The sequence below is a fragment of the Megalobrama amblycephala genome, linkage group LG11 (genome assembly GCF_018812025.1).
Source record: "Megalobrama amblycephala isolate DHTTF-2021 linkage group LG11, ASM1881202v1, whole genome shotgun sequence".
In the NCBI taxonomy this organism is placed as follows: Eukaryota; Metazoa; Chordata; class Actinopteri; order Cypriniformes; family Xenocyprididae; genus Megalobrama; species Megalobrama amblycephala.
Genome location: NC_063054.1, coordinates 39587723 through 39731901, shown reverse-complemented (window position 1 = coordinate 39731901; position 144179 = coordinate 39587723). Strand labels below are relative to the sequence as shown.

Sequence of the window (144179 nt, the reverse complement as noted above, 5' to 3'; positions counted from 1 at the left end):
TGGAACATGATCTTTACTTAATATCCTAATGTTTTTTTGTCATAAAAGAAAAATGTATAATTTTGACCTATACTACGTATTGTTGGCTATTGCTACAAATATATGTGTAACTTATGACTGGTTTTGTGCTCCAGGGTCACAAATACTGTAGTAAAAAGCCTTTGCTTCATTTGCTTGTGTATCTGCAGCAGCTGATGTGTCAGAATGGGGATTTATTGTCAGTTATGCTTAAACACACAAGGGATTGGTTTTATAGCAGAAGTGGTCTAGATGTGAGGTCCAGAGTGGTTTTTTCCAGCCCTCTTCCTTGTTTCTGAAGGGTGGGAAAGGCAGTAGTGATGATTCTCTCAGCAGTCCAGATTGTTAGCTGTAGTCTTTTGAGGTCTGATTTGATATCTGATCCAAACCAGACAATAAGAGAAGTGCAGAGGACAGAAGCAGCTCCTGCGGCAGAAACCAACTGAAATGTGTAGAGTGTGCTGATGATGTGAAATCTGATGAGATCGGCTGTTAAGACACAGTTATCACATGAGATCTGGACTGCAGTGATGCCTTATACTGAAGACCACATGTTTCAGATTTGTGTGTTTATAATAGTTTTTCACTCCCTCATTTCTAATGGGTTAACCTGAATGCTACAACATTCCCTGACCTGTCTTAAGAACTTTCAAGATTTTCAGGACAAAAACACCTTTCAAGTTCTGTCTTTAGTGTTTGGCCATTCAATAACAAGATATGACAGAATTAAGATTCATAAGGAGATCTTACAGGATTCATAATGAACACTGAAAGGTCTCAATCAATAATATTTCAAATGTAAATATCATGGATACTTCATTAAGATGTAGTATTTTTCCTCTAAAGATGGCTCAGTATCACAGACTCTCAGACGGCAGTGCTGACAGCAGTATATCAGATCCCAGCCTGAACATTTCTCCTGGCGTGATCAGTGAGTATAAACTTCACACTCAATTTAAACAACATCAGTTTATGCTAGGAGCATAAAGCATCAAATCTCCCATAGAAACCACAATCTGATGGCAATGGTAGACCAGAGTCAGAGGAGGACTGAAAATGCCCCTTTTTTCATGTTTTAAGTATTAACAAATTTCTTATAACTTACATGTATGACTATACTTGTATGTTTATGCCACAGGACAAACTGAAGTGGAAGGTCAATCATCTAGATCAGATTTAGTCTGGATACACAAATAATTGGATCTGGAATTATCGTGAACGAATAGTTAATTGTCTCCTATCAGCCTAGTAAACTACACCCCATAAACACAAAAAAGAAACCCCACAAATAAATGATTGAAAAATAATAGCAATAGTATTTTGTGTTGATTGCATTTAATATATTACACATGTTTGGACTGAGTTTTCATTGCATTCACACAGTTTTGACCAGCAGGTGTTTTGAGTGCTTCAAATAATAATAATAATTAAAGCTGCGAGCAGCATTTACCGGGGTTCAAGCATTTAACGCCTTTTAAGCACATATGCCAAAAAAGATATTAAGTTTTATTTAGCAAGCATATAACCACCTAAATCATGGAAGGAACTGACAAATTTCAGCCAAAACAGGCAAATGACCATTGAAAATATATGGATTTTAAAGCTTTTTAACAGTTATAGCGTTACCATGGTCCATCTTCATAAAAATTATGGTCCGATCTCATAGAAATTCATAAAAGTTAAGAAGCAGAGCATTTTTCGGTCTTTAAATTAATTTCGATAGTAATATAGCCTTTTTCACATTTATGCAGTGAAGTGCCACCAATGGCCTGATGTCCATAAAAGTTTCCATGCTTCTTTAGATCACATCCACGCGCACACCTATTTTGTGAAGTTGTTGCAAATCAGGCAGGAAGAGGGCCACTTTCGGCCATTTCATGGGATTTGCCATGTAGAAGTACAGCATTTTTACACCTTTTTAACAGTTATAGCGCCACCAATGGTCCGATCTCCATAAAAGTTGGCATGCTTTTTAGAGTATTGCTGTAGTGCTCCCCTTATTCCATGAAGTTGTGAGTTTTCATTTAGGCTTTATAGGCTTTTGGATATATTTAGCCACGCCTATTTTCTAAATGACCCAGTTATAGTGACCCAAAGGTTAAAGATCAACTTTTTTTTTATAGTTTTTTAACTAGAGAGCCCAAAGAATTGTCCTAGACTGGTTTCGTTCCGATCGGGCGAAACATCTAGGACTAGTTTGCAAAAGTAGGTTTTTCACGTGTTTGCGAATAATTAATGAACTGTTTGACAGCATTGGTTCTTGAGGCAAAGTTGTTCAGAATGAGGAGATCTATCAAATTATATGCCTATTGTGTGGATTTGTGAAAAACCACGTGATTGCTGAGCCGTAAAACTCATTAGCGCCAACTAGTGGCCTATTTCTTTCAAAATTCTCACAGACCTCTAGGACCATGAGTCGATCATGCCCACCAAGTTTCGTTCTGATCGACCTCTGTTCAACTTCTCTAACAGGTGCTCAAACTTCACTGGCCGATGGCGGCCATGTTTTTTGAGATACACCAATGTCCTCATAGACTATCATGCCCCCATGGACCAAGACACTTCATGCCAAATTTCAAGTCAATTGGACTAACGCTTGCATAGTTACAGCTGTTTTCATGTTTTTTTTCAAGTTATAGCGCCACCTAGTGTTCAATCGATTTTTTTTATCGTGACCAAAGACTGAGCCCCTACACATGGGTACCGAGTTTGGTGCAAATATCTCGTTTCGTTCTTGAGTTATAGCCATTTAAGTGGCTCCGCCCTTATTGTTCATTTTGGCGCTCCTTAACGACCATGAATCAAAATTTCAACTTTTTTTTTGATAATCAGACTCCAGGGAACATTTCTGCACTGGTTTAGTTCTGATTGGGCGAAAAACCTAGGACGAGTTTGCAAAAGTAGGTTTTTCAAAAAACCCAAAATAGCCGAAAATTCATGAGCGAATCCGAGACATGCATCTTGTCCGCCTTGAGCCAAGGATTACATCAATATAACACACAAGTGACCGTTTTTTGACTGCTGTAGCGCCCCCGTCAGGCCGATCGGGGCGAGCCTTGGTGGCGTTGTAGGCGGTATGAGTACTACCAGCCCTCAAAGTTTTACGTTTCTACGACTTACGGTTTGGTCTGCCCGATTACTTTTAGGGGAGAATGCTGATCCTTGGAAAATTTAACAATTACAATAGGGTTTCAGCGCTACATGCTTGAACCCCTAATAATAATTTTGCAAAGCAATTGGTGCAGTTGTGTGATACCTCCATAAAAGAGAAAACATTTTCCAATCAATGTTTTCATGTTTTGATGATTATTTATTTGTTTATGTGTTTGGTAAACTATTTGACATTATCTGTGGGGCAGGGAATGTGATGGGGAAAGCAAGGACTCTTATTGTGAAAGGCCTCTGTGTAAGAGGAGAGGCGGCCATTTTAAAGGCTGTGGTGGCTCATGAGGCGGCATGCCTGGAAGACAGGCTAACAAAGGAGTGCCCCTTTCCAGTGGATTATCTCCTTTTTCTCTTTTTGGGATCATTGTGGGACTGTTTTCCTTTTCCTCAGAGGTATTGCCTTAGGAGCCCAGAGAATCCCTGAGAAGCTAATGTGGGTGAGACCGTTGGGGTTTGTTTTTACTTTTTCTGCTGCATACAAGTTTCCTTTTTTGCTTGGATTATCCTGCTTTTTTGGGTTACTTTTTTGGACTGCCTTTTTGAACTGCTTTTTTGGACTGCTTTTTTGGACTGCCTTTTTGAACTGCTTTTTTGGACTGCTTTTTTGGGTTACTTTTTTGGACTGCTTTTTTGGGACTCTGATTGTTGGTGCTTTATGGGACTTTGTAGGCTCTGTTTAAGGCCCTTTTTGATTTAAGGACTCAATTCATGTTATCCTTGGAGTTATGAGGAGTGTATGTGTTTGGAAGGAATTTTGTTCATACATGCATTGCACAGTGAATGTCTTATGCTTTGTACATGTTTTATTAAATTGATAATGTTAAGATATACTGACCAACACTAACCTAATAGAACCCCGTGATAACAAGGAGACTTAAAGAAAGAAAAGTTTAACTTGTTACAGTTGATTCAAAGTTTGGAAAATCGTTGGTTCTCTTATCTCTAGTGATGGAAATTAATCTAAAACTTGATTATAGAGGTGCTAAAAGAACATGGATACACCATGAAGGAAGAACTTGGACGAGGAGCTTCAGGAATAGCATTTCTGGTGAAAGACACAGATGGAGATCTTTATGTGATCAAACAGATGAATTCCAGAGATGTAAGCATTTTCTGAATCTTACTGAAGTACTTAGCACAGAAGTGACATCTTTTTCTCTCCAATAAGAGTGTTGCTTAAATGGAAGGTTTTTTTCTCTTTCTTCCTTTTAGGGAGAGGAGCTAGGATACTGTCAGAAAGGAAGTTGAGATCCTGAAAACTCTGAACTTTGGATATATTGTCACTTATGTGAATTCATTTGAAGGTTTTTTTCTTTTTACACTAAAGTTCCTTTGTTCCAAATAGCGAACTGAAGAACAATTAGCTTAACAAAAAACATCAGTATAGCTTTTGGAAAATGAAGCTATTTTAATACATTCAGAGTTAAATTATTCTCTGAACTGGATGTTAATTTATTTAGATAAAGAAGCAGGACGCATTTATATTGTGATGGAGTATTGTGAAGGAGGTGATCCTTTCACAAAATCATGGAAACGCAGAAAGAAGAACGTTTTTTTGAAGAAAAACAGGTGAGTTTCTTATGCAGACATATACATTATTCTCTATCAACCCTCACATGAAACTTTACAACATTTTGGATTGAAAAACATGATTAAGTATGATATGACAAAAAATACAATCTTTGTGGCGACATTAATACAACACACACACGTTTTATGGGGACATTTAGATGTAATGTTTTTTATACTTTACAAACTGTGTATTCTCTCCCATTATACTAACCCTCCCCCTAAACCTACCCACCACACAAAACTGTTCTGCATTGTTAGATTCTCAAAAAAATATAATTATGCATGATTTATAGGCTTGTTTCCTCATGGAGACCAAAAAATGTCCCCGCAAGGTCAAAATATAGGGATAATAATGTACGGGAAAACCAGGACACACACAATCACTGACTCACACACTGGGAATTTCTCCATGTGTGTAGATCCTCGACTGGCTGGTTCAGATTTGTCTGGCTCTGAAGTATCTCCATGAGAAGAAAATTATTCATAGAGATATTAAACCTCAGGTATGCACTGATAAAGCTCAATAAATCATTATCACAAAGTCAAATCTGTAAGACTCATGAGATTTCTGAGATTTCTGGTTTCATTGTAGAACGTCTTTCTGACTGAAGATGGTTACATCAATCTAGGAGATTTTGGATGCTCAACAGCATTGGAAAGGTAAACAAAAAGCAGTAATGGGAACAAAATGAAAAATTCTTGGCCAAAAGCAAAAGTCCTGGACTGTTATAGATTTGAGTTTACATTGTTTTTCCTTTGCAGAGCTGATGATTATGCTAATTCAGTTGTGGGTGCAAGGCTCTACGTCAGCCCAGAAGTTTATCAGAGGAAATATAACTCCAAGAGGTATGCTTTTGGATACCTGAATGTATATAAAATTTTAAAGGTGCCCTCGAATGAAAAATTGAATTTATCTTGGCATAGTCAAATAACAAGAGTTCAGTACATGGAAATGACATACAGTGAGTCTCAAACTCCATTGTTTCCTCCTTCTTATATAAATCTCATTTGTTTAAAAGACCTCCGAAGAACAGGCGAATCTCAACATAACACCGGCTATTACGTAACAATCGGGGTGTATGCCCCCAATATTTGCATATGCCAGCCCATGTTCCCAACATTATGAAAGGCATTAGACAAGGGCAGCCAGTAACGTCTGGATCTGTGCAGAGCTGAATCAACAGACTAGGTAAGCAAGCAAGAACAACAGCGAAAAATGGCAGATGGAGCAATAATAACTGACATGATCCATGATTACATGATATTTTTAGTGATATTTGCAAATTGTCTTTCTAAATGTTTCGTTAGCATGTTGCTAATGTACTGTTAAATGTGGTTAAAGTTACCATCGTTTCTTACTGTATTCACAGAGACAAGAGAGCCGTCGCTATTTTCATTTGTTAAACACTTTCAGTCTGTATAATGCATAAACACAACATCATTCTTTATAAATCTCTCCAACAGTGTAGCATTAGCCGTTAGCCACGGAGCACAGCCTCAAACTCATTCAGAATCAAATGTAAACAATATAACAGTATACAATACTCACATAATCCGATGCATGCATGCCACATGCATGACGAACACTTTGTAAAGATCCATTTGAGGGTTATATTAGCTGTGTGAACTTTGTTTATGCACTGTTCAAGGCAAGCCCGAGCTCCGTGGGCGTGGAGCAGGAGAATTAAAGGGCCAGTAGCCCTGAATCGGCTCATTTATAATGATGCCCCAAAATAGCCAGTTAAAAAAATGAATTAAAAAAAATCTATGGGGTATTTTGAGCTGAAACTTCACAGACACATTCAGGGGACACCTTAGACTTATATTACATGTTTTTTTAAAAAAGTTCTAGGGCATCTTTAATATGTTCAGCATTATAAAATGGTAATCAAAATGAGAATTTCCTTGATAAGGTTGATTATTTTAGTTGTCTAAAAATGTAACAGTTATGTACAATACACTTAAATGAAAAAATTAATCATGGAATCATATTTAAGTAGATATCACATAACATTTTCTACAGTGTACACATAGTTCTTGATTTTCATTGTCATGCATTGTCTGTTTTAGTGATATATGGTCATTGGGATGGTTGCTCCATGATCTCTGCATGCTTAATGTGTGGGTGAGTATTTATTTATTTAAAAAAAAAAAAAAAAACTCCATATTACTTTCATGTTTTTAGTCCGATGATGATGAAATGCCAAAAGGGTCAAATGATAAAAGACTGATTAAATAACTCAAATCAGGAAATCCAAACAATGAGTAAACTCCACAAGTTGTGCACACATACAGGACCCTGAACAGATCAAACTGAGGAACTAAATACACAGAGTTCATGAACAGGACTAACAGGTGTGATGATCAAATCGTGTTCAGATTGTGGTGGGAACTTAGAAAAAGAAGAGATGTGTGACTGAAGAGACAAAAACTCTGTGAAAATGACACTAAACTGTGACAGAATGCTCTCCGAGGAGAAGGCGTTGTGATGTAAAATGGCTGAGCAGGTTCTGGAGGTGGATGAAAGATTGGTGAAGGGTGGTGGTGGTGATGATGGTGGATGAGACCAGGGAGGAGAGAATGGGAAGAGTGGCCAGGTGGTACAACAGAGCACAGCCAGGATACAAGCCCATGACGGAGTCAACAGAGGGAGGAGCCATGATGGAGTCTTGGCTGATGACAACCAGAGGACGACAGACGGAGAAGCCATTGACAGTAGAGCCCTAGGCACAGACAAAGAGCAAATAGGACCAAGTGATACATGGTGTAGCTGCAGTGAAAAATGTCCAAGGTGGTAAAATGTGGAAGGCTCTTGAGTCTGTGGCGCAGGCAGGGTGATGGTTGACGAAGGTGAAGCCGCAGGGACAAGGGAGCCTGGTGGAGCCAAGTTGGAGGTGACAGGTTGACGGATGGAGTTATGGGACCAGCAGCCGGAGGAGGACTTACTTGGGCGAAGCTGGCAACCCATGGACCGGTGGCTCGGCATTAGTTGAGATGATGGGTTGAAGGGAATCAGTGAACATGAGGCTGAAGGACTGGCTGAATCTGGATGAGGAGGAAGGAGAGGGAGGCCGGTCAGGATTAGCAACAACAACACAATCTCAGTACAGGGTGATGAAACAGGCTTTATGCTGGGCAGGACCAGCAGTGATGATAGCACAGGAGAGGGGCAGGCTGGGGAGCATTACCTTAGTTTCCCAATCGAACAACCAGTCCTCATTGTCTAGATGCACAAAACTCCCACAGGAACAGATAGTTTCAGATCACATACTCTTCAGACTTATTGTGGGATTTCGGCTCTGGGGCAATGGCCAGCGCTGTTCTCCTCCCAGGCTCTGGATCATTCATCGCAGCAGATGAAAGCTCCCTGTCTGCGGTGGGCTCTGGCATCACATGCCTGGCTAGTCTCTAGGCAAGGCTGCATGGTGGGGATTGTGTGGCGGAGGATGGCCTGTTTCCATGTTCCCATCCTCATATCCATCTGAAGAACAAAATACACAGATAGCAATCTTTAGGACTAGTGCAATAATTGAATCATTGTCTATGACAATGACAGATTGTGGTGGGGACTTAATAAAAGAGACATGTGATTGAAGAGACACAAACTAAAAGTCCATGAAAATGAACTAAAGAGCCTAAAGCCGCCTTTCCACTGCACACGACATTCGCATCCAATTGTCGCATTTCGCCCCTAGCGGCAGTCGCACGGAACTTTGAAATTGGTAGTGAAGCAACCGTTACCCTCGGCTTATTCTAATCCAGCAACCACCATGGTAAACTGAACGATTTTAATGAATGTAACGTTAATGCATTTATGAATATATCCATACAAAGCAAATGACCCTCAATACATCTGAAATAAAAACATAGTAGTAGATTTTATAGAGCTTCAACGTAAAAATGTATTTAATAATCATAAAATATCTTTTTTGTTTTACATAATTATTGATAACCACCATTTTAAAGAAATAGTGTTTATATAATAACGTTAAAGTGTTAAAATATTGGTAATTCTAACTTCGTGCTCATCGTTTTGACTAGAATACATCATATCCGGTCGGCCGGTCGCATACGGTCTAGCCGCAGAAGTTCAAATATTTCAACGCATCCGAAGCTCAAATCGGATCCGAAATTTCCGCATTCGCATATGATCGGAACTCCACGCAGCCCCCGTACTACTCTCCATTGGAAATGAATGACTTCCGGTCCAACGGCTGTCGTTTGTCGTGTGCAGTGGAAAGGCGGCTTAACTGTGACAATTATATCATACAAATGCAAAATACAAAAATATTACTTGATGGGTTTGTTTCATATACCTTTATAATCTATAAATGCAGAGCTCAGTGCTTTTTCATGGTACACAGCAAAACCCCCAGTGTTAAAGGGTTAGTTCACCCAAAAATAAAAATACTGTCATTAATTACTCACCCTCATGTCGTTCCACACCTGTAAAACCTTCGTTCATCTTCATAACACAAATTAAGATATTTTTGATGAAATCCGAGAGGTATATTCTCATCCATAGGTAGCAATTTAACCAACACCAAGGTCCAGACCTGAAAGTTTTGGTTAAATTGCTATGGACGAGTCAGATACCTCTCAGATTTCATCATAATATCTTAATTTGTGTCAGAATACCATGAAGATGAAAGAAAATCATTGATTATCTGGTTCAGGTGTGTTTAATTGGGGTTGGAGCTGAGCTGAGCTGCTGGACAGTGGGCCTCCATGATCAGGATTGTAGATCAGGCGTAGGCAATATCGCTCCTTTTTTTTCATTTTAAACTGCTTGTAGTCATATCCAGCACTTTTATTTTCCCTTTTTTTTTCTTCAACCCCTATTGACACTAAGCAGATTCTTATTTTAATTTTTTCCTCCACAGGCCGATAACATGCAGCGCCACATACTTCATGCTGTCAGTATGACAGGAAACCCCCCTCCCATCTCAGAGAGATACTCAGAGGAACTTCGGGAATTAATCAGTCAAATGCTCAGTTGTGACCGTAAAGACAGACCTTCAGCTGAAGAGATTCTAGCTAAACCGTTCCTGACAGATGCAGTAGACAGAAACAGCAGAACTCCAGAGGCACTAATACAGAGTTTTGTTAAGTCTATCACTGCCTTTGATGAGGCCTACAACAAGCACTATAAAGACATTGAGGTTTTAGTTAGTGAGTGGGGAAGAATAACAGATTCGATGGAGTCTGCACATTACAGCGCCACAGCGGGGAGTCTGTCAGGTTCGGTGATCGGAGCAGCTGGAGGAATCACTGCATTAGTTGGTTTAATTTTGGCACCGTTCACTCTTGGGGCGTCTCTGATTGTTACTGGTGTTGGTGTTGGAGTAGGAGTTGCAGGTGGAGTAACAGGTGCTGCATCCACCATTACTAACACTGTACAGCAAAAATCATTCAGAGAGAGTCTTGAACAAATTCAGCAGAAGTATAAATCTGTAAGCGAACCAATTCTCACACCACTGAATACACTAAGAAGGGTACTGAGAAAAATCACAAAGTTCAGTGTTTTTTTCGGCAGCTCAGCTTTTGACAATGTGCAAATATCATGCAATTTAGACAGAAGGAATGTTTTGTGTGCCACACAACTCATGAATTTGGGTCTGTTGGCAAATGTTAGCAGAATTGCTACTCAGACTGCAAGAGTAGGGCGAGTTGTAGCAGAAGCAGTCTCAGGAGTGTTAAGTGGACTGTTAGTCATACTTGATGTTGCCTTCATAGTGATGGATTCTGTAGACATTCACCAGATGAGACAGGGAAAAGTAGATGATCCAGAAAAGGTCAAATCCAGTGTACTTAAATCCATTGCAGAGATGAGGAGAACACACAATGAGCTTTGCAATGTCCAGAAGGAAATACAAAAAACAAGAGAGGAACTAAAAGACTATATAGAATTGGCCAGGGGTAACAGTGGAATAGACAATGATTTAAATAGTTTAAACATATATACATAATTCCAGTCAAAGAATCAGGCAAATTTATATATGAGAATGAGTAAAGAGAAAAAATTAAGTTTTTGTAGAAATCAAACTAAATATTTAATATGTTGATCTGGAACAACCAGAATTCATGTGTATATAGTGATTTTTACAATGATTGTTTCAGTAAAATTATGCAACAAACTTTGTTTCAGCTGAAACAGCTCTAGAAGAAAATAGTGTCATTGTTCAGCTTAAGTCAGTTGATTCAACTCTGTTGTAAAAATCATCTGTTATTAATTTAGTTTATTTCATCTATACAGCAGCTCTGAAGAAAGGTGATGTCATTGTCCAGCACATTTCAATTCTCATACAATAGTGTCAATGCAGGCGGATCAGTTATATTGTTGAATATTAAGTGTCCCAGACTAAGCAAACTGGATTAGACAGTGGCAATGAGCTCAAACTCCAACAGGTGACAAAATAGATACACACACACACACACACACACACACACACAACTATAAAAAAAAAACTATACATCACTGACATATATACACTGTATACATCCATTATACACAAGTGTTTTCTATTAAATATGAGGTGTAGGTTTGATTATGAAATAATCAGTCTTGTTAGCAATAAATGAAGCTGCAATGCTGTTTGTGGAGTTGTTTAATCCTCCCCTGATGAGATCTTGAGAGATTTAATGTCTTCTTTTATCTTCAGGTGATTTTATCTAATGCTGTGGCTGAAGAAAGTTATAGTTTATGTTTATCTTTTGTCTGTTCTTGTTTCTCTTCAGTGATTCATGTTAACAGCAGGTGTTCATCAATAATGCTCAATCATCACTTAATTACTCACTTAATTTCTGTATCTCATTAACTGCAAGTCTGCTTCAGGTGGTGGTATTTAACAATCTGTAGTGAGGACACAAACACGGACCAGTCATTTTAATTCTGAGGGTTTTGCTGGGTGGCTCTTTAATGGTCTTGGAGGGTCTGTTCTTGACCACACCTCTGGTCTTGATTGGTCATGGTCTTGGATGTCCGCATCTGCAGATTCAGCGTTGCTTGTTGGTTGAGTCTCTTAAGGTGGTTTGCAAAGTTTAAATCAAATCAAAAATATTATACAAGCCGTAAGTAGTTTGTAGTGACCTTCAAGTCCGACACACTAAATCCTGTCATTTTATGGAATAAAGCTTCAATAAATCGTGGAGCTGAAATTTGTATGATTATTAAAACACTGCGTCACATGGGTTTGGAATGCTGTAAGAGTCAAAAGTTTGACCATGTTCTAGTGTAAGTCTGGGGTTTCAGTTGTGGGTGCAAGGCTCTACGTCAGCCCAGAAGTTTATCAGAGGAAATATAACTCCAAGAGGTATGCTTTTGGATAACTGAATGTATATAACATATTAATATGTTCAGCATTATAAAATGGTAATCAAAATGAGAATTTCCTTGATAAGGTTGATTATTTTAGTTGTCTAAAAATGTAACAGTTATGTACAATACACTTAAATGAAAAAATGAATCATGGAATCATATTTAAGTAGATATCAGATAACATTTTCTACAGTGTACACATAGTTCTTGATTTTCATTGTCATGCATTGTCTGTTTTAGTGATATATGGTCATTGGGATGGTTGCTCCATGATCTCTGCATGCTTAATGTGTGGGTGAGTATTTATTTATTTAAAAAAAAAAAAAAAAAACTCCATATTACTTTCAATGTTTTTAGTCCGATGATGATGAAATGCCAAAAGGGTCAAATAATAAAAGACTGATTAAATAACTCAAATCAGGAAATCCAAACAATGAGTAAACTCCACAAGTTGTGCACACATACAGGACCCTGAACAGATCAAACTGAGGAACTAAATACACAGAGTTCATGAACAGGACTAACAGGTGTGATGATCAAATCGTGTTCAGATTGTGGTGGGAACTTAGAAAAAGAAGAGATGTGTGACTGAAGAGACAAAAACTCTGTGAAAATGACACTAAACTGTGACAGAATGCTCTCCGCCGAGAAGGCGTTGTGATGTAAAATGGCTGAGCAGGTTCTGGAGGTGGATGAAGGATTGGTGAAGGGTGGTGGTGGTGATGATGGTGGATGAGACCAGGGAGGAGAGAATGGGAAGAGTGGCCAGGTGGTACAACAGAGCACAGCCAGGATACAAGCCCATGACGGAGTCAACAGAGGGAGGAGCCATGATGGAGTCTTGGCTGATGACAACCAGAGGACGACAGACGGAGAAGCCATTGACAGTAGAGCCCTAGGCACAGACAAAGAGCAAATAGGACCAAGTGATACATGGTGTAGCTGCAGTGAAAAATGTCCAAGGTGGTAAAATGTGGAAGGCTCTTGAGTCTGTGGCGCAGGCAGGGTGATGGTTGACGAAGGTGAAGCCGCAGGGACAAGGGAGCCTGGTGGAGCCAAGTTGGAGGTGACAGGTTGACGGATGGAGTTATGGGACCAGCAGCCGGAGGAGGACTTACTTGGGCGAAGCTGGCAACCCATGGACCGGTGGCTCGGCATTAGTTGAGATGATGGGTTGAAGGGAATCAGTGAACATGAGGCTGAAGGACTGGCTGAATCTGGATGAGGAGGAAGGAGAGGGAGGCCGGTCAGGATTAGCAACAACAACACAATCTCAGTACAGGGTGATGAAACAGGCTTTATGCTGGGCAGGACCAGCAGTGATGATAGCACAGGAGAGGGGCAGGCTGGGGAGCATTACCTTAGTTTCCCAATCGAACAACCAGTCCTCATTGTCTAGATGCACAAAACTCCCACAGGAACAGATAGTTTCAGATCACATACTCTTCAGACTTATTGTGGGATTTCGGCTCTGGGGCAATGGCCAGCGCTGTTCTCCTCCCAGGCTCTGGATCATTCATCGCAGCAGATGAAAGCTCCCTGTCTGCAGTGGGCTCTGGCATCACATGCCTGGCTAGTCTCTAGGCAAGGTTGCATGGTGGGGATTGTGTGGCGGAGGATGGCCTGTTTCCATGTTCCCATCCTCATATCCATCTGAAGAACAAAATACACAGATAGCAATCTTTAGGACTAGTGCAATAATTGAATCATTGTCTATGACAATGACAGATTGTGGTGGGGACTTAATAAAAGAGACATGTGATTGAAGAGACACAAACTAAAAGTCCATGAAAATGAACTAAAGAGCCTAAAGCCGCCTTTCCACTGCACACGACATTCGCATCCAATTGTCGCATTTCGCCCCCTAGCGGCAGTCGCACGGAACTTTGAAATTGGTAGTGAAGCAACCGTTACCCTCGGCTTATTCTAATCCAGCAACCACCATGGTAAACTGAACGATTTTAATGAATGTAACGTTAATGCATTTATGAATATATCCATACAAAGCAAATGACCCTCAATACATCTGAAATAAAAACATAGTAGTAGATTTTATAGAGCTTCAACGTAAAAATGTATTTAATAATCATAAAATATCTTTTTTGTTTTACATAATTATTGATAACCACCATTTTAAAGAAATAGTGTTTATATAATAACGTTAAAGTGTTAAAATATTGGTAATTCTAACTTCGTGCTCATCGTTTTGACTAGAATACATCATATCCGGTCGGCCGGTCGCATACGGTCTAGCCGCAGAAGTTCAAATATTTCAACGCATCCGAAGCTCAAATCGGATCCGAAATTTCCGCATTCGCATATGATCGGAACTCCACGCAGCCCCCGTACTACTCTCCATTGGAAATGAATGACTTCCGGTCCAACGGCTGTCGTTTGTCGTGTGCAGTGGAAAGGCGGCTTAACTGTGACAATTATATCATACAAATGCAAAATACAAAAATATTACTTGATGGGTTTGTTTCATATACCTTTATAATCTATAAATGCAGAGCTCAGTGCTTTTTCATGGTACACAGCAAAACCCCCAGTGTTAAAGGGTTAGTTCACCCAAAAATAAAAATACTGTCATTAATTACTCACCCTCATGTCGTTCCACACCTGTAAAACCTTCGTTCATCTTCATAACACAAATTAAGATATTTTTGATGAAATCCGAGAGGTATATTCTCATCCATAGGTAGCAATTTAACCAACACCAAGGTCCAGACCTGAAAGTTTTGGTTAAATTGCTATGGACGAGTCAGATACCTCTCAGATTTCATCATAATATCTTAATTTGTGTCAGAATACCATGAAGATGAAAGAAAATCATTGATTATCTGGTTCAGGTGTGTTTAATTGGGGTTGGAGCTGAGCTGAGCTGCTGGACAGTGGGCCTCCATGATCAGGATTGTAGATCAGGCGTAGGCAATATCGCTCCTTTTTTTTCATTTTAAACTGCTTGTAGTCATATCCAGCACTTTTATTTTCCCTTTTTTTTTCTTCAACCCCTATTGACACTAAGCAGATTCTTATTTTAATTTTTTCCTCCACAGGCCGATAACATGCAGCGCCACATACTTCATGCTGTCAGTATGACAGGAAACCCCCCTCCCATCTCAGAGAGATACTCAGAGGAACTTCGGGAATTAATCAGTCAAATGCTCAGTTGTGACCGTAAAGACAGACCTTCAGCTGAAGAGATTCTAGCTAAACCGTTCCTGACAGATGCAGTAGACAGAAACAGCAGAACTCCAGAGGCACTAATACAGAGTTTTGTTAAGTCTATCACTGCCTTTGATGAGGCCTACAACAAGCACTATAAAGACATTGAGGTTTTAGTTAGTGAGTGGGGAAGAATAACAGATTCGATGGAGTCTGCACATTACAGCGCCACAGCGGGGAGTCTGTCAGGTTCGGTGATCGGAGCAGCTGGAGGAATCACTGCATTAGTTGGTTTAATTTTGGCACCGTTCACTCTTGGGGCGTCTCTGATTGTTACTGGTGTTGGTGTTGGAGTAGGAGTTGCAGGTGGAGTAACAGGTGCTGCATCCACCATTACTAACACTGTACAGCAAAAATCATTCAGAGAGAGTCTTGAACAAATTCAGCAGAAGTATAAATCTGTAAGCGAACCAATTCTCACACCACTGAATACACTAAGAAGGGTACTGAGAAAAATCACAAAGTTCAGTGTTTTTTTCGGCAGCTCAGCTTTTGACAATGTGCAAATATCATGCAATTTAGACAGAAGGAATGTTTTGTGTGCCACACAACTCATGAATTTGGGTCTGTTGGCAAATGTTAGCAGAATTGCTACTCAGACTGCAAGAGTAGGGCGAGTTGTAGCAGAAGCAGTCTCAGGAGTGTTAAGTGGACTGTTAGTCATACTTGATGTTGCCTTCATAGTGATGGATTCTGTAGACATTCACCAGATGAGACAGGGAAAAGTAGATGATCCAGAAAAGGTCAAATCCAGTGTACTTAAATCCATTGCAGAGATGAGGAGAACACACAATGAGCTTTGCAATGTCCAGAAGGAAATACAAAAAACAAGAGAGGAACTAAAAGACTATATAGAATTGGCCAGGGGTAACAGTGGAATAGACAATGATTTAAATAGTTTAAACATATATACATAATTCCAGTCAAAGAATCAGGCAAATTTATATATGAGAATGAGTAAAGAGAAAAAATTAATTTTTTGTAGAAATCAAACTAAATATTTAATATGTTGATCTGGAACAACCAGAATTCATGTGTATATAGTGATTTTTACAATGATTGTTTCAGTAAAATTATGCAACAAACTTTGTTTCAGCTGAAACAGCTCTAGAAGAAAATAGTGTCATTGTTCAGCTTAAGTCAGTTGATTCAACTCTGTTGTAAAAATCATCTGTTATTAATTTAGTTTATTTCATCTATACAGCAGCTCTGAAGAAAGGTGATGTCATTGTCCAGCACATTTCAATTCTCATACAATAGTGTCAATGCAGGCGGATCAGTTATATTGTTGAATATTAAGTGTCCCAGACTAAGCAAACTGGATTAGACAGTGGCAATGAGCTCAAACTCCAACAGGTGACAAAATAGATACACACACACACACACACACACACACACACACAACTATAAAAAAAAAACTATACATCACTGACATATATACACTGTATACATCCATTATACACAAGTGTTTTCTATTAAATATGAGGTGTAGGTTTGATTATGAAATAATCAGTCTTGTTAGCAATAAATGAAGCTGCAATGCTGTTTGTGGAGTTGTTTAATCCTCCCCTGATGAGATCTTGAGAGATTTAATGTCTTCTTTTATCTTCAGGTGATTTTATCTAATGCTGTGGCTGAAGAAAGTTATAAGTTTATGTTTATCTTTTGTCTGTTCTTGTTTCTCTTCAGTGATTCATGTTAACAGCAGGTGTTCATCAATAATGCTCAATCATCACTTAATTACTCACTTAATTTCTGTATCTCATTAACTGCAACTCTGCTTCAGGTGGTGGTATTTAACAATCTGTAGTGAGGACACAAACACGGACCAGTCATTTTAATTCTGAGGGTTTTGCTGGGTGGCTCTTTAATGGTCTTGGAGGGTCTGTTCTTGACCACACCTCTGGTCTTGATTGGTCATGGTCTTGGATGTCCGCATCTGCAGATTCAGCGTTGCTTGTTGGTTGAGTCTCTTAAGGTGGTTTGCAAAGTTTAAATCAAATCAAAAATATTATACAAGCCGTAAGTAGTTTGTAGTGACCTTCAAGTCCGACACACTAAATCCTGTCATTTTATGGAATAAAGCTTCAATAAATCGTGGAGCTGAAATTTGTATGATTATTAAAACACTGCGTCACATGGGTTTGGAATGCTGTAAGAGTCAAAAGTTTGACCATGTTCTAGTGTAAGTCTGGGGATAATAATAGATCATTTTCATAGATGAGTAAAATTACTGAAGGGAAGTATGAAAACATTCACAACATACAAACATTTACTCTCGTCTGATGTCTGAAATATGCTGTAACAAATTATAATGTTTTGTTGTGTTTTCCTCACACAATTAGGAATTACATTGTTTGATGAATAATGTAAATGATAGTAAAATCTGAGAACTACAATCTGAAATAGTTTGATCCCTGGATTAATATCCAGGGATCCAATCGTAAACAGTTGGCAAATATTGCTGTATTGGGACATTTGCCATTATACATTTATAACCATAATATCTTAGTCTAAACCTAAAGTATTTTAAAAAGAAATGACAGAGCAATAGATAGTGATAGATTCTTCATTTGTGATGTGGTGCCAGACTATAACACGCTCTAATTCTTTCCATATGTTTTTTCATCTGTTTTAGGGATTGAATTAAAATCAAATATTAACATTACTGCCAAAACTACTTATGAACTACTAGTCCATAAATATTTTGAAAATTATGGAAATATATGGTCCTGGGGCCGTATTCACAAAACATCTTAAAGGGATAGTTCACCCAAAAATGAAAATGTGATGTTTATCTGCTTACCCCCAGAGCATCCAAGATGTAGGTGACTTTGTTTCTTCAGTAGAACACAAATGATGATTTTTAACTCCAACCGCTGCCGTCTGTCAGTGGTATAATGCAAGTCAGCGGGAACTTGGACTATAAGAGTAAATAAAACACGACAGACAAATCCAAATTAAACCCTGCGGCTCGTGACGACACATTGATGTCCTAAGACACGAAACGATCGGTTTGTGCGAGAAACCAAACAGTATTTATATCATTTTTACCTCTAATACACCACTATGTCCAACTTCCTTCAGCATTCGCTTGGTGATGTCTGATCGCGCTCTGACAGTGGCAGTGATGTCTCGCGCTCATTGAAGTATATGCGCGAGACATCATTGTCGTTGTCAGAGCGCGATCAGACCTCACGAATCGAGTGATGAATGCAGTTGGACATTGTGGTGTTTTAGAGGTAAAAAATTATATAAATACTGTTCGGTTTCTCACACAAACCGATCGTTTCGTGTCTTAGGACATCAATGTGTCATCACGAGCCGCAGGGTTTAATTTGGATTTGTCTATGGAAGTGTTTCAGACTCTTATTGTACGAGTTCCCATCCACTGGCATTATAAGACTGACAGACGGCAGCGGTTGGAGGTAAAAATCATAATTTGTGTTCTACTGAAGAAACAAAGACACCTACATCTTGGATGTGCTGGGGGCAAGCAGATAAACATAAAATTTTCATTTTTGGGTGAACTATCCCTTTAAGGCTAAAAGTAGCTCCTAACTTGGCACAGATTTAGGAGAAACTCTTAAAAATAATTAGCCTGGATGCCAGCCGAACTTAGCCCCGCCCACAACATTTTGAGGTCGGGGAGTTCGGTCTGGACTCGATCCGTAGAGGAGTAATTATGCCCGAACAGAAACTGTTCGGACCAATCACATTGTCAGGGCGATGATTGACAGATTATCACCAGAAACGTAATCAGCCACGTCATCAAAGAGCGCTTGGGGAGTTTGATTGACAAGCGATCTAACCAATCAGAACGCCGCATCCGCTATTTTGTCCGACAAAGCAGTCAGGAGTTAGAAGATTAACATCGGTGGAGTTAAACTTGAAAAATTGTGCATATTGACGTCTTTCCGCGTTTGAAACAACATTCATTCTCATGTTCATTCATGTTTATTTGATGCTATAAATGGACTCGTAGTAAGAGATGATCGGTTCACGAGCCTCTTGAGCTGAGGCGCTACAGCAATCTGTCACGATCATGGTCACAACCCATTAAAGAGCCACAAAACGGTTTTTATTGTTTGAATTTTTTTAATAACTACACAGTTTGAAAGCTGGGACTTTGTTTAATATCATAAGTAACCTGCTCTGTCTCGTCTGTCGATGTGTTGTCAGTTTCCTCTTTGCTCCGCGATGTATTTTCCACTCTGTGTGGCGTGACAGCGCCACAGCTTGTCGGACAAAGCAACAGTAACTAAGGGGGGCGAGTCTTTGCGAAAGGTCAATGATGGCTGTTGTTGAAGAACTGAGATGTGTAGATTCCACCATCGCGTCCGTTATAGAAGATATCGACAGCGCATTAATTTTAAAAGAGGAACAGAGGACCGCGATCAAGGCATTTGTCGATGGGAAAGATGTCTTTGCCGTCCTTCCTACGGGATTCGGCAAAAGTTTGATTTATCAGCTGGCCCCGATGGTCGCTAAGAAGAGTTCTGTTGACAACTATGCGTCGCTCAACATACGTCACTTACTCTGTAGCTCTGATTGGTTGTAGGTCTATCCAATTGAGGTCTTTCCTGGATCGGTTGAAATACGCCCCCATAATCAAAGCCCAATGGAGCAGTATCAGACTCATATTCGAACTAGAATTGAGTATGACCACGTCAGGCTAAAAAATAATGGGTGTCAGTCCTACTTTTAGGAGTCCTAAATTTTTGCTCTAAGAATATTTCACAAAGTATTTTAGCTCTAAAACTAGCTCCTAAATCTGTGAAACGTTAGGAATAGTCAAGAGGACTCATATGTCACTAAGACCAAATCACAAACAGTCCTAATCCACCCAAAGACACTGAACACCACTGAGGCAATAGCGATAAAACTGGGTGCTGCACCTTTTCTTCATAAATACAATACATATTTTGGAATACAATAAAATGCCAAAAATAAATCTTCAATAAATAAATAAATATATAAATAATGTACTCTTACCTGTGGCAGTTGTTTTCACACTTACAAATGATCGAATAGAGTATAGATATATATGAGCAATATCACACTCGTAGCCGTGCGATATGGCTGTATATCAGCACGGCTGTGATTCGTCCGTAGGCACGAGGCCGCAGGTAATCACAGCGTGCTGATATACAGCCATATCGCACGGCTACGAGTGTGATATTGCGTTTATACAGCAGTTCGACGGCACGAGTGTGTAAATAAATAAAAACAACAACGTCTTTAAAACCCTCTTTTGTGCAGCACTACTTCCTTCCGCCATGGATTCAAATCTCAGGTTGGCAGTTGGACCAAGCCTCCGTTACTAATTCTAAAACGTCACTTTAGAACTAGTAACGAAGGAACGTTGAGTCGCTTCATTGAAACACATTAAATTTTGTACAGTATTAGAGAGAGAGAGAGAGAGCCTGAGAGAGTAGGCTATTATAATATTTATTTAACAACAAATAAGCACAATTGTACAGTTCAGTCAAACATAAAGCACTAGTTATTTAAAAAAAAAAAACTATAGGACACCTTTTATGCTTGTATGTGGGTTTTACAAATATTTAACGAATGAAAAGGATTTTAAAGAGCTTGTGACAAAACCTCCTAACTCCATTGGATCCTCAAACTGTCAGTCAAACCTCATTAATCTGCCTCACCTCCTGAAGGAAGTGCGCATGCAGTTTGGACATCTCCTCTATGCAATGCAAAGGTAAATAAAGATCTAATGTTTGAAAAAAAAAATTGTAAAGCGTTTTCTTTACTCAAAAAACCCTATGTTTATAAAGTTTAATGTTTTACGTATTTGAAGAGCGGAGAAGAGTCTGATATGTCCCGTCTAGTTGTAGCCAATATGCTATACAAGGATGTAAGGTAACATTAATTATTATCAGATTTAACAAAGCACAATTCGACTTGCTCTGGAACAAATAATAGATTAATAAGACCAAAGATTGCCCGTTCTATGTACTCAAACTTGAATTATGTCTCGTGTTTAACCACTATAAGAGCCAGCGGTAAATCCCCGAAGCACTGACCCGAGATGAAGCTGTTCTCGGCGGTTACAGAAGCACTGAACGGCCGCTGACGCCCTGGAGCTCACATCTCCGAAAACGTCAAAACAAATTGTAAAATAGGCGCTGTTATTAAATATGAGTCACATATTTCAGGTCTAAACAACTACATTATCGCCTAAAAACCTATTAAAACTACAGTTCATGGTACAACAAGTAGTATTTGTAAAAATTACGGTTGATTTGCTCGGCCGCCATGACGGTCACTTCAAGCGGAGTGATACAAACGGTGAAAAGGTAGGAGTGCTGTTATCACTGAAATATCGCATGGCTATCAGCCAATCAGATTCGAGAACCAGACAGAACTGTTGTGTGTATATATATATATATATATATATATATATATATATATATATATATATATAAGCGTAGGACATTACAGAAGACAAATGAATATGTTATTGGAAAATTTGATCGATGAAGCCCTCGAAACGTATGATGATCTTGGTTATGAAGATGATGAGGATGACCCCTCCCGCGAATCAAAATTCAGGAAATACTGTGAACAAATTAAGAGGGCTATCTCTTTCATGGAATGAATTGATAAACATATGTGTTAAAGGGACTGAACAGTATTGCGATATGATAAGAAATGTTCTGGAGGTGATGACACGAAAGTAATGAACGCTTTCGCATCAGCGACATCCTCTGTATCTACACATATGTACAAGATGTTTGCGTGGAATTGGTTAGATTCCATAATGTTGATTCTACCACCGTCAGGGCTATTGTTGCAACAACTGGGGAACTATGTCCTAGACCATGATTGGAAGTCATGCCGCGAAATTTCTTTTCTGGCTAGACAATCACTAATCTTTGTTTTTACTTTCTTACTTAGAGCATGCGGTCATCTTATATCCTTATAACGGTTTACTTTACTTATTACCTGTGTAGAGCAATTCGATGTATTCTTATTTTAGAGCATGCTGTCGTTATGTAATCGCATTTCAATTTATTCTTTTATTACCTAAGGTATGATGTCTTTATGTATCCTGTTTTAATACTTTTTAATAAAAGATTGATTCTTCACCATGTGTATGTCTTATTCTTTTGCGAGGGTTGTGTAGCATATGCACACGTATCAGGATAATCAATAAACTTTGGAATGTTCAGAATGCTTCTTAGCATGCTGGACTGGGTTGTAAAATCTCATCTCGGCTCCGAACCGGTCTGCAAAAGATGAGCCCTCTGACACCTTTGTTACCCTTCGAAACTAAACAGACATGTCCACTTCCAGCTCTTGGGACATCAAAGGGTCCCTCATGTGGACTATGGACCAGATTCACATTCCAACACCCACCACACACACACAGGCACACACAAAAACACACAAACATACATTATTGACTGTATATGTAAAATATAACTATGCCAAGTCACATCCATGTATGTACCCATCATGTATCTCGAGTGTGTGCATGTTTCCTAAATGTTAGACTTAGTTTAAATAACTGTAGTTGAGTTAGTTTTAGTTGTAATAAGGGAATTTTGTCTGTAAATCCATAACTTCCTTTATATACCTGTCTGATCTATCGAGTTTGATCTCGTTTTAAATCTCTGGCTACTGATCATTCACTGAGATACGTCACATAGCTGACAAATGCATTTTTCTATGTGTTTAATGATACTGTGAAGAAAGTACTCCATCTCGAAATCTGAGCTGATAGTCATAAAGTATGCAAATTCAGCTAGGAGACCAAACAAAGGAACTTTGCCCGCCAAATAGTGCTGCGCATCTATTGGCCGCTACAATTCAGGAGGTGTGTTAGCTTGGGTTTCCATAAAAACAACGACACACACCTTTTCCTTTGTCTCCCGATTGCCTCTCGACTGCCCCTGAACTGCCTCAGGCGACAGCGCTGTCATCACGCGCTCTCCTTCTGGGACGACCATCTCCTTGGACTCTCTCTCTCTCTTCTTTCTCCTCTGTCATCTTACGCGTCAGTTAAACCTAGTTTGAAAACCCCGCCTGGAGAAACCCTCCTCGGAAAGGACCAACCAAGCCAGGCCACATTGAAACTGCTGCTGCACCGACTTGAACCATATGCAAGTATAAATCTCTCTGAAATTTGTTTTAAACTGATTTCTGTGCTGGCTCTCTCTCAAAGGGTTAACTGCCGTAATTTGCCATTTCTTTGACCATCCTTCCCTTTCCTGTCTCTACGTTCCCTTTTGTATATATTTGTATAGTTTTTCTGTATTCTGTATTTAGACGTATAACCTCTGTAGTCGTAGTTTGCATATATTAAACACATAATTCATGCTCGATTGTTCTTTTTGCTCATTTCAACAAAAGCCAGGTCACTTTAACGTTTCGATCCTATATCCTTGCTTTACATTTGGATGCTAGAATAGGAGGTCCTTCTCGTGGCCAGAGAACAGACCTTCCTTTTTATAACATTCTGAGGAAGCTATAGTTTGCTGGACAAACGAAACAGTTTCTCTAAATAATTATTAAACCAGAACTAATCATATATATAATTGATTACAATTCGTTGTAATTAATTCACCATATATGCTTAATTCCCCCTTGGGTCGGTATGTGCATAATAATTCATAAAGCTTTATGAATTATTATATTCATATTCCACCCATAAATTGATTAATAACTGTATAATCGTTACATATCATTAACTTTACAAAAAGTAAATCAACCCTGACCATATAACAGAATTTGTGCAGAATTTGTCACTTTATATCAGTTAAATTGATTCAAAAATATTTGTTTTGGACAAATAATGTCCCATGCTGGTTGGAAAATTCCTACCAGTAGATTTATTTTCTGTTGTCTTATGTTTTGAGATTTAGTTGGGCAGCCTAATAATGTGAGACAAAGCCAAATGTTTGAGTTGGCAACCCTGCTTATGTACATGTTTTCAGGTGTTTCTTTAATGCTGAACTATGCTTGCTTCCCCCTATAGTTGTATCTGCACGCAAGAATGATCAGACTGAAAATACAGCAAACTCATCAGAAGGCAAGTAATTCAATACAATTGCTGAAACGTGTGAAGTGGGGAAAAAATTCATTGGTATTTGCCTCTCCTGATATATCAAACAGTATTTTGGTAGAAAAAAGTATACTCAAGTGAAAGTATGCATACAGTGTTTGCACATTTTCAAAATAAATAAAATTATGGTTAATTATTTGTTGTTGTTTTTTTTGTAAAACTAAAATAACAAGTAGATTTATCCCTAATAACTGTGGTATGTGTAACTATTTTCCATTACAAATATCAACATGAAAAATATACATATGTAAATATCCGGGTCAATTTGCTTTAAAGACAAAGTAAAATTTAAGGGCTTTTAAACTTTACAAGGAAAAAATACATTTATATTTATGCAAAATACAAAATAATAATGTGGCTTTAATAAAAATATAATGGGCTTGCTCAATGAAGTTTACCCATCCAACTACCTATTATAATAAAACCCATCTATTTTTTTTAGCTCACAGCATCCATCCAAGTACTCCTGGGATGGGTTCACAAATGAAATGACTGGTTATGAGGATTGAAAACAGTTGGCTTTTGACATAAACCATTCTTCACAATATGGAAATGAAGTTGATCGAAATGTCTGTTTCATGCCAGCGTTAAAACTGTTTAAAGGGGTCATATGATGCTGCTAAAAAAGAACATTATTTTGCGTATTTGGCGTAATGCAATGCGTTTATGCAGTTTAAGGTTAAAAACACATATTTTCCACATACTGTACTTACATCATATAGCATAGCATATTGGCTACAACTAGACGGGACATATCAGACGAAGACTCTTCTCCGCTTCCTCTTCTTGCTCCCTTTTTAATACATACCCTTTATAGACAGTGTTTTTTTAATAAAGAAAACGCTTTACAAATTTTTTTTTTTCAAACATCAGAACTTTATTTACCTTTGCATTGCATAGACGAGATGTCCAAACTACGTGCGGCACTTACAATAATATATAGTAATAGACTTGTAATTGTAATAAAAATTGTATATCCAAATAAATTTATACTAATAACCCTATGTATGTTTAATATTTTCTGTATAATGCTTAATAACGTATATAAAGAAATATATTTTGTTAGGCCAGTCATCTGTGCCGACAGAAATCTGACATATGGTCAAAACACGTTTGAAAAACCATGTAGGCATATAATATTTCTGTACTGTGCAGTAGACACACTCATCTCAACGTTTTCTATATATTGCTTATCCTATATTCTGTATGAATGATACACTGCAAACTAATGTCATTTGGGCACCAATATGGCCGCTAGAGCAATCATATAGCCTACAGAATATATGTGGTTTTACCCAAAGTTAAACATTTCTTACAAAAGTTCTGCACTATGTATTACGAAAATATGCAAGGATATCGTATAAGCGTATTTGTTTTGTTTTTCTGTTCAACTAACTGACATTTCATAACTACAATACAATTAATTTAGAAGATTTTTGCAATAGTCTGAATTTATTTAGATAACTGGTTAAGATAAGATAACTAAGATAACTGGTTAGATCTTACCATATTTGAAAAAATCCAAATACGTATCCAAACTGAATAGGCCTAACGTTACATACCTATCCAGTAGAGCTGTCTGCTCCTCTTCTGGGAGGTCTTCATTAAGAAGTCGATGAAATTGAGCATTCATTCGGTCTCTTATTTTATGTATTCTTCTTCTGAATCGCTTTTCATCCACCATACTTTTAAAATTTTATTACTATTTAATTCACTATACTTAATACTTAATTCACATAATAATTAATGTATAATACTTAAATTAAAACTCGCTGTGACTAGTGTCTTGATTAACCCAGAGCCGTTAAATATGACCAAAAGTGCGCCGAAACTACGCGGGATGCGGTAAGGCCCGCCTACTTAAAGGAACAGTTTGACTCATTAGACTCACTGTGTTCATAATTATTTTTTTATATGTTAAACACATTCAAAGGCCTTCGTAAGACAATATACAGCTGATAAAACTATATCATATTATCCATTAGAACTAAAATATTGAAAATGTGCAACCCCAAAATAATAACGTTATTAAAAATTAACGTTAGGCCTACTTTCATTAAGAAAACTTTCCTGGGTAACCAAAAACAACATTTAAAAAGAACGTTTTGGGGATCAAAAACCAACATTCCGGGCACCAAAAATTAACGTTCAGGGAACGTTCTACCAAACCAAAAATATAACATGTGAGACGTTTGTCATCCGTCATTTTTTTTATTATTATTATTATTATTATTATTATTATTATGCAACAAGAACAAAAACAAGACGAGAGAGTAATGGACACACTGGGGTGACTGTTCCAATACTGCAAAGCCCTCTGAATCCAGAGCAGATGGAGCAGCTCAGGTCAGCTATTGACCCTATGGGACCCTCAGATTCCCTTGGCATGGACATTTACATCAACACGGTGCAATTTGTGGAATCACTCATTGAAATTGATGGTTGATGGTTAATGGATGGTGGCTGCCCAACATGTGGACCAACTGTAGAGTTTTGCAATGGATTTCATATTGCTTGATTGTCTTCGCATTTGAGATGCGCATGCTAGTACAGCAGTGGTTCTCAATTCCAGTCCTTGGGACCCCTTGCTCTGCACTTTTTGTATGTCTCTCTTATGTGACACACTCAGTACAGTTCATGGAGTCTCTCCTAATGAGCTGATGATCTGGTTCAGGTGTGTTAAATAAGGGAGACATACAAAATGTGCAGAGCAGCAGGTCCCGAGGACTGGAATTGAGAACCACAGGTGAGTGTTGCAGAGTGTGACGGCCCCAGGTTTGGGCCCTCTCTGGTTCTTTGTATTTTGCTGTGTTTTGTCACCTTTAATCCAGATAATTGGTGGGTGGAGCTGATGGCTGAGCAGGCGGGGCTCAGGTGGCTATAAAGGAGCCTGCTTGATGATTTGACTCTCTTCTCCTGGCCTTCCGACTGATTCTGTTCTGTTTGTTTCTTTGTACACCCATACACTCCACTCACACAAACACTGCATACATTCTGATCTGACAGACACCTACAATTGTATATTTTGCTTAATTTACTTATTAAAATATCTAGTTGAGCCAGTTTGTGACAAGAGTTAAAAATCTGTGAGAGCAGCATACGGCAAATATCAATTTTCTTTGTCATGATATGACTGAGGTAACTTGATTTAGAAACGGACTGTGGCATCTCCCACTCGCTATTTTTTCTTTGCAGGTTTGTTTATGGATGTATTGCACATGTAGTGTACAATGAAGTGAAATTTTCCTGTCAGTGTTTCATTATTATATCTGATATTTTTGTGTGAATATTACTGATATGTTAAAGTGTACCTTGCATTTTACTGATGTACCACTTTGGTAAAATATTTTTTCTTTCTTTCTGGAAAGTCTGTATAACCACAGTCCGGTGCAGACTTGTTCTCCCTCTATCCAATGTGTCCTGGTCGACTGTTTCTGTAGGGAATTTTTGTTTCAGAGGGGTGGAAATAGTATTCACTTTCTTTAGACCAGTGTTTCTCAACTCCAGTCCTCGGGACCCACTGCTCTGCACATTTTGTATGTATCCCTTATTTAACACACCTGATTTAGATCATCAGCTCATTAGGAGAGTCTGCATGAACTGAATTGAGTGTGTCAGATAAGAGAGACATACAAAATGTGCAGAGCAGTGGGTCCCGAGGACTGGAGTTGAGAACCACTGCTTTAGACTACCTCAGTAAAAGTAGTACGACCAGACTATGAAAACACTACATGACAAACAAAAGTCCTGCATTGAAAACCTTACTTAAGTGAAAGTAGTAGTGACATTCACCTGAACTATGAAGAGTAAAAAGTCCTGTATTAATGTGCATGTTGGATTTCAATGCTGTAGCCTAGATGTTTAAGGTTTAGCTAATTTTATATGCTTCCATCTATAGATAGATGGTTACATATCTATCTATATAGTGATATAGTGTGTAGGTAGTTGCCAGTGTGTGATGAGTATGTGTGGCACAACAATGGGCAGCAACACAGTGACAGCTGAGGGAAAAGACCGTTTTGCCTGTAACTACTAACTGTAGTTTCTAGATTTCTGTAGATTTGTAAAACCTTTATTCTGTTAGTGAAAATACTATAGAGGGGAATATATATCCGATAAACCTGATCAAAAACCAATATGGCAAAAGCCCTCAAATATGGACTAGATTGCACCAGAGAGGTTTAAGATGCTGAATCGACATAAGACAGCAACGTCACTTTCCAAGCGATTTGATGGTAATACAATTAAAAACAATATGCTTGACGACAAAAAATGGCTATTTTGTGTGTGGATGTAATAAACACAAGTTTCAAATTCATAACAAATTTAATAACAAACTGGATAAAGCCATCAAGTTCTTAAAAAACCTCCAGCACACACATCAGTTTGGCAGGTCTGGAAACAGATTGGGCCACCTCCGGTCCGGATTCTGCAGACAGAGGGGGGAAGACATGAGCACATAGCTTTCCGAAACACTAGCAGGTTGTTTACCAGACAAAGGCTGCAAGACAACAGCGCAGCTCTGTGTTGATCAATAAAGAGTACATGTGATGATACACAGGGCAACTTTTTGAGCAATGTTTCTGGGCAATGTTGCCATAAACGGTCAACCAGATGAGACACAGGGCCCACGACCGATCTAAATTATCCAGATAGCAATGTATTGTATTTTTTCAATGGGAAAGTGCCCAAGCAACAATCACTCGACAAGATTGCCCAGCAACAATGCTTAAAAAGTTGCCCCATGTACTATCAACCAGCTGAATTTTCAGGCACTGATAATAACTGAAATGACAGCATGACTATGAGGGGTTGTTCTAGTTAACGTTAATGCTATGTTCAGTGTGTCATTAACTTACATATTTGCCATAAATACTACGGGGACACAGTGCCGATACGTCCCCAGCGAACGTTTATTTTGTTGCTGTTGGCACAAAATGTGCAAGAACTGCCAACGTTAACTGTATGTGCTGTTGTTCTGTGCTGTAAACACAAGTTTGGTTATAGCCAGCTATAGCTAAAGCTAAATGATATTATTAGGCTAACGTTAGTTGGACAAGTTATGGCAGTGGTCACCAACCTTTTTAAGTCCAAGATCCCTGACCTCGATCTTTTTGAAAGACAATCTACTTGATAGAAAAAGACAGCCCAGATTTAGTATCTTTGGCCAATGTAGATGATGATTTATTTATTTATTTATTTATTTTACAAGGAAATTGGCCGATTCTGATACTGGTTGCAGGTATTTATTATTAATATTATTATAATAAACAAAAATACATAGCCATTTCAAATTAGAGGGAACCACTGCTTTTTAATCACAATCCAAACAATGATGCTACGAACGTTGCATGAGCAGTTTTTTTTTTTTTTTTTTTTTTAATTGAATTAGATTTAATTTCAAGATTCAAAGCAAAAACAGAACGGTCTGACTTTATCTTTGTGAAATTATAAATGCTACACACACAAAAAGAGCAGGCTGAATGGGACGCAAATTCACTCTCTGGCAGCAGGTGGCGCTTATGGAGCAGCAGTGATACAGTGTTTCCTTGGTTACCGCTGTAAACAAAGCTATTCTAAGGAATACTTTAGCTACTTTATTCTGAGGAAAATAAAATGCCATTGGCATCGAAATCTTTCTGAAGACTGATCTCCTTTTAGAGATGCATTCATATAACCCCTCACCCACAATTCAATATTTATATTTTCTTCCTATATTTCGAGCATCGTGAACAGTGAGCTGCTCTGCCGGCTACAGAATTTTCTCCTCTTCGTGTTTGTCTTCAGCGTCTCTGGCCTCTTGTGAACAGCCTTTTACAGACTCAGACATGATGTGGGCTAAGTTATTTACCTTTATCACTGCCCCAATAGCTCCCGAAAATAACAAAAAAAATAAATCCAAAAATACAGTACAAAGACAGGAGAAATGTAATGTATTTTTGTACTACTCATATTTCTGTTATTTTTGCGAGCTACTTGAACAGTGATGAAGATCGACCACTGAGCTATGGGGCTAACTGGCTAACGCCAGGCTGTTGGTGAGCCGGTTTCTGGGCAGTTTTAACGACAGTGCATAACATTAACGTACTGGGGTGCGATAAAGTTATTCTTTAAATGTCACACAGCTACTTAGTCGAGCGACCGCTTACCTGACAACCCATCTTGTGAGCGTCGGTCGGCCCGTCCTTTCCCAGCGCTGCCCAGGCTCTGTCCGCCTGTCAGCGCTGTGACACCGGTCCACCCATCAGAGAAGTGTCAGCTCTTATTTTGAAAAGGGCTTATTGAGGGGGCGTGACATCACATTGAAGCAGTACCCCTGGATTGGCTGACTACACGTGTGGATCGTAGTCACACAACTCTGCGGAAAGATAGTGCCAAAAAGATCTGTAGACGTGTGGAGAGGGATCTGTGAATGCCCTGTGATCTGCAAACACAGATTCAACACTTGCATGCTGAGCTTTGCACAGAATGTGTATGAATGTCTTTTTACAGTGGTTTGAAAATACAAGTTAGACCGTGTTTGTTTGCAAATTGTGAGGAGGGCATTTGTAGATTTTTTTTGTAGAAAAAACAGCGAAATATCTGTGCCAAAATTCTGAAAACAAATGCAACACAATCTACAAACAAATAATGACCCTCGTGCGCAGACAAATCTCTTTGCATTCATTCAAATTCTGGTTGTTAAGTACAAGTCACTGATTTCTATTTGTGAATCATGAAGAGTCTGTTTGTGGATTTTTCATCTATTTGTAGATCTTGTTTTACATTTGCGGATCATGAGGAGTTTGTTTGCAGATTTGGAATCTATTTACAGATTGTGTTTTACATTTGCAGATTTTAAATTTATTTGTAGATCTTGTTTTGTGTTTACAAATTGTAATATGTAATAAATTTTTGACTCATAGTCTCTTCATTTTCAATGATTATGGCATTATTTTGTCACAACAGCGAAACAATAGTGCCAGAATTCTGAAAACAAATGTGACACAATCTACAAACAGAACACGATCTTCACCTGCAAACAAGTCACTTTACATTCTTTCAAATTCTGGTTTTCAAGTACAAGTCACTGATTTCTATTTGTGAATCAGGATGTGTTTATTTGTGGATTTTTAATCTTTTTGTAGATCATGCTTTATATTTGTGGATCACAAAGAGTTTGTTTGAGGACTTTGTATCTATTTGTAGATCTTGTTTTACATTTGCAGATCATGTGGACTTTGTTTGCGGATTTTTTTTCTATTTGTAGATTGTGTTTTGTGATTACAAGTTGTAATATCTATTTGTGACTCTTAGTCTGTCCATTTTCAATGGTTTTGGCATCAATTTACCCCCATACTATTGGTACGCATTTTGCGACTCGCAAAAACGTTCTAAATTTATGAGCTGAATATTAGGCTTGGTCGATCTACGAGGGAAGGTGATTGTAACCGCTCCTACGTCTGCCGTTCAACTTTGGGTGCCTATGCTTGGAATGTACCCATTCTACTGAGCATGGGGATCAATGGCCTCTACACCTCTCACCTCGTCTCCACCATCGCAGAGTCTCGAGACATCAACTTCGGCCGCTGCACAGAGCATCGCAGCAGGCTGAAGACTCAACGCAGATAAAGATGGCTTTGGTCAACGCAAGGTCTGTGGTAAGTAAGACTTTTACTCTTTGAGACTTCTTTACTTCTCGAACATTGGACTTTCTATTTATCACTGAAACGTGGCTTTCGAATGGAGATTTAACTCCTTTTTCGGAGTTGTTACCATCCAGTTGTAAATATTTTAATTCCCCCTGTTCTGTGAAGAGGGGTGGTGTTTGGTTACAATTTTTAAGGACTGCTTTCAATGTCAGATTATACACATACCACATATAACAGCTTTGAACTGCAGTTGCTTGTGCTGGACTCTGACACTCCACTAGCTGTTGCTGTGGTCTATAGGCCTCCAAAGCCACATAAAGATTTTGTGATTTTTTTGGGGGGCATTATCCCAAATTTTGAAAGATTTTTAATTATTGGGGATTTTCAAGATATGCTGCCCCCAAAATTCACTTGCTAAAGACTTCATCAACCTAGCAGAAGCTTTTACTTGGTGCAGCTGGTTACAGGACCTACACATATACAGGGACACCTCCTCGATCTTATATTGTCCCATGGAATCTTGTTGGGTGACATTGAGATATGCGATCATAGCTTTTCCGACCATAATCCTATTATCTTTAATATGCCACTGGCACTGAAACCCCATACTATGGAAAAACACACTGAAACCCCAACTATGAAACCCCATACAATGGCCCACGTGGTGAGGAGCATCACAGCTGCTACCTCTGCTACTTTTTCTTCAGTGTTTGAGGAGCTTTCCCATTCTCCTGATCTTTCTTCACCAGAGCTCAGCCCGGACGAACTGCACTACAATTTTAATTCTGCTTGCAGTACAATTTTAGATGATGTCGCTCCACTGAGGACTAAACACCAAAAGTCACTCCCCGAGCCATGGGTGAATAATACCACTTGGACACTAAGACAGGCCTGTAGTAGAGCCGAGAGGAAATGGAAAAAGGACAAACTTCAGATCTCTGATGAGATGCTTATGGACTCCAGTTTTAAGTATCAGTATGCAGTGAGAGTGGCCAAATCAGACTATTTTTCTACTCTTATAGACAAGAATCATGATAATCCAAAAATACTTTTTAATATTATTAATGCTGTACTAAACCCTGTTGTATGTACCTAGCCAACAGAGTCAGTAGCTATGTGTGAGCTGTTCTGCCAGTTTTTTATAGATACGATTTCTGGAATTAGACATAACATCAAATCGGCCGTTGGTGATCCTGCAGGTCAGTTAAAATATATAGGAGTGCTTAGTCAGTTTACACCTATTTCAATGTCTTTTCTAAATGACATTGTTAAGCAGCTCAAACCTACAGGTTCACCTTTAGATATAATCCCTGCGCGGTTATTTAAAAAAAGTGTTTAATGTAATGGGTCCGACGACCTTAAATTTTATAAACAAATGCCTTGAGTTAGGAGTCGTTCCTGAATATCTGAAACATGCCTCAGTTCAACCCAGACTTAAGAGGCCTAATTTAGATTCCTCTAATTTATCAAATTTCATTTTTAAGAAAATTTTTAGATAAAGTAGTTTTGTGTCAGCTCCAAAGGTTCCTAGCAGAATACAAATTTTTTTATATATTTCAATCAGGTTTCAGAAAATTTCACTCCACTGAAACAGCTCTTTTAAAAGTGCTTAATGACATCTTTCTAGCCACTGACTCTGGAGATGCAGTAGCATTGGTACTCTTAGACTTAAGTGCTTCTTTTGACATAGTAGACCATAATGTTCTGCTGTCCCATTTAGAACAGATAGTGGGCATCAGAGGTTCAGCCTTACATTGGTTTCAGTCTTACCTGACAAACAGGAGTTTTTCTCTCAATATTGGTAAATTTCGATCTTCTTCTGTACCATTGACCTGTGGGATTCCTCAGGGCTCCACATTAGCTCCTATGTTATTTTCTCTATACATGCTCCCTTCTTGGTACTATCTTTGAAAAGTATGGCCTAAATTATCATTGTTATGCAGACGACACACAAATATATTTTCCTCTTAAACATAAGAATGGTGTAGAACAGGTTGCCGCTTGCCTTTTGGAAGGTAAAGCATGGATGTCTCTGAATTTTTTAAGTTTGAATGAGAGTAAAACTGAGGTTATGGTGTTTACTCCCTCTGATGTACATGGTACAGTTAATGTAAATCTTGGTGCTCTGGCACCTTATGATGAGCCATGTGTGAAAAACCTGGGCGTGGTGTTGGATAGTGTCCTAAAGCTTGATAGACAGGTCAACCAAGTTGTGAAGTCCAGCTTTTACCAGCTGCGAACCCTGGTAAAAATGAAGTCCTTTCTTTCATTTACAAATTTTGAAAGAGTAATACATGGTTTTATCACCACAAGGCCTGATTATTGCAATCCTCTTTATTTGGGGATTAGTCAGTCTTCCATAAATTACCTTCAGATGGTTCAGAATGCTGCTGCCAGAGCCCTGACAGGAGTTTGCAAACGGGAACATATAACTCCTCTCCTCCAGTCACTCCATTGGCTACCTGTGCATTATAGGATACATTTTAAAGTTCTTTTATTAGTTTTTAAGTCGTTAAATGGGTACCATCTTACCTTTCTGATTTGTTGACAGTCCATCAACCTACAAGAGCTCTTAGGTCTGCCAACTTGAGGCAACTTAGTGGCTCCTAGATCTAGGCTCAAGACTAGGGGAGATCAAGCATTTTCCATAGCGGCACCAAAACTCTGGAACAGTTTGCTACTGATATTAGAACTGCCCCTACTCTGTCCATTTTTAAATCTAAGTTAAAAACTTTTTTATTTGATCTGTCTTATACTATATGACTGGTGATGTAGTTGTCCTGGTTTGATGTTTTGTAGTTATTTATCTGTGACTTTGTTGTTTTTACTTTGTACAGCACATTGGTCAACGGTCGTTGTGTTTAATTGTGCTTTATAAATAAATTGAAATTGAAATATCTCCTCAGCCATATGCATGGTATTGCTTATAGCAGTTTCGAATTATACTTTAAAAATATTGTTGCAGTGTTTTGCTAGTATGTAGTTTGTTTTCCAATTTGAAATGAAATACAGAAACGAGAAAACGGTTTAAAAAAAGATACTTTTTTCTCAACTGTTTGTATTAATGATTTCTGATTTTCCCCCCATTATTTTACAACAATAATTATTGTTCATTAGTTACATTTACAAGTTAGTAAACAACTTGAAATGCCAACAATGCCAAAATTTATTTAAAGCCAACAATGATGCATTTATAGAGATTAGTAACTATTATTACAATAAGCATTTATAAAAACACAACACAGCTATTAATAACAATATATTCACTAAGTTGACAGAAATAAATATGAATAAAATGTCATTGTAACTGTAATATAATACATTCTGGGAACCATATGACTGACTAATTAATAAATCAGTGTATAATAGATTATGAGCATGGGCATTGAAAAAGCAAATGCATGACTTATAAGTAATTGTAAAAAATAATATAAACGTAACTATAACTGTTCTTATAATGCGGTAAGTCTTTATAATTATATTTATAAAATAGTAATACTTACTTATAAATAAGTATAAATGGAGCTATATTTCATTATAAGCATGGTCTTTATAGAAAGTGTTACCTGACTGGTTAACTGTTCTTCTCTATAGTAGTAGCAGTTAAAGGTGTTCATCAATATTGCTCAATCATCATTTACTTAATCACTTAATTGCTGAATTACTGCAGTTGCTTCAATTGTTAGCTGGGAAGCAGCTCAAATGATTATTAGTAGAATCTCTCTACAGTCAATACTGAAACATCAACACAGTTTCACTGATCCATTATAGACATAAAACCCAGGATAGAGAGGCTCAGTGAATGTGGTCTGGACTGTGTGGATGAGGCTCATTGTGTCTCCAGAGACGCTGTAGAAGGACAGAGTTCCTGCACTCTGATCCACATACACTCCTACTCTACTTCTGAAGGACACTTTAGGGAGATCCGTCACTGTCTTATTATGATAGAATGAACATCTGGAAGGAGAGCAGTCCAAACTCCAGGACTGATCATTACGTCCAAACAAACACTTATCATCCCGTTTCTTCCTGCTGATGCTCTTGTATGATGCTGATATGCACACACTCCCACTCCACTCAATCTCCCAGTAAAAGCGTCCATACACACACTCTCTACACAACACCTGAGGATAATACACAAATCTGTCTGGATGATCAGGATATGGCTGAGACTTAAACACGTATGTCACCTTTCTGTTCTCCTCAGACAGACTGAGTTCAGTGTTTGCTGTATTTGAATCCAGTGTGAGATAACAGGCATCTGAACACAGAAAGAGAGGCATTTATTACACAGCAACAATCATTAAAGGAGTGAGTGTGTGTGTGTGTGTGTGTGTGTGTGTGTGTGTGTGTGTGTGTGTGTGTGTGTGTGTGTGTGTGTGTGTGTGTGTGTGATAGAAAGAGATAGAGAGAGTTTGTGTAGTGTATGTGGACGTACATTTGTGTGGTCCTGCTGTAATCCTAAATTCTCCTCCATGATCCACACTAGAAAAAACACAGTGTTACCATCACATCAATCAGAAAACACACACACAGGGAGCATGAAATTTCTTCACAAAGCTTCCATCATTTGGCCTATTTGATCTGTCCCTTCACCATTACACTGACGTTTATTAAGTAAACAGTGTTTGATAGCAACAGCTTTTCTCATGCAATAAATCTGCAACCAGTTAACCCTCAGGGGTCTGAGGATTTTTGGGGCCCTGGAGACGTTTTGACATGCCCTGACATTTGTGTTTTTTTCAGTTGTTCATAAACATATTCATGGAAAAAAAGTGTCATTACACTGTATTCAGCACAAACTAGGCTACAATAATATGTGAGGAACATGTATGTACATGTTTGTGTTTTTGAAGGAATAACGTTTTTGCGTGGTTATTGAAAAAAAAAAGTCACTGAAATAAAGCCAAAAAATATATATTAAATCTGTGTTCACAAGACTTGTGGGTATTGGAGGTTGTAGACTAGAGTTTTTGCTTCAAAATGAGGTAAAAATTATGCTGCCTGCTTGTTCATATAAAACAATAGAGAGATTTAAATTTTCTAAAACATCTTTGGTCAAGAAACACAGTATGCGTGGAGGCGTGAATAATGGGTCATTTACACCTGAGAAGACAAAAGAATCGCATAAAGAGCTCTAATGACCTGCATAAATAATGAGGCCTTTCAGTCAGGTAGGCTGTGAAAAAACCCTCTGTTGATCATGTCTCAAGCTCATCATGGTGTAAATCAAACATACAGAAAAAACAGCAATACTGTGAAATATTATTACAACTTAAAATAATGGTATTCTATTATATACTTTAAAATATAATGCATTTCTGTGATGCAAAGTGTCTGAACAATTATGTTACCTCTGGCATTTCATATAGGCTTTTAGCTTAAAAGCATGCACATTTGGAGAAATATTGATGGATTCTCATATGTTTATGTCAATTTTCTATACAGAGGAGTAATATTTATTCAATATTTATTGTCATCACTGTGAGCGCTGGATACTGTGTTTTCAATTCATACTTGCAGCCAGAGGGCGCTCTGTACACCTTTAGTCCACAAATTCATATAAACAAGAACAGGAACCAGGAACTAACAGCATGTCTTCTAGAGGTCGCTAACCATGGCTTTAACATCCAGATAAACACTTTTCAAGACAATAAATACACGATTGAGACGATGCATACAAGTATTGCGTCAGAATTTGCCTCTGAATAGCGCTCGCTCCATGGGCGTGGCCGCATTAGCAGATAATGAGCTGAATCACGGACTTCTGACATGGCTCTCTTTTCATACAGATTACATAAACAAGAATTTTTGTTTTCGATTTGACTTACATGATTTAAAACCTGACATTTCAACGTTTTTTTAGACATAAGTCTCATTTTTTTGTGATTCGTATTCACTAAGTTACACTTCATTTTCTGAGAACTATCAGATTGGACTTCGTTCAGAGGGAGACGAGAGATCACGCATCATGTTAGTTTTCTTTATTTTGCAAAAAGCACAACATTTTGTTTTTACTCTGAGTGTACACAAATAAAAGAAGATATTCCACAGATTAAAATGGTGTATAGCTCTTAATTGTATGTGCAACATTGACGGAGTATTTTGAGTCTCTTTCACACTGGTAAGAAAAAAAACGCGGTGGTATCACCGGCGTGACTGCTGACCCGAGGGAGTTAAAGGTGTAATATAAGTCTAAGGTGTCCCCTGAATGTGTCTGTGAAGTTTCAGCTCAAAATACCCCATAGATTTTTTTAATTAATTTTTTTAACTGCCTGTTTTGGGGCATTAACTATGCACTGATTCAGGCTGTGGCCCCTTTAAATCTCGCGCTCCCCGCCCCGAGCTCTCGACTATAATACAGTGCATAAACGAAGTTAATATAACCATGCATATAATGCATGCATCAGAACATGTGAGTATAGTATTTATTTGGATGTTTACATTTGATTCTGAATGAGTTTGATAGTGCTCTGTGGCTAAAGCTAACATTACACACTGTTGGAGAGATTTATAAAGAATGAAGTTGTGTTTGTGCATTATACAGACTGCAAGTGTTTAATAATGAAAATAGCGACGGCTCTCTTGTCTCCGTGAATACAGTAATAAACTACAGGGAGTGCAGAATTATTAGGCAAGTTGATTTTCTGATCATATTTTTTTCCCAAGCACATTTTACCAATTCCAATCCACATCAATCTTAATAACTACTATTAATATTGTTTTTAATCATTTATAAGTGATATATAATTGTTCATGAAGGCTGGAAATGAAAAATGCCTTATATTCAGGTGTGCAGAATTATTAGGCAAGTTTTCTTTTACAGGCAAAATGAGCCAAAAAAGAGATTTAACTCAGACTGAAAAGTCAAAAATTATTAAATACTCATGAGAAGGACGCAATACTAATGCAATACTAGAAATTGCAAAGTTAAAGCATGACCAAGGGACAGCAAAATGCTCATTGGGTCAGCGGGGTCAGACAACAACAGGTGGAAAAGAAAAGACACATGTTAACTGCAAAATAATTAAGAATTAAGGTGAAGAATTAAGTGTGAAACCATCAGGAACCCTTTAGTCTCCAGCGCCACCATTTTCCAGAGCTGCAACCTACCTGGAGTCTCCAGAAGTGCAAGGTGTCAGGATCTCAGAGACTTAGGTTAGCTAAAGAATCCTAAAAAATGACCTGCACTTGATAAGAATCACAAGCTGAAGTGTTATAAAATACATGAAGACTGGGTTTTAATAGGGCTTATAGACAGACAGCTTGAGAATGACTCCTGATGGACCAGCACCACATCCTCTTGTACCACTGTTTGAAGAATTTATCCAGAATCTGGCAGTAAGGTGTTTGAGTTCACTTTTAGTCCATCTCTTATCCTGAAATGTCTGTCTTGCAGAGATGGACTAAAAATGATCTTCCAAAACTTACTGCCAGATTCTGGAAGATAAATTCTTCAAACAGTGGTACAACAGGATGTGGTGCTGGTCCTTCAGGAGTCACTCTCAAGCTGTCTGTTTATAAGGCCTATAAAAACCCAGTCTTCATGTATTTTATAACACTTCAGCTTGTGATTCTTATCAAGTGCGGGTCATTTTTTAGGATTCTTTAGCTAACCTAAGTCTCTGAGATCCTGAGACCTTGCACTTCTGGAGACTCCAGGTAGGTTGCAGTTCTGGAAAATGGTGGCGCTGGAGACTAAAGGGTTCCTGATGGTTTCACACTTAATTCTTCACCTTAATTCTTAATTATTTTGCTGTTAACGTGTCTTTTCTTTTCCACCTGTTGTTGTCTGACCCCGCTGACCCAATGAGCATTTTGCTGTCCCTTGGTCATGCTTTAACTTTGCAATTTCTAGTATTGCATTAGTATTGCGTCCTTCTCATGAGTATTTAATAATTTTTGACTTTTCAGTCTGAGGTAAATCTCTTTTTTGGCTCATTTTGCCTGTAAAAGAAAACTTGCCTAATAATTCTGCACACCTGAATATAAGGCATTTTTCATTTCCAGCCTTCATGAACAATTATATATCACTTATAAATGATTAAAAACAATATTAATAGTAGTTATTAAGATTGATGTGGATTGGAATTGGTAAAATGTGCTTGGGAAAAAAATATGATCAGAAAATCAACTTGCCTAATAATTCTGCACTCCCTGTATGGTAACTTTAACCACATTTAACAGTACATTAGCAACATGCTAACGAAACATTTAGAAAGACAATTTACAAATATCACTAAAAATATCATGATATCATGGATCATGTCAGTTATTATCGCTCCATCTGCCATTTTTCGCTGTTGTCTTTGCTTGCTTACCTGCACAACGTCTGATGATTCAGCTGTGCTGCTCCAGACGTTACTGGCTGCCCTTGTGTAATGCCTTGAACATGGGCTGGCATATGCAAATATTGGGGGCGTACATATTAATGATCCCGACTGTTACATAACAGACGGTGTTATATTGAGATTCGCCTGTTTTCCCGAGGTCTTTTAAACAAATGAGATTTACATAAGAAGGAGGAAGCAATGGAGTTTGAAACTCAATGTATGTCTTTTTCATGTACTGAACTCTTGTTATTCAACTATACCAAGGTAAATTAAATTTTTCTGTCTAGGGCACCTTTAAAGGCTCACTATGTACAGTAGGGTTTTTGGATTAAAATATCCAAAAACCACTAGAACAATATTATATATTTTGTTGATTTGTGTACTTTCATTATCCCAAATGTTTCCAAGAATGTTTAAATTCAGAGAAATAAGCAATTTTTACGGTGACCTGGAGGGGACATGTTCGGCTTGTAATGTATTGTCATTTTGACAATGTTTCTTTAAGTGGCGCTCCGGCCTCCGTAGTCGATGCTATGACTCTTCCTACTTTGTATATGCACTGCAGTACCCAGTAAACGGAGTATGTCTCGTTACTGAAGCTCTGTGTCAGTCGCATTATTTTACATGGTGTCAGAAGTCTGTCAGGAACAGATAATAAGCAAAGTATGACACAGTTTCATCACCCTAAGATCGACTGGGATGCTCCAGATTTGTACCAAGAGTTTGAAAGATTTCGGAGCCACGTCACATTCGTCTTCGACGGCCCGCTATCGGAGCAAACAGCAAAGCAGCGTGCAGGCTGGCTGGGCACATGGATCGGTGAGCAGGGCAGAGAGATATATAAAACGCTGCAGTGGAGCGAAGGTGAGAAAGATCGATCAAACCGAACCACTGGGTGGCTGTATGCCGAAAAAGATCGGTAAACACAGTCAGTGTGCAACTGCAATCAGAAACAGAAGATGAGGAGATGCTGAGGATAAATATCACACAAACACATAAGCACAGTGATGATAAATGGACAGCAGACATTGGAATTCAGAAGGTGCCATTCAGAATTGATACTGGTGCAAAATGTAACACATTGACTTTAAGTAGTTATCAGGCACTCCTGCATGATGGTGAGCTTAAATGCTCTAATCGAGTGCTGAAGTCCTACTCTAACCACAAGCTGAAGCCTATAGCTGCGGTTGACCTTCTGACTAAATATAAGGATGCTGAGATATTAACAGAATTTGAGATTGTGGACATTTCTCAAGAAAATGTGTTCAGCGGTGCAACAGCAGAAGCCTTAGGCTTAATTATGCGGCTTGATGCATTGCAGCCTACTAACAAAGAAAAGCACTGAAGCATCATCATTTTTGACAACCTTTAACACGCCCATTGGTAGATTTAGGTGGCTTAGGCTACCTTTTGGCCTTAAATGCGCACCAGAAATCTTTCAGCGTATTATGGATGAGATGCTTGAGTGCATCAGTGACGACATTCTCATCGCAGCACCCTCAGTAAAGGAACATGATGAGACCCTCTGCAAAGTAATTCAGAGAGCAACAAGCTATAATCTGAGCCTCAATTTCAGCAAATGCCATATCAAGCAATCTTTTGTGCCCTACGTAGGACACCTGATAACATCAGACGGTCTGAAGGCAGACCCAGCGAAAATAGAGGCTGTCAAGTCCATGCCAACACCAACAGACAAAGATGGTGTTCATCGTTTCCTAGGTCAAAATTCCTGCCAAACCTCAGCGAAGTCGACGCACCTCTAAGACAGCTCCTGAAAGCGGATGTTGAATTTGCATGGCAACCAGCACAACAGCAAGCCTTTGACAAACTCAAGGACTTATGCATGAAGTCCCCTGTGCTACATTTTTTTGATCCGTCCAAGCCTGTTGAGATCTTCTGTGATGCCAGCAGCAATGGCCTCGCAGCTGTCTTACTACAGGACAGTCATCCAGTGGCTTTCTCATTCAGGTCACTGACAGATACAGAAACGTGCTATGCGCAAATTGAGAAAGAGATGCTCTCAATAGTTCATGCATGTGTCAAGTTCCACAATTACATATTTGGAAATCATGTCACAGTGTACAATGACCATAAGCCTCTGGAAGATATTTTCAGAAAGCCATTGCTCTCTACCCCCATGCGCATACAGAGAATGCACCTCCGCCTGCAGTGGTATGATCTGACTGTTAAGTACAGACGAGGAAAGGATATGGAACTGCCTGACACACTGTCTAGAGCCCAGTTACCTGAAAACAAGCCAGAGATGGAAGGCTTTGAGTGTGTCTCCATGCTCAACTTTGTTTCTGTGAGTGAGCAGAAATATTTAGAGCTCCAGGACTGCACAAAGAAGGAGCTCAGCTGTCTTCAACAAACAATTCGACAGGGTTGGCCAGACCACAGGCGTGATGTACCTAATGCAGTTCAGCTATTTTGGGACTCACAAAGCCAACTTGTTGTTGCTGATGGTGTTATCTATAAAGGCCTGCCTATAGTCGTACCCCCTTCCATGCAAGAACATGCTGAAGCTTATACATCAGTCTCACTTAGGAATAGTGAAGAACAAGCAGAGAGCTCGCAAGGTCCTATACTGGCCAGGCATGAGTTCTGAAATCGAGCAAATGGTGAAGAACTGTGGCAAGTGTGCAGACTTTCAGAACCGGTTACCTAGACAACCACTCAAACCAACAGGAAACGACTGATCTTCCATTCGAAGAAGTAGCTTCTGACCTGTATGAGTTTGAAGGAAACCATTATGTTCTGCTAGTGGATTACTACTCAAAATACATTGAAGTGGAGAAGCTGAAGAGCTTACATTGCCGTGCTGTCATTGAAAAGCTCAAGGCCTCAATTCAGCAGACATGGAATCCCCACCATCCTTCGAACAGACAATGGTCCACAATATTCAGCGGATGAGTTTAAGGATTTCTGTCAAAGTTATGGAATCATTCACAAAACATCATCCCCACATACGCCACACTCCAACAGGTGAGGCTGAGCGCGCAGTCCAGACTGTTAAGAAAACTTTGGTGTAAGGCACCAGACAAACATCTTGCACTGCTGGACTACAGAACGAACGCCAATTGGAGTCAGTAGGCCTTTCACCAGCTCAGCTGCTGATGGGCAGGTGTCCCCGCAAACAACCTGCCTGCTGCCTGTCTGCTGCTCACACCAGCAGCGTACGACGCCCTCAAAGTTAAACGGCAACTAGACGAAAAGTAAAAGTGTTCAGAAGTTTTACTACGACTGCAAGAGGGCAAGTGGCCCTCGTGCTGCGCTGAAGCCTGGAGATGAAGTAAGGATGCAACCATATCCTGGCAGTCCCAAATGGTCTCCTGGAGTTGTTGTGAGATCACACTGAGAGCTTAATGTTGTTGACTGTGGAAGTAGAGAGTACCGTCGCAACATTCAGCATCTTCGCCAAGAGCACAGCAGCTGCTAATGAGTCCCGTCACGGGCTTCAACGATGATCAGTGGACAGAAACATCAGAGTCAGTGAGTGTCAAGGAGCCAAAGTCTGTGGATCATCCTAGTTCATCCCAAGCATCACCTAAAGAACTCAGGACTACTAAGCAGACATTGTCAACTGGGCAGTACACTACCAGGCGAGGCAGAGTGGTGAAGCCTCCTGACAGGCTCTGCTTGTAGTCAGGGAAAGGCGTGGTAAAGACGCCTTGTGGAAGTGATGTGCTAGCAACCTCTCCTTCCTAATTACACATGTTTATGTTCATCAGTTCATTGCTTGATAGATTGTGTCATTGACTAGGTTGCATACATGATGTGCTAACATCTCTTTAATATTTGGACATGCAAGTTTTATGCAATTTCCAGAGTTAAAGAACAAATACTGCAATGTTTAATACTTGTAATGACTTGTATGTATACAAAGTGATTATGTTAGCATGGTTTTTGTTTCATGCTTAGGAGGGGAGATGTAATGTATTGTCATTTTGACAATGTTTCTTTAAGTGGCGCTCCGGCCTCCGTAGTCGATGCTATGACTCCTCCTTTACTTAGTATATGCACTGAAGGTACTGCAGTGCATATACAGAGTATGTCTCGTTACTGAAGCTCTGTGTCAGTCGCATTATTTTACACGGTTCACTTAGTTTTGTCGTGGCCATGACATAACTAAACTCGTAGGAACGTGATAATATGTCGTGGCCACAAGATATTAATTTGTGGGAACGTGATAAGTCGTGGCCACGACTTCATTATGTTGAGGGACGCATCTATTTCTCATGGCCACGAGTTAAATGTGTAAACAACCTGCGCTACCATAGCAACCTGGAACTATCAGAAATGGATAAGATTATAATAATATTTATTTTTAATTAAGAAAAAGCGCGGAATTAAGAAGTGATTATATTAACATGTTGCCTATTGTGTTGTGTGCGATGCCTACAGCAGCATTCGAATGAAGTTTATCAATAAATATTAGAATATGCCATGTATGTTTTTATCACATCCAACAGTCTTTTAAATCCATTCACTGATTGTTCAATTTTTTATTTCATATTTTTATATTATTTATTATTATTATTAGGCTATCATTATTGGTTAATTTTTTTATTCATTGTTATGTAGCCCTATTTGCTTTATTTTCCCCTTCATTTCGTGTATCCTTTCTGTAGGCCTATATTATGTTAGCTATATTTTGTAAATACTTTAAATGCCAGCTCATGCCAATAAAATGTGACTTTATGATTGTATTGACTGTAGCTGTGATGATAGGATAAATGAGCGTCTGTTATCATTTGTAGCCCCTCGTGCCCGTGACAGCATTTGAATGAAGTTCGAATAATTTATTATTAATTGGTTATATGTTAAAAGAATATTTAAGCTAAAAAAATCCATTCACTGATATAGCCTAGACAAAACTTAATTTTGTTCATCATTTTATTTAGATTTAATAGGCATAATTAATAATAATAATAATAATAATAATACAAACCCGATTCCAAAAAAGTAGGGACACTGTACAAATTGTGAATAAAAACAGAATGCAATGATGTGGAAGTTTCAAATTTCAATATTTTATTCAGAATGGAATATAGATGACATATCAAATGTTTACAACTGGGAAAATGTATCATTTTAAGGGAAAAATAAGTTGATTTTAAATTACATGGTATCAACACATCTCAAAAAAGTTGGGACAATGCCATGTTTACCAATGTTTACCGCTGCATGTTTACCTCTTCTTTTTATAACTGTCTGCAAACGTCTGGGGACTGAGGAGACAAGTTGCTCAAGTTTAGGAATAGGAATGTTGTCCCATTCTTGTCTAATACAGGCTTCTAGTTGTTCAACTGTCTTAGGTCTTCTTTGTCACATCTTCCTCTTTATGATGCGCCAAATGTTTTCTATGGGTGAAAGATCTGGACTGCAGGCTGGCCATTTCAGTACCCGGATCCTTCTTCTACGCAGCCATGATGTTGTAATTGATGCAGTATGTGGTCAGGCATTGTCATGTTGGAAAATGCAAGGTCTTCCCTGAAAGAGACTACATTTGGATGGGAGCATATGTTGTTCTAGAACTTGGATATACCTTTCACCATTGATGGTGCCTTTCCAGATGTGTAAGCTGCCCATGCCACACGCACTCATGCAACCCCATACCATCAGAGATGCAGGCTTCTGAACTGAGCGCTGATAACAACTTGGGTTGTCCTTGTCCTCTTTAGTCCGGATGACATGGCGTCCCAGTTTTCCAAAAAAAACTTCAAATTTTGATTCGTGACCACAGAACAGTTTTCCACTTTGCCACAGTCCATTTTAAATGAGCCTTGGCCCAGAGAAAACGCCTGCGCTTCTGGATCATGTTTAGATATGGCTTCTTTTTTGACCTATAGAGTTTTAGCCAGCAACGGCGAATGGCACGGTGGATTGTGTTCACCAACAATGTTTTCTGGAAGTATTCCTGAGCCCATGTTTTGATTTCCATTACAGTAGCATTCCTGTATGTGATGCAGTGCCGTCTAAGGGCCCGAAGATCACGGGCATCCAGTATGGTTTTCCGGCCTTGACCCTTACGCACAGAGATTGTTCCAGATTCTCTGAATCTTTGGATGATATTATGCACTGTAGATGATGATAACTTCAAACTCTTTGCCATTTTTCTCTGAGAAACTCCTTTCTGATATTGCTCACTATTTTTCGCCGCAGCATTGGGGGAATTGGTGATCTTCTGCCCATCTTGACTTCTGAGAGACACTGCCACTCTGAGAGGCTCTTTTTATATCATGTTGCCATTTGACCTAATAAGTTGCAAATTGGTCCTCCAGCTGTTCCTTATATGTACATTTAACTTTTCCGGCCTCTTATTGCTACCTGTCCCAACTTTTTTGGAATGTGTAGCTCTCATGAAATCCAAAATGAGCCAATATTTGGCATGACATTTCAAAATGTCTCACTTTCAACATTTGATGTTATCTATGTTCCATTGTGAATAAAATATAAGTTTATGATTTGATTTGCATTCCTTTTTTATCCACAATTTGTACAGTGTCCCAACTTTTTTGGAATCGGGTTTGTAGTAATAATAATAAAGACAGAGAAATTACAGCTTCCAGTTGAGAGGGGAGGATTAGGTCTTCCCAAGTTATCTCTGTATCATTATGCATTTGGTTTGAGACACTTGGGACAATGGATTTACCTCCAGAACGAGCTCCCCCATGGTTAGTTATGGAAAAATTTGCTTGTCCGCTTATACCTTTTGAGTCCATATTGATAACAAAACTACCACTACCAGTGCATAATCATCCAATTATTTCCCATCTCCAAACAGTTTGGAAGAAGACTTGTCGTATTCTAGGGGTTGACCCTTTTTTAAGCCCTTCATCTGCTATTTGGGCCAATCCAAAGTTGCTAATAGGTGGAACACCCGTGTTATGGAAGAAATGGATAGATAAAAATATAAATATTCTGGAAGATCTTTATGAGGATGATGCTTTAATATCTTTTCAGAGACTTAAGCAAAAATTCACCTTGTCTAACGACCAGTTCTGGAGATATCTACAGATGAGACATATGCTCACAAGTATCTTTACCTCCCCCTCATATGCTCCCAGGGGTAAAAACACTCTCAAGATGATCCAGAAGATTGTAGGTACTGGCCATGAGGGGTTTAAATATTATTCCTTACTTATTAGTCAGATGGGCCAAAATATTAGTTCTGCGGTTAAGATAATTTGGGAAAAAGATTTGGGATGCACATTTGAGGATGAAGAATGGGGGAGGATCACTGGGAATTTAAAATTGATGTCCAGAGATATTAGAACACGTCTCATACAATTTAAAATCTTACACAGATTCTATTGGACACCCAGAAGGCTGTTTAGAGCGGGTTTTAAGGATAATCCTGAATGTTGGCGATGCCAGAGAGAGGAGGGCAACCTATTTCATGTTTTATGGCAATGTCCAGAAGTCCAGTATTTTTGGAGGGAGGTGCACAATTATATTTTAAAGATATCACAGACCCAGTACGATCTCTGTCCTAGTTTATATATTCTTGGTGACCCTCAGCCTTTAAGTCATGTTAAAAAAATGAATCAGAATGGATACAGAGCTGCATCATGCTGGGCAGACGTGTGATTGTAAAAAACTGGAAATCTTCTGGAAGGCCTCCGATTTTAGAGTGGCTTTCGGATTTAGGAAGGGTGGCAGCCCTTGAAAAACTCTCCTATAGTCTACACGGGAGGATCGAAATTTATTCTGAAAAATGGGGGAAATTTTTGAATTTCTGAAATCCGTAGTAGCAAGCATGTGACGAGACAATGGTCATGGTGAATATGATTTAGTTTATAGTGGAAACTTATGGTGCTGTCTATACCCCTGCCTTTTTTTTTTTTTTTTTTTTTCTCTTCTTTTTTTTCTTTTTACTGTTGTATTTACTTATTTTTATATTGTTACAATTTATCGCTTGTTTTGTTGTATGTATGTGTTTGTGGATTGTTTATATGTTTCGTACTTGATTGTTTATACCACATCTGTCTGCAAATAAGAAAATCAATAAAGTACAAATCATAAAAAAATAATAATAAAGACACGATCAGATTAAAAGGCTGTGAGATAAGATGGATAAATGTATTCTTATGGGCCTTTATTATTTAATGTTCTTACATATTCTTTTATCATTAAATGAAGTTTGTTATCAAATTGATAATATCAAACTTCATTTGAATGCTATAGTGGCAACATCACGTGCAATAGGCTATTTATAGCTTATTACATTGCGCGCGATGTTGACTATATAGACAGCATTCAAATAATATATTAATATAATAATTTCTTAATTCCGCCCTTATTTTATCATTCCTAATTCCAGGTTGCTATGGAAGCACAGGTTGTTTACACATTTAACTGGTGGCCATGAGAAATAGATGTCGTTCCCTCAACATAATGAAGTCATGGCCTCGAGAAAAATATCTCGTTCCCTCACCATATGATCTCGAGGCCAAGATTTTACATAGCGTGGCCACGACATAAGGATGTCGTTACCTCAACAAAATGATGTCATGGCCACGACTTATTATCACTTTCCAACAAATTAATATCTTGTGGCCACGACATATTATCACGTTCCCACGAGTTTATATGTCGTGGCCACGACAAAACTAAGTGAACCGAACATGTCCCCTCCCGGTCACCGTAAATTTTAACCAGGACACAGACCATGTCCGTGTGTCACCTATCAATGACATCATTACCCTCAATTTCCGGTTTTATTTTGTCGAAACCATGGAAACGTCAAAGACACTTTAGTACTGTATATTATGTGTTTTATTAGACAGGGGAGCAACTGTTTGGATACATTCATCGACAGAAACCTCATCATGTTATATAGTTTAACACATTAAGGGCCAAATTTACTAAACGGGGCAAATTAGCGTGAGAGCGCAATTCCACAAACGCGACGATGGGAGTGGCAAGTTTTGCACGTGATCTACTGCTGAATAAAGAATAAATTATCTCCACTTTTATTAAGAGTATTTGAGGAATCTTTTTCTTCTAGTACCCTACCTCCAACTATGCAACACGCAGTCATATCGCTCATTCTCAAGAAAAACAAAGATCCTCTTGATTGTAGCTCTTATCGCCCTATCTCTCTTCTTAATGTGGACAGTTAGATCCTGGCAAAAATGCTGGACCATAGGTTAGAAACTGTTCTGCATTCTATTATATGCAATTATCAAACTGGATTTATCAAAAATGTATTTAATTATTTTTTAATATACGTCGACTCTTAAATATTCTTTATGACCCCACTCCATCTAATGTCCCTGAAGTACTTCTATCACTTGATGCTGAGAAAGTTTTTGACCAGGTGGAGTGGGACTATCTGTTTTATGTTTTGAGGAAATTCGAGTTTGTTTCAAAATTTACTCATTGGATTAAAGGGCACCTATTATGCAAAATTCACTTTTACATGGTGTTTGACCATAAATGTGTGTTGGCAGTGTGTGAGCAAAACCACCCTAGAATGAGAAAAATCCACCCAGTGTTTTTTTTACAATCTCAATAATTCATAAGCACTGTCTCAGAACGCCCTGTTCTAAGATTGCTCTCACTGTGACGTAGAATTGCGCTAAGCCCCACCCACGTGGTTTGATTGACAATCTGGTTTTGGCATAGACCCCGACCTCGGTGATCTGTCAACCATCCTCCATTGTTTCAACGACAGCCGGTAATGTCTCCTAAGAAACATAAGTGTTCTGTTGTGGGATGTAATAATGAATATAGTAGTTTACACTTACTTCCGACATCAGAGCCACTGAAAACGCAGTGGATGAATTTTATTTACGAAGGAAAGGCGCCACTCAAAATTCCAAAATACGTTTATGTTTGCGCGAATCATTTTTTGACTGACTGTTTTGAGAACGAGGGTCAATTCAAAGCAGGTCTTGCTTCAAAGTTAATCCTCAAGTGTGGATCGTTGCCTACTGTTCGCGATCCAACGTCACCTCCAGAAGAATAAGTGTATTTAATGTTTTTTGAAGCAAATAGTCATTTCAGTGGATGTCAGCCAATTCAATAACAAATGCGTCTAAAGTTGTTGTTGTCGTCGTCGTAGAATGTCTGTGTATATAATTTAAACCTTGTTTGTATAGTATGTATCCACACGTATATATATATATATTTTTAAAGATATTGTATTAAAAACTGTGTATGTTTACTTAGCAAACGTTATTACAGTATTTGTGTTTGTAGTTTCAAAAAATTGCGCGAACGTTATCACAGTGTGTGTGTTGCACATCCATAATTGCAAAGGGGACGCGATTAAAACTCTATAAGTACATAAATGTATCAAATAACCATTCAGAGACGTCCTGCTCCATTCTCAATTGTGTTTCTTCTGCCGGAGTCTCTTCATCATCTGGGTCTGATTCCGGTTCATACATGTACGGCTGAATGCCATACAAAACAGCGGGTCTCTCACTCTCAGCCATTCTGCTTCTACCCTCTGTTTATTGCCATAGGTATGCAAGTTACGCCCTCATCCAAAGGCAGGGCGGGGATATGCAGCTCATTTATATTTAAGGTGGTACACACCAAAACAGCTCTTTTTAAAACAGGCCCCAAAAATGACATTTTCAAATGGTTATAATAAATTAACTGTGGGGTATTTTGTGCTGAAACTTCACAAATACATTCTGGGGACACCCAAGATCAATATTACATCTTGTAAAAAGGGGCATAATAGGTGCCCTTTAAGGTTCTTTATACATCCCCTCTTGCGGCAATATGTACAAATAATAACTTATCTCCCTTTTTCTCTCTACTGCGTGGAACAAGTCAGGGTTGTCCATTGTCACCCCTTTTGTTTGCGTTAGTAATTGAACCACTAGCTGTAGCTATACATGAGCAGATTGCCATTAAAGGAATTTATAGAAGAGGTATTGAACACAAAGTTTCTCTCTATGCAAATGATATGCTTATATACTTGTCTCACCCACTTACAAGCTTACCAGTACTGATTGGACTGTTAGATGTCTTTGGTAAAATCTCTGGATATAAAGTCAATCTACAGAAAAGTGAACTTATGCCTATTAATCTAATATCTCATTCAGAATTATCTAACTCTTTTCCATTTAAACTAAGCACAGTTTAAGACGCGAATCAGTGAATGTTTGAACCTTTTTTAATAGTTGTGTTTGAGTCGCTCAGTTGTCCTCCATGTGAAAAGATGGATCTCAAAATCATTCAGTCACTGCTGGAAAGGGTTCAAATATGCAAAAGATGGTGGAAAACTGGGACCTGGAGATTTTTTCTGAAGAACAGAGCTCAGTTTAACTGCTCAGAATAAACAAAGGACTCATGAACAACCATCACACAACAAAAAAACAGTCATAGATCATCCAGGTAATGACACACAGTATTAAGAATAAATGGTTCACAAACTTTTGAACTGGGTCATTTTAATAAATTCAGCTATTTTTTTGTCTTATGGATTATATGTAAACATCTTTTATGTAAAATATTATTCAGGACAATACTAAATAAAAAATAAAATACATTTTGTATGATCTCTCTTATTTTGTTAAAATTTTGCACATTTTCACAGATTCTGCAAGTGGTTCACATACTTATTCTTGCAACTATACGTAACCGGAGACGTTCCCTTTCGAAAGGGAACTCTACACTGCGTTTGAAACGCATATAGGGAACGATATACCCACGCCGCCATGCTTGAGGGGAGTGCATGCCAAAAAATACTAGACAAACATCAGAACTAGCAGCTTCAACTATAATGCCAGAACCACTCCCCCTACGGGTCATACATTGGCTGTCAGTGACAGCATTCCCTATGGCCAACAGCCCAAGCTATAAGCCTCAAAGAGGCCTTCCACAGAAGGCCTACCAAGGCTGCTCAAAGTCTTCTGGGACCAAACTTCTTTTCATAGAAAAGAGGGTACCTCTAAGGGAATGTAGCCAGGGGGCCCGAAGAAACCCTAGCCAGTCACTTGTCAGGGGAAACAGAGTCAACCCTGAATGCCACCAGGGAGGCTGACCTGGTCTCACTAAAGCAACCTAGTCTTGGCCAACAACCTGTCTGATCACAGAGTCTCAAATCACATTCTTCAGAGAAGATATCCACTGTAGTGAACAGCACATTCTAGGGCCCAGTTTATGGCCGGGCCCCTCTCTGTCGTAACAGCGGACAAAGGTTTGCTACATTTTGATTGGATCTTGGTGGCCTAACACAAACAAACTGTCCAATGCCATCAGATAAAGATGTAAGGACAACATCCAGGCACCTCTTAGAGGGCAAGAAGAAGACCTCTTGTACCAAGCTGGGAAAGGACAGGACTTCTCATTGGTCCACAGGCAGTTACTGCCCTTCACCCATCTAGACACTACTTCCTAAGGTTGGCCAGAAACTGCCATAAAAATTCCTCGGGACCTTAGCAGCAATGGGTGAAACAAAGAGAGATCACAAAGATCCATCCGAATCCATTCAAAACTATGTTTGAAAACCTTAGAACTGATGCAAACTACACATCCATTTCATACTTATTCACAGAAATAAGTATTCTCAGTGACAGCTATTTGTAGTGCAACCTCTGATGCAAATTCAGCTGTTAATGTACAATTGAATGACAGTTCAATCTTTTTCCATCATGTTTAGTCTCTATTTGTTTAGAATATTGCCAAAGGTATTCTGGTGGTGGTTTGGAAAGTGAGAAATGCATTGGTAAACTTTAAAGACACTGTAAAGACTTCCAACTTTGTGCTTTATTCAAATGAGTTCCACAGGGGAGTGAAGGGTGGGCCACACTGTGTGTGTCCCCTCTGATGCCAGCAGCCAATCACAGCACTCGAATGGAGAAGCGCCAAAATGCAATCTCCTCCTCATCGGAAAGGGATAAAGTTACCCTTTCAACAGATACACCGTTCTGAGTCTGCCCGTCAAAGGGGAAAGACACAACAGATACACCGTTCTGAGTCCCGGCTTGCGAAGCTGAGACACAACAGATACACGGTTCTGGGTCTCAACTCTGTAAAGAGTGAGACATTAACAGATATTGTTCTGAGTCTGCCCGTCAAAGGGGAAAGACAGAGCAGATACAACACAGTTCTGAGCCTCTGGTCCATCCAGAGAGACAACAACAGATCCCATGATCTGAGTCTACAGCTTGTGAGGCAGCAACAGAGACGACCACTTTCTGAGCCTCTAGCTTGTGAGGAAAGAGACATCAACAAACACTACGTTCAGAGTTTCCGTCCAGCGAGACAGTAACGACATCTGCAACAAGGTTAAGCTCAGGAGAGCAAACCTTCACTTCAAGGTACCTTCGTCTGCGTGTTCCAGATTGTTGTGACGATTTGCACAGTTATTAATCAATTTATGGGTGAAATATGAATATCATAATTCATAAGGTTTTATAAAATATTTTTATGCACATACCGACCCAAGGGGGAATTAGTCAAGTCAAGTCAAATTTATTTATATAGCGCTTTTTACAATTGGTAATTGTTTCAAAGCAGCTTTACATGTTAGAAGCACAGAAAAAAGAGAAGTGGTTATAAATAAGCTGTACAAGCAAGCGTGGTAATATGTAACATATACAAGATGGTGCTACATTAAGCCAATGTCGGCTGACTCCCAGGGGTGGAAAAAACCCCTAGGAGAAAAACCCAGCGTGTTAACACTGGGAAAAAAGTCCTAGGAGGGAAAAAACCCCTTGGAAGATATATATAATATATGTAAATGGATATGGAGATCAAAATCTGAATTATACATTTTTATTATAGAGATTAAAAATAGATTATATATAAATATATGTAAGCAATTAACCATATATGGTGAACTAACTATAACAAATTATAATCAATCACATATATGATTAGTTCTGTTTTAATAATTATGTAGAGAACTATCGGTCCGTCCAGCAAACCAGTAAGTTCCACAGACTCTTACGACAGAAATATTACCCTCTGGCCACGAAGATAAATTTCTATGGTAGCATCCAAGCCAGGATATTAGAATCAGAACGTTAAAGTGACTCGGTTGTTGCTAAATGAGCAAGTGAACAAAATAAGCATGGATATGAAATATTTAATATACAGAACGGGTAATACAAAGGTTATACGGATAAATGTACACAAGTAGATACAAATACATATAGGTGAAAGTAAAGGCAGAAACGAAAGAGATAATCAAAGCATGGCAAATTGCAACAGTTCACCTTTAAGAGCCAGCAAGGAAACTCAGTATTTAAAATCGTAAAAGCGTTATACTTGCATAGGTTCGTTGGGGTGCTTAGAGTTTCGGAGCGCTCGGTTTGATAGCTGTTTCTTCTTCCGGAGGTTGTTTCGGCGAAGTTTCAAACGAAGGTTTAACTGTTGTAATATGACCGGAAAATAAAGAAGAGAGTCCGTTTTGACGGCAGGAACTCGTGCAGAAAACTTGTGCATCGAAAAGACGCGTGTTGTGGTATTTTAAAGACAACAGACCAGAACGCCTTCCTGATAACGTCCTCCAATGATAGCGTTGCAATTTGGCGGTTTTCCACATCCTTTGTCCTGTCCATGGTTAATTTATGGTATGTCAAATCGGTGCATTTTCTTCATAGTACTATTAAAAATTGAACGATGCATTTGACAGAAATGTAACGTACATGGGTGAATAGCTCGGACTCACAGCTTTACGGAGAGGCCAAACTCGACAGGTGTCTCTCATCACATAAAGAAGATACACTTTCTACTCTAATACTATCGTTTAACATGAAAACTAACCTACTACAGTCAATCCTACGATTCTACATTAGTAACACATACATGCAACAAGCACCATAATGGCAGATACATTCATATTTGCAGGCATAATATTTGTGTATACAGTCTTTATGTAGGGCTTTGTATGTGTGTGTGTGTCTGTGGGTGCGTGCGTGTATTTTCCTTTTTATGACCGTTTGGAATTCGGGCCTGTCTTTCGAAACCCGATCCGTTCGCATCTCCTTTGAAGTCACAGAGGAGAGGTTTGGGACTTATCGAAATAGTCATAAAAAAAGAGTCTCGTGATCCATTAGTGTCTGCCGGTCCGGAATCAATGTAAGATTTACAAACCAAAGTTTCAGCGAATTGGGACTTAAACACAGTTTATGGTGGGACCTGCTCATCCTTGAGACTGTGCAGACCCTACATTGTTAAGGACCCTTTCTGCACCTACACCAGGGCCTCATCTGCGTGTTCCAGATTTTAGGTCCCTTTGGTGCTCCAGGAGATCAGCTTCCCACAGAGCTTCGTGTTCAAGACTGTTGAAACAGATTCTGGCTCCTCTCCCCACTGCATTGTCACCCAGCACAACCAGTGGAAGACGTCATCGTCATCGAACTCAACCAAGTGGAACGTAAATATCACTTAACCAAACCTCTTTCCAGAGACCTTGGCATTGTTGTATATTATCAGTATATAATTTCCTAATTCTCATTAGATGTAATATAGCTGATGTTAGTTAATAACAAATAATCACTAGTTAAAATTTATTTTATTACACTTGTGTCTTCCTTGTGCTGATAATACAGAAAAGGTTCTACAAGTTAGCAATATCACCAATCTTTCAGATAAATCAGCTGACCACTTTACATTAATTCTAAATGAATGAAAGCCCCTGTTGGGAGTGTTCTCATACTGCCAAAGTAAAAGACCTTGATTGGTGCCCTGAACAAGGGAAAAAGGGGGAAGTGGTCATCTGATGTACTCATAACCACGCCTTAAGAGACGTGTGATCCAAAAATCACAACGTCAGCGGTAACTTGAGTACCAATCCCTATTTTACTTCGTGTCCTTGGATGGACAAAGTAAAAATCACTACACCACTAAGAGTGACTGCAAAGAGGCAGTAACCAACTCAGACCAGAGCAAAGAGAGGGGCATCCTGGAGAGCAGGACTCAGCTTAGCGCTTTTTACCCTTACCAATGAGGGGAATAACACTCTGCTTAATCCTAGGATCTACTCAGCGCTTGATTATTTGCACTGAGGAGGCTGTGCACTCTAAAGGAACCCAACAAGGGGAGTACCAGCCTGGGGGCTGATCCTCAATAGGGAGGCCTCAGAGAGGCCTTCAATCACTGACAAGCTTAACCCTCTGGAGTCTGGGGCTGATTTGGAGCCTGGAGAAGTTTTGACATGCCCTGACATTTGTGCTTTTTTCAGTTGTTCATAAACATATTAATGGCAAAAGTGTCATTACACTGTATTCAGCACAAACTAGGCTACCATAATATGTGAGGAACATGTATGTACATGTTTGTGTTTTTGAAGAAATAATGAAATAAAGTCACTGAAATAAGGCAAAAAATATATTAAATCTGTGTTCACAAGACTTCTGGGTATTGGAGGTTGTAGACTAGAGTTTTTGCTTCAAAATTATGTTAAAATTATGCTGCCTACTCCTTCATAGAAAACAATATATTGATTTAGTTTTTGTAAGAAACTTTTTGTCAAGAAACACAGTATGCGTGGAGGTGTGAATCATCATGAATAATGGGTGATTCTCACCTGAGAAGACAAAAGAATCACATAAATAATGACCTGAAATGACTTGCATATTAATGAAGCCTTTCAGTCAGGTAGGCTATGTGAAAAAACCCTCTGTGATCATGTCTCATATAATGAGCTGAATCACGGACTTCTGACATGGCTCAGAATGTTTGTTTTCGATTTGACTTGCACGATTTAAAACCTGACATTTCAATGTTTCTTTAGACATAAGTCTATTTTTTTTCATTAGTATTCACTAAGTTATAGTTCATTTTCTGAGAACTATCAGATTGGACTTCGTTCAGAGGGAGACGAGAGATCACGCATCATGTTAGTTTTCTTTATTTTACAAAAAGCACAACATTGTGTTTTTACTCTGAGTGTACACAAATAAAAGAAGACATTCTATAGTTTCAATTGATATATTACTTATGTCTCTATGACAAGAAATGACAGAGTATTTTAAGTCTGTTTTGCTGCAATGTGAAAAAAATCCTGCAAAACGCGCCGGCGCGTTACCCGACTCCAGAGAGTTAAGGAGCTAAGTACTATGCAGGACAGCCCTCAAATGAGAGGGAGTACAGAGCTCAACCTAACAGATAAACTGTACTGTAGACCCAAAAAGGGGCCTGCAACATGACACAAATTCTACATTGTGTAGAAATACATCCCAGCAGCCTTGCTAAAGGCCAACATGTGAACTACATGCTCAATCTGCTTAGAGGCCTGTGAAGGCCGCACACCCAGAGCAGCTTGCTTGCTGATAAGCAAAACCCACAAACATGGAACTCGTTCAGAATGAAACCGAGTTAAACCAGCAGATAAGACTGTAGAGTGCCCACATAACAGTCTACCTAACACAATCCAACAAGCAGTGTACTCAGTAAAAAACTTTTTACTCTCTAAAACATAAGGAGTACAACATACGCCATCATGCACTGCAGGAGGCCCAAAAGAGGGCCTACGACTTCCAGACAGACACGTGGCGTCAGCTGGTGGCAGTGTTCTAAGCTCTAAGGGAGACAAATATGATAACCAAACTTCTCCAGTGAGGTTAACTAGTTTAACTCAACCTGAGCCACCATACCACCTGGCAATGTACTCAGTAAAAAACACCTTTTACTCTTTAAGCAAGACGAGTACAAACCTATGCCATCATGGTCTTGAAGGAGGCCCAAGCAGGGCCTACAACTCAGAAAGACATGTGGCGCCAGTTCTAGTGGCAGTTTCTAAGCTCTAAGGGAGCCATATATAGAAACAAACTATCCAGTGAGGTTAAAGGCCTTTGCACACCGAGTCCAAAATTTGCATACGAAATTTCGCACGTCAAAAAATAAATTTGACCTCACATTATGTCAATCACGTTTGCACACTGCCTCCAAAACTTTCGTCCGTCATAAAAATATTCGGATCAGGTTAGATTTTCTGCGCTTTTTCGCATCCGTGGCACGCATTTTGAGAGACGTTTTGACAATTCAGAGCCACTGTACGTAAATTCAAAAATCCAGAATGCCATCTGACAAGTTGATCCACGTCGTCTACAGCACAAAGCAGTAGCACTGTATGACAAACAACGTGCGAAATACAAAGACAGTGTAGCATCTGGACCAATCAGCCACACAATTATTCATTGTATTTAATGAATTACCCATAAACTCACTCTCACTATCAAAGTTCTCTGAACTCATCCCCCTAAAACTGCAACCAGCATCCCAAGTGTAGCTAGCACACAGGCACAACTAGGTGTCCTGTTACAGTTATATGGTACTTTTATGATCCAGAAGAATGCTGTAGAGACTAGTGACTCATTCTTCCTGAGAAGGACAAATAAACTCTCTTAATCCTATGTATTCTCTATATAACCACTTGGGAAATGTATAAACATGTATCCAATTTTCCCATCTCATGACTTTCCTTTTATAGGCTTTATTCTATGTATTAATTCTCTCTTTTGAACTATTTTGGTATTAATGTTCCATAGTTGCAAATGTATAGTTAACTGAGATCACATTGGCAACATGTTTGGTATCTACGGACTCCATCTTTAATTTCCTATTTGGTAATTCATGTTACATGTTACTAACTCTGTGACATGTTAGTATTATAGGAATCTAGAGGGTTCTTCTCTCAAACATCCAATCCAGTGTCTTATGCTATATCTTGCTACAGAACAAAGACTCGTAAAACTTCCCTCCGAGGGGGCAACTCCTTATTGGCTCAGACACCTCAAGAGGGTGTGACATCTTCACCCTTTATATACACTGATCACAAGACCAAGCCCTCTCTTCCTGCTCTTCCTCCTCTTCTTCTCTTTTACTGACCAATGCTGACGTCAAGATGACGCTTTAAGAAGCTAGAAGCTTCTAAGGAACCCCAAGCTTGTGCCAGGCCTCGGCCTAGACCTTCCATTCACCAAAGATCCTCTGAATCCAACTGGTTCTCTTTCATCAAGACAATATCAGCAAAGATTCAACGGAAGCCTCCACAAATTGCATCAGGACAGTTTTAATTCAACTTGGAGAGACATGCAAGTATCAAACTTAGTCTCATTATCGGATACATTGAGTATCCTTACCCCTTTGAAAGAAGGGCCTGTTAAAACTAAACTGATGGTTTGCTCAAGGCTGTTGATCTGCTGAAATGTACAACAATGCTGTAACCTCTTGCTTCCTGTACTCTGCTTTAGCCCTCTCTCTCTTGGTAAACTGTATGCATGTATGTGTGTGAATGTTAGAGTTGTTTAAGTGTTTAGTCTAGTTAATAAAGTCTTGTTCATGTCACACGTAAGGTTGTCTGTGTTTTGCGCTCATATAAGGGAGTCCCTATTCATGTCGGTCCTGACTACAGGCTTTTAGTAGAATAAGATTGTTATTTCCCATAACCTGGAAATGAACATTTCTTAGAATTAATAAACAATTAACACTGTGTGTTCATTGAACAACAGGTTAATTGATTGTAATATTAATTTTATTACATTAAGTTAATTTTATTAACTGATTAAAATATTAATAATTAATTATAACTAGTTATGATTAATTATTCATATTTATTTTGAGCTAATTTGCTACAACAGAAAATAAATTCAGATTGTGCCAGTAGCAAAACATCAAACTGAGCCACTGACATCCTGAAGTAAACTTTGAAACACTCGGGATAATCACGCAGCTCCTTGATGAGGTGAACCCTCCTTTCTCTCTATGCAATCTCGGGATTGGATGGACCCAATATTTCCTCTTTCTTTTTCTTTTTTAAAGAAGAGAGAGGACAACTAAATCATGCTCGCTGCTTGAAGACTTCTTTTTTGTATTGTTTTGCGATTTTTTTTTTTTTTTTTTTTTTTTTTTTCACAACAGATTCATTAATACGCATCGGACTCAGTGTGCAAGGTCTCTGTGCGTGAATACAAAAGGTCTCTGTCACGAATACGAAAAAACGCATGCGAAAATTTCGGACTCAGTGTTGCCTGGCAAGGCCAGACTGATATATCTTCTACAAGATATATCAGTCTGGTCAGTCCACCCTCCGTCGCGATTCAAGTCAACTCCAAACCGTACCGTGCAAACAGCGTCACTCTAGTGTGGCGAAAGTCCCTTCAATATCAACAAAGATTGCGCATGGGAGACCCGAGAGTTTGTTCTATTCAGCCGTGAATTCAGTTTTAAATGACCAAAAACACATTAATTATTTACTTTTCGCTGTTGACTCTCTTGTCGCTTTGCTAACGTCATATCCGCCCTTCTCTGATTAGTTTACTCCGCTTCCTGTTTGCTCGGATTTGCTCTGCCCTAGAAATCGAATTGAATCAATGGCCGAACAGACTCATCCGCTGGTACAGTGGTGAGGCTGGATTTTCCAGGCAGGATCGTAAAAATTCCGTCATAATCAATTGTTACCCGTCATTTTAATTTTTATTTTTGAATGATAAGACATTTAATAGTTTCTGTTTTGGCCACATTTACATTTTTATTCACGAGCTTACAGAATAAGCAAATAGGTCTAGGCTATGCATTTATTTATATTATGAAAAGAAAGTTGAACAAAGACTGTGCGTCACTTTTCAGTTTTCGTGGATCGTGAGTGAACGTGATCATTCCCTTTCTCTTTACTATTTTACAGAACGAAAATAAACATGAATGAACATCAGAAAATGTTTAAAGATGGTAGCTTTTTACCGAAATCTGTATCACGTCTTAATCAGCTCAATCAGTGTTGCAAACAATGTCATGTAACATTATACCTCAGAAAAGCCATTCGTTGACCATAAACTTGATAGTCAGCAAAAAAAAAAAAAAAAAATGAACCATTTAAAACAAAAGAAACTGGATTAGAAACTTTATTATGCAAGTATAAAGGATTATAACTTTATTATTATTAAATAGACTTAAACTAGGTGCTCGCCTGTGTATAATCAAACGCATTGTTTTCATTTTATTCTGGAGACTGAACTCGCGCTTTGCTGCCACACTGGAGCGGACTCGCCACCAACTCGACAGGGGTGGGAATTACAGTTACAAATTACATTAGCCTCAGTGTAATCTGTCAAAATGACAGACAGCCTTCAGCTTTTTCCGTCACTGCAAAAAAAAATTTCGGTTAACGCGACCTCTGATACATGTGTATGTATATATATATATATATATATACACGTACACTACTCACAAAAAGTTGAGTTCACATGTTCACATGAGTTTCAAGAGTTCACATGTACATATAATTCAATATAATAAAAGTTATGCGTATTTGCCGTGCTGTCCAGGGGGAGGGCTCTGAGCTCGGAATATTGGCCCAAACCCAGAGGACTCCCCCTGGTGCAGCAAAAATAGATAGAACTACAAGTGAGGAGATGGGGTGGAGTAGGGATGCTAGTAAACTCTCAAATTAACAGATGTAAGTCTGCTGTATTTATACCTCTAGTCATTGGTTGAGTTGATTAACTGAATGCTCTCCACCTGTGCTAATTAGGTTAATTATCTGAACCTGCTCCTCCTGAATTTTGTTAATAAAACATAATTTCAAGAATTCACATGTACATATAATTCAATATAACAAAAGTTATGCGTGTTTGGCGTGCTGTCCAAGGGGAGGGCTCCCAGCTCAGAATATTGGCCCGAACCCAGAGTAGAGACCTGCGCGGGACGGATTTTTTCGTCCCGCTCCCGCCCGCTCCCGCAAGATTGTGTCCCGCTCCCGCCCACTCCCGCAAAAATATATATTATTTTCTCCCGCTCCCGCCCGCAAACAATCAAGTTTCGTCCCGCTCCCGCCCGCAAAATCCCGCGGGTAAACGTATAAGTATTGTTTTTTGTTTGTTTGTTTGTTTTTTTAAAATACATTGCATATGTAAACCCTGGAACCCTGGCCAGAGACGGTGTCATAAGGTCTTATGTCGGCACAAACGAAGTCAACACATTTTTCTGTTGTTATATCTTTTAGTGCACTTGACACTTTCGACTGACTTGCCGTAAATGTCAGGGATGTTTGGCCTTTCAAAACGGTGCACACATGACGCTTCAGACCTGAAGTTCCAGACTTGTGCCCGCTGTATGTGAGTATTTTGCTGCATTTGTCACAACTCGCAAAAGGAAGGTGCTTTCCATCGCTGTCGCATACTACTGAAAAACATTTCCAAATATCAGATTTTCCTTTGCTTGGTTTTGTAGTTTTGCATGTTCCTTTCTTTAATAACTTACTAATAAGCTGTTTCGCGCCTATGAACCATGCGAGAGTTAACTTCCGACCCTGCGCCTGTAAATCGTTTTTATTTTATTTTATTATAAATAAAGGTTTATTTGTTTCTAGTTATTTTATTTTGTTAGATATTTCCACTTTGCGGGAGTCCCGCAAATGATTTTATTTTCCCGCAACCCGCACACAATAATATCGTGCCGCCCGCATCCGCATTCACCCATCAAATACTGTCCCGCGCCGCACTCGGTTGTGCTGGGTCCCGCGGTACTCCCGCGGGAGTGCAGGTCTCTAACCCAGAGTACTCCCCCAAAAAGCAAAGAGAGCAAAGGACAGCCGCCAGACTAAAGACTCTTAAGAGACAGTGAGAATTGGCAGGCTGGCATGTTAAAAAGAAGCCTGGTCGCTTGACCAGGAGAACCCTTGTTGCCTCTGGCAGGAGCAGCTCACGGCGCCGGGCGGACGGGCCCTACTGGCCAACAAACAAGGAGATGCTGAATTTGGAACGATCAATCCGGAGAGCTCTCACAGCATCTGATGGAAGACCAATGCTCCAGGAGACCAATGCTCACGGCATCGGATGGGTAAAGCCCTACCACCTAATAATTGGGGCGCAGCAGGAGTTAAACTGTCCGGCCGGGGGGGTCCGTGCTTCCTCTGACAGGATTGTACATCACCAGGTGGACGGGCCCAACCAGCCAATAGACAGGGAGCGCGTGATTTGGAGTGCCCGATCAGGAGGGCTCTGGCTACATCTGACGGGAGACCAATGCTCACGGCATTGAATGAGTTAGCCCTACTGACCGAAAGACGAAGGGGCAGTGTGATTCAGGAACGACTGACCGAAGGGGCGCACTCAGCTGACAGGAGCAGCTCCCGGTGACGGGTGAGTGAGTCCTATTGGTCGATGGTTGGGTGAGGGGAATTGTAAGGGCCAGCCAGGAGAGCCCTCACAACATCCGTTGGGAGACCAATGCTCACAGCATCGTACTGAGAGGGTATCGTGGGAGACCAATGTTTTAGGACAGTGAATCTCAACCTTTTGAGTAATGGACCCCCGTCATCTTTGGAACCGTCCTCAAGGATTCCGGAATAATAATTGGCTCATTGGTATCATTAATGTCTTTGTGATGAACAAATGCAATCGATTGTAATTTACTATAACATTAGTTGACATACCTTCATTTATGGGAACATGTCAAATGTCAAAATATATAAAAGTCATTCAGATATTTAATAAGGACCCCCTGGCATTATGTCAAGGACCACTAGGGGTCCATGGACCCATGGTTGAGAAACACTGCTCTAGGAGGAGGCCAATGCTCTGAGAGGAGACCAATGCTCCAGGAAGAGGCCAATGCTCTAGGAAGAGATCAATGCTCCGGGAGGAGACCAATGCTCTGAGACGAGACCAATGCTCCAGGAGGAGACCCATGCTCTAGGAGACCAATGCTATGGGAGGAGACCAATGCTCTGGGAGGAGATTAATGCTCTGGGAGGAGACCAAAGCTCTGGGAGGAGACCAGTGCTCTAGGGGGAGACCAATGCTCTGAGGAGACCAATGCTCTAGGGAGAGACCAATGCTCGTTGCATCAGACGGGTAAGCCTTGCCGGACGAGGAAAGATAAGCACTGACTGGGAGGCTTTTGCGGTGTCCGGCAGGGGACCAATGCTCAGGGAGACCAATGCTTATGGTGGCGATTTAAGTAACGTAAATAAATAAAAAAGAAAGTGGGTAAAACATGCAAAAGATAAAGGCATGTATGCAGCTATTACTCATATTGTAATAATAGTAGGCAAATAATAAAATATGGTCTATCACTTATGTTATGTTGCTTGCTATGCTATTACACATTGGCCAACAATATTCATTTTTCTGTCCAACTAGCTTACATAACCAGACAGTAAAATGTAATTTTGTAACATGTAACTTTTTTTAAACAAACGTAATAGCCTACTTTAATATTTTTTTTTATTTTGTAAAGTTGTGCAATTTTGTAGGATTTATGGTATTTTGTGTTATTTATTTGCCTCAGTTTGTAATAATTTAAGTATATACATTTATATAAAATAGCATTTTATGTTAAATCCACTTTAATAAAGATCTACATTTCTAAATTTCATTTATAGTGATAGACATGAAAAATGTGCCTGGTTTTATTGGACGATTACTGCCATCTACTGGAAAGCAAACACTTAATTAAATTAAAATTAAAATAACATGATTTTTTAACTACAGCCACTAGATGGCTAGGGAATTAATCAATGGTTCACATTATAAAATAATTATTATAACTATAAAAATAACTCTATATCAAATTTTAGCATTTTTTTGTACTATCATTTGTACTATCATGGGTATTTGAAGATATTTTTGAAAAATACAATTATTTACTGTAGAGAACAGTGCACTATTGCAGACTTATATATTGAGGTTTTAATTGCATTATTTTAATATAGTCAGTCGTGAATTAAAGTGGGCCGGTCTAAGGCATGAAACTCCAGGACTGAAAATGAGTCCCAATCCGGCCCTGGGTCAGGTACCCTTGCAGATTGTATAGTACCCAGACCATGCTGATGCAAGCGGTTTCGAATGGTCTGACGTGAAACTCGGGTGCCTCTCACTTCCCTTAAACTTGCCTGGAGTTGAGTGGCATTCATAATCTGGTTCTGCAGGGCACTATTCACAATGAAGTGGTCATCAGCATGGGATGTGGCCAAAGGATGCCCCTTCTATGCTTTTCTGTGACTCTTCCAGTCTCTCTGCTTCTCTGTTGCAACCTGCTGATGACACTCTGTGATACTAAGCTCAGTGGCAACTTCTCTCTGCGAACATCCTGTTTGAAGCCTCGCAATGGCCAGGTACTGTTGATCAATTGTTAAGTCTCGTCTTGGTCTCATGATGTCAAAATGTGAACAGCATGATGAAGAGGACTGTTTAAATACAAATTTTCATTGAACCGGAACATTTAGTGCTCGATTCATGGATCAAACAGTTGTTGTGATTTTTGCGGTTAATCACCTTGTTAGAGAACAGCATATTATGCAAGAAGTACTAAAACATTGAACAGTTGGACATGTGCATTCAAAAGTTTAGAGAAGGTCAAATTAAGTTCACCTTTAAAGGTTATAGTGCATTTTAGGTGCATTCTGAAATTTCACCTGAAAGTCAAATATCCCTAATTTTTTTGTGAGTAGTGTACACACACACACACACACACACACACACACACAAACACAATTAAACACAATTAAAACACAATTAAAAACATTTGTATAGCACAACTTTTTAATGAAGCAACAACATTATAGGCAGGACAAAAGACTATTACTATTCTTTCATTGTGCAAAAGTATTATAAAGGCTCCAACACAGAGTGGCACTTATGCACATCCTGTGTGCAGAATGATGCGCTTAAAGCAACACAGAGTCACTCCTATGCAACAGTTTATTGAGCAATTTTTTTAAACAGTTTTAAATTTCAGTTACTGTGTGTGTGAAGAATGATTCATAGCACTCTATTCCCAGTGTTGTGATCTAACAGACACTGTTTGAGATGTGTGCGCACTGCTTTTTGCAAGGCTTTAAAACATATTTTTTTTAGGGAAGCTTTTATTTGATTTACTTCTAATTTTTTCTATACCACTTACTTATGGAACTGCTTTTATAACATGTTTTATATTTTTGTTGTATATCTGAATGCACCACTTTTATGAATGCATTTTATTTTATCTTTTATTTTATTGTATTTCTCGTTTAGGGTGTACTCACACTAGGCATGGTTGCCTTGAACCGAGCCCGAGCCCGAGCCCGATTGTCCCCCCTCCCCACTCCCCCTCTTGCCTGCACTCACACTGCACTTAACGTTCCGGGCCGGAGCATGCTTGCATCATACGATGCAGCTTTCTGAATGGAAGAAAACTTGAAGAAATGCACTTTCGCTAAGATGCTGCCTAATATAGGCTATTTATATGCCACACAGCGATTTTCAATAGCACGTATCAGAGAATTATTACAAAGGCAGCTGACGTTAATGGAGGAATTTGCAGCTTTACTCGCAAACTACGATTCCTGTTCATCAATAAGGTGAGAATCATCAATTTGGTGGCCCTTATGAAATAGAGTCATCTTAGTGAAACTGATTATGTTGTGCGTACTCCAGATTGCAGAAGAAAAACACGAGTCTGTCATGTGAATATGCTGAAGCCTTATTATAAGAGAGCTCATGCTGCTGAGGATGTTGATGTCCCATCTGTTACCGTAGTAACACCCACTGGCCGCGGCGAAAAAGATGATGCAGTTAACAATTTTGAACGAATTGCAAGACTGAAATTCAGTAATGTTGTTAAACATCGAACAAATGTTGTCTTATCTTCCTGATCAGCAACGTCGAGATATTATTTTGTTGATTAAAGAATAATTTCTTTGTTTGCAGATACTCCCTCTCAGACTACTGTGATAGTGCACATTATTAAAAATTGAGGGATCAGCTTCCATACGTCAACATCACTATATCGTGTAAATCCTGTAAAAATGGGAGATTATGAAAGAGGAGGTGAAGTATTTGCTGGATCAGGGGCTTGCTGTCTCCAGCTCCAGCCCATGCAGCTAACCTTGTATCCTTATACCTAACCCTGGTGGTACCAATAGAATTTGTAACAACTACCACAAGGTTAACAGTGTCACAAAACCTGATTCCTTCCACATGCCCTATATGGAAGACTGCATATATTGAATAGTAGGCTATTACAGAGCATTTTGCAAGAATTTTGCTTCTGTCATGTCTCCAATTACTGACTTATTGAGTTAATTTAGAACCTTTATCTGGTGAAAATGTGAAAATGATTTTAAAGTGGCAAAAGATTTGTTGTGTTTTGCTCCTGTTCTGGCCACCCCTGAATTCACTTGCCCTTTTAAACTTGAGGTATTTGCCAGTGTTGTAGGAGCTGGAGCAGTGCTGTTACAGGATGATGACCGTGGATTTGACCACCCCCTGTGTTACTTCTCCAGGAAGTTTTTAAAACCTCAACAAAACTACAGTACTATTGAAAAAGAAACGCTTGCTTACTATTAGCACAAACTTTTTTTTTTTTTTTTTTTATGTGGGCAGCAGTTCTCTTCCAATTAAAGTGGTCAGGGATCATAATGCCCTGACTTTTCTTTCATGCATGTCAAATCACAATTAGCGTCTGATGAGACTGTCATTGATTGTGCAGGAATTTAATTTGAAAATACAGCACAAGAAAGGAGCTGACAATATTATTGCTGATGTTCTTTCCCATTCAGTTGGTGTGTGACTTTTCATTGATGGCTGATATAGTTTTTCTTTATTTTTTTGTTTCCTTGTAATAACACTGGAGTTTGTTTCTTATTGGGGTGGTCTTACGTCCTCGGGCGTATATAATATTAAACTCTGATTTGTGGGTATGTTTTCTCTCTCGAGTTTCTCTCACTCCGTTGCTCCAGATTCCGTTGCTCCTCTCTTGGCATCACATCCTTTAAAAACCCGCTTCCACACAATACAAGGGAGGCGAGGCTCTGTGTGTGTGTTCTTCCAGGACGATGCGTTTGTGTCAGCACCCCTCCGAAGTGTTGTAGCCTACTAAAGTTGATCAAAAGTGAAGTTGCATGCTTAATGTTGTTCCCACTGTTTTCCCCACTGACTTTCTTTGGTTGTTGTTGCTACTATTTTTATTTTAAATATTGTGTTGGTATTAAAAGGTAATCTGTAAATATATTATAAGAAATATAATTTTATATAATATACTTTTATAAAAAAACCTGTATACATTACCGATTTTTTTTCCTCTCATGTGGCACAGATCGGGTATGACGTGAACATGTAAGCAGGAAAAAAACGCATGAATTCTGATATTCTCTGATTGGTTTCAGGCCTCACTCGTATGTGGAAATAAATCTGATACGTGCATTTGCATCTGCCATGTAAGCGGTCAAATCAGATATTCCCCAGTAAATGTGAGTCGTATGTCGTTGAAAAAGGAATGGAGGCAAATGACGTCAACTCAGGTGGACACGAATTGTGATCACATGACACTAATGGCTCTACTCTTTTTTCTCCACCTTACGAAAGCAATGTTTTGCTGACCTTTAAAGATAGTGCAAAAAGCAAAACGTATAATAATGTTGTCTGCCTCCATTGCGTCCATTACATATCGCACCATTTTACTTCCTTTTCCGGGTCACTTCCTCTTCCTTTTTGCGTCTTGGCAGACTAGATCTGTTATGCTGCTGATGATTATTGCTACTACAGAGAAAGACAGAGATTGGCTACTGCTAATAGATACACAGACACTGTTGTGAGCATGTAAGATATGTGCTACATAAATAGACATGCATAAATTCCATAGCAGATCTAGGCAGGTGGAGCTGGCGGAGGTGGAGGAAATCTGAAAGCATTCTGCAGGATTAGATTGCAGCAAACACTGAAAAATACTATTTAAGCAATTTCATTGGCTGTAGGATCAGCAAAAGGCCAATCAACTTGTGTCTTGTAGTAATGATGTGGTTGCTTGCAGATTACATGTAAAGGACATATCAGCCTGCACCCTCTAGAGTTTCATGAGTAAACTAGACAAATATGTACATCTTTTTAAAAAAAAAAAAAAAAAAAAAGAAGAAGATTCCTGTTCAGCATACCTGAGATTGCCCAGAGTGTAGTTTGGGTGGTTGAGTGCATCAGAGAGCAGCTTCGCTCCTAAATCTCCTGGGTGATTGTAGCTCAGATCCAACTCTCTCAGGTGTGAGGGGTTTGAACTCAGAGCTGAAGACACATAATGACAGCCTTCATATGTCACCATACAGCCAGACAATCTACAGACAAACACAGACAACAGTCCACATGATATTAGTTTGGCAATCAGATGTCATCATCACAGTCAATGGCAGTAGCTGTTACCCAGCCAACATGGCTGTGCGGACCCACACTAAACCCATATGGGTTCGTCCATGCAAGGCCCACAGATGTTTTCCCTTTTGGGGCCCCTATCTGGACAAGTAAACCAACAAAACAACCTGTAGATTTTTAGCAGCTGTTTCCAGACAGACGAAAGTTAGAAAGACCACATTGCAGTAGTTCAAAAACTCCATTAGACCTCATCAGCATTAGGTCCCCCCCAATTAATCATGGCACAGCAGGTGGTCAACCAAAATGCCTATTACTGCCATGTGTACCACCGCCACAAGGATGTGACGGTAAATACAACTCAGTGGCCAAGGGCCAATTGTCAATGGCCAGTAAGGCTGAAATTGGGATATTTACAGTAATAAATGAAGTTAAAATAATGAAACAAATGGCTGGTAATGATAATAAAAATATTAATGTAGCATTGTAGGGGGGCTCTGTCATGAATCCAATCCTTGTTGTTTCTCCTACTCAACACCAGATACCCACTGGACTCCATCTCCCATAATCCCTCACTTAGGAACTGATTAGTCACTCACCTGTCACTCACCAATCAGACAGACTATTTAAGATGCACTCTCTCACGCACACACGGCGAAGTATTGTAAGCCTGTGCTGCACTACCAAGCATTTACCCAGTTGTCTTGGCTTGTTCTTGTTTTTGACCTCTGGACTGATTTCCCACTGTTTGATCTTTTGCTCCCTGCCCTGACCCTCACCTGTATTGTGAATTACTCTTTTGTCTTGCCCGTAATGTTACTGTTTGCTGGTGTTGACCTTGCTTGTCTGACTACATTTGTTAATAAAGCCTGCAAGTGGATCTCCAACGCTGTTGTCATGCTGTTACGTTACATCTAGTCAGTATGTATTGCTCTGTGATAAGACACTGTCTAGAGCAGTGTTTCACAACCCTGGTCCTGAAGGACCCCCAACACTGCAGGTTTTGTCTTTTTCCCTAATTAAACATACCTGATTCAACTCATCAGCTTATTAGAAGAAACTCTACTACCTGAAATGAGTGTGTCAGACAGAGGAGACTTTCAAAATGTGCAGTGTTGGGGGTCCTCCAGGACCAGGGTTGAGAAACACTGGTCTAGAGTATGCAAATGTGCTGTTAGTTGGTTGTATGAAAGAACAAGCAGCTTTACTGGTAATCATGCAAAAGTGAGCATGAATTATTATAAAAACATCAGTACATCTACCTGATTTGCAAAGTAGGAGAGAGCAATCCACCATCAAATTAATACAAAAAATGGCTCCGAATGAACATTCTCTTCATGATTTTGTTCCACTAACTAGGGCTGAAAAAACTTGTTGTCTTAAGAAGCAAATTTGCATTATTTGCATTATTTGCATTATTTGCGTTAAAATATTTTAACATGTTAGTGATTAATCACATGCGTTAATGGGTTAACAGTAACACCCCTAATAAAATAATATGGGAAAAAAATCATGCCTGCAAATGTTGTTTTTGTCTTTTCTGGCATTCAATTGAGAGCAGATGCCACAAACGGTGGCAAAATGTAACAATAATTTATAGTAATTGCATTTTGTTAGTTTTTATGAAAAAAAGAGGAAAAAGGATCCCGCACATTAGAACTAGCATGTGTGACCAGTCACGGAAAGTAGGGACACAAGTCGGTTCTGGGGCATTTTGAGTTATTCACAGATTTTGAAAGTGTAGTCTCCAACCTTTCCAACGATGTGTAACACATGGAAATCTGATAATATTTGGAGAAGTTGTGGCCATTTGAAGGTAGGCACTCAAAAATGCTCAAAGGGCAGAAAATGACCTCTAATTTTGCAGTTCTCGCCTGTTCTCACCTGCTGGGAGTGACAAAAGGGCTCATTTACATCTCATTTAGATAAGCCATACCCCTGTAAAGCTGCATGGTTGCATAGCAACGACAGACGCAACGGGAAAAATCGGACCGCATACTATTAATAATAAAGGATAATGTGCATTGTAAATGTCAGTAATTTATCTTTTTTGACATTAGGACTTTTTTAACAGGATTCTGTGATAACTGTATAGTCCTGGTTTAGACCTCAGTTAGTGGTTAGACCTGGTTTGAGTCAAAGGATTAAAAAAATCCTGTACATCAAACTCTTCAATAAATACTTTTACTTTTGACTTATAACGCACATTTTACGGCTACGGATACTTTATACTTTTACTTACGTAGGAATTTAATCTGATACATTTACTATTACATTACTAAATCCTTGTTAAGAATATTAAGTAGTAACTGGCTAAAATTATTAGCGTCACATTCAATTCAAGAATAGTAAGGTTTACATGAGCTAAGTCATTCACACCAGTCAATTCAAGCAGTTGAAGCGTTATTCAAATTAATAGCAGATGCTAACATTACCATCTAAAAGCCCATTATAGTAATGGGGGTTTTTGGCAAGTGATACGATGCTAACGATTACAATTAAAACGAAACTCCTGAGCTAGCTAATAGCAAAAGACACATGAGATAACGTGTAGCCTACGTGTTCTTAGAATGAACACAAAACGACAAATTTTGATGTTTATGGAAACTCACCCCATAAGAAACAGAAAAGATCTCGTTGCCTCCAATGAAATAAGTTGTTTGGGCACACTTTCTCTTTGTCGGGGTCTTCTTTGTGGATGTAACCATCTCTGAAGTTTGCACTACTATGCGTCTGTTTGCCTCTAAATGTCCAATAATTCGCATGTCCTGACACTCTTTTTTCCACAGCTAAAGAATCCAGCCGTATGTTGTACTTCAAAACATTTTTGGTGTAACGGCCACGGTTCAGCTCGTCTGCGAAATTCTTTGCGGCGTCCATCTTCATTAAATTTTGATATCAGCTAGAGCCGGCCAGAGCGCTGCATAAATAAGTAGCCACGCTTCCCTTGGAGGGCGGCGGCAATAACAAAAGAAACAAAAGCTGGCGTATCCGATTCCAGTATGGAAATACAAACAGACAATGACACGCCCCTACTGTGAGATAGAATCCCAGAAAAACAAGCCGATTTCAACCTCAAAATGTACGCTTTTAAATAAACCAATACTGCTACCTAAAACACAGAGATGCTTCTTCGTGATCTCAACTAACAGATTCTGCAAAAAAACTAAAATCACCAATTTTGAAAAAAAAAAACCCGCTTCTTTCTCAGTTTGCGCAATAGTTGTGCTGCCGACTTGTGTCCCTGGTTTCCGTGAGGGGTCACATATAAAATATATATCTTTAAAAACATAATTTTGGTAACTGGACCTTCATCAGGTGAAGATATATTTTTAGTACCTCAGTATCTCCAGTTGACAGTTAGGATTCTTCAGTCCATCAGAAAGCAGCTTCACTCCTGAATCCTGCAGGTCATTGTTACTCAGGTCCAGCTCTCTCAGAACAGAGACTGAGGATTGTAAAACTGATGACAAACTCTCACAAGACTGAGCAGTGAGATTACATATGGGAAATCTGAAAAGAAAAAAAACTAAATAATTTCATACAGAATAAATCTTAGAAGTGATTTAAAAAACTAATGAAAGCATTCAAACTCAAACCTCAGTATCTCCAGTTTACACTTTGGACTCTTCAGTCCATCAGAAAGAAGCTTTATCCCAGAATCATTCAGGCAATTGTTAGTCATGTCTAGCTCTCTCAGTACAGAGTTTAACAATTGTATAGCTGATGATACATTTTCACAGGACTGAGCAGTGAGATTACAGCTATGTAGCCTGTGTAGAGGAAAAAAAACAATGGTATTACATTTTTAAAATCAGGTAGGGGTTATAACCTGGAACAGATCCTAAAAGGAAGTTCTTCTGATCAAGACTGAGAGGATGTTAATTGGTGTGGTGACAGGTAATGCGTCTACACTGTGTTTCAAATTATTGTGCCAAATAAGTGCCATAAGTGACAAATCAGTAGGATTTCAGTACAATAAACATTCACATTTTAGTTTTTCTAAGAAAGTGTTTGTTTGTTTATTTATCCATGTCTTTTTAGATAACTGGCATCAATCTCAGAAAAAATAATTTGCCAGGTATACTTAGGTAAATGGAAACCCTACTTAAAGAGGTTGTTCCGTATTATTAAAGGATTAGTTCACTTTTAAATAAACTTTTGCTGATATTTACTCACCCCCATGTCATCCAAGATGTCCATGTCTTTGATGAAAACATTCCGGGATTTTTTTCCATATAATGGACTTCAATGGGCACCAAACGGTTCAAGGTCCAAATGACAGTTTCAGTGCAGTTTCAAAGGGCTTTAAACAATACCAGATGAGGAATAAGGGTCTTATCTAGTGAAATGATTGGTCATTTAAAAAAAAAAAAAAGTTTAAGCACAAATACTCGCCTTGCTCTGTTCTGCGATGCGCGTTTGTGACGTCACTTAATACGCAATTACATTGAAAAGGTCACGCTTGACGTAGGCGGAAGTACTGAGTGTTTACAAGTCAAACGCTGTTTACAAAAAAAGGTAAAACAACAATGTTGGACGCTTTTGAACTTCAAGGAGAAGATGAGTTTTTCGCCCTGCCCTACTTTTTTGAACCGAAATACACAGAGGAAGAAACTGCTGCGGCGACACACACCTCTCAAGCATCGGGCAGACGAAGATATTATGTGACGTCATGAAGGCGCATCACAGAACAGAGCAAGGCGAGTATTTGTGCTTATAAAACTTAAACTTTTTTATTATTTTTTTTAATTGACAGATCGTTTCGGTAGATAAGACCCTTATTCATCGTCTGGTATCGTTTAAAGCCCTTTGAAGCTGCACTGAAACTGTCATTTGGACCTTGAACCGTTTGGTGCCCATTGAAGTCCATTATATGGAGAAAAATCTTGGAATGTTTTCATCAAAAACCTTAATTTCTTTTCAACTGAAGAAAGAAAGACATTGACATCTTGGATGACATGGGGGTGAGTAAATTATCAGCAAAAGTTTATTTAAAAGTGAACTAATCCTTTAATCAAGTCACAGTTATCATGTAATATGGGGAGGAAGAAAGATCTTTCTGAAGATGAAAAGCATGAAATGGTGCAATATTGTGCAAAAGGCATAAACTAATATTGTGTGAAAACTGAATGCAGATTATTGAAATATAATAAGATTTGTGAGTGATTTAGAGCACAGCAGAACTCAGTCAGATAAAGGCTTATTAAGGAAAGTTTCCGTCAAACAAGTTAATTGTATTAAAAGGGGCAGCTATAAAAAAAGCCAGTGTTGAGCAGCAAACAGGTATTTGAAGCTGCTGGTGTCTCTGGAGTCTTGAGAACCTTGCATTTTAGCCACCACTAACCAAACCTCACAAAGAGAAACATTTACAGTGGGTGTAGAAATACATTTTCAAACAATTTTTATTGCTGTGGTGTTTTTTGCATCATGGGATAGTGCATAGTGCATTGTATTTCAGAAGGCACTATCCTTCTTTTTATACCATAGCTGAAAATGGCCAGTTATGAACGACACATACCTTGCAGAAGTCATTTTGACACCCTCAGAGACCCTAAAGGGACCTTCTATCTCACTTCCCAATATTCCAGCCCAAATCATCACCCGCAAGCTCCCTGCTGATGTCGCAGTCTTGTTGGAACATGGTGGCCATTCACCAACCATCAAGAAATCCATCCATTTAGACCATCCATTATAGTACGGCATTCGTCAGTGAATAAAACTATTTCAAAAATGAGTCTTCATGTATTTCTAAACCCACTGTAAATGTTTCTCTTTGTGAGCTCTGGCTAGTGGTGGCTGAAATGCGTCTTTACGCACAACTGCCAGCCTGCATGGAGAGGTTCTCAAGACTCCAGAGATACCAGCAGCTTCAAATACCTGTTTGCTGCTCAACACTGGCTTTTTTTTATAGCTGCCCTTTTAATACAATTAATATTTTGACAGGAACTTTCCTTAACCTGTACTGGTGCGCCGACACACCAAAGCTTCTTTGTTTAAATTAGCTCAAATTTACTGTTAGATTTAATGTAATTACCTTGACAAACTATACATCATTAAAAAGATCTAAGACTCGAGCTTCAATTTTTAATCTTTATTTTACTCTCAACATCATATAGTGACCGTTATTTGTTAATATGCGTCGGGAGTTATGAATATGAGAAACGGAGTCGTTACCTTTTTATTGAAATATGAGCGTCAACCTCAGCCATTGAGAAAAAAACTCCTGTGAGATCGTCATGAAAATACTCCACAAAATAACATCCCTCAGGGCTTTTAGCTTAAAAGCATGCACATTTGGATAAATATTGGATTCTCATACGTTTATGTCAATTTTCTATACAGAGGAGTAATATTTATTCAATTTTTACCCAAAACATGCTGTTGTCATCATATGAGCGCTGTATACACTGACTACTGTGTTTTCAAATCATACCTGCAGCCGGAGGGCGCTCTGTGCACACTAGTCCACAAATAACACATGATGAACAAGAGGCAATCATGTGACATACACGGAACTAACAGAGGCTACCAGACATCTCTATAATCATTGATATAAACATACAGAACGTCACTTTTGAAAGTAATAAATACACGATTGTGACGATATGTGGTTTATTATCTGTGTTCTTCACGCCATGTCAGGTATTCATAATAGTAGATTATTTATATAATGCAATGCTAATCAAGATAGCTTTTCTCATTGTGCAGAATAGCATACAATGATATATTTTCTGTCTGATTTTTGATCCGAAGCCACATCACATCACAGAAGGTTATTTAAAACCTAGTAAGTTTGGAGTAAAAATGTGGCTTTAATCTTATACATTGTCGTGTTTTGTTGGTGTGCTAAGATGTGTTAGCTAACATGCTTACGAGCCCAGGGATGCACCTGTTCTGAGCTAATGCAAATAAATCATTTTGAATCGTAAAGCTCACTTTTTTTCTGTCTTTTTTTCCACGAAGGGCATTAGATACAGTTTGAAAGAAGGTGAAGTGAGAAGTTTGGTGAATGAAATGAGGGATTAAATCATCTTGAATAGAACATCAGTAATTATAATATAGACAAAAGAAAAGAATAATTAGAGCCATAAGCAGGATGGAGAGGTGTGAATGTGTTCAGGGGAGACTGAAACTGAATGGGGCAGTTAGCACCACAAACCCAATATGGACAATACACTTGAATAGATGACAATAAACATCAGTTAACATTTTAGAGTCTTTTCTAAATAAAGTGGTCATGACATGGTCTTGAAAAACATGTAATAAAACTCAGAGTTTTAAACTTGTCATCTTCAGATTTGAAATGTAACATGGTCAGACATGTGGCTTCAGCTGCAGTGCATTTCTAGATTGCCACAAGGCCAACTTCACTTTTATTTTCATAAATATATTTCATAAAAATAAATTTCTAATAACTTTTCAAAACTTTGAAGCTATTTTTAACTATAATTAATACTTAATTATGAGTTTACCATGAACTGCAAAGTGTCTGCTTTCAAATGAGACCTTACTTATGCTTTTAGTGCAAAGGGTTCATGAACTGTATCTGTTTTAGTTTTGGTATGTCATTTCTTGGGATTTTCCAAAAGCAGGGGTGCTGGCTAACAGGTTAATAAGCCTTTATCTGACCAAGTTCTGCTGTGCACTCTAAATCACTTACAGATCTTATGATAATTCAATTTCCATTCAGTTTTCACACAATATCAGCACAATTCCATGCTTTTCATCTTCAGAAAGATCTTTCTTCCTCCTCATATTGCATGAGAACTGTGACTTGCTTAATAATGTGGAACAACCTCTTTAATTAGGGTTTCCATTTAATCCTCTGGGGTCTGAGGATTTTTGGGGCCCTGGAGAAGTTTTGACATGCCCTTTTTTCAGTTGTTCATAAACATATTAATGGAAAAGGTGTCATTATACTGTATTCAGCACAAACTAGGCTACCATAATATGTGAGGAACATGTATGTACATGTACATTTTTGAAGGAATAACGTTTATGTGTGGTTATTGAAAAACAAAAAACTTAAGTCACTGAAATAAGGCACAAAATAAATACAAAATATGTGTTCACAAGACATCTGGGTATTGGAGGTTGTAGACTTTTTTTTTTTTTTCAAAATGATGTAAAAATTATCCTGTCTACTCATTCATATAAAACAATATAGATATATACATTTTGTAAGACACTTTTTGTCAAGAAACACAGTATACATGGAAGCGTGAATCTTCATGAATAATGCTGTGATTCACACCTGAGAAAACAAAGACCCGCATAATGAGCCCTTTCAGCCAGGTAGGCTATGCGAAATAACCCTCTGTGATCATGCTGATAACAGGAATACATTAATATAATGTCTACTCTTGACAAAAAAAATGATTTTTATGATATCATGCATGCATGTATTATTGAAAATCATGTAAAGAAAATTTTGTATAGGCCTATGTTAAATTACAGTACCAGTCAAAAGTTTGGACGCATTACTATTATAATTTTTTTAAAAGAAGTCTCAAACCAAATAATGGTTCTTATTTTAATATACTTTAAATATAATTCTTATTTCTGTGATGCAAAGCATCTGAACATCTATGTTAGGCCTACCTCTATGGCATTTCATATAGGCTATTATATTTGTTATATAGGCTATAGCCTAAATGTTTATGCGCCGTTGACAAACTATACATCATTAAAAAGATCTAAGACTCTAATACATGTATTGCCTCAGAATTTGCCTCTGAATAGCGCTTGCTCCATGGGCGTGGCCACATTATACTGTTTTCAATTAATACTTGCAGCCGGAGGGCGCTCTGTGTACATTTAGTGGATAATGAGCTGACTCACAGACATCTGATATGTCTATCTTTTCATTCAGATTACATAAACAGAGAATTTTTGTTTTCGATTTGACTTATACGATTTAAAACCTGACATTCCACTGTTTCTTTAGACATAAGCCTCATTTTTTGTCTTTAGTATTAACTAAGTTACACTTCATTTTCTGAGAATTATCAGATTGGACTTCGTTCAGAGGGAGACGACAGATCACGCATCATGTTAGTTTCCTTTATTTTGCAAAAAGCACAACATTTTCTTTTTACTCTGTGTGTACACAAATAAAAGAAGGTATTTCACAGATTAAAATTGAGTATAACTCTTAATTGTATGTGCAAAATTGACAGAGTATTTTTAGTCTCTTTCACACTGGTAAGAAAAAAAAAACGAGGTGGTATCACCGGCGATACCGCCGACTCCAGAGTGTTAACTAAGTACACCTGGCAAATTATTTTGTCTGAGATTGATACCAGTTATCTAAAAAGACATGGATAAATAAACAAACAAATACTTTCTTAAAAAAAATAAAATCTGAATGTTTATTGTACTGAAATTCTACTGATATGTCACTTGCATAATAATTTGGAACACAGTATAATTTTAGAGACTCTAGCGCTCAGTTGATCAGGGGTTCATGGAGTTCATTACTTGACAGTTGGACATGTAAATGACAGGAACGGCATCATCAAATCTCTTTGTTCTTAATAGCTGAGAACTGTTCCAAGTTTTTTTCTCCAGCAATGCAGTAGCAGATTAGGGGCCAGATTTACTAAAAAGGGCAAATTAGCGTGAGAGCGCAATTCTAAAAAGGGCAGATGGGAGTGGAAAATTCTGCCTGTGATCTACTGACAACGTGCAAATTAAAGAACACAGACACAGCTGGATCATTTCCATAATGACCAACGCAATCTGTTGGTTAATGTCTGGTTTATCTTAGTAAGTCACCTTGCGTGATTCATTTAAATACTCTCCTTCCATAAATTTTGTGTCTAAAAAAGGAAAACTACTTCAAATGCATAGGCAATAAGTTCAGCCGCAAAAATATCCGTGTCCTTGCCTCTTCAGCACTAATTTCACACTGCATGTCTTTAGTAAATCCTGACAGTTTTTTAACGGCAAAAGAGGGTTTGCGGTGGCACAAGCTTTTAGTAAATCTGGCCTTTGAGCTTTAACCCTCTGGGGTCGACAAATGCACAGGTGTGTTCACTCTTTTGTCCTGATAACAGGAACTTAAAATACTCCATCATTTTGATTGTACAGATTGGAGTAAGACACCATTCAAAACTGTGAAGAATTCTTTTTGTGCGGCAAAAAAAAAAAAAAAAAAAACTTTATTCAACAATATCTAGTGATTGGAGATTTCAAAACACTGCTTCATGAAGCTTCAAGTTTTGAAATCACTCATCACTAGATACTGTTGAATAAAGTTTTTTTTTTTTTTTTTTTTGCCACACATGAGGTTGAGTAAACAATGACATAATTTTCATTTTTGGGTGAACTAACCCTTTAATAATATACAGTGTCCTCCACAAATATTGGCACCCTTAGGAAATATGAGCAAAGGCGGCTGTGAAAATAAATCTGCATTGTTTATCTTTTTGATCTTTCATTAAAAAAATTCACAAAATTCTAACCTTTCATTTAAGTAAAACAATTGAAAATGGGTGGAAAAGCTCATTATGAAATAAATGTTTTTCTCTTGTTCATGTTGGCCACAATTATTGGCACCCAATTATTGCAATGTCCTTTTCCCAAGATAACAGCTCTGAGTCTTCTTATATAATGCCTGATGAGTTTGAAAAACACCTGAGGAGAGATCAGAGACCATTCCTCCATACAGAATCTCTCCAGATCCATCAGATTCCAGCTCCATGTTGGTACTTCTTCTCTTCAGTTCACTCCACTCATTTTCTTTAGGTTTCATGTCAGGGAACTGGGATGGCCATGGCAGAAGCTTCATTTTGTGCTCAGTGACACATTTTTGTTTTGGTTTTGATGTTTGTTTTGGATCATTTTCCTGATGGACAATCCAACCACTGACCATTATTGGATTTCTAGCAGAAGTGGTCAGGTTTTGAGTTTTTATCTGTTGGTATTTGATAGAATCCATGATACTATGTATCTGAACAAGACGTCCAGGACCTCCAGCAGAAAAACAGGCACACAGCATTAAAGATCCAGCAGCATATTTAACCGTGGGCATGGGGTACTTTTTATCCATGTGTGCACCAAACCCATCTGGTGGGTTTGCTACCAAAAAGCTATTTTTTTAGTTTCATCTTACCACAGAAGCCGGTCCCATTTGAAGTTCCAGTCATGTCTGACAACTGAATATGCTGGAGTTTGTTTTTGGATGAGCAAAGAAGGACTTTTCTTGAAACCCTCCCGAACTTGTGGGGATGTAGGTGCTGTTTGGTAATTTTTTTAGGCTTTCTGAGACTCAAGACTCTAATCTCTGCAATTCTCCAGCTGTGATCCTTGGAGAGTCTTTGGCCACTCAAACTTTCCTCCTCACCGCGCATTAGGACGATTTAGACACACGTCCTCTTCCAGGCAGATTTGTAACATCTTTAGTTGATTGAAGCTTCTTAATTATTTCCCTGATGGTGGAAATGGGGATTTTCAATGCGTTAGCTTTTTTCTTATACCCATTTTCTATTTTGTGAAGCTCAACAATCTTTTGCTGCACATCAGAACTATATTATTTGTTTTTTCTCATTGTGATGAATGATTAAGGGGATTTGGCCTTTTTGTTTACACATATTTGTACTCCTGTGGAACAGGAAGTCATGGCTGCACAATTTCATGCTCCTAGTCACCCTGGTGTGCTAAAAAAAGTAAATGTGAATGGGAATATACTTCAGAGATATTTTACTCAGAAGAATTTCTAGGGATGCCAATAATTGTGGCAAACGTGTATTGGAGAAAAACATTTATTTCATAATGAGCTTTCCCCCCATTTTCAATTCTTTTCCTTCAATGAAAGGTTAGAATTTTGTGAATTTTTTGAATGAAAGATCAAAAAGATAAACAATGCAGATTTTTTTTTCACAGCCACCTTTGCTCATATTTACTAAGGGTGCCAATATTTGTGGAGGGCACTGTAGGTGTTACATTATTGATATCATGATATCATTGATATCATGCTCAGTTGTTTGCTTTATGTTGTTGTTGTTTTTTGTTTTGTTTTTTTGTTTTAGACTGACCAGATACCTGCCTGCACTTGAATCTGGAGCACAAATGAGTCCTGCTATCTATGAGTCTTTTCAAACTGTTTTTCTCTGAGAGCGCTGTACCAGCTCTGTGCCACAACGCAAATGTCTGGGAAATGGGAAAACACCTTGGAAATGCCAGTAATGGTTTACTTGTGTCTATAGTTAAACAGAAACTGAATCCAGGAATGGCACATAGGTATGTGACTGTTAAGTCTCTGTGTTCAGTCAGATCAGTGTGTTCAATGTCCCTTTGACCTTCATTATTTATAGTTGGATTATATTGTGGAAAATGTTGTAAATAAAATGAAAACAAACAAATACCCATTCTCTTAATCTCCTCTCACTCTTCTTTGCCTGTCCCACAGTCACATTCCACATTAATAGTAATTTTTTTAATAGTATTTTTTTTTTTCTTTCAAGGTGTGAATATTCATGGCATTGACATGTTTTATATGAGTGGGCAGGATGATTTTCAATAATTTTGTATTTAACACACTAGTCTACTACATCTGGTACTGAAATATATGTTTAGTATGTGTTTTCTGGCCTTATTTCGAATGACGTAAAAAAAAAATGTTTTTACTAACCAAGCAAAAATCTTTTTTTTTTAATATAAACTTGTACACATGCTGTTTACATAATATTATAGCACAGTTTGTGCGGAATACAGAGTCATTACACATTAGCCATTATAAAAAAAATAGTGTAAATGTCAAGGATAAAATATTCTTTCTGCATTGTTTGTGGTTTCCTAAAGTCAAATGGTTAACCAATATTGTAGGCTCAATTTAAATGTTTAAAAATGAAATGCATATTAAGACACAATGGTACTTCAAAAATTTGTTTTTATATGATTTGCTACAAGAGCTGTGCTGAAAAGGTAGAAGCATAGAAATATATGCTTTTCATACAAAACCCATCCAAACTAATGTGCTCAAATGACATCCTCAGACCTCAACATTAGATTTGCCTTAGCCTCGTCTCTACCATGGCATCTAGACCCAGTGAGACCACAGGAGGATCTAGTGCGTCAGTTTGCAGAGTTAAATCAACCACAAACCCCCCTGATGGTTCATGTAAGAGACCAACAATGTATTGTCTGTCTGGACAAGCAGATGGTGTCTCCTGAGATCTGGGGGGAAATGTCTCAGAGCCAGAAATATGGCTAACATCTCCAGACAATTTATGTACCACAAAAGATGGTGGTTCCTTCAAAGACCTTATGTCGAGCGACCCTCCAAGATTGCTCCCCAGCCCATAAGGGAAGCATCTGTTAGTGTCTTGTGTTGACAGGTCGCTCCCAGCACTGGGCCTTGGGAAAAGAACCAAGGCTTCTTCCACATATCCAAGGAACAAAGGCAATTGTGCGTTACCTTGATCATGCGAAATGGGTTGCCCCTTGGGGAGAACCCCTTGGTCTTGAGCCACCACTGCCAGGGCCTCATGTACAACAGGCCAAAATGTATTACATTGAATGCTGCTCTGGAACTGTTTGACAGTGATGGACTGGCCTAGCTTCAATTTGTTTATGGCTGAGAGAACTGAATCGATCCGAATGGGTGACAGATGTGCTTGCATCGTTGTTGAATCCTAAACCACACACAGAAAAGTGGTTCTCTGTGCTGGAGAATGTACACTTTTCTTGGCATTCAGCCTCAACCCCAATTCCTTCATATAGGTGAGAACGACATCTCTTATTGAGCGAGAATCAACCAATCATTGAAATAATTAAGAATGTGAATGCTCTGAGTTCGTAATGGTGCTAGTCGCATCCCCTATCTTTGTGAAGGTGCGAGGTGACAGAGCTAGGCCAAAAGGAAGATACTGGTATGCTTCATCCCAAAAGCAAACCTCAGGAACCTCCTGTGTTGTGGAAAGATGGATACATGGAAGAATGCATCCTTGAGATCTATCATGACAAACCAGTCCTCAGACTAAATTTGAGACAATTAACTTGAGTGTCAACATCTTGAACCTGCAGCGACACTCTGTTTCTGTATCTGAATGTGAGAGGAGCTAGTAGATGGCAAGGGAGGAATCTTTGTAAAGTAGCCGCTTGCTTCTTCACTTCCTGAAACCTCTCAACAACTGAGATGACAGCACCACTGAAGAGGCCAGGAAGTGAAATAGGGGCGTCAAGGAGAATGTTCTTGTCTTTCTCCATTTTGTCCAACAGATTCAGCCAGAGATGCCTCTCTGTGGCAACTATAGCTGCCAAAAAAAGGCCAATAGATCTGGCCATTTCTTTGGTGGCCCGGAGAGACAAATCTGTGGACCGACGCAGTTCTTTGATCATGTCTAGGCCTACTCCCTCGCCCTCCTCCAGGTCTCTCAGCAGGTCGGCTTGGTATGCTTGCAAAATAGACATCATATGTAAGAAAATACCAGTCTGATATATGCTTTGTCCACTAGAGCCAAAGTTGTTCTGCATAGCCTGGTGAGCAATGTCGGGGCCTTCAGGGACAGTGCTGTCTCTGGAGACATATAATGAACTAAATGATCTTCAATTCTCAGCATCGCCCCATACCAGTGCTCTTTCACCCCCAAGATGGAACAGTAATCAGAAACATGGGGTTGAAGACATTGGCAGAATATGGCTTCCCACAATCTAGATATTAGTGTGTAGATAATGAAAGAAAAGAAGGCCTCGACGAGGAAGTTGCACTCTCGAGGACAGGAATCTCTCATCTAGTTTGCTCTTAGGATGAATTTACTGTCTCTCCGCTGGCCAATAGATGTTTAATTTGGCTACAGCACAAGTGACAACATCCACTAGCTCCTCATAACCAGGGGAACAAGGTGACGAAATCCTCTAAATCCCCCACCTCCATGCTCAATGTATCCATCTCCTCAGAAGGCGGATACCACAGAACGTGCTTCCAATGCCAGAGAGAAGGCACTAGATCTGGCAAGGTGAGAGCAGAGAATGCATGCTACATTCTTAGGCATTTGACACAAACTGCATGTGTGTCCTCATTTGGTATGTATCTGGAACTTGGAAGCACTCATGGCTTGAAATGCCTTTCTGCCATAATGAGATATAGACAAATAACATCATATATATATATATACACACACACACACACACATACAGTATATATATACACATATATATATATATAGATATATATATATATATATATATATATATATATATATATATATATTATATAGACAAATGACAACAAAAAGACAATTCACACAGAGCAATTGTTGAATGCACGGAAGATGACTCTGTTTGGTTTGAGTGTGCTTTATAGCTTCCTGGTCTTGACGTCTCGCATCATGATTTCACAAGTGTTCCCATAGAGTCGTAACTTCTGACACCGTGCAAGTTCTGTTGAAGTGCTAGTTCCATTGAAAGGGCCACTCTTAAATGTGAGTGTCTTGTGTGTAAATGAATACAGTGCCACGCTTCACTCTAAAACTCATCATATCAGGCTTTATATTTATATGATTACATCACAAACTCAATTCCTGGAGGGCCCACAGTTCTGCACAGTTTTGCTCCAACCCTAATCAAAAACACTTGATCCAGCTAATCAAGGTCTTCAGGATTACTAGAAACTTCCAAGCAGGTGTGAGTTGGAGCTGGTTGGAGTTAAACTGTGCAGAGCTGTGGCCTTCCAGGAATTGAGTTTCAGACCACTGCACTAAGCCATATCACATTCTCACAACCATGCATTGTTGAAATTGTTGTTAAGACCCAACTGGCAAGTAACACCATTTCATTTATTCGCCAGGGCCGTGTTAAGTTTGGACCTTAGCTAAAAGTGTCTCATTCTGTGCTGTCAGAAGTTATCTTTGCAGTTTTGCAGTTTCTTTAGCAATTGTTTCAGACCATTTTAATACATTTACACCTTAATACATTTTACCATTTCAATCTTGATACAATCCACTCACCCCCTAACCTCAAACAAATGATTTTCTGAGATTTATGCAAGGAATTATTCTTCTCAGGACAGAAAATCAGCCTGCATAAATATTTTTAAAAATCCTGCCTGCAAATGTTGCAGTTGTCTGTTGTTTTGGCATTCCATTAAAAACAGATGCAACATTTAAATACAAAATTTAACCCTCTGGGGTCTGAGGGTTTTTTGGGCCCTGGTGAAGTTTTGACATGCCTTGACATTTGTGCTTTTCACAGTTTCTTATGAACTGAAAGTAGACCCTTTACAGTTTTGGATGATGATTTACTGATTTACAACCCAAAAATCACCAAGTATTTTAAGTTTTCGCTGTTATCAGGAAAAAAAAAAAATTAAAACTCTGCGCATTCAATGACCCCAGAGTGTTAATGATCATTTATTGTGACATTTTATTACTTATTTTATGGAGGGAAAAAAAACAAACAAGCAAACAAAAAAACATTTACCTCAGTATTTCCAGCTTACAGTTTGGACCCTTCAGTTCATCAAAAAGAAGCTTCATTCCTGAATCCTGCAGATCATTGTTACTCAGATCCAGCTCTCTCAGGACAGAGTTTGAGGATTGTAAAATTGATGACAAGCTCTCACAGGACTGAGCAGTGAGATTACAGCTCTGTAGTCTGTGTAAAGAACAAAATAAACAGTTATATTAATGTGTTTATCAAGTAGGTTTATAATCTGGAGTGCACACATAAACATCACCATTATTGAATTAACACTGCTTAGTGTTCATATGTGTGTACAGAGTGGTAAAAGTAACACTGAAAAAGTGTTGCAGTTAATGAGATAATTAAGAGATTATTGAGCATTAGTGATGACCAACTGCTGTTAACAAGCAGAAAAAATAATAGAAATAAAAGAGAAAAGACGAGCAGAAACACAACACTGCGTCTGATTTGAGCGCCACTGTAACGTGTGATTGATGAAAGCGAAGAGGATCCTATTGCAGCTAAATGTTTATTAAAACAAAAACACAAAGTACTTCCAGTCATGGGTCAGAATAATACAAATATGGTGAGAAACATGGCATGAAACATAACAGCTAAACAGGATAACACCAGACAAAGAACTATAGCAAAAACTGGGGAATATATACATGGGATAACAAGGTAATGAGGGGGAGGGTCTGATCAATCACAAGTGAAACTAACAAGGGTAACTATGACAACAAACAAGCCAGGCACAGGAACAAGGGAACACAAGACAGGGCAGACAAGACAAGGACACTGACATCAACACTGTGATGACAGTTTGTTATCGTCTGTATTATTTGTTTTCTTTTATTTGTTTCTGTTATTTTTTGGTTTGTTTTGCCCTGTTTTCAGTTGGCTGCTATTCTACAGCAGCTTTTGTGGCTTTTTGCAACCCCTCTGGTTTCTTGGATTGCATTTTTCAACTTTGATCCATCTTCTCTGCATCAGCATCTCTGTTGCTGTTGTGAACTCTCAGCTGTCAGCTTGCTGCAAGCTCTTTCTCTCCTTGATCCTCATTTATCAGACTGAATGTGGGGTGACTTAAAATTCTCCTTATTAATTACTCTATTTGCTTACTGTCATGCTGGGTTGCTTTCCTCTTAGTGAGCAATTTATAGATGCTGTGATGGTTGGGGTTCTGGTTAACGTGGATTTGCTGATGGCTGGCTTTCTCATGGCTATTGCTAGTACGTAAGCTTTAGCACTCATCTAATTTCGGGTGTCCCTCATTTTCAGATTAATCTCCAACACAGAAACTGGGTATTTACCGTAATATCTAAAGGCATCAAATGGGCCTTGACTCTGCAACATAGGAGCATTGCCGGTTGATTTGTGTCACCCAACAGTGTTATGCACATCGCTCACCCCGAAGGATTTTCAACATTCAACAGTCAGCAGCTATGACGTTTGTGCATTTGGGCAATTAGTAGAGCATTGAGGAAGCCACAGCTTCTGCAAAAAGATTGTTGGACACCATGATCACTTGTCAAAATAAATCAGACTCAAAATTATACCTCAACAGGCAACTTGGGTGTATAGCAAAAACAATTTGTTCTTTTGAACTGGGCCCCTATCATAATGAACAAATTACTGACACCAACCTGGACATATTACTTCTCACTGAAAATTCACAGACACCTAATGATTACATGCATCTTAACCAGTGATGGGACTAACAGCATTATAAATAAACGGCGTTACTGACAAAAAAAAATATGCCTATAAATATGCCTATAAAAATATTACTATAATTGAACTCACTGAAGCGGTTTTCATCCGAGTCTATCAATTTAATTTAATTTATAGCCTTTCAATTTAATTTCTTAAATACTGGAGAGAATAAACCATAATAATGAGCGTTTACGTAATATAGGCTTATATAGCACTCATAAAGTGCACACATAAAGCTTGCCATAAAGAATCGGCAAAAGTAATGAATATGAAAGTGACAAAAACAGCAAGGAGACATTTTAATTGTTTATTAATAAAATAATGTTTTCTGAATCAGTGTCGGCTGCAAAGATGAAGTTGACATTGCTGACTCTCATCTCCGCATAGGCTACTGGATGCGCCTAGAGAAAGAATGCACATTTCATTCGAATTACATCAGAGTAGCCTATCTTATTTATTAAATCCAGGCAATTGGTTGATGAAACATTGATTAAATTTAAGATACAATTTTTACAAAACGAAATTCACTTTAAAGAAAGGCTTTCTACAAAACAAAACTTAATGAAGTGGTCAAAATTATGTCTGACCCACTCAATGTCTCCCGATATATTGCGCATCTTATAGGCCAATTCACACCACACTGACAAACGCCAACAAACTCGTCTGTTGGAGTTGTTGGATAGGTGTGATACCCCTGTTGCCGTCGGTCGGAGTTTGTTTTCACCCGACTGAACATGTTTAATCAGCGTTTATTGGCTCGTGGAATGTCTGTGCGGTGTGAACAGTTTTCCAACAAACAGGCAACAAACTCTGACGTAATCTGACCTGGCCACGAACCATTGCCATGACGATGAGGCAAGTCCACCTCAAAGACAGCTGTTTGATCACGCCCGCGCCTCATGCACATACAACAGGCACTGGAAACGTGACATCACAGCTTGTTTGTTATAAAAAATAAAATGCAGTTAAAAAAAAACATATAAAAAGGTACAATCCATGCCATTCAGCAAGAGCACTGCTCGACTTCACCGAAAGAGAGAGTAATAACCACCATATGAGAGCAACGCAGGTTTACCTTCAGTTTTGTTTTAAATTAATTCGTTTTGGCTTGTTTAGCTACATGTTTGTATAGGCCTCACATAAATAAAATGGGTCATGCTAACAAAAAAAAAAAAAAGTTTAAAAACCGGTGTATACCAACCGCAACGTGATCAGATCGATCGATGGCTACAGCACTTCGTATTTCAGGTTAGGGTTTTTGTTTTGCCTCAATAATACAATGAAAATGTATATGATACTATATTATTAATATAATAGACTTGCCTGACAATATTGTTAACATGGTTACACACATGTAGTTGTGGAATTTTCCCAGTCAGATTTGACTTATTTGTTGGTGTTTGTTGGGGCAGTGTGAACATGACAGTTTTTTCTCATAGAATTCTAAATCCAACTGCCAACTTGTTCGTTGGTGTTCGTTGCCATTTGTTGGTGCGGTGTGAATTGGCCTTATGATGCATCTTACTCATGCTGTTCACTTAATCAAATAGATCAATTTAAAACATAACATAGAACTATTTAACATAAATATGAAAATACGTTTTCTTTAATGGCCAACACATATAGTACAGTACAGAGAAATTTCATGACGTGAGCAAGAGCGGATCATGAGTCGGATCAAGAATAATTTATTTTTTTAGTCTTGTATTTAATATTAGGGGCATCCAAGTTATTTGACATATTTATTTATTTTATTTTTTTTAAGTAACACATTAGTTTCCCTGGTAATTAGTTACTTTTATAATGATGTAACTCTGTTACTAACTCAGTTACTATTTGTTAGAAGTAACTAGTAACTATAACTAATTACTTTTTTACAGTAACATGCCCAACACTGATCTGAGGAGCTTACCCTAAACCGATCTTTTTTTTCCTCGTCTCAAAAAATATCTGCGTCCACACGAAACCACTGAAACAACTCAAAACGATGTAGTATACTTGCCAGACCATTATGTGGCGCTGTAATTCTGCCGCAGAAATGCACTTAAAGCAGCGAAGAAGACTTGGAGCATGCGCATAAACCTTGCGCGGTGAATACAAACTTTAGCAAAGCTTAGAAATAACACTTTATTTTGGTTCAGTAGCTTCTGCAGCACGAACACAAGCATGTAGAGTCTGCTATTGCTGTTGTTGGTGCTGTTTTGTGGTGTTAGCGAGTCTGACTAAGGTTGACACGTGGGGTGATGACATCATTGTTTCAGAAAATATACGGATTTCCCCGTCCACACGATAACGCAAAGACGGCGTTTTCAAATTTTTCCACTCTGGGACCTGGTTTAAAAAAATACCGGTTTCACCATTCGAAAACGCCGGATCCGTGTGGACGAAACGCCTATCCGATAAAAAATTTGTGCGGTTTCACTGAAATGCGTCTCCATGTGGATGGGGCCTTAAACAACACTTGTATAAACTGCATTCATCAGGCAAAGGGAGTGGTCTTGGGGTCATCTCTCATATTTCCATGCCACTTACCCAAATGGATTTTAACAATTCTAAGACATTTAAGTACAGGGTTCTACAGGTTGGCTTGAACCCTTACCTTATAATTATCTTAATTTATAGGCCACCTAAGGAGCAAATGCATTTTTTCTCAGAACTATTACTAGTGCTAGTAATAGTTAACCAAAATTAGCCAATTACCGCCACGAGGCCGCAGCGTTATATGCACCCAAATGACAGTAAAATCACCACCAGGTGGCGCAAAGTCACAATTTGCACCAATGCGTGAGACTGCTGTGACATTTGTACTTTTAAATGAAGATAAAATAACAAAATAAATTACTGGTGGTAATAATAGTAATAACAATAATAATATAAAATTTTGTCTTGGCTAATTATTTATCATATAAGTGCAGCTCAAATGTTCCAGCTATTTGAATAGTCTACTGTTGGAGTGAAATATTACAGTGAACTATCCCTGAACTATCCCTTTAATCTGTCCAATGTAATGACAACACTATCAAGAAGGGGCCCTTTGGAAAATTTTTCTTAGGATCCCCATAAGGCCATGGTCAGGCCCTGGAAACATATAGTGACAGATCAGGCCATTATTTGTTATATTTTATAAATGATCCACCAGAACGTCCACCAAACAAACTAGGTGTCTGTGAAGTCCCCCAAACTGCAACTAACACCCTGATGCAGAACAGGACTCTGGTTATCCTGGTAACAAATCAAGATAAGACTGGTTTACAACTCAAAGAAATATAGAGTTTCACTCCAAATTCACAAAACAGATTTCCTGAATGATCATTTACATTATATGTCAATACCAGCTCAACATATTAGTATTATAAGAATCTTATTAGCTTCTCCACCAATATCCAATCAAATTACACATGCAAAACACCATGATCGAAGACAAAGGATTATAAACTTTCTCTCTGAAAGTTTAAGTTGCCTCACTGCCCCCTTGAAGGTGATCCAGTCTAAGAACATTGTAAGATTTCTTAAGTTCTAGAGTGTGTATTTGCGTGGTTTTCACCATTTTTCAGATTTTTGCTTCATGTATGTACAGTAAGTATGTTATTTTCCATAACCAGGAAATGAATGTTGTTTTATGGCTGGTTCACACTCTGCGATTTTTGCCACAATTTGGTCGTCTGAGACAAATTTTGCAAATCCTAAAAGATTCCTATAAACCTAGCCTAAAATCTGTAGTCTTTGATCGCTAGTTTGACATGTTCACTGACAGCCGATTAATGACCGTTGTGATCAAATTTGACCTCAGACGAAATTCTGGCACTGTCAGAAGTTTTGGTGCACAGTCCTCCAATGTGACTTCTCCTACGATGAATATCAAATTGTCTTCATTTTTCAAGACAAGCCGTGATCAAAATGAACGAAAGTGATTTCTTTGTTGGCCACCATTTCAGTCCCACCTGTAATGTAGCTCACTGTCACCGAACATGTATGGGTTGATGATGTAAAACTCCGGACAAGTTTTTATGCGCGCGTCCGTTTTTAACGCGTCTTGACTGTCGTACAGTCTGACATAAACGACAGCTGAGATCCCACAGTGTGACATGAGGATCATGTTTGTACAGTCTGACAAGCAACAATCGTAAAGGACTATTATAAATCGCACAGTGTGCACCCAGCTTTAGAGACAATTAACACTGAGGTATCAAGTGAATACTAAATATTTATAATTAATTATAACTAGTTGTAATTGTGGTTTATATTTCCAAATTTACAGTTTTGGCTGTTCTGAAATAAACAGAAGAGAACTGTCAAAACAACTGGGGAATTTACAAGCTGCTCCATAGAGAGCTATACACTAGGAGTGGGACCAAAAAAAAATATTATATATAATATTAGGCGATATTTCCGCCTGCAAGATGTTAACGATACTCTGGCACAAAGTATCGATATTCGATATTGGTGGCACTTCCCAGATTGCAGATGATCAGATGACCAAAAATTTAATTCACAGCTAAGAAGAAATACAAGCATAATGGCAGAACAACAAATCAGAGATGCACCAGCATCTTTTAAATGTTGGGCCCCACTTTGTATTTTGTAGTCGCAAAAAAGCAAAAACAAAACATCTACAGAGTGCACGCATACATAACATAGTAGGTTAGACTAGTGACATTTAATTACACATCTGTAACATTTGATATTTTGGTTTATCATCACTATTTATGTTTGTCTTTCTACAGAAAAATATTAACAAAATCAAAAATTTGAGTTGAGGACCTCTGGTTGATTTGACACGGAATGACCCTGGTATCTGCATGGAAGTAAGAGTCTCTTAGCTGGTTGTGGATTGAGAAGCAGTGTGTTTCCCGACTTCCTTGTGCAAATACTCAGTGCCAATATTTTTCCAAAACCTCCGAAGATTGACCGTGCCCACCGTACGAGCACTGTTGGTAACGCACATTCCCGTCCTCGGACTATGGTGGCCAGGCTGCATCATTATCCTGATAAAGAGAAGATTCTACGTCTTGCGCGGCTGTCTTCACCTTTGACATACAACGGAGTGCGCATTCTCATCTTTCCCGACTTCACCTCAGAGGTTCTGAAACAGCATCAAGCTATAAACGCCGTGAGAAAAAGGCTCAAGAAGGCTATTGTTCGACACGGGTTGCTCTTCCCTGCTCACCTTCTCATGACTCACAACTCAACTAAACATGTTTTTGACTCAGCCGAGAAGGCTCAAGCCTTTGCTGACTCTATCACACTTGAGGACAACTCTGCACAGTCTGCATAAATGTTTTTAGCAGTCAGACTGTTTGGCAAGCCTTTTGACTTTTATGTGTTTGGTCATACCGTCTGCGGGGCCTTCGTATATATCATATGCGACTATATCATAGCTGTCGCAGATCAGTTTGATCTGTATATTTTTCTTTCATCTAACGTTATGTTAAGAGCACAATATGTGACAAAGCATTCTTAGTATTTATTGATTTGATGACTCACTTGTCTTTTTCTTCATATGTAAATATTTAAAGGGATTTGAGGTGCGGTTCATTCTTAGGCATTTTCCTATTTTTTGCTTTGTTTTATTGGTTTTGTAATTTTGTAATACTGCTACTCTTTATGTTACTTTTTGGCTCCACAGTATATATGGGTTTTTTACACCGCTTGGTTCGGGGAAGCGGCTTGGATGGGGTGGGAGGACGTAGTTTGTGTTTATTGTTTATTATTGTTCACCCTTCATTTTATCTGTGCGATTCTGCAGATAAATTGATATATTTTGTAAAATGGCACATAAAATAACTTCATCACAAAGAGGCGATATTACTTTAGCTAGCTGGAATGTGCGCGGCTTGAATAGTCAGGTGAAGCGAGCTAAAGTGTTCTCGTATTTACGCTCCATTTCAGCTGACATAATTTTCCTACAGGAGATGCACATTAAGCATGGTGAACAGAAGCGCCTAAAATGTAATTGGATTTCCCATGTATTTCAATCCACTTTTTCGTGTAGGGCCAGAGGGGTTGCAATATTCCGTTCAAACATATTTCCACGTTAACAGATCCTAACGGCCGTTATATTCTTGTCACCGGCTTAATCGCCTCTAAACATTTTACTTTTTAAAATCTTTATGGCCCTAACTACAACGATCCTGCTTTTTTTCGTAAGGTATTTAATCTTCTACCTTCTCTTACCGATACTCACTTTATAGTTGGTGGCGACTTCAATTGCATATTGGACCCCGTCTTGGACAAATTTCCTGTTCGCTCAGATCCATCTCTTAACGCTATGTCAGTCATCTTGCTGAGTCACTGGACATTGTTGATATCTGGAGGCTACACCATCCCACTGATAAGGAGTACTCTTTCTTTCTTTTCCCATGTCCATAAATTGTTTTCAAGAATAGATTATTTTTTTATAGACTCTAAATTATTATCTAACGTCTCTGCATCTAAATATTACAACATACTGATCTCTGATCATTCTGCCGTTACTGTATCTTTTGATTTTGGTTGGGCAAAGCCAAGTTATAATTGGAAATTCAATGCTTACCTCCTTACAGATGTGAAATTTTGCCAGCATATTTCAGATTCTTTGACAGAGTTTATTGAGATCAATGACAAAGGTGATGTTTCCGACTCTGTGTTATGGGAAACTTTTAAAGTAGTGATGAGGGGACATATCATTTCCTATGAGTCAGCAGCAAAGCAACTCAGACATAAACGTTTAGCGGAAATAGATGTCCGTCTTACCCAATTGGAAAAATTATACAGGGATACTGCAGACGCAGATGTTTTAAATGATATTATGTCACTTAAATATGAATATAATAAGATTACTTCAGATCAGGTGAATGAGATGTTGTTAAAAATTAAGCAGAAACATTTTGAGATTGGGGATAAACCAGATAAACTATTATCTCGGCAATTAAAGGGTTCCTATGCTAGTAGATCAATTCATAGTATTGCTGACAAAGATGGTACAATCTTGTGTAATCCAAAGGACATTAATAATCGCTTTATGGAATTCTATGGATAATGGATGCTTTTCATGCCTTCCTTAATGGGAAGGCACCTGGCCCTGACGGCTTTTGTATCGAATTTTATAAGAGGTATGCTGGTAGAATTGCACCCCTTATGTTACAGATGTTCAATCATTCCTTTTGTAAGCAGAAATTTCCTCCTTCTCTTTACTTTGCCAATATTTCTTTACTTCTTAAGAAAGGCAAGGATGAGACCAACGTGTCTTCTTTTCATCCAATTGCTCTTCTCAATACTGATTTAAAAGTGTTCACCAAAATTTTAGCAACTAGATGAACGGAATTACATTTTAACCACTATTAGAGAATTTAATTTAGGAGTTAAGTTTTCTTCTTGGGTCAGTATGTTGTACCACCATCCATGCGCATTTGTTTTAACAAATCTTGACAGATTTCCACAATTTGAATTGCACAGGGGCACACGACAGGGGTGTCCACTTTCACCCCTGTTATTTGCCATCGCCATAGAACCTTTGGCAATTGCTATTAGACACCATCTGCAGATTCTGCCTTTAACCCTCTGGAGTCTGAGGCTGATTTGGGGCCTGGAGAAGTTTTGACATGCCCTGACATTTGTGGTTTTTTCAGTTGTTCATAAACATATTAATGGAAAAAGTGTCATTACACTGTATTCAGCACAAACTAGGCTACCATAATATGTGAGGAACATGTATACACATGTTTGTGTTTTTGAAGGAATAACGTATGTGTGGTTATTGAAAAAACAAAAAAATTAAGTCACTGAAATAAGGCCAAAAATATATATTAAATCTGTGTTTACAAGACTTCTGGGTATTGGAGGTTGTGGGCTAGAGTTTTTGCTTCAAAATTATGTAAAAATTATAATGCCTACTTGTTCATATAAAACAATATATTGATTTAGTTTTTGTAAGACACTTTTTGTCAAGAAACACAGTATGCGTGGAGGCATGAATCATCTTGAATAATGGGTCATTTACACCTGAGAAGACAAAAGAATCGCATAAAGAACCTCTAATGGTGCTGCATAATAATGAGGCCTGCAGGTAGGCTGTGAAAAAAACCCTCTGTAATCATGTCTCAGCTCAATTTAAAATAATGGTATTCTATTATATTCTTTAAAATATAATGTATTTCTGTGATGCAAAGAGTCTGACTATAAGTTTTTAGTTTAAAAGCATGCACATTTGGAGAAATATTGATGGATTCTCATATGTTTATGTCAATTTTCTATACAGATTTTATTCTATACAGAGTTTATTCTATATTCATTGTCATCACTATGAGCGCTGGTGTTTTCAATTCATTCTTGCAGTCGGAGGGCGCTCTGTACACCTTTAGTCCACAAATTATTCTAAAGAAGAAGAGGACATTTCAGGAATGGTGTTTTCAATTCATACTTGCAGCCGGAGGGCGCTCTCTGTGCACATTTAGGCCACAAATTATTCTAAAGAAGTAGAGGACATATCAGGAACTAACGGCATGTCTTCCAGAGGTCGTTAACCATGGCTTTTACATACAGATAAACACTTTTCAAGACAATAAATACATGATTGAGATGATGTATGCCTGTATTGACTCATAATTTGCCTCTGAATAGCGCTGGCTCCGTGGGCGTGGCCGCATTAGCGGAAAATGAGCTGAAACACGGACTTCTGACATGTGTCTCTTTTCATACAGATTACATAAACAGAATTTTTGTTTTCGATTTGACTCACACGATTTAAAACCTGACATTTCAACGTTTCTTCACTAAATTACAGTTAATTTTCTGAGAACTATCAGATTGGACTTTGTTCAGAGGGAGTCGAGAGATCATGCATCATTTTAGTTTTCTTTATTTTGCAAAAAGCACAACATTTTGTTTTTACTGTGAGTGTATACAAATAAAAGAAGATATTCTATAGTTTCAATTGATATTTTACTTATGTCTCTATGACAAAAAATGACGGAGTATTTTAAGTCTGTTTTGCTGCAATGTGGAAAAATCCTGCAAAACGCGCTGGCGCATTTTCAGACCTCAGGGAGTTAAGCATAGGCCAGGTAGATCATGTTATATCTCTTTATGCCGATGACGTTCTTTTGTACCTTTCAGATCCTCAGCACTTTGTTCCCCCTCTGTTGGATTTATTAAATACATTTAGCACCTTTTCAGGGTTATTCTGTTAATTGGCAAAAAAGCAAGTTCATGCCCATCAGCAATAATATAGATCCAGTTTTCATGCAGAGTCTGCCTTTTAAACTGGCTTTGGACATGATAAAATACCTTGGTGTGGTCATCCCTGAGAATCCAAAGGATTTAGTTAAATTTAATTTTTTTTTTTTTTTTTTGCTACTAGATAACTTAAAACATGACATAGAAAGATGGAGATTACTCCCTATATTAATGATTGGCCGCATCAATGCAATTAAAATGGTGAGCCTTCCGAGATTTTTATATCTTTTTCAAAATGTGCCCCTTTTCCTTCCCAAATCTTTCTTTAAAACTCTTGACTCCATTATTATGCCTTTCATCTGGGGATTCAAAAGTGATTTCCGAGAACTTTCATCATTATTATTGTGAGAATTTTAATGTATTGGCGTTCATGCAGACACTCCCCCCTGGCTAGCTAGAACATTTGGGCTTAGTAAAGAGGTTCCCATAATTTAATACTTAATAATTCTATCAAAACCAAGTACCAAGTACTTCCCCACTTACTCCTATTTGTTATAATCATGCATTTAAACCATCTCTCACTGATAAAGTTTTTAAGGAATGGCAAAGCAAAGGAATGTGTTAAAGATTTATACTTTAGCTAGGCTTTTGCCACCTTTTCCTCAGATTCTCAGTCTCCCTTCTTCAGATATCTTCAGGTCAGTCTCCCTTCTTCAATATGCTCGAGGTCATTAAAATTTCAAATTAAAATTTCAAATTTTGATGTTTTGTCTTCAGATTGTAAAATGTTTGACTTATTCTTAAATTCTCCTAATTCTAGAGGCCTAATATCCTTATTCGTTAATGCTTTTAAAGATGAAACAGACTTTTCTTCCCTTCATTTGAAAGCTGCTTGGGAAGAAGACCTGGGGATTCAGATTTCCGAGAGTGACTGGGATAAATGCCTTTTGTCTGTTTATTCATGATCTATACATTCAAGATATCAACTTATTCAATATAAGGTATTACACAGACTTCACTATTGTAAAACAAAGCTTAGCAAATTCTATCCTTCCGTCTCCCCCATATGTGATAAGTGTAAAGCAGCTGAGGGTACCCTGGCACATCTTTTCTGGTACTGTGTACAAATTCAGAGTTTTTGGCTAGAAATCTTCCAGTTTCTTGCCAAGGTTTATAACTGTGTTTTACTCCCCGATCCAATGATAGCAATTTTTGGCTGGTCAGATTTGCTGGAGTCTCTCAGTTTGAAGGTACGGTTTACCTGTTCTATATGGAAATGATTGTAGCAAAGAAAGTTATTCTGTTGTTGTGGAAGAAAAATGTCAGGCCTCTCTTTTCTGACTGGCTTTCTGGACTCACTTACCACCTTACACCTGGAAAGAATGAGATATACCATCTCTGGGAACTCTGCAAAATTTGACAAAATGTGGGAACCATTTTTTTTTTTTTTTTTTCTGAAGAGCCACAAGGACTAAAAGACTTACACAGTTATTCCGGATCTGTAACAGTATTTTTCTATAAATATGGTAATTACACTCTGTAGGAAATGTTTCTGTATATCGTCATTCCCCTTTTTTTTGTGCTTTATTTTACAAATTGCGCAGATTATTATTATACGTAGGGTCTGTTTGTCTGTTTTTGTTTGTTTTTTTCTGTATGTTTGTAAAAATCATAATAAAAATATATAAAAAAAAGAAATAAGATGATACATACAAGATATGAAATGCATTAAAATGAAGTAAAAACAGGAAAAGGAATTAAAAGAATAAAAAGATAATACATATAAAATAAAATGCAAACAGTTCGGACATAGCACAGTGCTCAATCAGCAAATGCATAGATAAAAAGATATGTTTTGAGGATTTGAATGTGGCTACTGTTGGAGCACATCTGATCTCTTCAGGAAACTGGTTCTAGCTGCGGCTGGTGTAACAGCTAAAAGCAGACTCTCCTTGCCTTGAGTGAACCTTTGGTATTTCTAACTGATGTGTTCCCATTCTGTCGGTCACGTTCGATGTACATCGGACAGACAGACGAATAGGAATCTCGTAGAATAGGAATCTCCCCAGAGGTGTGTACCATCCGTATCCTTCGGAGCTCCCCAAGATGATAGGATGTCGATCGCTGCTTCGGAGGGTGAGCCTGACACTTTGGGGGATGATGATTCGGCGCAGCTGCCTCCTTTGGGGGTGACAGCTGTGCCCGATTCGGACCCGGAAATGATGGCTATGCTTTCCCGGGATGCCAACATGGTTGGGGTCGCATGGAATCCTCCACCGTGTCTGAACCCTCGAGGTTGGACAATTGGTTTCTCGGGGTGGCCAGGGCTGTTTCTCAGCCCCCCACCCCAGTTCCTTTCTTCCCGGAGGTGCATGAAGAGCTCACTGGCACCGAGCTCACTGGCACCATGTCGGTGGGTCCTCCTCCCTCAACCACCCTTGATGGCGGGGCGGCTAAGGGTTATACGCGCATACCCCCTGTGGAACGGCCGTTGCTATGCAACTGTGCCCTAACTCCACCTGGCGGGGGGAGCCGTCTCTCCCTTCCCAGGCCTGTAAGTACTCGTTCGGATCTTACCGGCAAGGCTTATCAGGCATGTGGGGAAGCTGCCTCTGCCCTGCACGCTATGGCGTTGTTGCAGGTCCGTCAGGTCAAGGCACTGAAGGACCTGCACAAGGGTGGTCATGATCCGCAAGTTCTCCAGGAACTTTGTGCCGCGATGGACCTTGTGCTTCGTGCGACGAAGGTCACGGCGCGGTCAGTGGGCCATGCGATGTCCACATTAGTGGTCCAGGAATGCCATCTCTGGCTGTGTCTCGCGGACATGAGGGATACCGACAAAGTCAGGTTCCTTAATTCCCCCGTGTCCCAGACCGGCCTCTTCGGCGACACGGTCGAGAACTTCACCCAGCAGTTCTCATCTGTACAGAAGCACTCTGAGGCCATCAGCCACATCCTGAGCATGTGGCTGAAGGATGTGGCTGACTCCTTCGGGGAGCATGTGGCTGACCGCCACATCCTGTCGAGGCGGTCAGCTGCTGCACCTCCACCACCCGTAGCACCTAAGTCTGCTCATCGCCGCACCTGCGAGTTTTGAATTGGAGCCTTTACAAGCTACTGTTCAAAATGCTCACGCAGAAACTAATTTTCGAGTGAATCCGTCCCCAGGATTGGTTTGCAGCGATCGACCTGAAGGACGTGTACTTTCATGTCTCGATTCTTCCGCGACACAGGCTGTCATCAACCGTCAAGGTGGTCTACGCTCCTGTCGCATGTCGCAACTCGTCCGCCATCTCCTCCTCTGGAGTCAGAAGCATCTGAGGTCGCTTCGTGCCATTCATGTCCCCGGTGTGCTCAACCGTGTGGCCGATGAGCTATCACAAGCTGCGCTGCGATTCCACCCCAAGGTGGTCCAGCTGATCTGGAGAGAGTTTGGAGAGGCTCAGGTAGACCTGTTTGCCTCACCAGAAACCTCCCACTGCCAGTTGTTTTACTCCCTGTCCGAGGGAACACTCGGGACAGATGCACTGGCACACAGCTGGCCTTCTGCTGGTTGCATTGGCCTCCATCAAGAGGATAAGGGACCTGCAGTCATTTTCGGTCGATGAATCGTACCTAGAGTTCGGGCCGGGTGACAGCCACGTGGTACTGAGACCCCGGCCTGGCTATGTGCCCAAGGTTCCTACCACTCCCTTCAGGGACCAGGTAGTGAGCCTGCAAGCGCTGCCCTCAGAGGAGGCAGACCCAGGCCTGGCTTTGCTCTGTCCAGTTTGTGCTCTGCGACTGTACATAGACAGAACCCAAAGCTTCAGGACCTCAGACCAGCTCTTTGTCTGTTACGGAGGCCAGCAGAAGGGAAAGGCTGTCTCCAAGCAGAGGATGGCCCACTGGATAGTGGATGCCATCGCCCTGGCTTACCAAGATCAGGGCGTGCCCTGCCCACTCAGGTTGCATGCTCACTCCACGAGAGGTGTCGCATTCCTCCTGGGCGCTGGCTCGTGGCGCCTCGCTGACAGACATTTGTAGAGCTGCGGGCTGGGCGACACCTAACACGTTCGCTAGATACTATAGCCTTTGTATCGAGCCGGTCTCCTCCCATGTTCTCGCCTCAGGTCAGAGGCACGGAGAGGCCCCGGCTTAGTGTCAGCTTGCTGTGCTACATGCGCTTCTTCTCCAGAGAGTCCCTACAAGGCAGACCCTGTCGAGACCTCCAATTGCCCCTCGGCAGCCGACGTGGCGGAGCACCTGGCACCAGGCCTATACTCCACTGCATCCTTGAGAACCGGATCTAGGCTGGGTTCCATATGTGTGACCCTACGGGGGATCCCATATGTCTGGTTCCACGGTTGCTCCTAAACGAAGCCCGTGTCTTTCCCTCTGGGCTGACCCACCCTTTTATTGGGTTGGAGTCACCCCAGCTCTTCCATATGTAGCACAGCCCTACAGGGCTAGTCCATATGTACTTCTCCAAATAACTCCTTCGGGGAAGGATGTGGCTTCTGCAGCGTTCCTTTCCTAAAGGGTAAGGAAAGGGTACACTTCCCAGTGTTATCCAATAGTCTCACTGAATGGGTTTTGGGGAACAGCAGTGATCAACACTCTCTGTGCTAGCCCTGTCCCACTGTACCTCAGGCAAGGAGATTCAAGGTGGCTTGCAACAGAGCGCTGGAAGGGGGCAGCTCCTGTGGCACTTTGGTAGGGATTCCTATTCGTCGTCTGTCCGACATACGTTGAACGTGACCGACTGAATGGGAATGTCTCGGTTACGAAGGTAACTCTCGTTCCCTGAAGGAGGGAACGGAGACGCACATCCCGTCGCCACAGTCACTGTACCCTGCTGATGCTGCCGCCTTTCCGGTTCGGCTCCTCAACGAAAAACCTGAAGATGCAACGCACCTGCTGCTCATTATATACCCGCGCTGCGAGGCGAGCAGCCTGATGCATATGATTGCATGCCAATGTGCATTGGCTCATTGTAGTTACACTCTAAGTAGATTGGCCTCTCTAGCGAGATTCCTATTCGATGATCTGTCCGACGTACGTCTCCATTCCCTCCTCAAGGGAACGAGGGTTACCTTTGTAACCGAGACGATCCTATTGATCTTAGTGATCTGTTAGGTTTATATTCTATGAACATATCTGCAATGTATTGAGGTCCTAGGCCAATGAGTGATTAATAAACAAGTAACAGTACTTTAAAATCAATTCTAAATGCAACTGGAAGCCAGTGCAAGGACCTGAGGACTGGTGTGATGTATTCATGTTTTCTGTTTCTGCTCAGAATCCTGGCAGCAGCGTTCTGTACGATGCTGCAGCTGTCTTATGGTCTTTTTGGGAAGACCAGTGAGGTAGCCCATTACAATAATCCACCCTGCTGGTGATGAAAGCATGAACAAGTTTCTCTAAGTCTTGACTGGAGACAAAGCATCTAATTCTTGCAATATTTTTGAGATGATAATATGCTGATTTAGTTATTGTCTTTACATGGCTACTGAAACTCAGGTCTGACTCCAAAATCACACCAAGATTCCTGACTTGATTTTTTGTTTGACCCCTAGAGTGAAGGAATGTGTTCACTTTGAGAACTTCATCTTTGTTTCCAAACGCAATGACTTCAGTTTTGTCTTTGTTTAACTGAAGGAAGGCACATTCCAATTTTTAATTTCATCAATGCATTGGCACAGGGAGTCTGTGGGGCTGTAGTCGTTAGGTGATAGAGCAAGGTAAATCTGGGTGTCATCTGCATAGCTGTGATATGCAATTTGGTTCTTTCTCATTATTTGGCTCAGTGGCAGCATATATAGGTTGAACAGGAAGGGTATTGAACCTTGAGGGACTCCGCATGTCATAGATGTCCACTCTGACTTGCTCACATAATAACCTCTCCCTTCAAAGTATGACCTGAACCATTTAAGGACAATCCCAGAAAGCCCAACCCAGTTGTCCAGCCTGTCAAGAAGAATGTTGTGATCGACAGTGTCAAACACAGCACTGAGGTCGAAGTAGAACCAGCACTGATCAATTTACCTGTATCTGTGTTTATGCGAATATCATTTATTATCTTTATGAGTGCTGTCTCTGTGCTGTGATGCGGTCGGAAACCAGATTGAAAGTTGTCAAAATATCCATTCAAGCTTAAGAATTTGTTCAGCTGATTGAAAACAACTTTTTCAATGATCTTGCCTATGAAAGGAAGATTTGAGATTGGTCTGTAGTTGCTCAATATGGTGTTATCCAGATTGCTCTTTTTCAGGAGGGCTTAACAACTGCAGAGAGAAGTGAGGCGTTTACCACTTCTTGGAGATCTGCTTCTAAACAGTTAAACACGCTTTTGAAAAAAGATGTGGGAAGTGTGTCAAGGGCGCAGGTTGATGTTTTAAGGTGCTGTACTGTTTCTTCCAAAATTTTACCATCAATTGCTTCAAAATCAGACATAATAGCAACTTTCTGAGGTTGTGATCTGATCTGTTTTACCCCAGTGCAGCTCAAGGATGTGCTGATTACCTTTCTGAATATTATTAATTTTTTCAGAGAAGAAGGAAGCAAACTCACAGCATTTGCTGTCTGAGAGCATTTTACTGGGAATCTAACTTGGGGGGTTTGTTAGTCTCTTCTACAGTAGGTTTCTGTTTATAATATTTGAGAAGAAGGTCTATCTTGCTTTGCCTAGTTTCCACATTGAAAGCATGAAGGATATCTTTATAGATGTTATAATGGATTTCAAGTTTTGTCTTTCGCCACATGCGCTCAGCTTTTCTGCATTGTCTTTTCATATTTTGCACTGCTGTTGAGTTTCTCCAAGGTGCTTTTTGTCTGCCACTCTTCTTCCTGACTTTCACAGGAGCAATGTTATAAATAACATTCTGTACTTTTGAGTTAAAAGACTCAAGGAGAAAATCAACAGAGTCTGCAGATATGTTTGTTGTTAAATATATAGCTTTCAATAAACAGTATACTAGTATTCTCATTTAAGCATCGCTTTTTGACCGAGATAGGTCTAGCTTCAATGGTTGGAGAGATCAATATATCAAAGAAAATACAGAAATGATCAGATAGTGCTACATCCTTAATGAACAATGGATGAAATGTTTAGACCCTTACTAATAATTAAAGGTCCAGATTGTGTTTATAGTGTGCCACATGTGTTCATGTTTCGCGTGTAAAAAAACACAGTATTTTTCACATAATTTATCTGTATACCGCTGTTTCCACTGTCATAAAAACGGGCTGATGACTTCCTTGTTCTATGAAGTCCCTCCTTCAGAAATACGTAACGAGTTTTGATTGTGCCAGCGGTTACTGAGTGGTGAGTCGACAGAGCTTAGCGCTCCTTGCCGGAAAGGTCACACCTCTTACCATAACGTGGAGATGCATGGGCTCAGTGTTATTGTAAACTGTGCTGCACATAGTTTTACATGTGGATTATAATTTTCGGAACCAAGTTAAACATAAATTGTAACCATTGATCTCTAAGTACAGCGTCCCTGGGAAGGCCAAACAAAGGTGATTGGACTGCGGGATGAAAATAACAGCGTTTCGACGACATGGCGACAAACACACTCTACAAACGCAACTCTTGCTCTTCTCCGTGGGAGCGCAACAAGACCACGCCCCTTTTTGTGTATTCCTGTGGGTGGAGGTTAGTCAAAAAACTGTTTTAGTGACGTCATTAAAGAAGGAAGTAGAGGGATGTAGTCCAAACTGGCCGTTCGATGTAGGCTACTTCTGTTAAATAAAATATCTCGCTTGGCATTGAACTTTGAGTTTTAAAATTTTACAGATTTTATTTATACTCTAACAACAACATTACACACTAACTAAAGTTTGAAACATGGGATCACGAAGAACGGGACCTTTAAATCCAGAGTGTGTCCACAATTGTGTGTGGGTCCATGTACATGCTGAGTCAGATCAAAAGTATTCAAAACTGTTAGGATTTCTTTTGCCATATTGGATTCTGCATTTTCTATGTGGATGTTAAAATCCCCAGTAATAAAACAGTCAAACTCTGAGGAAATATAATGTATGTAATATAATGTACTATAAGTAGAATGCGAGGAGCACATTTTAACACAATACCCAAGTATTCGAAAGACAAGTAATCACCAAGTGACACTTGGCTTGCATTGATAGATATCTTTAAATAGAGCAGCTACACCTCCAACTCTCCTAACAGCTCTGCAGACACTCATAAAAGTAAAGTTAGGAGGTGCTGTTTCATTCAGGATTGTTGAACTGCAACTATCTTCAAGCCAAGTTTCATTTAGAAGCATAAAATCGAGGTTGTTTGTGGTTATTAAGTCATTGACTAGAAGTGATTTATTTTTAAGTGAACGGATGTTTAAAAGTGCTAACTTAACAGTCTTACTTTCTGTCTCTACAGTAATCTTAGTTTGACGTGTAATAGGCAGCAGATTAAATGGATTTGCCAAACGGTTTGAGAAGGGCTTAGGCTTTCTATCACGTAATAAAACAGAAATAGAGAAAGCAACAGGCACACTGGGTTCCCGCTTGTTCTGTAAACATTTGACAAAATCACTGTTATCATAGCGGGGACCCAACATGCGTCACTGAGTGCTGTTATCGGTTGTTTTTGGTTCACCTAGAACAGATGGAGGAGGGTGAGGGCCCTGGCGTTGTGGCAGGGGCCAAAGAGCTCTCGCAGGAGGAGGGGGAGGCCGAGCTGGGCCCACAGGCTTTGGTGGTTTCAGGGGCTCGCTTTTTTTGTTGATATCTGGGGGCTCGTGGCAAAAGAGTGGGAGAGTTTGGTTCCAGCATACACCAGTTCCTCCATTTTCTCTGAGAAGCACAGAAGAGGGTATGCTGGAGAGAGGGATAACGTGTCCGGTGAGAGAGGCTGTTGCTCTGGTGTTACCGGAGGCTGTAATATGTTGTCCTGGCTTACCTGTCTGTTTACCCGAAAGTCGTCCTTGGGTGCTGAATCTTGGAGCAGTTCTAACACGTCACTGTCTATCGGTGAGCTCTGTGGGCAGGGCTCAGTAAGGATTGTGTCCGTGAGCAGTGGTTGTTGTGGCTGCATGGTGTTATCATTGACCTTGTGGGATGTGTCAACCGCATGTCCATTCAGGTGCTGAAATGAAGTCCTGTGGTCAGTTGTACTCTGTCCAGGTGTGTTAGTGCCATTCAGATTGAGTGGATTTGCACACACTGCTGAAGGATGATGGAGGGAGAAGTAGATATTGTCCTTTAGCACTCTTGAGCCCAGTTTGTTTGGGTGCAGGCCATCACGTGTGAACATTTGTCTCTGACTCCAGAAAAGATTGAAGTTGTCGATGAAATTCAGTCCCTTTAAGTTGCAATTTTTTTGCAGCCATGTGTTAAGCCCAAGCAACCATGTAAATCTATTTGTTCCTCTTGCTGGGGGTGGTCCACTGATGAACAACTGAACTTTTAGTCTTCTAAGCATTTCAAAAAGTTCATTGAAATCCCTTTTAAGGAGTTCTGACTGCTCCTTCCGAATATCATTCTTCCCCACATGGATGATTAGTTGATTTGCAGTTTTATATTTCATCAGAATGCTCTTAAGTTTACATCAGAAACTGTTGCTTGTGGAAGGCAGCATGTAGTTGTATCCCTGCTGCTAATGTTTCTGATAATAGAGTCACCCACTATCAGAGTCCTGGGCTCAGCTGCTCTATGAGCTGAGTGCCGCTGTCTGCTCGAACTTGAGTGGCAGTTAGCATCGGTGTTGGCTGCTGGCTGATTTGATCTGTGTCCGATTATGTTTGGGGATTCCTCACCCACATTCATGATGTCTGGAGATTCCTCACCCACATTCATTAACACTTCAAATATGTTCTCCAGATGTATTGGTGGTGGTAGGGAGCTAGTGTTTGGGGTAGAGGATGCTACTACAATATGTGATACTCGTGACAATCTGATGTCTCGAGTGCCTTTGGGTCTTGCTCCGTTTGTGCCATCGATTAGTATGTTGATCAGTTTCGGCACTCAGTATGGTCTGTTTAGGAACATTAGATTCATAGGACTCACCGACTGTGTGCTGAGGACATCCATGACGAAGCTCTGTTGTGTGTTCCTGGTTTGGTAGTCCCGCAAGTAACTTTGTTTAACACTAGAACCGCCACGGGGTAAATTTTACCCATGGCTTTTTTTCAAATGTACATAACAGGTTTTCAATAAAACATTCAAGTCTCACAGTCATTGACTTTTACTAAAATTGTGTAATTTACAATCCCTCGGTGTTAAAAATTGTTTAGATAATACCAGATCATAAAACGGGGCATTTATACCTATAAGCGCCGCGCGGGTCAAATTTACCCACTATAAAATGCCTGTATTTTCGCGCTGTCATTTTCGCGTCCCCTCACGTTTAAACATTGTACATTGCTAGGCAACGGCTTTCACTTACTGAATTAGCGGTCATCGGTTTCATAAATAAAGTCACAATGAGTAAAACCCGGCGATTTATGGATGCAGAAGAGGGAGAAGCTCTAAATGCCATTAGTGATGGAGAGTCTGATGGTGGTGAGATCAGTGACCCGTCCTGGGAAGGCTCAGCATCTGACGGCTCATCTGACAGCGATCCAGAGCCTCCAAGAAAAATTAGACTGACTGTTCTTCAGGACAGGATTGTTACAATAGTTACAGAAAGTGGGCATCAATAAACTTTGGATATAAATAATTAAGGTAAAGCTGCGCGCTTGAATTTGTCATCGCATCATACATCCTATGCAGTGTAATAAATTATTGTTCATTATTGTCTATAGGCTATTTTAGTAATTTAAATAACATGGGTTATCTTAATATATGATTATTTATAATATTACACCACCCAAATATGTATTTACTTCCTTCTAATTCTCGTTGTCAGTGCAGACTTGTTTAGCTTGACTGTTATGAAAAGTGATTAGTGTAGCCTGCATAAAAAAAACCTTGAACAAAAAACAACAGGACAAAAATATAGTTGATGACAAGACATAATCATTTCATGACTCTAGACACTTCTTTGTGAAGACAGTGACATAATACAGTGAAATAATATGTTCTTTAGCCATATAAAAACAGGTGTAATGTGCGTGGGTAAAATTTACCCGCATGGCGGTTTTAGGTATACAGCGACCCCCGGCGGTTCTAGTGTTAAAGAACTGCAATCCTTTGTAGAAGTCTGTGTCTGTTTGTTCAGCAGGTATATTCTTCAACCAGAGGCGGCATATTATTTCTAATCCTTTTGGATGTAGGCAGCTCTGTTTTCCCTTCTCCGGAATGTAAGCTGATGGCTGCCGTCAGTGGTAGGCTGGTTGGATAAAAATTCCCCTTTTTTGTAGCAATTCTTCCAGTTAAAATGTTTGTTGGTGCCAAGATTTGTCGTTTGAGCACTGTGCTGATTTGCTGTAGGTAAAATTAAGAGATAAATATAAAACCAATAAAGCAAAGCGCGGAGCTGTAAGCAAGAGCGTCCAAAGAGTAGCGAAGCAGAAGTCATTAGAGTATTTGGCTGAGCTCGTCCGGTATATCTGGTAATGCACATTAATTAATTTTCTGATAATACTAATATTAAATTCTTACGATTAATATTTATATACATAGGCCTATTTCACTATTAATTTACTATGACTAGCTTGCATAGCACATCAGATAAAATGCAATGCCTTTTAATTTGTTTAATTTCATTGGCATTATTCGGTCCTTATCTGGTGTCTTCTGAAATGTGTTGCTTTCCACATACCTTTAAGAGTATCAACACACTGAATGTATATGACAGCAGATCATTTTCTTGCACTGAAACTCATTCAAGGAACTTAAGTTTATATTCTCTATAAACTTGGAAAAGACCATTGATGATTCATCAATCAGTATGACTGGATATAATATTTTCCATCATGATAGGTCATTTAAAGGTGGAGGGGTTGCTGTTTTTGTAAAAGAGTATCTCCAATGTACAAAAATCAAAATAAATTCTGAAGCAATTTTAACTTTTGATTATAAATATAAAACTATCATCCCCCATCAGCTCCAAAACTATCATCCCCCATCAGCTCCTTCTTGTGTTTTAACAACTCTTGGATCAATTCTTAGCTCTTATACAGATTCAGAATTTATATTAATGGGTGATTTAAATTATAATATGCTAAATCCTCCTGGTTATGTTCTGCTCCAGTTTGATTCTTTAAAACAAATACTCCAGATCGATATCAGTCTGATGTTTTTTGTAATGATATTAGTGACCATTGCTTTATAGCATGGATCCAGAAAAAAATGCATGCTTAATCAATCTAGTGTAATTTGTTTGAAACATACTTTTAAAAATTTTAATGAGCAAGCTTTTCTACATGATTTAGCTGCTGCGGACTTGCACAAAGTCAAGTCAGTTTAATTCCAACTGTCGAAGAAGCATGTTCTTATTTTTTTACTAATCTTTTAGTATGATTATTAATAAACATGCCCCCCTAAAAACAATTCGACATAAAAAAACGCAGTTGCCCATGAATAAACTGGAGCTTAGTCACATTATTACAAAAAAAACAAAACAAAAAAAAAACATACAGTGGGTACGGAAAGTATTCAGACCCCCTTAAATTTTTCACTCTTTGTTATATTGCAGCCATTTGCTAAAATCATTTAAGTTCATTTTTTTCCTCATTAATGTACACACAGCACCCCATATTGACAGAAAAACACAGAATTGTTGACATTTTTGCAGAATTATTAAAAAAGAAAAACTGAAATATCACATGGTCCTAAGTATTCAGACCCTTTGCTGTGACACTCATATATTTAACTCAGGTGCTGTCCATTTCTTCTGATCATCCTTGAGATGGTTCTACACCTTCATTTGAGTCCAGCTGTGTTTGATTATACTGATTGGACTTGATTAGGAAAGCCACACACCTGTCTATATAAGACCCTACAGCTCACAGTGCATGTCAGAGCAAAGGAGAATCATGAGTTCAAAGGAACTGCCTGAAGAACTCAGAGACAGAATTGTGGCAAGGCACAGATCTGGTCAAGGTTACAAAAAAATTTCTGCTGCACTTAAGGTTCCTAAGAGCACAGTGGCCTCCATAATCCTTAAATGGAAGACGTTTGGGATGACCAGAACCCTTCCTAGAGCTGGCCGTCTGGCCAAACTGAACTATCGGGGGAGAAGAGCCTTGGTGAGAGAGGTAAAGAAGAACCCAAAGATCACTGTGGCTGAGCTCCAGAGATGCAGTCGGGAGATGGGAGAAAGTTGTAGAAAGTCAACCATCACTGCAGCCCTCCACCAGTCGGGGCTTAATGGCAGTGTGGCCCGACGGAAGCCTTTCCTCAGTGCAAGACACATGAAAGCCCGCATGGAGTTTGCTAAAAAAACCAAGATAGAACTTTTTGGCTTTAATTCTAAGCGGTATGTGTGGAGAAAACCAGGCACTGCTCATCACCTGTCCAATACAGTCCCAACAGTGAAGCATGGTTGGTGGCAGCATCATGCTGTTGGGGTGTTTTTCAGCTGCAGGGACAGGACGACTGGTTGCAATGGAGGGAAAGATGAATGCGGCCAAGTACAGGGATATCCTGGACGAAAACCTTCTCCAGAGTGCTCAGGACCTCAGACTGGGCCGAAGGTTTACCTTCCAACAAGACAATGACCCTAAGCACACAGCTAAAATAACGAAGGAGTGGCTTCACAACAACTCCGTGACTGTTCTTGAATGGCCCAGCCAGAGCCCTGACTTTAAACCCAATTGAGCATCTCTGGAGAGACCTAAAAATGGCTGTCCATCAACGTTTACCATCCAACCTGACAGAACTGGAGAGGATCTGCAAGAAGGAATGGCAGAGGATCCCCAAATCCAGGTGTGAAAAACTTGTTGCATCTTTCCCAAAAAGACTCATGGCTGTATTAGATCAAAAGGGTGCTTCTACTAAATACTGAGCAAAGGGTCTGAATACTCAGGACCATGTGATATTTCAGTTTTTCTTTTTTAATAAATCTGCAAAAATGTAAACAATTCTGTGTTTTTCTGTCAATATGGTGTGTACATTAATGAGGGAAAAAAAAGAACTTAAAGCAGAACTCAGTAAGATTTGCGAAGCTCCCCCTACGATGGAGGTGGGTAATTTTCGAAATTGTCTTATAAAGTCATAATATACATTGTTTTTGAATTGCCGTAAAGCATTTTGTCACTCTCGCGTGAACGTGAACATGAGGCGAGATTGTTTCGGGTCGGTGCAGCTCAAGTTGCAAGTGCTGTATTCTGGCGTAGACGTGCCAGAGGGGGTTAGTGCTCGCCTCAAACACACCACTACAAGTCAATTAACCATCGTAAGGACTTAGAAAACTATTTATGAAGGTAAAAAAAGTTACTTAGTTCTGCTTTAAATGATTTTAGCAAATGGCTGCAATATAACAAAGAGTGAAAATTTAAGGGGTCTGAATACTTTCTGTACCCACTGTACTTTGGCATAAAGCACGACATTCAAAATCCTTCAAAATCAGACTATTTGGATTTCTTTTAGGCAACTTCGGAATATGTGTACTCAAGCCGTTAGAAAAGCAAAATCCAAATATTATAAAAAGCAATTCTCCAATTGTTCCTCTAACTCAAGAATTTTCTGGAATATAGGTAAAAGAACTAGAAAATAAACATCTATTACTGCAGGGTCCTGTTTCATTTAAAAAAATAATCTATTTTTTTGCAGACAACGCGAAAATAGCAGATCTTTTAAATACGCATTTTATTAAAGCAAGTAAATTATTTGAGAATCAAGCTTGTAGACAGTTTATATATATATATATATATATATATATATATATATATATATATATATATATATATATATATATATATATATATATATATATATATATAAAGAGACATACAAAAACCATTCAAATAAAAGTTCTTATTTTCCATAATGTAATGATAAAAATTAAACTTTCATATATGTTAGATTCATATTTCACCTAACTGAAATTTTCAGGTCTTTTATTGTTTTAATACTGATGATTTTGGCATACAGCTCAAAAACCCAAAATTCCAAATCTCAAAAAATTAGCATATTTCATCCGACCAATAGGTGTTTTTAATACAAAAAAAGTCAATTATAATTATGTTCAGTTATGCACTCAATACTTGGTCGGGAATCCTTTTGCAGAAATGACTGCTTCAATGTGGCGTGGCATGGAGGCAATCAGCCTGTGGCACTGCTGAGGCGTTATGGAGGCCCAGGATGCTTCGATAGCGGCCTTAAGCTCATCCAGAGTGTTGGGTCTTGCGTCTCTCAACTTTCTCTTCACAATATCCCACAGATTCTCTATGGGGTTCAGGTCAGGAGAGTTGGCAGGCCAATTGAGCACAGTAATACCATGGTCAGTAAACCATTTACCAGTGGTTTTGGCACTGTGAGCAGGTGCCAGGTCGTGCTGAAAAACGAAATCTTCATCTCCATAAAGCTTTTCAGCAGATGGAAGCATGAAGTGCTCCAAAATCTCCTGATAGCTAGCTGCATTGACCCTGCCCTTGATAAAACACAGTGGACCAACACCAGCAGCTGACATGGCACCCCAGACCATCACTGACTGTGGGTACTTGACACTGGACTTCAGGCATTTTGGCATTTCCTTCTCCCCAGTCTTCCTCCAGACTCTGGCACCTTGATTTCCGAATGACATGCAAAACTGAGCAACAGTCCAGTGCTGCTTCTCTGTAGCCCAGGTCAGGCGCTTCTGCCGCTGTTTCTGGTTCAAAAGTGGCTTGAACTGGGGAATGCGGCACCTGTAGCCCATTTCCTGCACACGCCTGTGCACGGTGGCTCTGGATGTTTCTACTCCAGACTCAGTCCACTGCTTCCGCAGGTCCCCCAAGGTCTGGAATCGGTCCTTCTCCACAATCTTCCTCAGGGTCCGGTCACCTCTTCTCGTTGTGCAGCGTTTTTTGCCACACTTTTTCCTTCCCACAGACTTCCCACTGAGGTGCCTTGATACAGCACTCTGGGAACAGCCTATTCGTTCAGAAATTTCTTTCTGTGTCTTACCCTCTCGCTTGAGGGTGTCAATGATGGCCTTCTGGACAGCAGTCAGGTCGGCAGTCTTACCCATGATTGCGGTTTTGAGTAATGAACCAGGCTGGGAGTTTTTAAAAGCCTCAGGAATCTTTTGCAGGTGTTTAGAGTTAATTAGTTGATTCAGATGATTAGGTTAATAGCTCGTTTAGAGAACATTTTCATGATATGCTAATTTTTTGAGAAGGAATTTTGGGTTTTCATGAGCTGTATGCCAAAATCATCAGTATTAAAACAATAAAAGACCTGAAATATTTCAGTTGGTGTGCAATGAATCTAAAATATATGAAAGTTTATTTTTATCATTACATTATGGAAAATAATGAACTTTTATCACAATATGCTAATTTTTTTAGAAGGACCTGTATATATATATATATATATATATATATATATATATATATATATATATATATATATATATATATAAGAGACATCCAAAAACCATTCAAACTTCATCACCTTTTAGTTTTTCCTTACAAACAGTTAATAAGTCATAGGTCTGGTATGAATTATGTCAACTTAACCCAAAAAACCCCCTGCTGGTCTAGATGCCTTATATCCCTTCTTTTTTAAAGTGGGTGCATCAATTATATCTGAACCCTTAACATATATTTTTAATCTATCTATAGTCACAGTGGAAATACCTAAAATTGGGAAAATAGCCATTGTATCCCGTCTATAAGGGTGGTGATAAAACGGATCCAAATTCATATCATCCAATCTCAGTCTTGCCTTGTGTTCCAAAGGTGATGGAGAAATTAAAGGTGCTCTAGAATTGAAAATTGAATTTACCTCGGTATAGTTAAATAATTAGAGTTCTGTACATGGAAATGACATACAGTGAGTCTCAAAAACCATTGTTTCCTCCTTCTTATGTAAATTTGATTTGTGCAAAAGACCACTGAACAACAGGTGAATCTCAACATAACACCAACTGTGACGCAACATTCGGGATCATTAATATGTACGCCCCCAACTTTTACATAGGCCAGCCCATGTTCAAAGCATTAGACAAGCCAGTATTAATGTCTGGAGCTGCACAGCTGAATCATCAGAAGTTCTGCAGGTATTGTAAAGCAAGTTTAAGACAAATCAGACAAATCAGACACAATTATTTGTTATAGTTAACCAGTAATTGTTTAAAGCTCACTCTGGGGTCTTTCCCCCATCCCCCGAGAAGATCTCAGTTACAAGTTTTATTGCGCTAAAGAAAGTGGTTGCCACATGGAAGAGCAGAGATATGTGGTTGCCACATAAAGAGACACAGAAAACCTGCATCTTTCCTGCATTTTTCCCACAGAACACAGACTTTCCTGCATTAATTTATAGACAGACGGTTCTATAAATGAACATGCACATCCCCAGGAAATGGTATCCATTATTACTGTTGTTGTATTGCACTTACAGTGTATTTACATGTTTTATGATACATTTAAGGTAACTTCAATTATGCCATGTTTAGTGTCTATGCTTTCGTATCGAGAAGATGTAAATGCTTGTGTATACAATATGTTTGTAAAACACCAGTATTACAAGAATCTTTAATAGTTCCTTTTCAACAACTCAGCCATTTTAAATCACACTCGATCATAAAGCCCCCATAGAGGAATTTTGCCGCTCAGAGATCCTCTCCATTACATTGGCCAGTTCTCCACCTTATTATTTTCAGAGAAACAGTTTATATAGGAGCCATATTTAGATACTCGTGCACAAGAGATTGTTTAATTTATTTATTTTTTATTTCAAATATTATTTAAATATATAAAGAAATTTTATGTTGGTTTAATACTTGGACTAACCTGTTTATATGAATAATTTATATGTAACCCTGGGTTTAATCCTTGTGATTTTTAAATGTACACATTCAAAGTTGAGTTCGTTACTTTGTTTACTTTTAAAAGTGTTAACCAGTATTTATAATCTCTGTATGCAAATTTAGTTAAGCAAGTCATTCGTTTCGATTAGCTTGTAAAAGTTATGATCCCACCCCTTTTTACTAGCAGGTGTATTTTGATTGGTGGATTATGATTCAGTGGAGAGAACTGTTAAAGGTGCTCTAAGTGATCCTGGGCGGAGTAACTTCCTGTTGACGTTCGAAGTGTTGTCAAACAAAACAGAGGCTAGCTAGACCCTCCCTCCTCCTCCTCCTCCTCCTCCCCCTCCCCTCCGTGCTTCCTGAAACAGTCATGAACGCACATTTAAAATCATTCTTGTCGGTTATTGGCTGGAGCATGTTTATTATGTTTTGTGGTCCAGGCTACACCAGTTTGTTTTTGTTGCCATTTTTGGAGCTTGTGGCGACTACAGAGACTGTTTTTTTTACAGTGTGTTCAGGGGACAGGAAGCTAGTGGATAGTGAGGAGATGTTTGCTGTATGTGACAAAAAATGTTTTGGCCTAAAAACGTGTGACATCACTTAGAGCACCTTTAAATGATTGAATGGAGTGAGACGCAAGTTTGGTTTTCTCTGTGTGATTTCAGTTTGAAGATGATTTTGTTCGTAAAGTCGGAGTTATTTCGGCAAGAATATACTCTGTAAAAGTTTTATTTATAGTTTGTTATCTAATTTGAGTATTTTAACTCCCTGAGGTCTGAAAACGCGCTGGCGCGTTTTGCAGGATTTTTTCACATTGCAGCAAAACAGACTTAAAATACTCCGTCATTTCTTGTCATAGAGACATAAGTAATATATCAATTGAAACTATAGAATTCTTCTTTTATTTGTGTACACTCAGAGTAAAAACACAATGTTGTGCTTTTTGTAAAATAAAGAAAACTAACATGATGCGTGATCTCTCGTCTCCCTCTGAACGAAGTCCAATCTGATAGTTCTCAGAAAATGAACTGTAACTTATGAATACTAATGACAAAAAAAATGACAATTACGTCTGAAGAAACGTTGAAATGTCAGGTTTTAAATCGTGCAAGTCAAATCGAAAACAAACATTCTGTATTTATGTAATCTGTATGAAAAGAGAGCCATGTCAGAAGTCTGTGATTCAGCTCATTATCCGCTAATGTGGCCATGCCCACGGAGCCAGCGCTATTCAGACGCAAATTCAGAGGCAATACATGCATTCATCGTCTCAATCGTGTATTTATTGTCTTGAAAAGTGTTTATTTGGATTTTAAAGCAATGGTTAGCGATCTCTAGAAGACATGCCGTTAGTTCCTAGTTCCTTTTCTTCTTTATATGAATTTGTGGCCTAAAGTTACAGAGAGCGCCCTCCGGCTGCAAGTATGAATTGAAAATACCATTCCTGAAATGTCCTCTTCTTCTTTAGAATAATTTGTGGACTAAAGTTCAGAGCGCCCTCCGGCTGCAAGTATGAATTGAAAAAACAGTATCCAGCACTCATAGTGATGACAATAAATATTACTTCTCAGATAGAAAATTGACATAAATATATAAGAATCCATCAATATTTCTCCAAATGTGCATGCTTTTAAGCTAAAAGCCTATATGAAATGCCATAGAGGTAACATAATTGTTCAGACACTTTGCATCACAGAAATACATTTTATTTTAAAGAATATAATAGAATACCATTATTTTAAATTGTAATAATATTTCACAGTATTGCTGTTTATGATGAGCTGAGACATTATTACAGGGTTTTTTTTCACAGCCTACCTGACTGAAAGGCCTCATTAATATGCAAGCATTTCGGCATTATTATGTGATTCTTTTGTCTTCTCAGGTGTAAATGGCCCATTATTCTTGAGATTCACGCCTCCACGCATACTGTTTCTTGAAAAAAGTGTCTTACAAAAACGAAATCAATATATTGTTTTATATGAAGGAGTAGGCAGCTAATTTTTACTAATTCTGAAGCAAAAACTCTAGTCTACAACCTCCAATACCAAAAAGTCTTGTGAACACAGATTTAATATACTTTTTTGGCCTTATTTCAGTGACTTAAGTTTTTTGTTTTTTCAATAACCACGCATAAACATTATTCCTTCAAAAATACAAACATGTACATACATGTTCTCACATATTATTGTAGGCTATTTGTGCGAATACAGGTAATGACACTTTTGTCATTTATATGTTTATGAACAACTGAAAAAAGCACAAATGTCAGGGCATGTCAAAACTTCTCCAAGCCCCAAATCAGCCTCAGACTCCAGAGGGTTAAGCGAGTTTTGATGGACAAGCATCACTAGAATAACACTGTTTACGTTCGGAGAGAAGACGGGAGTAACAGTGTATCACTGGGACGGGACATTGTTGAAGGACATACTAATGTAGAGCTCGGATGGCTTTATATTACGAGCTCCTCTGGCACCGTAAGAGAGTCGTTGCAACCCCAGATAGCGTTCTGAGTCCCCGCGAGATTCAGAGTTCCTCTGGCACCGCTGGATAGTGTACTGTGTTACGGAGGACTTTGGTGGCCGGCGACGGAGCGAGTGATAGAAAGAGCGGACCTCTTGTCGTGGTTGATTGGGTAACTGCACCTGGATCGAGGTACTCAGTGTTGTTTGTTTTGCTCATTTTGGAGTGAAGAGGCCAGTTTGTGTTTTATTAGGCCACAACGCACTCAAGCAACGACTCAGGCCTGCAACAGTGGTGTTTGTAAATGTGTGTGAGTGTGGGAGTGACAACTGCATTTAAATGCGGGAATGAGTCCCCTAAATTATCGTTACATGTGAGTACAGAACACAACTCACTCTCGAAAATGCGATGATTGACAGCTTGGAAACCATAGCGACGTTCTGGCGTCTCTCGTGTTTGGTATCCGTTATCGTGACCAAAGTAATATTAAAGTGACAAAACACTCGTTATTTTCAGCAATTTAACTAAACACACTAACACAGTCGACGGAGGCGTTGTGTTTTGTTTATGCTTGTACAGCCTGTTTCACACAGAGCGCGCTCTATCTGTGTTGCCATGATCACTCATTATAAGCGTATTTAGGCTTGTTGTTTAAGCTCGTCTCATAAGCGAATGGGTTTGTTGAGTTATTAAAGTGAGCAGACATGAATCGCGATATTTTGGTCTTATTTTCAGCATAAAGAATTTGGATTTATTTAGGTTTATTATGGGATTATTCTTGTTCGCTGATTTTTCTAGCAAGATCTGGCAACTCGAATGAGAAAAGGCTTGTGCTTTCCCTGTGATTGACCACACATACAGAAGAGAGACACATCTCCGAAGAAGGTTAAAAAATGTCATTAACAACTAGTTGTTCAGTTCGGTTCCGTACACACTGCATAGAATTTCTGTAAATGCGTTTGTCACTACCTGTATTTTTCGGGAGTTATTTCAGTTGTAGAATGCGGTTTTCACTCCCGTATTTTACTGAACTGTGTGTGTACAGAATGCGATTAAGCACTAAATGGTGAATTAACAACCGAATTTAGCTGCAGTGTGTATGTGGCCAATGTGTATTGTTGCTATGATTACCGTCTAGGCACGCCTTTAGCAAGCCGTAAATAGACTGTCATCATTTCCTTGCCTGTATATGGTTATAGATTCCTGTTCAGTCATCTGCAGATACTAATTTATTTGTTTATTTATTGAACTATTTATTTATTTATTATTTAATTTTATTTAATATATTTATTGACATATTTATTGACATCTTGACTATTTATTTATTGATTTACTTTCTGTGATAATAAAACACTGTAGTTTGTAGTATTTACCCATACTTACCTGGTTTATTGAGTTATAATTACCTGTATTATTAGGTCCTTTAACATAGGTGTTTTTTCAGCATCTATCTGACTACAGAAACGGAAAAATTAAGGCTTAGCTTATAACTATGATTAATATTAGAGGTGTATAATAATTTATACACTTGTCGAGAGACATATTACCAAAACCCGGTGCTCCAACCTAACAGAACTTGGGCATGGTAAAAGAGGGTAGGGGGCGCTACATAAATATGTAATTATTAAATAATTATGTAAATTATTTTGACAGATATCATTTAGAAAAGGAGGTAATTTTCACTGCTACAATGATGATACCCAACTATATGTTTTGAGGCCCAACATGTTACAAGTACAACCTCTGTGGTTCCCTCCTCTGTCCATCAGAGGTCTCACTCCTGAATATTGACTCTTACCATTTCACATTACATTTCCCATAAGCCCTGTTCCTGGTACTTATCACCTGCACACCTGTTCTCCATTTCCCCAGACTATTTAAGTAGCTCTCCCAGTCACCCTCATTGCCAAGTCTTGTTCTGCCTAGGTGAACATTTATGAGCATTACTCCCTATATAATACCCTGTTACATTGACATTGGTTTGTTTATCAGTGTTTGACCTGTTTGCTGCCTGTAGTGATGGGCAAATGAAGCCTCATGAAGCACTGAGGCTTTCCCAAAGCTTTGAGAGTGTCAAAAACAGCGCCATCTGGTGTTTAGTAAAAAAATAAAGCAGCCAAAACCCTGTGAATGAAGCTTCGTCGGACGAAGCAGACACACAGTTTCATGTTACGTGCTCAAATAAAAGCCTAAGGCCGGGTTCACACCGCAAGCGGCAGCAGAGCAGAAGCAGCGCGTATTTTTTCGGCGTCCATGTTAACAGATGAGAGCGTTCACACCGCACGCAGAGGCTGCGCGGCAGCGCGGAGCAGGAGCAGAGCAGAAGCAGCAGTGCCGCGATCGTTTCGGCGCTGGGTCTATTTTTGCTGCGCTGCTAACGCTCAATTAAAGTGAAAGTACACCTTTGATGGACAAAATAAATATGATTTAACACCAAAAGTGCTCAAAATGCACAGAATAAGCATATTTAATGTGTTTTAACAAGAATTAAAGCATGTCATGAAAGAAAATCAATATTAAAAAATATTTATAGAAGATTTACTCATTTACACTTGTTTTTAATTATTCAGTTTGGGCTAAAGTATGGTATAGGCCTATTATAGAAAAAAACTAAACTAAACTAGCCAGAAAATATGATATATAAATTTTAGTTATTACACAGACAGCAATATAGGCTCTTGCATACCCAAATCAAACCCGAGTTTGCTGTCTTTTTCGCCGAGTTTGCAGTCTTGTAAACATGTTCATGCGTCAGATTATGTAAAACACAAAGCTTACCTCATTCGTGTGCAGCAATGGATGACACGAGGCTTTTATTTATTTATTTTTATTTAATTTACGTTTATATGTGAGTGTTGTACACCTTGCATGTTAACAAACTTTCAAGACTATCAAGTTTAACTATGACCAATTATAAAAACAAATTTATAGCTGTCTTTGTAAAGAAATGCTCACTTTATATGCAGCTTCGAGCCGCTGCTGTGATGCTGTACAAACGCTTCCAGTGTGAATACTCGCGCGTCTCTGCAGCTGCAGTTCACGCTCACGCGCTGCTTCCGCTCTGCTGCTGCTTGCGGTGTGAACCCGGCCTAATAGTGCGCGTGCGTGTTGAATTTATCTCCGTGATAAATTAATTTACCCAGTAAACTGATGTTTAATTCTAGGATGAATGTCAATATGATTACGAAGAAGAATATATGAATTGCATATGGCAAATATTTTATTTTCCTGAAGTAATTTGTATCCTTCATATTAATTGTATGACTGGGTATTTAAAAGTGAAAACCTACTCGTAAAGTAAGACCTGGGGGTTCGAACATTCTGATACACAAAACAAAATGTGCACGACATGATTGGACAGAAAGTGAGGTTTCTTTTGTCGTCGATCACGTGACTCTGGGAAACCAACCCTGCGTACAATTCAGAAGGGCTCATCCCTATGCCCTAATCCCTTCAAAGGGTTTACCCTCCGGAGTGAGAGCTTCGAAGGGATGAAGGGTGTAGGGGTCAAAAAAACTATTTTTTTGGAATGCGCTTCTGCGTCATCTTAGCGAGACAAGCAAGGACGAGTAAATTGTGCAAGCCGCACCCTTTGTTTAACATTAGTTTATTTATTTATTTATTTAGGTTTATCGCACCATTATATATGTATTTTAAACATTTAAATGGACTGATAAAGGGAGCTGTAAAGTATTTTGTTTAAGTACAATGACGTTTTGACCATAATAATGTACCAAATCTAACTCGTATAAATATTGCAGTAGTAGAAAAATACTATATATACATTTATAAGTAAAATTGAACTCCTAACCTGTATCTATTCTGTGACATCAAACAACTTTCCTGTGCAAAGGATCATGGGGGCCCGCAGTGTCCATCAGTTGTTCCCTTCGAAATCCTTCATTCCGAAGGGCCCTTTGAATGAGCCAGTTTTGAGTACTTCGGTTTGGGATGACCCTTCAATATGGCGGCCATGATTGTTTTCACTCCGAAGTGCCCTTCGGAGGTCGATATATCCAGTTTGGAATGCACCGCAACACACACCCCAATACGGGGCTTCACTAGAAATCGTGTCGCATGTGTGATACACACATCGAAGCTTCAGTGTCATATATAACATCACTAGCTGCCTGCCTTTGGACTGTTTGCCTGGTATTTTATCTATGATTATTAGCTGCCTGGCCTGACCTGTTATACTACTACTTCTAAAAAGCAAAAGATGGATAGCAACTCAGTTGACGCTTCGTTACATGACGTAACACGCCAATTCACAAAACAGAATGCATAGTTGATATTAAAAATTGGATTAGAAGTGTCTTACTACTATATTTAGGGAAAAAAAGAGGTTTTACAGGTTTTAAAAGAGGTTTTAATTATTGGACCAAAGAGCTCCTTGTGTAAGAACCCAGAATACTGCTTAGTTCTCGATGTATGTTTATTTAAATCCTCATCATCAGTCAAGAACCTGTTATTTTATAGCAATCTGTCATATGAAGGCCACATTTTTAAGATTTGTAAAACTTTCCATCTTAAAAAACATTTCTAAATTATAACATATACTCTATGTGTAATGTAAAAAAATCAATTCCTGCATTCATGACCTCATGTATAGATTATTATAACATATTACTGGGTGGTTGCCATGCAGGCTTAATAAACTCCAGCTGGTGGAGCAAAATGCAACAGTTAGAGTGCTTACTAGAGCCAGTATGATCATATTAGCCTGGTTTTGTCAACACTGCATTGGCTCCCTATGAAACATTGTAAAAATGTTAAAATCCCGCTGATTACTTATAAAGCCCTGAGTGGTTTAGCTCCTCATTATTTGAGTGAGCTTTTGTCACATTACAACCCTTCACATCAATTGCATTCTCAAAATTCTGACCAATTAATAATACATGGAACATCAAATCGACTATCGGCGGGAGATACTTTTCCTCTTTAGCACCCAAGCATTGTTCAAAAGAATGCAGCGTCATTTTTTTCATCGTTTTTGGAAGCTAAAATGAAAAACTAAATTTTTATTTTATTTTTATTAATAGCATTCATTATAGATAGATGTCATTAAATCATCTTTGAGAGCAAGGGGGCCCCCTGATGGTTCAAGGGTCCTACACAATTGTGTACTTGTGTAAAGAGAGGCACTGAAAACACATATTCATTCACATATGAAAACAATGAACACAGTAAATGTTGAAGTCAAACCTCAGTATGTTTAGTCGACAGTGTGAACTCTTCAGTCCAACAGAAAGCTGCTTCACAGAATGCTGCAGGTTATTGTTACTTAGATTCAGCTCTGTCAGATGAGAGTCTGGTGACTGTAGAGCTGAAGACAAACTTTCACAGTCTTGACCAGAGAGACCACAGTCATTAAATCTGTCAAAACAGAACATTTACCCAGATTAATTTTTGATGTTAGTGTTTCTTAAACAGCATACTTCATAATCAGACCAGCAAGATATTTCATATAATATTTTGACATTTGTTTAGTGATGTAGAATAAAAGCATTGATTAAACAGCAATCAGTGAAATTACTCACAGGGCTTTTCTGCAGCATCTCACAGCTGGAACGAGTCTCTTGTAGTCTGCCTGTGATGATGTGAATCTCTTTGGGTTGAACTCATCCAGCACCTTCTCTGACATCAGCAGTATGTAGGTCAGCACTGTGCACATTGAAGAAGAGAGTTCTCTTCCTGGATGTTCATCTGAACCGAAGGTATCTCTGGATTTCCTTATATAATGAATGATCTTTCAGCTCAAGTAAGCAGTAAAATAGGTTGACTGAAGCTTCATCTGATATAAAGTACCCATCTTGTAATTGTTTAATGTATTTAGTTGTTTGCCTGATGCTCTCTGTTGTGTCCTCAATGTGTGTGAACAGGCCTTGGAGCAGGTTTTGACTGGATTCCAGTGAAATGCCCATCAGAAACCGCAGGAAAAGGTCAAGATGTCCTCTCTCACTCTTCATGGCTTTATCAACAGCCTTCCTTTAGTAGCTTCTGCAATGTGATATATTCTTTGGGCTTATCAAAGAAAAACTGAAGCTCCTGCATGTTCTTGTTCAGGTAACAGAGGAACACATGCACTGCAGCGAGGAACTCTTGAACACTCAGATGCACAAAGCTGAAGACCTTTTCTTCATGAAGACCATCTTCTTTCTTAAAGATCTCAGCAATCATTCCTGTGAACTCAGTGTCTACATTCACATCAATACCACATTCTTTCAGATCTTCCTCATAGAACACAATGTTTTCTTCTTTCAGCTGTTCAAATGCTAGCTTGGCTAACTTCAGAATCATTTCTCTATTTGACTGTAAGAGCTTTTTACGTTGTCTTTCTGCTTTGCCATCATATTTCTGGCTCTTCATGTTCATCTGTACCAGCAGGAAGTGAATGTACATTTCAGTGAGTGTTGTACTGATGTTCTCTGCATTGTTCTTGATGAGAATATTCTGAAGTACTGTGGCGGTGAATCCAGCAGAACACAGGAATGTGACACATGATGTAGAGACTACGAGACGTCTTAATGTGTGAGATGATTCTGGAGGCCAGAGTCTCATCTGTGATTCTCTTTCTGAAGTACTCCTCCTTCTGTTGGTCAGTAAATCCTCGCACCTCTGTGAACAATCCCACATACTCAGGAGGGATCTGATTGGCTGCTGCTGGTCGTGAGGTCACCCAGATGAGAGCTGATGGAAGCAGATTCCCTTTGACCAGACTTGTGAACAGCACATCTACAGGTGATCTTTCCTCAACATTGTTTAATGTTTCACTTTTAAAATTCAAATCCAGGCGACTCTCATCAAGTCCATCAAATATAAATGCAAGTTTACATTCCTTATATAACTTTGATTTCTCCAGGTCCTTCAATTGAGGATAAAATTTCAGCAGAAACTCATGGAGATTGAACTCTCTGTTCTTTAATGCTGTTAATCTCTCGGAATGGAAGCAGGAACACACAGTGTATATCCTGATTGGCTTTTCCTTCTGCCCAGTCCAGGATGAACTTGTGCACAGAGACAGTTTTTCCGATGCCAGCGAACTCCCTTGGTCAGCACAATCTTTTCCTCATTGTTTTCCCTTAATAATGTAAATATATCATTGCATTTGATTGGTTTGTCCTGTGTTTTTTTGTTCTTGAAAGCATCATCAATCTTCAGAATCTCATGTTCCTGATTGACATCTTTCATATCTCCCTCTGTGATGAAGAGTTCTGTGTAAACATCCTTGAAGATGTGCTTCATTTTCTTTCTTGCACTCAAAAATATGTTCTGCTTTCTTCATCATGTTGGTTTTGTGAGTTCCCAAGAATTTTTTCAGAATCAAATCCTCTGTTATAAAAGATTGGTGTAAGTAAATAAAACATGATGGAAAGCAAAAACATATTTTATTTAAAAAAAAAAGAAACATGACAAAGCTTTCACATCAGCATGATCTGATCAGAATTCATTCAACATATTGTAATTAAATTACTGTTGAAGGTATCACAGCTCAGAGGCCTCAGATCTTCCATTTAATTCACTACATTTTGATAAATATATTACACTCGTGGAAGGGAATACCCTTAAGCATTCAAATCAGAAATATCATCCAGACATATATTCTTTTTTAAAGGATAAGTTCACTTTCAAATAAAATTTTCCTGATAATTTACTCACCCCCATGTCATCCAAGATATCCATGTCTTTCTTTCTTCAGTTGAAAAGAAATTAAGGTTTTTGATGAAAACATTCCAGGATTTTTCTCCTTATAGTGGACTTCAATGGACCTCCAGAACGGTTGAAGGTCAAAATTACAGTTTCAGTGCAGCTTCAAAGGGGTTTAAACGATACCAGACGAGGAATAAGGGTCTAATCTAGCGAAACGATTGGTCATTTTCGAAAAAAAAATTAAATGTATATGCTTTATATAAACAAATGATCGCCTTGCAAGTGCTTCCACCTAAACCACACTTTCGTATTCTCCAAAAAGTTTACGCTGTATGTCCTACCCCTTCCCTATTCTACTTACCGAAAAAATGGAACTGGTGCTGCGTTTGTTCTGTAAATAGAATAGGGAAGGTGTAGGACATACAGCGTAAACTTTTTCTAATTTAAAAACTGCATGTTGTGTTTACTTGTGTTATCTTTGATTAATATTTAAATTTGTTTGATGATCTGAAACAAAGTGTGACAAACATGCAAAAAAAAAAAAAAAAAAAAAAAATCAGGAAAGGGGGCAAGCACTTTTTTCACACCACTATATACATTTAAAATTTTTTCAAAAATGACCGATCGTTTCTCTAGATAAGACCCTTATTCCTCGTCTGGTATTGTTTAAAGCCCTTTGAAGCTGCACTGAAACTGTCAATTTGGATCCTTCAACCGATTTGGAGGCCACTTGAAGTCCACTATAAGGAGAAAAATCCTGGAATGTTTTCATCAAAAACCTTCATTTCTTTTCGACTGAAGACAAGAAAGACATGAACATCTTGGATGACATGGGGGTGATTAAATTATCAGGAAAATTTTATTTGAAAGTGAACTAATCCTTTAATGCCTAATTTGTAAACTCAGTACAGAAGGTAGGGTTTGAGGAACAGCTGGCAGTGAATGCTCTAGTTCTTGTATGTAAGGTATAATGAAAATTGTGAAAAACATAGTGTTATAAGTCCTCCGTTCAAAGACTCTACCTTTTGTGTGTACACATACACATTTAGGATGAAACATAGATTTTCTGTACATTAGGCTCCTGGACTGGTGTCCAAATTCAAAATACATCCGACCATTAAATAACCCCTGAAACAATTTAAAAAGCCAAGTTCACGCTGTACAGACTGACGCTGATCAATCACCAGATCACAGTCCTGCTCACGACAAAAGGTGAATGAACATGTCAGTTGGTGAAAACAAACACCGCCCAACACTAAAGGCCCTTTCACACAGGACGCGGTATGTGCTGCGCAATGAAACCCATTTATTTCAATGGCTTGCACCGCACGAGGACGGTTTGTTGCTGTGTCGACCAAAGCGTGCACGCCGCGCTCAAAGTTCAAAATAGTTCAACTTTCAACTCTGTGACGATTACCCACGTGACCAATAGCAACGGGGCATCCAAACAATCAGAAAGCAAAATGGATGAACAGCTATTGTCTGTGTTGGAATTTTGCTGGTCATATAGAGACATCAGGGGCCGGTTGCACCAGCTGTGAGTAAGTTACAACGTAGCCTAGTTTTGACGTAAATGGCCACTAAGTTACAACTTACGCACTACTAAATATGTTTGTGTTGCACCATTAAATTTAGTTGAAGTGTAACTCTACGTATACAATAAATATTTACGGAAGCCTCCTATCAGGAGTAACGGTTGGAATAAAATAGCAGACTGACTGAACCTGCATCAATAAGCTCTTGTTTTACCTGACAGACTTCATTCTTTAGACATATATGATGCTGCTGACATATTTTACACTCGCTTACATTTTAAGAGAGAGAACATTATGTGAAAATATTACTTAGCCACTCTTCAACACGAACCCGTCCTAAACAGCGCGCCGTTGTGTGCATTCGTCCCATCACTCCGTGTTGTGCATGTCAAATAAAATCAGTTATAATCAATAAATGTCCCTTCTTATGTTTTTTTTGTATCAGTATTTATTTATTAATCCTTATTCATTTAGTTTCAAATACAGTTTCCGAATGTAATTTATTTAGCCTACTTATAAAAACATATTCATGATTAAGTAGGCTATTGTATTTAACAGAAACTTATTTTTACTGTAACTACGTGAGGCAACATAAGTCAGAATGAAGGATAAACTGAAATTCATGGCATTTCACCAACTTCTGCTCACATTTTTGAAGGATCACTGAGGGTAAACATCATATTATGCGACTACGCATTACTTTACGGAGATCTTACGAGCTATTAGCTACATTCTGCCTTAAGAACAAATGGTGCAACCGAATAAAATACAGAGTTAGTTACAAACTAGCTAGTAGTTACTAAGCCACTAGTGTGGACTTTATATTCCAACTTAAGAAAGAACTCCAAATGGGTGGTGCAACCCTACCCAGGAGAAAAGCTGTGTCATGGAGACATGATAGAGACTGTCAAGAGCTGCTCTTTTTCTTCTTCTTACAAGCAGCAGGGCTAGTGCTATCATTCGCTTCTTAGCACGGGACATATACTTTGCTGCTGACCGAAAGGTGGAACAACAATCAAATGACTAGACTTATAAAACTCCAGCTACAAGTTTGGACAACTCTGCCTACTGTGCTCTGGCCAGTGTAGCGCAAATCGCTTTGTATCTGAAGTGCAGCGGCGAGCGCAGCGCATACCGAGTCCTGTGTGAAAGCCCCATAACAGGGAAAACACTGATCTGACAAAACCTGGCATTCATGTCTATTGGTGTTGGTCGACATCTGATGGTGCAGTGTGAACTAGCCTTAACCCTCTGGAGTCTGAGGCTGATTTGGGGCCTGGAGAAGTTTTGACATGCCCTGACATTTGTGCTTTTTTCAGTTGTTCATAAACATATTAATGGAAAAAGTGTCATTACACTGTATTCAGCACAAACTAGGCTACAATAATATGTGAGGAACATGTATGTACATGTTTGTGTTTTTGAAGGAATAACATTTATGCGTGGTTATTGAAAAAACAAAAAACTTAAGTCACTGAAATAAGGCCAAAAAAAGTATAGTAAATCTGTGTTTACAATACTTTAGGTATTGGAGGTTGTAAACTAGAGTTTTTGCTTCAAAATTATGTAAAAATTATGCTGCCTACTCCTTCATATAAAACAATATATTGATTTAGTTTTTGTAAGACACTTTTTGCCAAGAAACACAGTATGTGTGGAGGCGTGAATCACCACTGAATAATGGGCCATTCTCACCTGAGAAGACAAAAGAATTGGATAGTAATGAGCTGAAATGACTTGCATATTAATGAGGCCTTTCAGTCAGGTAGGCTGTGAAAAAAACCTTCTGTGATGTCTCAAGCTCATCATGATATATGAAACATACAGAAAAATATTATTACAATATAAAGTAATGGTTTTATATTATACTTTAAAATATAATGTATTTCTGTGATGCAAAGAGTCTGAATATAGGCTTTTAGTTTAAAAGCATGCACATTTGGAGAAATATTGGATTCTCATATGCTTATGTCAATTTTCTATACAGAGGAGTTATATTTATTTAATAGTCATTGTCATTACTATGAGCGCTGGTGTTTTCAATTCATCCTTGAAGTCGGAGGGCGCTCTCTGTGCATTTTTAGTCCACAAATTCATCTAAAAGAAGAAGAGGCTCTTCCAAGAATGGAGTTTCCAATTCATACTGCAGCCGGAGGGCGCTAAAGAAACAAAAACTCATCTAAAATTCATCTATAGAAGAAAAGAAAACAGGAACTAACTGCATGTCTTCTAGAGCTCGCTAACCATGACTTTTACATCCAGATAAACACTTTTCAAGACAATAAATACACGATTGAGACGATGAATACATGTATTGCCTCTGAATTTGCGTCTGAATAGCGCTGGCTCCGTGGGCGTGGCCGCATTAGCGGATAATGAGCTGAATCACGGACTTCTGACATGGCTCTCTTTTCATACAGATTACATAAACACAGAAGGTTTGTTTTCGATTTGACTTACATGATTTAAAACCTGACATTTCAACGTTTTTAGACATAAGTTTAATTTTTCTGTGATTAGTATTCACTAAGTTACAGTTCATTTTCTGAGAACTATCAGATTGGACTTCGTTCAGAGGGAGAGGAGAAATCATGCATCATGTTAGTTTTCTTTATTTTACAAAAAGCACAACATTGTGTTTTTACTCTGAGTGTATACAAATAAAAGGAGATATTCTATAGTTTCAATTGATATATTACTTATGTCTCTATGACAAAAAATGACAGAGTATTTTAAGTCTGTTTTGCTGCAATGTGAAAAAAAACCTGCAAAACGCGCCGGCGCGTTTTCAGACCTCAGAGTGTTAAAGAGAATACGACTGTCAATACTATACCTTTCTCTTCTCTGTGTTTCTCTGCTGTCTCTGTGATATTTTGTGGCTCTGTGAGGAGAGAGAAAAGGAGGGAAGAAAAAAATGTATATACAGACACAAAAGAAAATACTGTGGCTAAAGCATGTCAGATGCCCGCCACGGAAACATCAGATTTGTCAGTCCGCCACGGACACGCCCTTCAGCGAAAACTCAAGATCTTTGATATTTATCATCGCTAAGGTCTTAAGATTAGACTGACCATATATGATGTGCTTCTGGTTTAATCTCTATGAGGAGTTAATCACAGTGTAAAACATGTCATTTCCTGTTGCCCCCAGGTGGCGCTATGACTGTAACTGAATATTGTCATATAGATGTCTTCAGGTCAGGACTCTAATAAAACATGTGAAGTTTGGGGCAGATCAGACATTGTATGCCCGAGTTACAACAACTTCCTTTTTCATGGCGAAACATCAAACTTTGCCAAGCCGCCACGGACACGCCCTTCAGTGAAAACTCTAGATCTTCGCAATTTAACGTCTCAAAGGCCTTTAGATTAGACTGACCAAATATGATGTTGATCTGATTAAAGCTCTAGAAGGAGTTCGTTAAAGTACAACATGTGGAAATGGCAAAAACTGCCAAAATTTTGTAGAGAAAATTCAAAATATCTCACTTCCTGTTGGGTTTACAAACTTTGCACCCAGGGGCTTTTTTGTAGGTATTGGGCTGTTACATGTGTCTACCGAATTTCATAACTGTATGTGAAACGTAGCACGAAGGGCGCTTAATTGAAATTTTGTAGGTGGCGCTATCGAGCCATTTTGCCACACCTAATTCTGAAACCCATATCAGATGTAAATTTTCACCACTTCTGATGCGTGTGCAAAGTTTCATGAGTTTTTGAGAGCGTTTAGGCCCTCAAAAATGTGATTCATTTTGGAGAAGAATAATAATTGGCTGAGCAATTCCAATAGGGTCCTCACACCATCGGTGCTCGGGCCCTAAATACTGTGGCTAAAGCATGTCTGCCTATGAACAATATGACCATAAAATGAACAGATTTAGAGGCCTCTTACAGGCCTCCCTTTTATTCTCCTTCTGAGTGTAATATAAGTCACCATTCACTTCCTTTATGTTCAGACACCATAGAGAATGTATGAGTGAAAAAATGTCACATAGCCTCTTTTGTATTTTTCTGTAACTGAAAAACAACTCATATGTTTCTTTCCCTCTTATTTCTAGCCACCTTGTTCCTGTTTTTCATTATTATTTCTTTATTATGTTGTGTTCCATATTTGTATATTTCCATATCTAACTGTGAAGTGATTCCTTTTATGGTTTTATCTTTGTGCGCCCTCTGGAGGGCAACATCTAGGATGGGGGTGTCACTTTTTTCTAAGTAAAGTATAAATTGAGTAAACTGCTCAATTAAGATTGAAGTTTTGGGACATGACTCTGTTTGTGTGATAATTCTTTCCACAGCTGCAGACCATTGATCACTGAGAGGGACTGAAAAGCAATCTTAAGAGTAAGAGAAATCTAATTCTTACATGAACTTACATGAATAGGAGAAGGGTTCACAATAACTGAGCATTATTTCACTTATCAAACTATCAACTATCAACTGACAGCTAATAAGCATTGTGTCTCAGTGAGCACAGCTATAGTGATAGTACCGTTTTCCTGCAGGGTTCATGATGAAGGTCACTGGGCCTGTGATGGTGTTTCCAGTGAGTACAGGAGCATTTACAGCTGCTCCCGTCTGAGCATTCAGATCAACACTGACTCCAGTGTGAGCGCTGCTCATCTGGACTGGAATAGAGACAGAGATTAATTACATTTCCTAAATGACAACTTTAACATTACTGATATTCTTTTCTTCATTACCTTCCTTGTGTTTCAGCTTGTCTTCTTCCTGCTCCTCTCGTGTGTCACAATGCTGATCAACAGATGCCATCGTCCTTCACTCACTCACTGCTGTTGGACATGAAGAAAAAGCTTTTGAATTGCTCCTTGTTACCAAACTTTCCAAAAATAAATAAGGCAGTATTTGAAAATAAACAAGTAAATAAAATATAGCCGCAAGCAGCAATTATAAAGTATATTATGAGTTACTGAATGTGAAAGGGGTAGATTCTGGAATCCACTGCTGCTTCAATGTATGTCTTTTAAAGGGTTACTTCAGGATTTAGCATTAAGCTTTGTATTAGCAGAATACCACCAGTATTTTCGATTACCGTGCTTTCCCCCTTCAATCAGCCCGAGATAGAGATTATGCATTTTTATTCTGTAAAAAAGCTCCGATGACGCAAAAATCGTATTTTGCGTCATCGGAGGCTTTTTTGGCCAGAGGCTTAAAACTACAGCCAGTAATAGCAAGTAGTTCGGCATTTTTTCGCCACGCCCATACATTCGCGTTTGAGGTTACTCACGACATAGATCAAAGATTTATCAAAAGTGGGTGTCAGTTATTTTTTAAGCTTCAGTAACATTATTTTGTTATAGTCTGCACTATATCAGTGGTTCATTCGCAAATTACGGTTCTGCAGTCATCTCAACCAATACAGCAACAGGCTTTTGTGGTAACGTTAGCATAAATAGATAAATAGACTAACGTTAACTCAGTTTTACAGAACAGTGGCTTTACTTTGATAACAGTCAACTTATATGCAACTTATATGAATTGTCATCTACTTATTTGTTAAGTTTGCAGTTTCACTGCTACCTACAACACTACATATAGGCTACTGTGTTATCAGAAATAGAGGCTAGTATCAGCGAGTCTTACCTCTAGGCGAATACGCTTAGGCCGTGTGTCCACTAGAGTGTTTTTAGCCAGCTGAAAACGCTTGGCGCTCTGCTTAAAACGTCCGTCTGTGAGCGCTTGAGAGCCCTTCTGCAGGGCAGCGTTTTTTTTCCGTTGAGACGCTTTGTTGCTATGATACGGAATATCCACGGCACTGTTTACTTGTACATGATTTTGCAGGAATTTGTTTCAGCCTTAGGCCGTGTGTATGTATGTATGAACTAACTCACGATTGTAACCGATAGGCGTGGTTTGGGCGTGGCCTCGCAGGGCAGCGAAACAAGTGCATTCTGGGAGTTGTTGTCTTTCATCCACATTAGTCAAAAATACATTTTCTGCCTTTTCTCAGTCTAAAAAGCTCCAAATTCAAAAATAATTTCACATTTCTACTACATAAATGACCAATTTTAAATACACATTCATCTTTCCAGGGGTGAAGTACCCCTTTAAGTGATTTGTAATCAAGGTATTAACCTACAATTAATATTTATCCTTCTACACATTTCATGATTTTTAATTACTTATTCAAGCTTATAAGATTTTACTTAGTCAGTCATATAATACTAGAGAATAACAAAGAACAACTTATCTATATGTTTTGTGGAAATATTCTGCTCAACCAACTTCAACCTTGGAGAAGCTATGCATCCTTTGTAGCTATGTATGTGTTCTTACAGATTAGTATTGGTGAAAGATGAACAAACTACGGGGGAGCTAGGGCGAGCTTGGCTCCCCTTAATAAGACCTGGACTCCCCTGAAAACATGATTTGTAAAATTTTGGGGGGGTCTCAAAAAATATTGACAATGTGTTATTTTGACGTGCAATTTCATTTTTGTGTAATGTGATCATCGTGGATTGACCTGTAAAATTGCAAAAATATCATTCATTCATATCAATTCGTGTCTATAATGTATAAAATAGGGTAAATCCTGTATAGTGATCCTATATAGTTGCTTTAGTGTACACAGTCATAGCTGTTATGTATATTTGTAACTCCCCCTTTGTATAAAAAAAAAAAAAAAAAAAAAAAAAGTCAAGTGGGCTCCCCCAAAGTCTACGGTAGGCTATAGTTCGAACACTGATTAAAACGATAGCGCACTGTTCGCATTAAAATAAACATATATTAATGCGAAAAACTAGTAATTTCACCATAGATGCATATAATTTAAAGTCTCTGTTACACAGACAACACATGGCTTTTTTGCCTCGGGTAAAGCAAGGAAAATGGTACCTTACCTGGCATTTAGGTGAACATGCCAGTACATATGCAGCACGCGCTATTGTGCTTTCACATATGCCGCGTTTGCAGTGCGCAACTGATCCGTGGCTGTTTATCACAAACACAACATTTACTTATTTTTATTTCAAATCCAAAAGTTGTTACTGAACATGGCTTGTCAGCATTGCGCTTTGAAGGAGTTAAACGATCAAGTCGACATTTATGTGATTAAAAGTGCTAAAGAGGATGTTTTGTTTTATACATTTTTGCAATATTACTTGAAACTGTCTTTACTAACTGGTAAAAGACTATTTATTAGGTGCACTGAAAGTAATAATATTAATATACATCATCTGTGCACGAGGTAGGGCCTTAAAACGATCATCGCGTAAATGATTGGCCCTCTGGCTTGTCAATCACTGCCATGACGTTCCTTGTGAGAGACGAGCGCAGCTGCGCACTCCAGTAACTTTCCACACTCCACAGGCGCCGCATGCAATGTTTTTGTCAGGAGACAGGAGTAACAACTACAGATTACGAGTTACCTGCGGTGAGTCCGACATAATGAATCCACTAACACAACACAGTGAATGCCGGTGGTAAACACTCGTGTTCCAATACGAGTGTTTACGAGTTTTGGGAGGCGTTCCTTCAAAGGAGGGGGTTGTTCTTACGCATGCGCTCATTTCAAAAACTCAGTAACAGTCTTTGGTTTCTCAGTCGACGAAAAGATCCTCTTTAGCATCTTTAAAGGTGTCGTAGAATGTGTTTTCAAAAGATGTAATATAAGTCTAAGGTGTCCCCTGAATGTGTCTGTGAAGTTTCAGCCCAAAATACCCCATATATTTTTTTTAATTCATTTTTTTAACTGCCTATTTTAGGGCATCATTAAATATGCGCCGATTCAGGCTGCATGGCCCCTTTAAATCCTCGTGCTCCCCGCCCCCGAGCTCGCGACTGCCTTAAACAGCATGAACAAAGTTCACACAGCTAATATAACCCTCAAAAATTACAAAGTGTTCTTCATGCATCATGTCCAATCATGTAAGTACAGTGTTTATTTGGATGTTTTGGACATTTGATTCTGAATGAGTTTGATGGTGCTCCGTGGCTAAAGCTAACATTACACACTGTTGGAGAGATTTATAAAGAATGAAGTTGTGTTTATGAATTATACAGACTGCAAGTGTTTAAAAATGAAAATAACGACAGTCTTGTCTCCGTGAATACAGTAAGAAACGATGGTAACTTTAACCACATTTAACAGTACATTAGCAACATGCTAACAAAACATTTAGAAAGACAATTTACAAATATCACTAAAAATATCATGGATCATGTCAGTTATTATTGCTCCATCTGCCATTTTTCGCTGTTTTCCTTGCTTGCTTACCTAGTCTGATTCATTCAGCTGTGCACAGATCCAGACGTTAATACTGGCTGCCCTTGTCTAATGCCTTGAACATGAGCTGGAATATGCAAATATTGGGGGCGTCCATATTAATGATCCGGACTGTTGCGTCACAGTCAGTGTTATGTTGAGATTCACCTGTTCTTCGGAGGTCTTTTAAACAAATGAGATTTACATAAGAAGGAAGAAACAATGGTGTTTGAGACTCGCTGTCAGGCACGGATTAACACATTGTAGTGATTGACCACATTTGAAGTGATTGAAAAATGAGACGAGTAAACTCAAAAGCATGCCTTCTCCATCGTTTTTGAGTCCTGTTCTCTTGGTGTATCTTCTGAACTATGATGCAATGGTGGATGCACTATTTTTCTTATCTGATCCAATGACACGATGTCTGGTAATAGTATAGAAAAAATTGCACTGCGCATGTGTAGAACTTAGTCATCCGCGTGCATCCTTGGTTTAGTATAGAGCATGTATGCACGTGACATCCCCGTCGACCGTTACGACTGCGGTTACGCCCACTGAGTGGCAAAAGACTGAGCGGCAGCATTGGTTTTCAGCGTGAATGCCGTGAAAAACACACAAAACACATCTAATTCGGGAAAGAGCTTTGTGACTGACTAAATAGCTTTGACACAAAACCTGAGGTAGATATTTAAAGACTGCCGAAAGCTACAGAAAAAAGAAGCAAATGGATCACTGCAATTCACAGAAACAGCTGGACTCCAGCAGAGAAACATGGATTTGCAGTTATCATTTTGTGTAAAATTGTTGGATTTTGAGGTAAAAATCATACTGTATATTGTATTGTTATATATTATGTTGACAAATCATCAATTAAATATTTTCCATCTTATATTCTGCATAATTGTGTGTTTTAAAATAAACACTGACAAAAACTATTTAAAACTATATATGTTTTAGGGCTGGACAATATGACGAATAACATTGATATAAGTGATTACATGGATTTAAACCTACCTAGTTGTAGTGATATAAAAAATTCACAGGCAATTTGCTTTATTTATTTCCCCGGCGTCGAAATCAGGCACATATAAATGTCAGGAAACACGACTCCTTAGGCTGCATGTCAATATCCATGGATTAGGTTTATTTGACAAGTTGTAAGAAACACTTTCAATTCCAACCTTTAGTGTAATCGTTAGTTTTACTCGCGTTTTCGCAGTTTCCCATATTTTGCCACTCAGTCCAGCTGAGGGAGCGCGTTTTCGGCGGGAAAGTGACGTCGATGCATACCCTCTATACTTTGAAAGATACACGTGATGCGTCCGGGCGCGGAAAGAAGTATACGGGGCTTAAGCTGCACGCTGCACAGAGCGGGACACTTCAAAAACGAATTTAAAATAGACAACAAAACGGTATGTTATACAGTAAACTACAGTACATGTTTTCATATCATTATAAAGTAATTAGTTTGTTGACTAGATGCTGCATTAGTGGAGAACAGTTTGCCGTCGAGGCCGATAGATGAGGATAACATTAGTACCTCAAGCGGTTAAAACAATGTGACAAAATCACTAACTGTTTAATGTCACTATTGTTACCATTCATTTGCATTAGTTTATATCCATAATCCTACTGCTCAAACTGTGTATTGAACAATTTTTAATAATATTTTTTGCTCATTTTGTATTTTACATTTACTTGAACTTTTACTTTCAATACTTAAGTACGTTTAATATCAAAAAATACTTTTCGTACTTAAGTACAAAAAATGATACTTTAAAACTTTTACTCCCAAAGTAATTTTCTGGTAAGATATCTATACTTTTATTCAAGTATGGTTTTTTATATACAGTACTTTATACACCACTGGAGATGACAGTTCCTTAAGTTCGTCCCATTGACAGGTAGATGCATTAATCCACATACAAATTAACTATAATTCTGCTACAAAAACCACAGCTTAACTATAGCATTTGTGTGGTTAAATAGAAATAGTAATCAAAACCAAAGTCCTATAGTTTTTTATCAAAACACCAGAAACCATGTTTTTACTATAATAAAACATGGTTAATTTTCGTAAGGGAGGTAAATCATACGGAATATTCAGCAGGCAGTTTGTCACACTTTAACTCCTGTAAAAAATATTTTGCATTGTAATCAATTCTTAGTTGATACTAGTAATCTATAACAAAACATTTATAATATTATAACATACTATAAATGTTCTATATGAGTTTTAAAATTATCATGCAAGTGACTGGGATTTCAGTCAAATACAAATTCAGGTTTTAGTTTGTCAAAGAAAGTGTTTGTTTTATTACTCATATCTTTCTTATCAGACAGGTTTGATGAATAGTTTGCCAGGTCTTCTTAGGTAAATGTAAAACCAACTGCCAGCCTGTATGGAGAGTTTCTTGAGACTCCAGCAGCTTTAAATGCAGAATTATTAGGCAAGTGTTTGCTATTTTTTTCCCAAGCCTCTTAATACAATTAATTTATTAATATTGTTTTTACATTTATAAGAAACTTTCATGAAGGCTGAAAATAATGCCTTAATTCAGGTGTGCAGAATTATTAGGCTTTTCTTTTACAGGCAAAATCCAAAAAGAGATTTAACTCAGAGAAAAGTCAAAAATTATTAAATACTCATGAGAAGGACGCAATTAATGCTACTAGAAATTGCAAAGTTAAAGTGCCAAGGGACAGCAAAATCTCATTGGGTCAGCGGGGTCAGACAAAAACAGGTGGAAAAGAAAAGACACTGTTAACTGCAAAATAATTAAGAATTAAGGTGAAGAATTAAGTGTGAAACAAAACCCTTTAGTCTCCAGCGCCACCATTTTCCAGCTGCAACCTACCTGGAGTTCAATAATGTTAGGATCTCAGAGACTATTCAGTCCTAAAAAATGACCTGCACTTGATAAGAATCACAAGCTGAATGTTATAAAATACATGGTGGGTTTTTATAGGCCTTTAAACAGACTCTTGAGAGTGACTTGAAGGACCAGCACCACATTCTTGTAAGGAAGAATTTATCTTCCAGAATTGCAGTAAGTTTTGGAAGATCATTTTTAGTCCATTCTGCAAGACAGACATTTCAGATAAGAGATGGACTAAAAGTGAACTAAACACCTTACTGCCAGATCTGGATAAATTCTTCAAACAGTGGTAAAGAGGATGTGGTGCTGGTCCATCAGGAGTATTCCAAGCTGTCTGTCTATAAGCCCTATAAAACCCAGTTTCATGTATTTTATAACACTTCAGCTTGTGATTCTTATCAAGTGCAGCTCATTTTTTAGGATTCTTTAGTAACCTAAGCTTAATCCTGAACCTGCACTTCTGGAACTCCAGGTAGGTTGCAGCTCTGGAAAATGGTGGCGCTGGAACTAAAGGGTTCCTGAGGTTTCACACTTAATTCTTCACCTTAATTCTTAATTATTTTGCAGTTAACTGTGTCTTTTCTTTTCCATGTTTTTGTCTGACCCCGCTGACCCAATGACATTTTGCTGTCCCTTGGTCATGCTTTAACTTTGCATTTCTAGATTGCATTAGTATTGCGTCCTTCTCATGAGTATTTAATAATTTTTGACTTTTCAGTCTGAGTTAAATCTCTTTTTTGGCTCATTTTGCCTGTAAAAGAAAACTGCCTAATAATTCTGCACACCTGAATATAAGGCTTTTTCATTTCCAGCCTTCAAACAATTATATATCACTTATAAATGATAAAAACAATATTAATAGAGAAATTGATGTGGATTGGAATTTAAAATGTGCTTGGGAAAAAAATTGATCAGAAAATACTGCCTAAATCCTCCCTGTAAATGTCTGTTTGCTGCCTCTTATACAATATTTGACAGAAACTTTCCTTAATAAGCCTTTATCTGATAGTTCTGCTGTGCTCTGATACTCACAAATTTTTAGAGTTCAATAATCTCTATTCAGTGTTTGCAGAATATAGGTTGTTTTCATGACTTTTCAAGGCATGCACGGTTTATATTTTCATCTTCAGAAAGATTTTCTACCTCTCCATATTGCACAAGAACTGTGACTTGCTTATAATGTGGAACAACTAATTTAAGTAGGTTTTCCATTTCCATAAAGACCTAGCAAACTATTGAACAAATCTGTCTGACACTGATATGATTATCTAAAAAGATATGAGAAATAATTTTTATTTTACTGAAATCCTACCGATATATCATTTGGATAATAATTTGAAACACGGTGTATAGATTTATGCTTTATAATATTAAATTTAATCTATTATACTTCCATTTAAGATTAAACTGAGGCAGGCTCAGAGAGTGAAGGAGATCCACTGAGCATCAGCCAAATCAGACAATAACAGGTGGCTGAGAGAAAAGGAATATGCTAGAAATTATATGAATGTAAGAATAATTACAACAACTTAAATTCAATTACACAACAATGTAAATTGAATTAGCACTAATCTTAATAATGGTTACAATATGTGTGTTACGGACAGAATGGCGAGAGACACAGATGGTAAGCAGATAATATGTTTATTGAGACAGAGTACTTGAAACACAGCAGAGGAGGCAAGTAGACGGTGAAATGATATAGATGATATGGAATAAACAAACTGATACTGTTCTTTGTTTGCAGGTGCATGGAATGGCGGCTGAGTAGATGACTGGAGACGGAGGAAGGTGAACACACTCACACACACATACGATGGAGACACGGAGACTGGGAAACAAGCTGGAGTAGAACTGGTAGGTATTTCTAGAGGATATGGAGATCGACTAGATGAGTCCTTCATAAGAAAGAGATCGTACAACTGGCAGAAGGTGAGTGCAGTGTCTTATAGTCTGTGGTGATGAGGTGCTGATGGGGATCAGGTGTGTGTGTTCAGTACTCAGGTGAGGGAGTCCACAGTGATTGGCTGATGGAAGAACCTGGCGTGTTTGTGACAGTAGGAGAGTAGGACAGTAGGACACACCTAGGAGGGAGAAGAAAGCCTTCCACACTCGTGAAGTGAACTGGGGTCCATGGTCAGACACAATATCTTCAGGAATGACATAGAATCTGAAGATGTGGTTAAACATGAGTTTGGCGGTTTCCATGGCAGTAGTCCCTTGAGGAGAATCAATCTACAGAACTTGAAGAATCTGTCAATTACCACCAGGATGCAGGTATTGTTGTCAGAGGCAGCCAAAAAAGAAGTCGGTGATAAAATCCACCCCTAGGTGTGACCAGAGCGTTGGTAGAGGCATTGGTATGGTATGAGGGCACAGATGTCTGAGACCATTGGATGGGACTCACGATGATGCTCTCAGGGAGAATGGGCTCGGGTTCTTCACTGGTCTCTTCCGAGGTGTAGAGACGGGATAAGGCATCTGCCTTCACATTCTTTGGAACGAGATCGGACAACTGGCAGAAGGTGTCTGCAGTGTCTTACAGTCCGTGGTGATGAGGTGCTGATGGGGATCAGGTGTGTGTGTTCAGTACTCAGGTGAGGGAGTACGCAGTGATTGGCTGATGGGAGAACCTGGCGTGTCTGTGACAACGTGATTGTAAAAAAAAATGTATTCATTCTTTAAGAAGATATTGTCCAAGAGTCAACTAAAAAGAGTCAAAGTGAAGGTGCAGTCTCCCACTGCCACCCCCACCGTCCCTTTAGTGCCCCTTTTTTTGGTTTGGGTCACTGCCCCTTAACCCCTTAACACCGGATGGAGCGTCGGCGCTCCCATTTGCGTGTCTCTCTTTAAAAGCCAATAAAAATTGAATCCATATAGGTAGCACAAAAATTCTTTTTGCATACAAAACCAGAGACTTTAAACTTTCATATCAAGCCTCCAACATGCTTCTGTTGCGTTGTTTTCACCCTCTAATGAGTCTGAGTAATATGCGTTTACAACAAAAACAGCACAGCCGTTAACTGAATACAAGTATGTATATTTCACGTGCTCATAACTTCATGAAAAATGCACAGATCATAAAAAAATGGCACATCAATATTTAAAGCAGATTCTCAAGATTAAAATGTCCAAAATCAATATAATATATTGCGTTGATCACAAGATATTACTCACAGAATGATTTAACATACTTGGCTAAAAACATGTCTCTCATCTCTTCGGGATGCAGTGTGTATCCAATGTTCCCGGACCCATCCATGTTCGTTTTCCAACGTGGAATAACACAAAATAGATATCATTTCAAAGCTTAGAATCTCATCTTTTTAATGCATCTAACCATTTTGAAAAACTCCTAACGAGTGCTGAGAAGCACCACTAAACCAGAGTTTACCGCCCGCTGGCGCCACCTGGCTGCGGAAAAAATGAACAACAATTTTTCAAACTATTCTTTATGCTATCACCACGATATTTGAACCAGATGCAGCTCACATATAGGAGAGCATCACCAAAAAAGAATTTTTTAGTGATCTTATTGTGTTCCTGAGTTATTCCATGTCAAATAAAAAAAAGAAAAATTATTTTTAAAAAATTATATATATTTTTTGTCTTTTATCAGCTGTTTCTCAGCAAGAAAATATCCAAATGTAATGTAATTTATATTTTCTTAAAATTTAAAATGTTTTCTATCAAATGATACCTACCTTTTGACTCTCCTTGCTAGAGTTTTGGAGTTATGAGTCTTTACTTTTGTGTGTGTCGCTCAGAAAAAAAAACTCTAAAAAAGCCTTCAGGTCTTAAAGGGTTAAAATGTCTGTGCACGGCCCTGTTGGACGATATTAACCAACGTTTCATTTCGACAAAAATAATATCCAAAGCTTAAAGCCTTAAGAATTACCTACCTGCACATATCTGAATGTTTAACATGGTGCTGTAAATTGACCTGCTGCAACTGATGCTGTTGCTAATATCTGGTTAATCTGTCGTAATCTACCATAATATGTGAGGAACATGTATGCACATGTTTGTGTTTTTGAAGGAATAACGTTTATGCGTGGTTATTGAAAAAAAAAATTAAGTCACTGAAATAAGGCCAAAAAAAGTATATTAAATCTGTATTGACAAGACTTCTGGGTATTGGAGGTTGTAGACTAGAGTTTTTGCTTCAAAATTATGTAAAAATTATAATGCCTACTTGTTCATATAAAACAATATATTGATTTAGTTTTTGTAAGACACACAGTATGCGTGGAGGCGTGAATCATCATGAATAATGGCTCATTTACACCTGAGAAGACAAAAGAATCGCATAAAGAACCTTTGGTGCTGCATAATAATGAGGCCTTTCAGTCAGGTAGGCTTGAAAAAAACTCTGTAATATTTCAGCTCAATAAAATAATGTATTTTTATATTCTTTCAAATATCATGTTTTCTGTGACAAAGAGTTATTAGGTTTTTAGTTTAAAAGCATAATTTGGAATATGATGGATTCTATTTTTATGTCTTTTCTAACAGAGGAGTTATATTTATTCATTATTGTTATATTGAGCGCTTGTTTTCTTCATACTTGGCCGGAGGGCGCTCTGTAATTTTAGTCACAAATTATTCTAAAGAAGAAGAGGACATTTCAGGAATGGTGTTTTCAATTCATACTTGACCGGAGGGCCTCCTGTGCACATTTAGGCCACAAATTATTCTAAAGAAGAAAAGGACATATCAGGAACTCGGCAAGTCTTCCAGAGGTCACTAACATACAGGCTTTTACATACAGGTAAACCTTTTCAAGACTAAATACACGATGGACGATGTACCTGTATTGCTGTTTGCCTCTGATAGCGCTCGCTCCGTGGGCGTGGCCGCAGATAATGAGCTGAATCACGGATTTCTGACGTGTCTCTTTTCATGTAATAAACACAGAATTTTTGTTTTCGAAGACTTATTTTAAAACCTGACATTTCAACGCCGGCGCGTATCAGGGAGTTAATCTTCTAATCACCTCAGTAGGTTGAGGGGAAGGAAAATCGAAAGGTTGACTGCTTTTTATATTTGCGGTTTTTGTTTTTAATTTAAACTAATATTTTTAGTATTTTGTTACTTTAAAAATATGCTATTTCTAATCATTATTATATTTTCTGGAAATTCTCGCGACCCCTCCCTCTTCTCGCGACCCCCACTGAACCACTGTATAAGACAATGTAGAAGAATTTTGGTATTCTTCTGTAGCCTGACGAGTAACTTTAACCGTTATTCTTTGAACTCAAAGACAGCCTGATGCTTGGTTTATAAATTATTTGTGGGTGGCTGTTTGTTGTTTCACCTAGCAATTTCCCTTCAATTTATTACTTTTTTATTAATATTATTTATAATGATTACATTTTGAATGTGAAGATCAAGGTAAATTGTACTTAATTTCAGGGAAACATGTAAGAATCTTCTGTTGCGTCCAAAGGGCAATAAATAAATTAAAAATAAGATATTTAAACAAAATAAGAAAAATGTACACATCTTCATCCTGTTCAAAAGTTTTCACCCCCTTGTTCTTAATGCATCATGTTTCCTTCTGGAGCATCAGTGAATGTTTGAACATTTTTTAATAGTTGTGTTTGAGTCCCTCAGTTTTCCTCAGTGTGAAAAGATGGATCTCAAAATCATACAGCCACTACTGGCAAGGGTTCAAATATGCAGAAGATGCTGGAAAAAGAAAAAATTTGCAGGACCTGGAGGATTTTTCTTAAGAACGTTGGGCAGTTTTACTGCTCAGGACTCAAGAACAACCATCACAAAACAAACAGTTGTGGATCATACAGGTAACTACACACAGTATTATGTATCATATGTAAACATTTGAGTGGGGTCACGTGAAAAAAGACCGAACGACTCGGACCGGTGTAGGGACTCAAAGAATGAACAATCATTTCCGTTTCCTGTGCATAGCCTATATGGCTGACACATGACAAAAGACTGAACGACTCAGACCGGTGTAGGGACTCCAGAGGTGAAGTAATCATTTCTGTTTCCTGTGCATAGCCTATACAGCTGTCACGTGACAAAAGAACGAATGACTCGGACCATGAAGGAAATTATTTGAGTAAAGATTTGTGCATTTTGCTGAACGAGATTCAAAGAGTTAATATGCTGTGACCACGACAAAACTAAGTGAACCCTACATATGAGTTTAGCAACATCACACGAGTGCTGTTTTTGTCCCAAATATTACGAGTGCAAATGCGATAGAGCCTACTGATTTTAACAGTTCAGTAAATAAGAAATCTGGTCACCTGGTTGTATACATTGGTTCACAGTGTTATGTTATAAACATTTGTTCTGTAATATTTATTTAGCACTTTTTTGAAAGGCAGATTAAAAAAGACTTGATGTTTGTTTTTTTTTATTATGACTTTGGTAATTATGCCCTTTGAAGTTTATTGGACACTGAAATGTGTGCTTTAAGTTTGTGACAAGCACATACAAATTATTTTTTTTCATTAGAGCAATAATAAAGAAGCTGTCTTACATTCATTAGTCTCACTGTGTTGTGCTTGAAAAACTGCCACATCAAAAAAAAAAAAAAAAATTAATAAGCGTAATAGGCATCGGTATAGGTATTCATCGGTATAGGTATTGGTATATATTCACACACACTTTTATATATACAATAACACACAAAAAAAGAATCCTAGTCTGTCATATACAGTTAAAAACAAAGTTTTAAAAAAGTTAGTTTACAGAGTGACAACTTCGCACACTCCTGAAGGAGTTCTCTTTCAGAAATAATTAATCAAATGTAAAATAATATAAAATAAAAATGTGTTCAAGTTCACATACTTTATTGTTGAGCTGTTGAGTTGTCATGAATGGGTGTCCCATTTTAGGGTGTCCCTAAAATGGGGATATATATATATATATATATATATATATATATATATATATA

The 144179-nt window shown here is 38.7% G+C and overlaps 1 protein-coding gene and 2 pseudogenes across 1 annotated transcript; 2 read left to right on the top strand and 1 right to left on the bottom strand.

Moving 5' to 3' along the window:
* The window catches only part of LOC125278675, a 12316-nt pseudogene extending 1418 nt beyond the window's left edge, over nucleotides 1-10898 (top strand).
* A 1044-nt stretch (nucleotides 10899-11942) lies between these two features.
* Nucleotides 11943-16389, top strand: LOC125278821 (apolipoprotein L4-like). Its single transcript, XM_048208152.1, has 4 exons — nucleotides 11943-11958; nucleotides 12008-12068; nucleotides 12314-12368; nucleotides 15130-16389. The coding sequence occupies exons 1-4, from the start codon at nucleotides 11943-11945 to the stop codon at nucleotides 16213-16215; spliced, it is 1218 nt and encodes a 405-aa protein (XP_048064109.1). The 3' UTR covers nucleotides 16216-16389.
* An 18765-nt stretch (nucleotides 16390-35154) lies between these two features.
* Nucleotides 35155-130932, bottom strand: LOC125278674 (annotated as a pseudogene).
* Between the last annotated feature and the right edge of the window lie 13247 nt (nucleotides 130933-144179).

Coding starts and splice junctions, on each gene's coding strand:
- LOC125278821 (XM_048208152.1), top strand. Junction 12,069..12,313: donor AGGAAATATAACTCCAAGAG/GTATGCTTTTGG, acceptor TGTCTGTTTTAG/TGATATATGGTCATTGGGAT. Junction 12,369..15,129: donor TCTGCATGCTTAATGTGTGG/GTGAGTATTTAT, acceptor TTTCCTCCACAG/GCCGATAACATGCAGCGCCA.